The 144,179-nt window shown below is 34.9% G+C and overlaps 1 protein-coding gene across 1 annotated transcript; it reads left to right on the top strand.

Annotated features, from left to right (window-relative positions):
• The first annotated feature begins 14,514 nt into the window (after positions 1-14,514).
• On the top strand, positions 14,515-96,757 carry LOC149259850 (uncharacterized). The gene is made up of 6 exons (XM_089455427.1): positions 14,515-14,737; positions 95,319-95,382; positions 95,562-95,824; positions 95,968-96,212; positions 96,319-96,515; positions 96,616-96,757. Exons 1-6 carry the CDS (start codon positions 14,515-14,517, stop codon positions 96,755-96,757), a joined length of 1,134 nt encoding a protein of 377 aa, XP_089311553.1.
• The last annotated feature ends 47,422 nt before the right edge of the window (positions 96,758-144,179 follow it).

Below are 144,179 nucleotides of genomic sequence, written 5' to 3' on the forward strand. Positions count from 1 at the left end.
AAGCTCACTATTAAAGATAAGTTCCCCATTCCTGTCATTGATGAATTACTGGATGAATTGCATGGATCAATTTACTTCACCAAGTTGGATCTTCGTTCAGGATATCATCAAATCAGAATGAAGATTGAAGACATTCCGAAAACAACATTTAGAACTCATGAGGGTCATTATGAATTTTTGGTCATGCCTTTTGGCCTTACCAATGCACCTTCAACATTTCAAGGTTTGATGAATTCAATTTTCAAACCATTCCTTAGAAAATTTGTGTTAGTATTTTTTGATGATATACTAATCTACAGCAAGTCTTGGAAGGATCATGTTGAACATGTTGACAGGGTGCTACAACTATTGGAGGAGAAACAATTATATGCAAAAAGATCCAAATGTTTCTTTGGAGTCCAGGAGGTGGAATATTTGGGTCATATTGTATCTCATGAAGGAGTTAAGGTAGACCCTAGCAAAATTAAAGCCATTAAGGAATGGAAAATCCCCACATCCATAAAGCATCTGCGAGGATTTCTTGGGTTGACAGGGTATTATCGCAAGTTTGTTAAGAATTATGGGAGAATAGCAGCACCTCTAACAACATTATTGAAGAAAGATTCATTTTCATGGACTCCGGAAGCAACAAAGGCCTTTGAACATCTTAAAGAGGCAATGTGCCAAGCACCGGTCTTAGCTACACCGGACTTCACAAAAACCTTTATTGTGGAATGTGATGCTTCAGGAAATGGAATTGGTGCTGTTCTAATGCAAGATGAAAGACCCATTGCTTTTGAAAGTCGTCCAATCAAGGGAAAGTTTTTAAGCAAAGCTATTTATGAGAAGGAAATGTTGGCAATACTCCATGCACTTAAGAAATGGCGACCCTACCTAATGGGAAGACACTTCAAGGTAAAAACGGATCATGATAGCCTTAAATACTTTTTAGAACAAAGATTATCCTCTGAAGAGCAACAAAAGTGGGTCACAAAGATGTTGGGTTATGACTTTGAAATCATCTACAAAAAAGGGAAGCAAAATGTGGTGGCAGATGCACTCTCAAGAAAGGATGAGGATGTGGAAGCATTGTTGTGTGCCATTTCTATTATCCAACCAGATTGGATAAACGAAGCAAGGGAGGAATGGAAGAATGACGAAGAAGTGTGGGCACTTATTCGAAAGCTACAACAAGATTCCAGTACTTCTGATACATTTAGCTGGAAAAATGATTCGTTATGGTACAAAGATCGCTTATACCTCTGTAAGAATTCCCAGCTAAAACAAAAGATTCTTATGGAATTGCACACTTCTCCCTTAGGAGGGCACTCAGGATTTTTAAAAACTTACCACAGGGTTAAGAAGGAATTTTTTTGGGATGGCCTTAAATCAGATATTCAAAAGTTTGTGGCGGAATGTTTGGTTTGCCAACAAAATAAAGTTGAAACAATTAAGACACCGGGTCTATTACAACCTTTATCCATTCCAAGCCAACGTTGGGAGGAGGTTTCAATGGATTTTATCACAGGTTTACCCAAGTCTGAGGGAAAGAGTGTCATCATGGTGGTAGTTGACAGACTTACCAAGTATGCACACTTTTGTGCATTATCACATCCATTTAAAGCCAGTACAGTTTCTACTGCATTTATGGAAACAGTTCAAAAGCTACATGGAAACCCAAAGATTATTGTAAGTGACAGAGATCCCATTTTCACTGGAAATTTTTGGACAAATTATTTTCTTGTCTTGGTACTCAGTTAGCTCATAGCTCATCTTATCATCCTCAATCTGATGGGCAAACTGAGATAGTAAACAAATGTTTGGAAGGATATCTTCGTTGCTTTGTATCTGATAAACAGACACAATGGGTCAAATGGTTGCCTCTGGCTGAATGGTGGTATAACACTTCCTTCCATACAGCAACAAAAATGACCCCATTTATGGCACTTTATGGGTATCAACCACCATCCATCACATCATATTTAAGAGAAAATTCTAAGGTTCAGGCAGTGGAACATCACATTGAACATCAACAACAAGTCCTCCAACTCTTAAAGGATAACCTCATGTTGGCACAAAATAGAATGAAACAACAGGCAGATCAACATCGCAGTGAAAGAAGTTTTGATGTAGGTGATTGGGTATTCCTACGGCTACAACCATATAAGCAAATGTACCTAAAGCAAGCTAAGAAGGATAATAAATTATCACCAAAGTATTATGGTCGGTACAAGGTGTTGCAAAAGATTGGTACTATGGCATACAAATTGGAGCTTCCTGCAGCTTCTCGATTGCACCCAGTTTTCCATGTTTCATGTTTAAAGAAGGTTATAGGCGACAAGCTCCCAATTCAAACAATATTGCCAGAACTTGACGAGGAAGGAAAAATTATATTCGAACCGGAAGCAGTCACAGAAACAAGAACTCGACAGCTACGAAATCGATCAATTTCAGAGTATCTTATCAAGTGGAAGAACTTATCCGCTGAAGATTCCACATGGGAGGATGAGAATTTTATGCAGAAGTATGCAGAACTACTCAAGCGTTGAGGACAACACTTTTTTGAAGGAGAAGGGCATGTTGGGTCCTTATAGTACTAGTGATTACCCCATTACTATTGTAGTTATACCCCTTATTTATATTGTTGTGCCCGTATTACCCCCATATTGTTATTTCTGTGCCCCATAGAATCCCTCTATTGTTATTTTTGTGGCTTTATATTATTATTGTTAGGTCGGCTAGATTATATTGTGACTCCTTAGACTCCTATATATAGAAAGGAGGATTTGTCATTTGTATCATCCAATAATTGTTCATTTATGTAATGTAAAGGAGGTTGCCCCCTCGAAGAGGTTGAATTCTGAGGCGTTGATCTATCTTTTCTATCTTTTCTTGAGCTGGTTTCATAACATTGATCTTCAAAACAAGATGGTGCAAGAAGATAACCCAAAATCCTAGGAGAGGAAATATTTGGGTAGACCTTTTGTAAATATGTTTTGTAAATTGCTTGTAAATACTTGTTTTCATTACCTATTTAGGTACCTTTGTAAAGTGAACAACATTGTCACTATGTTCAACAAGTATATGTTTTCATTGATGTATGTATTGGATTTTTATAAGTCCACATGTTCAAAGACATGTTAGTGAATGTAGAAAGGTTGTCATTCAAGTTTTTCTGCAAATTTTCCCATGTCCACTGATAGAAGTATTCACGATAAAACTTATGTGAATTAAATCTTTGTTTTTAACATTGTATAAGATTAATCAATTTGTAGGAAAGGCCAATGTTGTCATTAAATTTTTTGTAACCATGTACTTTTCATGTACAAGCTTAGTTTGAGGATGCTAAAGCATGTTCATTTTTCTTTTGAGTTCCAAGATGGAATCAAATTTGTCTTTAATAATTTTTACGTCAACTTGATGTGTTTTGGAGCCATTCAAAGATGAGATTAAAGAGAATTTTCAGATTCCATTCATCAGTATTTTTTTCTTGCAACAATGATAAGAATGTTGGCTGGATTCTTGTCAAGACAACAAGTCTTCATGAGGATGATCATTGAAGTGCCTTGATTGGGTCTTGAAGGGCACCAACTAAAAATTTTGCAATTCGGATTGATTTTTTAGGTAATTTTTGAGTTGCAACCTCTTTATATGAATTAGAAAAGTAAAATTTTGTTGTCCAAAAGTTTGTAGTGCGGAGTTGTGATCAGGTGATCAAATTTATGTTCGAAAATGAAAGTGCCCAAAACTTATTTCAACTAGCGCCAAATCGAAGTGTACTTTTTTTTTAATCCAATGAAATTTGTATTAACTCAATCTAATGCTGGGAGCTCAAGTTATAGCCCGCTGACTGTTTTACCAAACAAGAAAAGAAATGGCAAAACTTGGGTTTTGATTGTGTTTTTTGGGTTTTTGAGGGCTAGTGGCATGCTGCCTCTTGGCCCCTCTCCATTGGTCAAAGTTGTGTAGGTTTTCCATTGGTGGATGTGTATTGGGTGGACCAATAGTAGGGAGCCACGTGGACCAATGGGAGGTAGCCATGTGGCCTCCCCACATAGGTAAAAAATATTGGTTGAGGGTCAAGCCACCCCATGAGAGTCACACATGAGACCTCCCACCGAGCATTGACAAACCTTATGACTACCCTGCGCATTAGTCCTAGTAACATATGGTTTAAAAACCATCTAAAAGGTTTATTTGTGGTGCACATGGGGGAGGGGTCTAGGCCTAAGCTCTAGCCCATTGCCACCCTGTGCCACATGACCAGAGGATAGGGGCATTAGGGGCTAGGGCTTAGCCCTGACCCACAGCCCATGCTGACAACCATAAGGACCATGCCATATAACCACAATCGAAGCCAAGTGAGAGTTTGATAGGGGCCAACCCTGAGGGATAGCCCCCGAGTCATATGACCCTTCACATATAACCATGTGTGCAGAGTTTTGTGGGGGTTCTAACGAGTGGAGGAGAGGAGAATAAGGACCAGCGCCAAGTCATATGGTGCTCAAAGTGACCCGCACTTGAAGGAAAAGGGGCTCGACAGCAAAGGTAGACAATTAGCCCAACCCTTGGCCCTATAACACCCATATGGCCACATTGTTCAGCACTAAGACATTAGAGGACAAACTAACCGTCCAACAAATTGTACTTGAAGAGGGTGAAAGTGTAGGGTGGTTAACAATCAAGTTCATGGATGAGCTTGTAACTCATAACATTTTGTGTTTTTCACCAAATTGATCTCAAAACAAGGCTACGTGGGGGTTTTTCGATGTTATGAATCCATTGGTGACATATTTCTTCTATTTTGAGCACATATAGATGGTCTTTATTCAGGTTCGAGGCTAACTAGTGTATGTATTAAGTAGGGTTTGGTAGCATCTTCTGAGGGCGTTAAGCATGAAGAAGACCTTATAAGGGTTTTCTCACCTTCAAAATTCATTTACAACAACTGATACTTTCAATATTAAACTCTTGGACAATTCTCTCTCTATGTCAAGTTGAGGGAATCTTGGATTATGTCCTTCCTTTTGCATGTATGCTCATTTTCAGATGAGGTCAAGGTCTTCATAGGAGACTCCTTGTATTGGTGTAGCTTACATGGTGATTGCAGGTTGTCATGTTGGTTTTTTACAGTTGAGTTCTCTATAGAGAACATTTCTTTGAAGGAAAAATATCCACATGGTCATCATCATACTTTATGTACTTAATTTTTACACTGAAATATGAGTGGTCTAGTCATGTTCACAGACCGAGAGATGTAGCCCATGACGGGTGAACTCAGTCATCAATCCTTATGTCACTCTTCTCTATATATACATGAATTATAAGTGTTATGTTCATTACGATTAACTTGCACATGAGAACTAATTTAGGCATGAAGGGACACTAAACAAACATTTTCCTTTTGAAGACCCATTTTCATGCTTGCAAAGCGTCAACACGGTCCTAGTTTTCGTTTCATTTGATTTTGGAAAGAGAGGCGGAAATGACCTCCTCCACTTTTAGATCACCATTGCAGCAACATATATTCCATCATAAGATTACCTAATGGATGTCTCGTGGGGCATACCTTGACACTATGTGGCTAGTTGTTTGGACACCTTCATCGTGGGGAGATGAAATACAAAATTATGTATTAAAACAATTATATTTTTTTTTTAAACAATCATGTATTAAAATACAAACTAATTACTCTAAGTTTAAAAAGACAAATATTAATTTATTAATCATAAAAATATAAATAAGTACAAATAAATTTTTTTTACTCAAATAAAAGTTAAACAAATCTAACATTTTTCCCTAAATTTTTTTAGAGTTTATATGCATAAAAATATATAGTTTACAAATAAAAAAAAATTGAAAAATGACATTGAATACTATTCATGAAAATAATCAAGGCAAATATAACATTTTTGTTCTCAATTCCACAAAACTTTACTTTATATATCCATAGGAAATATAATGATTATGGCATTCCATAATCTTATTTGTGAATATAGACTAATTAGAAATTCATAATGCATTTTACATACAAGTAAAAATTGATTAAAATTTCTAGAGGCAATTTTGTGTGTAGATGTAGTTTGTATGTGAAAATTAAGTACATAAAACTATAATTTAGTTAATTTTTTATTATTCATTTTATATATCAATTTAAACATTACAAAATAAATTATGAATAAAGAAAATAAGAAATCAATATCATATTTTTCAAATTGTTTTTTTCTATATATATATGAATGAAAAAATGGAAAATTTAATAAACATATAAAAAATGAAGTCAACATTTTGACATTTAGTTTTTCTTTATAATTAAACATTGCTTAACATTATTATTTAATAATATTTCATTTTAAATATTAATTTCGAATAATGAAGTGATACTTATTTCTTGTAAGTTTGGCAAGATTATATTTTTTTCTAAGTTTAGAAGGACTACATCTTGGTCATGTCCAATATATCAATCCAATGGGAGCATGGAATTGAACCAATGATTTCACATTAAGGAGTGCCTTAGGAATTGAACTAGTGATTTCACATTAAGGAGTGCCTTAGCACAATACCTGATCACCATCACCTTCTATACAAGATCCCATTGACAAATGATGAAATAATATTTAAAACTAATGAAGAAAATAAAAATAAAAAATATCATAGTTTTCAAAGTTTATATATATATATGAAAAAATGGAAAATTTAATAAACATGTAAAAAATAGGTAACATTTTAACATTTACTTTTTATTTATTATTAAACATTGTTTTCCATTATTATTTAATAATATTTCATTTTAAATATTAATGTCAAATGATGAAATGATACTTCTTTTTTGTAAATTTAGTAGGAATATACCTTTTTTCTAAGCTTGGTAGGACTATATATTCATAGAAGCGGAATTAAACAAGTAATTTCACATTAAAGAATGCTTTAGCAATTGAACTGCAAGGCCCTGTTGATGAAATAATATTTAAAACTAATAAAATAATGACATTTATTTAAAATTTAAATAAATAGTAAACTACTCTAATAAATATAAATAATCGTACATAAATAATCTTACATTAAGGTGATTATATCTTTAACCCCTATTTCTTTTTAACGATTCATTTTAAAAAGTTTCATAACTGTGAAGATTGGATAAGAATTTAATTCTACATGAAAAGAATATGGAATTAAGGAAGCTTTAAATTAAATTATAAGAATTGTAATTCTATATTTCAAAAATTGTTTTAAAGCTCCAAATGACAATCCCTATTTTATTTTTTTTTAGATTTGCATTTTAAGAAATTTCATAGCTGTGAGCATTTGATAAGAATTTAATTCCTTGTGAGATGAATCTGGAATTAAAGAAGATTTAACTTAAATTATAAAAATTATAATTATATATTTTAAGATTGTATTAAAACTCTAAATGACTACAGAAGGACCTATGCATTGCTGTAATTATTTTGGTACTAAGGCGGTGTTGTTTTCATAATATGGTGGTGAAGCACAATTAGTTTTCTATAATTGTAAAATTTCAACAAGATTTTGAACATAACTATATACAAAATAAAAATTCAATGTCAGGTATTTTCATATTAATTTATAGAAACACTGCCTTAAACTATAAGGTTATGAATAAGGTCAGACCATTGGAAAGTACCTAATCACGGACTGTTATTTGAATATGTTCTTATACATTTTCTAGCTGTGTTATGTCTCTCGCGATACCAAAATTGTGATGGGGTAATACAATAAAAAGCATGAATAACAGATACAACAACATAATATATTACAAAATTTGAAATCGACACATGAGAATTATAATTAAAACGTAGTTCGAGCCCTCAAAACCAACTTTACAACAATTCACTTCAACCAAAACACATAATTATAATAAAGGAATTGGCAAAATCAAATCAGTATTTAAATAACATTAACTTTCAACTATAAATACATAATTTGTATTAATGCAACCAAAATCAGTATTTAAATGACATTAACTCGCAACTGTAGATACATAATCGGTATTAATGCTACTTAAATGTTGACACTCTATAGGCTTGTCAATGATCTATAGAGAAGATGCAGGAACAAGACTATAATGAAAACACTGGAACATATAAGAACCCTGCACCAAAGAAAAAATTTGGATATAGTTACATCGTGAAAATCCGTAATTTAACACTTTCATACATCTAACAAGAATGCAAAATAAAAAATCATAAGCACCGCACTGAAGACCAGAATATGGTGGTGAAGCGCAATTTATTTTCTGCAATTGTGGACATTATTTGCTTGGACCCAGGATTAACTGATACCACTTCTCTGGTTTCTTAACTTGATTGAGCCTTAGATAATGTTACAGCGTTTTATACTTCATTTAAAATAAAAATAGAATCAAAACCATAATAAAAAACCAGAATACTGTAATAGTCCATATCCATGCCTGAGGTAACATGGCTCATAATCTTGAAAACTAGAACTATAACTTCAATGGTTTTCTTTTTTTAAAACTAGAACTATAACTTCAATGGTTTTCTTTCTTTAAAACTAGAACTATAACTTCAATGCTTTTCTTTGTTTAAGATAGCAGAGTATTTGTGATTCTCATATTTCTAATTAATCCCAAAGAACTGAAAATTTGTTAAGTTAACGAAGCTCTCATACCTAAAAATTGCACAAAACTGACAAGAAATATCGATTGGGAGTAATGATAGTGATGGAATGTACACAAATCTTTGTAGTTTCATAGAATATGGCTAAAACAACAAGTATTTATTCATCATGACATTTGTTAAACCAACTTATTCACTCGACTTTATTTTTTTTTATGATTTCATAGGTTGTTTGTGGATTATCACATGCTAACCAATTATTTTGTGATGTTATATTCAATACTTATTTTAAATTATTCATTGTAATTAATTTATTGTAATTTATTAAATTAATATATAGGTATGGAGAAAATATAATTTTGCAATCTTGTTTTATTAAATTTAAATTATATTAATTAATTGAAATATATATATATATTTTTTAAATTGAATATTTTTATTTTATTTTTCTTTAGCAATTTTAAAAATAAAATCATTTTTATTACTGAAAAAGGTTTATTTTCTTTAATAATGTTATATGTAATGTTACTATTAGTATGTATTAGAATATTTCCTAAACAAAGTCTCCACTTGTAAGATAATTAAATATTTCATATCTTTTATATTATTATTTTATATATTTATTTCAGTGATAAATATTTTATTTTTAATGTATTTTTTATTGATTTTGAAATTAGATAAACATTTAAATTATATTTTAAATTAGATAAAAAATAAAATTATAATTAAGAAATTTGTTTTATTTGTTATATATTTTTATTTATCCTTTCGCTAAATTATAAAAGGTTAAAAAATATACAAATTTAAAATTTAAAAACACAACATTATATGAACTATTTAAAAATTTTATTTTATTTTATTTTGTTGTTAAAAGTATTATTTAATTGTAATTGGTTTATTATTGTTTACCATAGAATCAACTTTTCCAATTTTTAAATTTACTCACCATTATTATCATGTTTTTGGTTTTATAAAATTATATATATATATATATATATATATATATATATATATATATATATATTTTCTATGCCATTAGTATTTATTTTAAAAATATTTTTCCGCATTATTTTTATATAACCATTATGTTATTGGTTTTTAATTACAATTTTTTAATATTTTTTTATAATTTACCTTTAATAAAAAATAATATTATTTAAATAAATAATACATTTTTTTAATTGATATAGTTTTTTTATTTGATTTTTTAGCATATAGATTTCTAAATAATAAAAATATGTTAATTTCACATAACCATATTAAGATGATGTTATATTGGTATTTACAATTAATTATCTAGATTAAATATAATTTTTATTCTTAAAAATTATTACTATACAATTTCATATCATCATCTATAACTTCATGTATTTAAGTGCTTTAATAATTATCATTATTTGAGTTTATATAATCATTGTGTTATTTGTTTATAATTACAACCGTTTTAGTATATCTTTCTCTAATTTAACATTAATTAGAAAAATGATTATTTAACATGTACATTTAGATTTCTAAATAGTACAGTTATGTTAACTCAACACAACCATATTAATTTTATGTTATGCTGGTATTTACAATTAGTCAATACAAAGGGTTAATTGAAAAAAAATAGTATGTAGCCTTAGTTTTATTTTGATTACAAGATGTCAACCATGATCCCCGCGAGAATTGGGGAATTGAGAGGGTAAACAAATTTTGTGGATGGCATGGGACACATATCAAGAAAGCTCCAATAAGACACACAAATTTTTAAGTCAATCAGATGGTAAAAAATTATCATTTTTAACTAAAAAAATTACGTTAATGATTTATAAAGTTAAACATTAAAAGTTGTCATTGCCAATGTTAACCTATTAGTGGTCGCATTGTTATAGTCCTGACTTGGTAGGGACTAATGATAATTTAAAAAAAAAAAGTGAACAATGTGAACCATATATGAAATATTTCAATAACTATGTATAGTAAAATATTTCAACAATAAAATATTTTTAAATATCAACTATGGATATACTATATAAAGCAATTGAAAATAAATAAAATATCATGCTTAAAACATTTTGGGTGGTCTAATGTCACACATCCCCAAGTTAATCCACATTTATAAAAAAAATTACTCTTATCTCCTAAGATAACCACAAAACATCTATTTAACTTATGAATTTCTATCATGCCAATGTAATTCGTTGCATACAGTTAAATGTGTATTTCACATTTTATTATAATTATGTACATTTATAGAGAGAATAATAATCACTCTCAGAACTTAGTCTAAAGGTCATGCACGAGAATTAAGAGTCGAGACGAGACCACTTGTCAATCTCTTGTGGTGGCTCAATTTACAAACTCCACTTATCATTTCGGGTTTTTTGGATTAATGAACCTTACACTGTGTATTAATTCTGTTGTTTATGGATGTCTGTATTTCTATCTTGCATTTACTTCCTAACCTTTGGCCCTCCATTTCGCATTAATTTGGATGACTATTGTTCGGCCTAGGTGGAGGTGGTGCTATGCTGGTGACTTTACTACAATACCTCGTTTAGTGTGTCCATAGGCTCCACTCCAGATCGACGGTCTCAGATCATCCATTATATCAGACGAAGGGGAGGAACCTTGGGTTTCTAAAACCTCCGATTTGGTATGCTCACCATTTCATTTTCCCTCTTCCGGTTGTGGTCTCTGGCATCTCCTAGGAAGGTTTTCCTTCGATTCAGTTATACATTGATAGCTGAATATAGTGCTCTAAGTCTATATGTTATACGATGGTCAATGCAAAAGTGATCTAACATTTGGCTTCACGGCATAGCCATTGGGGTCTTCTTGGTATTCATGGTGTGGATTTGTCAGCAAATAGATTCTCTGACTGAGTTAACCAGGTATATTTTGCAGAAGTTGTCATTAAGGCTTTCCTCTATCTTTCTTATTTATTGTGTAATGTTATTAAATTTGGTTTCACCACCCAGACGAGGTGGAGGGTTTTGTAGAGATAGAGAATCAGGGGAGGAATTGGTCGATACTGTTGTTCGGATCCTTGAACATGTCAAAAATTGGCTCATATGCCTTCCAAGAATTTACACAGTGCAAGGTTCCATACTTGGTTTAAGGGGTTAGGGTTTCGACTCCATAGGGAGCTTGTAATTTACTTTGCTGAAAATGTAATCTCAAATCCTGTGCTTGAGCTTTCTTTTAGCTGTAAACATTGAGATAGTTTAAGTTATCTATATGGCTTTCTGTTCTTATAAATATTCCAATGTTATACCGATGTATCGATTGGGGTTCATCTATTTATAATTATATCATTGAGGGTGGAGAGTCTCTAACGCTAGCTAATAATGACTACATTGTTATTTAAAACTGTTAAAGGAATCATAAGTCTCTTGTGACTATTTACAATGTTTGAAATCAATATTTGTCATTTATTTCATTCGAGGTTCACTCCTGTAGTAATTCTGCTTGCGTTCTAAGTTCGAATGATGTGTGCATTTTTCTTTGCATTATATTGTTTAGGGCATGCCCTATTTCCTTCACCAGCAGGGGTTTTAAGATTAAAGGAAAGGTCGTCAAACCTTAATATCACAATGTATCTTATTGCCTTAAAATAATTGAGGGTTTACTATTTCATATCTCCCTTTTACTGATTTAATTTATGGAATTAGTCTGGCATTCGATTTCTCTCTAGACTAGGAGTTCTTATTGTATTTTTTCCTTTACTTTGTTTATCTAGTTCATGAGTTCCCTAAAATTGGGACCTATTTTCTTTATCTGAACTCTTATTATGAGTTTAGGGTTTTGATTATATTCGTCGACTTGGCAATGACCCTCTTCCTCAGTGTTTTTGTATTTCTACTTAGTTGTAAGAAATATATATTATCAAAGATTTTCTTTGCTTTGACATTCTCCTTGTCGCTCTCTTGATAAAAGGTTTGGTATTTTGATCTAGTATAAAGAAAATTTGATTGAGAATTTACGATAGTTAAGGATTGATTCCAGTTAGCATAATTATATTTTAGATTCATAACTATGTTTATCTTATTGCATTTCTCTTTCCGTTTCTAAGAATATTGTAAGTATGTCTATCATTGAATACTAACTTATGCCTTCTACATGAATTTATTTATTCACATACTATCATAGTATTCGCCATATTTAATCAAACTAGTGCATTCCTAATTACTGGAAATGATCATTATACTTACTCTATAAACAAGATAAAATCTAACTAATAAGCAAATAGAACTTTCACTTATCTAGACCTCTGACTAGCGTGATTTATTCATGTCTCATTCTGCAACCAGGCCTGATTTTCTATGTCTTTGCCTCCCAACCTTGAGACTACCTTAATAGTCTCCCCCAAGTTGTTCCTGAATACAGGAACTATCTTTTTCTTTGAGAACTTATAGTCTCACTACCATCTGGTCCAAACGAGACATGGCCTCATAAAACTGCCTCACATTTTAGCACAGAATTTACATTTTTTGTTTATCATTCTCCCTAATCTCAGATACCCCTATCCTCTTGATCTTATTGAATAAATCCTCAAGAAATCAGTTAAGAGTAGGCAACTTTCTCTCTAACCGATTAACAACTAAAATAATATTTACTGATAACTGCTTTTTTATTTTCAGAAAAGAATAAAATTCCAAAATAGCTTTTTTAATTAAGAAAATAAATAGTTTGTTCAAACTGTAATAATTAAAATATTTACATGGTCTGGGGATATCACATCTTCCCCCCCAAGAAGTAATATCTTCCCAATGTTTTCCCTCTTAAAAAAATATGGAAAGGTCTCCTACATAACTTGCTCATCTTCCCATTTATCCTTCCATCATGTAAGGAGAACAGCTAACCAGGTAGCAGATCAGCTAGCAAATCAAGGAGTGTCACAGTCGACACATTACTTCTCAGGCTCCCTAGATATGGTTGAAGATGCTAAACTCAAACAGGACTGCATCTCATTGGTGCAAAAAGACATCCCTCCCGCGGATGCGGGTGTATTTAACGAATGAACGACGGGTGGCTTGTCACATGGGTAGCTGGCAGCCAGGACAAGCCACCATAAATCAACACGCCAAGGTAATAACTGCGAAGGAGGGTGAAGCCATAGGGAGGCTCAGTTTGGCTCAAGCGACATTCATTGCGAAGAGGATTTTTCTTGGGATGTCCATTCCGGTTCAGGCACCAAAGGTTGAAGCCATGGGGAGGCTCAGTTCGGCTCAAGCGACATTCATTGCAGAGGGGATTTTTCTTGGGATGTCCATTCCGGTTCAGGCGCCATTCAATGTTCAACCACGGACAAGGCACATGGCGATCCATAAATTCGGAACCCATGCTGTATTCCTGCATTCTTCCAAGCGGCTTCAGCAACTTCTGGAAGCAACGGAACATACTCTGGCAGGGTGTAAGCTTTCCTCGAGGAATTTGGTTAAGGAAGGCCATTGCAGGATGGCAATTGAGAGACTTAGGATGGGAAGTCGACGCAGTGGAACAAGGGGTCGCCCTGTTACTCAGAGGCCCGCTACTTCTCCCTCCGCCTCTGTGGACATTCCTTCTGGGCAGAACAGAGGCCTGAGAGGCACCGTTAGCCATAGCATTGAACGAGATAGGGGTGAAATCCTGGACTGCGGTCACAGGGAGCATCCGACAGTCAGATATCGTATCTCCTGCACGTTGGAAAATAACACACTCATTGTTTCAGTCACTGTGGAGCACTGCAGCAACCTCCGGAGGCCTGGGGACAACCTGACAGTGCCAAGGGTGGATATACAGGTTCCCAGAGTGGACATGAGGCGACCCACGCAAGTAGAAGAGGCTGGACCCAGTGAGCCAGCTCCGAAAATGTCGCACCAAGATGCAGAGGATGACAAGAAGCTCAAGGGCTTGGTAACGGATGAGCCTTACCTCACTGATGAGGATTAGTTCAGAAGCCTCTGTCTTCATGGCCAGAAATGCTACTCTCAGTCCATCTCCTTCTGTTTTCTTGGTATGCTTGTTTGTCATAGAGTCAATGTCCGCCGCGAAGGTTTGCGTGTCCACTGTGTTAGACTACGTGTCAACTGTGTCCAGTTATGGGTCCATCGTGTCAAGTCATATGTCCGTTGTGTTGGCTCAAAAGCCTGCTGTGTCGATTATATACTGGTTATGTTGGAGGAAAGATACAGGTCCCTTTTTGCGTGTTGCTTAGAATGGATAATCATGGGAAATTCTCTTCTGAGATGCGAGGCTTCGGCCTTTTGTAAATTTTGCTGTATTTTTGGTTTTTGTAATATAAATTAGTGCAGTTTTACGGAGAAAAAAAAAACTTGCTCATCTTCCCAGGTGGCCTCTTCCGGCCCATAGTGTTGTCATTGCACTTTAGCCTGGGTGATAACTCATTTTCGTGGCATTACTTCTCTCGAATCTAGTATAACTAGAGGTTAAACCAAGAACTCGCCTTCCAGTTCGACCTACACAGCAACAAACAACTTAAGTCATCAACTAGATTGTTTAATAAATCTGTATTAAAAGAGAAACTTCTTGAATATTTTACTTGAATGTTTTTCCAATTGATTACATGTTTAGGATCATAAATGTATTTCTTAAGTAGAGAAACGTGAAAGACATTGTGCACACAAATGTGGCTAGGTAAGGCAATCTGCTAAGCTATTAGCCCGATCTGAGCAAAAATTTGGAAAGACCGGCAAAATTGGGGTGCTAGCTTAGCACATCCGATCCATTGCAGTGTGATTTTCTTGGCTCGTACTTGAATGGAAACATGATCCCTTGCTTGAAATTCCGGAAATCTCCTTTTCTTATCAGCAAATTTCTTTTGCCGGTCCTTACTGGTTTTCAAGTTGGTTCGTACCCTTTTCACCATCTCTTCCATTTCCTCTAATATATCTGGTCCTAACATCAACTTTTCCTCTAAACCACTCCAATTCAAGGGTGTCCTACACTTATGTCCGTATAAAACTTCAAAAGGACCCATCTATAGAGATGTATGGTATCCATTGTTATAGGCAAATTCTACCAAGTGCAGGTAGTCCTCCCATTTCGATGGCTGTTGCAAGACATAAGTTCGCAGCATGTCTTCAACCACATAATTTACTCGCTCCATCTATCCATCTGTTTGAGGATGATAGACAATGATAAAGTTTAATTGGGTGCCCAATCCATCAAATAGTGCCCTCCAGAAGGCTGATGTAAATTTCACATCGCGGTGTGAAATCATCATTTGGGTATTCCATGTAATTTAAAAATGTGTTGAATAAAAATGTTAGCAACTTGCACCACTTTATAAGTTGACTAGATTGGTATGAAATGAGAAGATTTTTTCAATTTTATACTACCATGATGATAGAATAATTTTTATTTTTTGACTTAGGTAGTTCGGTAGTGAAATCGATGGATATGGTTTCCCATTTCCATTCAGGAATAGGAAGAGGGTGGAGTAAACCTGCTGGATGTTGGTGCTCAGCGTTTATTTTCTACCATTCCAGACATCTGGCTAAATGTTCTTCTACTTCCTTCTTCATACCAGGCCAGAAAAATTCCTTCCTTAGGGAAGAAATCATTTTTTGGTATCCAGGGTGGCCTGCACAAGGAATCTTATGAAATTCATCTAAAATTAAATTTTTAATATGTTTTTGGTTAGGCACATATAACCTCTTCCTATAAATCAACAATTCTTATGAATTTACCTCATATCAGAATTATTCTTCATGGTTGTTTGAAACTTTTGCTTGCTGCCATAAATGTTTATATACTTAATCTTGCATGGATGTTTCACAAATCTGCTCATAGAAACTTGTTCTTGACTCATTGAAAGAAATTTCATATAAACAATTTACCTTTCGACTTAAGGCATCTGCAACCTAGTTTTCTTTTCCCTTCAAATGTTTGATTTCAAAATCGAATTCACATAAGAAATCTGCCCAACGAACTTGCCTACCATTCAAAGTGGGCTATTTAAAGTAGCTTGTTAGAATATGATGATTTTTCAATAGCAAGAATCTCTTACCCATTAAGTAGTGTCACCACATCTTTAAGGCATGAATCACCGTTGTTAGTTCTAAGTCATATGTTGAATAATTTTATTCGTACTCTTTAATCTTTCTCGATTAATAGGAAACAACCCTACCTTCTTGCATTAATACGCCACCTACACCCTCCTTGTTAGCATCCATACGAACCATGTCTTCTTTATTGGGATCACCAATGCTCAAAATGGGTGTAGTGGTAAGTAGATGCTTGAGTTGATCGAAAATCCTTTGGCAGTGAGGAGTCCATCTAAAGGCCTTCCCTTTCTTTCACAAAGAAGCAATAAGATATGCCACCCTAGAGAAAACTTCCACAAATCATCTATAATATCTAGCTAGACCCATGAATGATCTTATGTCAGCTACATCTTTCGGTATTGGTCTTTCCATGATAGTTCTTATTTTCTCAGGATCTACTGCGATTCCATTCTTGGTGATGACATATCCTAAGTACTGGATTTGTTCCTTAAAGAAGTCACACTTGCTATATTTGGCATACAACTTGTGCTCTCTTAAGACTTGTAGAACAATACAGAGATGTTCCTTATGTTCTTCTATGCTTCGACAATAGATTGGTGTGTCATCAATAAATATTAATAAAAACTTATCTAAGTATTGATGAAATATACTATTCATGAGACACATAAAGGTTGTTGGGGTGTTAGTTAGTCCAAAAGGTAGCACTACGAACTCATAATGTCCATAATGACTTCTAAATGATTTTTTTGCTATATCCTCCTCCTTTATCTGGAAGATAGTTGCACCCTTTACCTGATCAAATAAATCATCAATACAGGGTAAAGGGTACTTATTTTTAATGGCCATCTTGTTTAACTGATGGTAATCAATACACATTCGCAATGTTCCATCCTTTTTCTTAACAAAGAGCGTTGGAGTTCCCCAAGGGGACATACTGGGTCGAATATACCCTTTATCAAGTAGCTCTTGTAGCTGCATTTTCAATTATGTTAGCTCCAGTATGCTCATGCGATGAGGGGCTCAGGAAACTGGGGCAGCTCCTAGAATTAACTCAATGGTAAAATCTATGTCTCCTTTTGGGGGTAGGCCTGGGATTTCCTAAGGAAATACATCAGGGAAATCTTCTATCACTTGTATACTTTCTAAAGAAATAGATTTATCTTTAGAATCAACGTACCATACTTGTATTGCATAAAATTGGCAGCCTTTTTTGAAGCATTTTGCTAGTTGGGAGGCTGTTACAGGTTTTATTTGCAGATGTTTTTGAATACCTTGAATTTCTTGTCTTTCTCCTTTCTCATCCTGGCAATTAATGGTTTTGATCTTACAGTTGACAAGGGACCCGTGTGTTTCCAACTAGTCCATACCTATAAGGATGTCGTATGATCTACCATGATAGACTGGTTAGCTAAACTTAGGGGGAAATTACTGACCTTGGCCAAAACTCTTCTTTTTACTCCCGTGAATAGTTTTATTAACCAAGTATTTTTAAATTTAATAGTTTGCAATTTACATTGTTCCACTACCTTGGGGCTAATATAGCTCAGGGTAGCCATGGGATCAATTAAAATAGATATAGTTCTGTAAAAAAATTTACCTTCAAACTCAACCATGGTTGGATGAAGTTCTGCTTTATGGTCTTCAAGGGTGGCATTAATTTTAGGAACTCTCCTCACCACCTCTCCCACAGTATATGCCTCTTGTATCTACAAAATCTGATCAACTCCTTTGCGTTGTGGTCAATTTTTGACATAGTGTGGACCTCCACATCCGCAACATTGCATAAGTGGTATATTATTTGATGCTGCTTTAGTTCTGCCAGCTTGCTGATTCATCTTGGTTTCGCCTGGTACCTTAAATCTAGACTAATTTCCAGTCATTTTCTGGTTAATTTGACCTCTAAATGATCCTTTTTTGACTGTTCCCTTATTCCCTTTGTGGTTAGGAATAGATTTACTTCCTTTTTTGTCAGCCCACCTCTTGCTCACATCTCCCTTTAGTTTGTTTTCCTGGTCATAGATCCGTGCCTTACGAATAACTTCATCCATGGTTTTTGGGTTGTCAAACTCTAGTCATTCTTTCATGAATAGTGGAAGACTGCTGATAAACCATTTCATGTTCTCTTTTTCTTCTTGTCTGTAAGGGACATACCGAAATAATGACGTGAACTTGGTTATGAACTCATCCATGGTCATTTGACCCAATCGGACATCATGAAACTCCTTTGCTTTTTTGTCACAAAACATTTCTGTTAGATGTTTTTCCATAAAATATCTCTAAAATTTCCCAGTTTATGGTTTGTTCATTAACTCTGTTGACTGTTTTTACTTCCTCCCACCATAATGTAGCTTTTCCTTGTAGTTGAAAAATGGATAGATGAGCCTTTAGATTATGGTCATAGTCGTACAGCTGGAAATACTTGTTCATATTGATGAGCCATGCCTCTGCAGCCTCTTCCTGTTCACCATCATAGAGAGGGGGCTTTATTTTTCGAAACTCACCTTGAAGTTTTGATTTCTGCCTTTTTCGTGTCCTATGATTTGACACATTATCTCATTATTCTTCATGATTTTCTTCACCTCCTCCTATTTCCATATTCTTAGTTCAATACTCTTGTTCCGCTGTCATGTTTTCGTGTTCAGGGCTAGGGACTAGTGGCTAATGAGTTTGTCTATTGGATAGAATTTTCATAGTTTTCACCTACTCATGCATTAGTCTTTCATTGTCTGCCTGTAACCGGGCCATCTTGTCCTTTAGTTCTTGTTCCATTTCTACGATAGTTATGTGGGTATTTCGTGGCTCATCTCCCAACTATACCCAAACTTTAGGATTACCTTCTTGAAATGAGGCTGGTCCTATTCCCATTACTCAATGGTGTGGTGGATTCCCAGTTCTCCTCATGCTGACTGCTCCCTTCTTCCTACGTTCAAATCACCAAGGTTATTATTTATTTATTTGAGAGGTATCAGTTTATTAACTTGAGCGCTCTGATACCATATGTCACACATCCACGAGTTAATCCACATATATAAAAAATTACTCTTATCTCCTAAGATAACCATAGAACTTCTATTTAACTTATGAATTTCTATCATGCCAATGTAATCCGTTGCATACATTTAAATGTGTATTTCATAGTTTAGTATAATTATGTACATTTCTACAGAGAATAATATTCACTCTCAGAACTCAGTCTAAAGGTCATGCATGAGAATTAAGAGCTGAGACGAGAGTACTTGTCAGTCTCTTGTGGTAGCTCAATTTACAAACTCCACTTGTCATTTCACATTTTTTGGAGCACTATTATTCAAGAACCCTATCATAAGGTGAGAAATTCAACTTGAGGGTTATTCAAGCAATCCTATGAAAGGCATAACAATTTTTATTTATTCATGATCATGTTTAGTAGGGTGCATCGTGGAACAAATTTTATGATGGTAGAGGTGTTTCTCTTAGAGGTGGGAAAAATACATTAGGAAAGGTTGAAGAAGTGGATATTGAGTTTACATAGAATATGACTCGATTACTTACTTATTAGATCTATTAAAGGGGAAGGTACATATGGAAATTTGGTAGGGGTTGATTGTGTTGATAATATAACTAGGTTCGATCTTCATGATTATCTTTGTACTTGTATCAATATGTATGTCATGTAAAATAAAACAAAGAAAAAAATTATTATTATTATTATTAGTCAAAGTATAATCTTCATGATTTTAGGGTTATTTCAGTCAAAAGGAAATTTCTCATGAGTCAAGCAAAAGTAAGTAAGTCAAAGTCCCATATGAACATGTTGTATGAAAAAGAAAAATATACATTTTTCATTCAAAAGAGTAAAAAATGTCACCACAACACCAATTCATCCCTCCTTGGGAAAAAAGTCAACTTGGGCTCCAAGAGTCACCTATTCGGCCTCCTAGATGCGTATATATAGAGGGAAAATTGACCACTTCGGAGAAAATTCATTGACTCACTCATATACATCGATTTTTGTGCCAATAGAAGATGGAAAACCAATGAAGTCAAAGGATAAAGGAGGAGGTAAAAGGAGAGAGAGAAGATGATTTTTTCTACCCCATTTATGCAAATTGTTTTGAAGTATGATAGGCCCCAAATTTTACGAGTCAAAAATTCAGGGGGGGAATGAGCAGGAGGCAAAATTTCAGGAGTTGAATAAATTTTAAATGTTTAACCAACATTATATTTTTTCACTTCGACTTGATGAAGAAGACTTAGAGGAGGTTGACTTGGGCTATTTTTGGTAGTATTGGTCTTTGTATTCTGTGTTGGATTTCTTACTTTGACATGATTCTATAAGAAGAGGACTTTTTGGGTTTTCCCACTTGTGGGGTTTTGCCTTGACTTGGAGCCTAAATATTTGTTGATTTGTATCTTATGATCTTCATGTTTTGTACTTTTGGTAATTGTTTCATGAAGAAAAATATAAAATTTATTAATGTCAACAAACATTCACAATTAATTATCATGATAGAGAAATTAATCCTAATATACCAGCATATTAATTTCTCAACATGGTATCATAGCTAACGTGAAAGAAGGGTAGTTCAAAGATCACAATTGTTGGCAACTTGAAGGTACTATGAAATTTTCCCATGAAATAATTTCTCAGTGAGGCAAAGACTCCTGAGGAAATCAGACACACCATTATGTGACATAAATACAAGAAATAAACATTAATCTCTTGAAGAACACCATTGAAGTCTCTTGAAATTATCTCATTCATGTCACTTGTTCCAAGCTACTTCAGGATTATCTGAAGTCTACAAGATCCAATTTTGTGATTTGAATTGTGATCATCTATTATGTGTTAAATTTGAGGTCAAGAAAAAATCTTGCAGCATGCCTTCTATAACTTTGTGGAAGATGAGATATTGAAAACAATTTCCTGTGCTATGCAAGGTTATATGATTTTTAAAGTATTTATAAATTATATCAAGACAAGACACTATAATAACCCTAAACAAAGGAAAATATTTGAGACCTGGAAAACAAAAAATTCTTATGAAAAATTCTATACCTATGGAGATACTCTAAACTAGATGCAATATTGTGAAGCAAACCAAAGCAATTCAAAATGGTGACATATCTCTGTAACATATATTATTTCTCTAAGAACTGTAACTCTGTTGAAAATATGAATTTAAGGTTACCATAGAAGGTTAGTACTACAATAAAAAATTCATCTCAAAATGGAAGGGATCAACAAAATGTTTTTTGTTTGGTTGTGAGAATGTTTAATAGGCGAAGACCAAAAATGGTCTAGACCAAGACTTAGAAAATAAAACCTCTGTTAAAAAAATTCTTCTCATCGAAATAATTTCTCATTGAAGTATAATCTAGAAGAAGTACATGATAAACCTAAATATCCTCAAAAGAATAAGTTCAGTATATTTATATATCTAATACAGTTCAAGTCAATCAATGATTCACTAATATACATCTTTGAAGCATGACAAGAACAATACAAAAATTTCAGAAGTTTTGAGACCATTCAAGGAGGACTATTGTGATGCAAGCCCTAGAAGAGACATTATGTCTAATAATGAAAATTAACATCTACATGAAGCAACACTCTGTATGATACCTAAACATCAACACTTACCATACATGACGTTTGAGCAAACTATAGCACTATAGGTTACAACTTTAATACTTTTCTGAGGCACTGTATATGAGGACCCAACGGGTGGTAAAGTTCATCACCATGTGATACAAGCTTATGAGGTTTGATCCAAGGTCTAGATATTCAACTATGTTAAAATATTTCTTATGGATAAAACCAACTCTTCATAGAAGAACCTAAAGAACAATAAATTTATGACCCTTTATCTTTGGATTAGAGGATCACTTTGTATATCTTTAAGTGAAAAGGAGTGAAAATATCTCAAGATATTATCAGTGTAATGCCCTCCTCCCACACTTACCCAAACTTATTAGTCCACCAAGGTAAATATGTGACAAAGAGTTACTATGATATAATTCAACTCTCTAAGTGTAATTAAATAAGTGGAATTGATGAACCAACCCTTCATGGATATCCCTTAGGTGTTACAGGACCCCCAGGAACCAATCCACCACTCCAAGTGCCCAACACCTGAGTTAACCTAGATTTTCAATGAATTAAACCCCCTAGTCGCTCCCATGACATAGGCATGCATGTGACTCAGATCCTACAGTCGCTCCCAAAATGTTTGTAAGGGAGATACTAAAGTCCTTTTCTGCCAGTTCTATGCCAGAGAATGTGTGATTTAAGCCACTTTTTCAGGGCTAGTCTCCAAACCACTAACTGGAGCTCAATAAGACTTTCGAAAACAAAAAGGGACACAAATACAAGGCTTCTAACACAAAAATTGATCAAGGGATTGACCTAACCAAGCCCAACCATGACAGTCATTTCATCAAACATATCACAAATATCAAATCTACAGGTTTCAACAATAGATCTGAGCATAGGGGTCTCATACTTGTTTGATATTCATAAAGAAGAATTGATTCCTTATGACATTAGCTCCACTATCATCTATTAGGTCATATATTCATTTTGCATTCATTTATCAACCAAAACTTGATGAAAGCCATACATTATCACTGTCATGAAACATGTTCATAACCAACATATAACGAGGAGAAATAACAAGGATATAACAACCATAAAAAACACATATAAACAAGTATACTTACCCATATATACAATAGGAAATAAGCTATTATTAACATATGCAAAATGAAACTAGGTTTGGGACTTACACATATCACCTGACCATAGATTATGCTGAACCAAATCTCTCTTTTAGCTAGTCACCACCATGCCATATTCCAAGCATTAATGAGGGATCTCCTGGAAAAATCCAAAAAATCCAAAAGAGGGCTTCCAAAGGCCAAACCACATCAACCGTCAACCAATAATTCCACCTTATGGTCAAATATCACTAATGATCACCAGATTGGTCTCTACCCAAGGTGTCCAGGGTTGTAGAGCATTGTCCAATTAGGGCTTCTAGGACTAGTAACTCAACCCATAACTATTGTTCGACTTCTAGAGCGTTTTTCAAACTAAGGTTTTTAGAACTAGTATCTCAACCCACCAAGGGCTTCTAGATCATTTTACCATCAAAGCTTCCAGGACTAGTAGCTCAACTGAAGTTGTTACAGGGATTTCCTAACCTTTCTCCAACCAAGGCTTCCAAGAACTAGTAACTCAACCTACAGCCAAAGGAACATGACAACCAACCAGAAAAAAAAGAAGGACACCCAAAACACCATGGCTATCCAAGAATCAAAAGGATAGCTAAATCCACCATCAATCCAAGCAATCCTCCAAGCCAATGACATATCATAACCAAGAAACCACATGCATGTGTCATGCATACAAAAACTATCAAGGAAGTCATACATGAAACTCAGGAACTACAAGGAAAATGTGTTGTAGTTACTGATCTCGATATCGTATTGCACTTTCCTGCTCTTCCATTCCCTTCTTGCTCCAAAACTCTAAGTATGCCACACTCCTCTAAGGGTGATTAAAGAAAAATCCAAGTCCAAGAGTATGAGAGAAAGAGAATAGAGAGAGAGCTCCAAAACTGAACTGACGAAAGATACCAAGTGATCCTCAAGAGCCTTTTTATTAATGGGTCCTTTATTTTCCTCAATTTTCCATTATTTTTCTTCATTTTCCTCCTCACATGCAACCTTTGACCTTCGACCTTCCTTTTTCTCCTAATTTAAATTATTTTCATAAATAAATGCCAAATAATGACTATTTTCCTTTTCCAAATACTTTTCCATTTCTTTTTCCAATTTCCTTAGCCATTAATAAACTGAAGTGACAATTTAGTACGACATTTTTCCCACCATTCAGCTTGGAATATGTGTCTCATGACCTTGGTCTTATTGTTTCTTTTTTACATGGTTTTTAGCCAGGGATTTTACATAACCCTCCCCCTTGAGGGAACACTGTCCTCAATGTTCAATGATACCTACAAACCAATAAATTGCTGAAAATAAAACATACTTCCTATGGAGCTTTATAACACAACTCTTTGCAGTATTTACAATAACATCTTGCAGAAAACATAACAACATACCGCTTGGTAGATCTTTATAACACAACCCATTATGATATTTACAATAACAACCACATATACTCATGCACATTTTCTTCAACCAACAAATAAACATACTTTCTATTGATCTTTATAAATCCAGCTTGATACAGTATTTATAATACTATACACTATACACATATGCATGTTTTCTAAACCAGAAAATAAAAGGATACGATGCCTCCATTCACAACAAGGGAATCCAAAGTCTCACATCTCCACCTGCAAATTAATATCAGGATTCATCTCCTTCCCAAGAATTCCATAATCTATTTCCAAGGTCAAACTACATCCAATGTCTAACGCTACAATCCTACACTGCTTTTCCTCTCAATGAACAGTTACTGACTCATTGTTTTAGGGAACACTCCCAATGTGCATATGATTCCATCTAATAATTCTAATGACTAAAAAAAATCCATCCCATACCTTCCCTTCTCTGGTACGTAGTCCCTCAGGCAATCTGATCACGCCTTTCCCTGTAGTCATACAACTTCCAAGTTCTGCTAGCACCCCCATCCCTTGGCAAGGTTTCCTTGCTTCAGATGTCCACAAACCAGGGCATATCCCTAACTAAAATCCATCATACCGATCATAGAATGATCATGGAAATCAATGGATACTATTGGGTACCAATGTCCCACAATGTCCTTGCTCCTAAAGTGCTTTACCAACACACTACTTCCTGTTCCAATTCATTTTTGTTATTGCTGCTAATTCTTACAGTCGGTTTCGAGCACCCAACTGGGCTTTTTCATGCTTTCTTGTACCAAGCACATAATTTCTATTAGACTAAAAAATAATTTAAATAAATTCACACCATACCTCATCAGTAGCTCATCAATAAGGTTCACTTGCAATTTTATTCACTTCCTCTCACAACAAGTCAAACTAACTATTTGATTAAATCATCATGTATAAACATATCATATCTAGTTAGCTCAAAACAAAATTATCATATATTAGAATCATGAATCGCATGAAATCATCATAAACCATAATCATAAATCACATGCAACCATCATATTTCAAAATCATAGATCGCATACATAATAAAACTAAAATAAAATATTGATACTTATCCTTTAGTCGATCCATAGATTCTATCTATATCCTCTCCATACACACACTAGATCGATTTTCACACCTGACAATCACCCAATGATTTTTTCTTTTCTTCAATCATGTACACATACACATAGTGTACATCATAACACATACATCCACACATGGCGTACAACAACATAAAATACATACACCTATGCCTGATATACATCATGACACATACACCTACACCTAGTGTATGACACAACACAATAAATACTTCTAAATTTGGCATACAACACAACACAAAACATGTACTACACAGAGTACAACACAATTAATACACATGTCACAATACCACAACTACATAATACACATACATAGTACTGCATGCCTACAACACAACATGTATGAAATGCACACAATACCACATATACACCAGTACCACATGTAAAACATGTACACAATATCACCTATACACAACATCACCTGTACAATGTGTGCACAACATCACATGTAAACAACACCACCTGCAAAATGTGTGCAGAGTGTAACATGTGCATCGTACCACCTGTACAACATGTACACAACACCACATGCACACAACACCACATGTACCATCATGGACACAACACCATATGTACATAGCACCACATGTAAAACAAGGACACAACACCAAATGTACATAACACTTCATATACAACATGTACATAACACCATATATATGAAACACTACATATCTAACATGCCCATAACACTGTATGCACATAACAGCTCATATCCATCATGTGCACAGTACAATATGTACACAACACCGCATATCCAACATGTACATATCACCATCTATACCTAACACTGCATATGCAATATATGCACAACACCATATATACAATAGGCATGTAACATCATATGTACACAGTACTACATATGTTATGTTATCACCTAGATTCACCTCAAGCTGAAGGGAGGCAATGCAGGGGTAACCAGAAACCAAGCTTAACCAAGTGGCTAGCCCTACTAGGCCGGGAGAGGGCTCTCTCCACAAGGATCTCAGTTAAGATGATTGGATCAGGTAAAGGGTTTTAGGCTATGTATAGTAGCTCGAAAGTTTTGATTGAATTTTTTAGAGGTTCTGCCGGATCAGGAGGAGCTAGGCAATTTAGGTCTGGGAAATTAGGTAAAAAATGCAGGATGTCAAGGTAGGCATAGGCTTAAGCATTCTAGGGCTTGATGAGGTGAGATTTTTAAGACTGGTGAGAAGCTAAGAAGGGCATGTGACAATCATGGATCCTTCAGGGACTACAGAAAACATGAAATGGTGAATGGTTTCCTAAGGCAGAGCACTGATGCAATGAATTCTGCCTATCAAACTTGAAAAAATTAAACTAGAAGCAATGAAATGATTGATGGCATACATAAAACATATAAACATATAATCACAGAAGAAGAAACTATACTAAAATGACACACCATAGGGATCCTAGAAAAATAGCCGCAATTCTTATTAATCTCCTGCCAAACTACTTACAAAGGTGTGTACAATCAATCTCTGAGCATCCACACTAAGTCCAACCTATAAAATGACTAAGAAACTACATGATATAGGCCTAAAAACAACTAATCCTAGCCTCAAGGGTCGAATCCATAAGAGGAGGAGCAGTTGCCCAAAAGACTGAACAGATAGCTAAAGACTAGGCTGGTCAAACTAACTCATCCCTAATATGAAGCAAACTAATTCATGACATGCCACTTAGGCCATTCATCTAATGTATATACCCTAGGTAACAAAAACAAGCTTTAATTACATCATCATTATGAATTACATAGGTGAAAAATCAAAATCCCACAGGTGAACGGTATTTTCCGAGAGAAACAATGAAAAATTTGGCTGCCTATCAAATGCGCAGCGCTAGTGTCAAACGTGTAGCGCCTAAAGGAAGTGAGTAGCACCATCTTCACGGTGAGTTTTGGCTACCTTCTTGGTGTCCAAATATAGCTCAAGATAGCTGATTGGAAAGCTTATCCTGTCTGGTTTCCAAAAGTGCTCCTAGTTTCCAAATTGAGCTTGATTTACCCCTCCAAAACTGCAATCTACGAAGACTGCTCAAACGCGTAGTGCCTAGCTTAGAAAATAGACAGAAACATGATTTTTAGGTGGTTTTTTGCCTTTTTCACCTAGTAGTTTTGATTTTCAAATTTTGAAACATGGTTTTCTTAAGTGTAAATGGTCTTCTGAATCCAATGGTGGTGGCCATTCCTCCAAAAGATGCCCCAAAAAGTTCATAGCACCCGAGGCATTGCGCGTTTGACCAAGGAACTTGTTAGCGCTTGAAATTTCACCTCAGGCTGAAAAAGGTAAACTCCAAGGCAACATCAAACCACTTAGCCTCGTAGCTAGCCCTATGGGGTAGGAGAGGGCTCTCTCCGGTCTATCTCGATAAAGATCTTCAAAGGGTGAGATAACCAATAAGGAAACACTGATTTTAGGCTAGTAAACTAATAAAAGGTTTGAATTGGGAAGTTTTAAGATTTTGGTGGAAAATCGGGGAAAGGCAATTTTGGGTGCGGGGATTGGACACAGTTTTTGCAGGGGGTTCTTTGGGGCAAGGTAGGAGACTGTATTGATGCCTTTGAATTAAGTGAATGGATAGGAATGACCAGTGAGGGGCTAAAGAGAGCAAGAAACCTTCAAGAGTTCTCTTTAGACAGATGAAAACATAAATATTAAGCAAACTTAAAAGCAGAGCCTGGAAATCATGAATTCTACTTTAACACTTCACTTGCCTAATTTGCAGAAGGAAAAGTGAGAAGATGAATCACATAACAAACTTACAAGTACAAAGAGAAACACACCATCAATACATGTAACCACAGGAATCCCAAAAAGGACTGCAAAACCCTGGTCTTTCTTCCTTTGCCAAAATTGCAGAGATACAATGAGTAATACAATAGAGCTTTCTCCCTCAAGAGTCCAACCTTCCAACCTCTAAAAATGATTGAGAAAATACATAATATAGACCATTCCAACCCATTCCCTAGCCTCTAGGGGTCGAGCTCATCCTTCTAGGAGCTGTTTCAACCAATTCTAAACTGAGCACTAAAATCTAGGCAGTCAAAACAACTTGCCTCTATAAGCTAGGAAACCAATTCATTCATGAAATAGCAAACATTTAATGAATGAATTGGTTTCCTAGCTTATAGTGGCAAGTTGTTTTGACTGCCTAGATTTTAGTGCTCAGTTTAGAATTGGTTGAAACAGCTCCTAGAAGGATGAGCTCGACCCCTAGAGGCTAGGGAATGGGTTGGCATTGTCTATATTATGTATTTTCTCAATCATTTTCAGAGGTTGGAAGGTTGGACTCTTGAGGGAGAGGCTCTTATTGTATTACTCACTGTATCTCTGCAATTTTTGGCAAAGGAAGACCAGGGTTTTGCAATCCTTTTTGGGATTCTTGTGGTCACATGTATTGATGGTGTGTTTCTCTTTATACTTGTAAGTGTGTTATGTGAATCATTTCCTTACTTTTCCTTCCACACATTAGGCAAATGAAGTGTTAAAGTAGAACTCATGACTGTCATGCTCTGCTTTTAAGTTTGCTTAATAGTTAGCGCTTGAAATTTCACCTCAGGTTGAGAAAGGTAAACCTCAAGGCAACATTAAACCACTTAGCCTCGTAGCTAGCCCTACGGGGCAGGAGAGGGCTCTCTCCAGTCTATCTCGATAAAGGTCTTCAATGGGCGAGATAACCAATAGGGTAACACTAATTTTAGGCTAGTAAACTGATCAAAAGGGTTGATTTGGTATTTTTAGGGTTTTTGGTGGAAAATTGGGGAAATGGCAATTTTAGGTGCGGGGATTGGACACAGTTTTCGTAGGGGGTTCTTTGGGGCGAGGTAGGAAACAGTATTGATGCCTTTAATAGAGATGGATGGATGAGAATGACCGGTGAGGAGTTAAAGAGAGCAAGAAATAACCTTGAATTCCCTTTAAACAGTTGAAAACATTGATATTAAGCAAACTTAAAAGCAGAGCATGACAGTCATGAGTTCTACTTTAACACTTCATTTGCCTAATTTGCAGAAGGAAAAGTAAGGAAATGATTCACATAACACACTTACAAGTACAAAGAGAAACACACCATCAATACATGTGACCACAAGAATCCCAAAAAGGACTGCAAAACCCTGGTCTTCCTTTGCCAAAAATTGCAGAGATACAGTGAGTAATACAATAAGAGCTTCTCCCTCAAGAGTCCAACCTTCCAACCTCTGAAAATGATTGAGAAAATACATAATATAGACCATGCCAACCCATTCCCTAGCCTCTAGGGGTCGAGCTCATCCTTCTAGGAGCTATTTCAACCAATTCTAAACTGAGCACTAAAATCTAGGCAGTCAAAACAACTTGCCTCTATAAGCTAGGAAACCAATTCATTCATTAAATGTTTGCTATTTCATGAATGAATCTTCTAGAATAGGTAAATAAGTGTCATTTCAACATGAAAATACATAAATTACATCAAAGAGGGTGAAAAATCCCATCACAAGTCAAAACCCGTCAAAGCTGGGCGAATTCCTGAGCTGTAGATGAATTCCTGTGAAAATTGCCCAACGGGTCGCGCCCTCTTCCTGAACGGGTCGCGCTACTTTGGAGCTGATTTTGAGGTACTTCTAGGTGTCCAAATGAGGCAAAAGTGGGATTGTTGGAAAGGTTTGGATGTCTAATTTCCAACCCAAGTGGAATTTCTGAATTTGGTGGTCATTTGCCCCTCCAAAATTGCAATCTCCCAAGACTGCTTCCTGTATGTCAAAAAGGTGGCAGAAAGTCATTTTTTTGCTTGTTTTTTGACTTTCTGGATTCCCAAAACTTGGTGAAATTTCTTGGAAATGGCTGAGCAAGTGTAACTTTCCATGAAAAATCCAGAAATGCTGAGTTTTCCCAAAATGGAGTTGCCCAACGAAAGGGTCACGCGCGACGCGCGACCCATTGGTGGAGAAAACCTGTTTTTGGCACAAAAAATTCACAATTGACAAAATTTTCTCCAAAATTCTTGAAATTTGGGCTGGGAGTCCCCAATAAAGTACCATGCTCATTCCAAGAGGCTTTGGCCAAAATTTGGAGTGGATCGGGCCTTTTCCGTCGTTTTAGTGCCTTGGCCAACCTCCTTGGATCTGGCGATTGCAATTTTGATATTTCTCTAAAACCATGACACCTGTGCAAACAGTGAAGGAGATTTTTCTTCTTTGACATGTTATGGACAAAAACCTCTCTCAGTTTTCCAAAATTCATCTTTTATTGCTCTAGAACATCATTTGAGTGCGACTTGTCCCGATGTGTGAAACAAGGAATTTTGTCGAAATGGAGCGAAATGAAGGGGATAGGGGGCTTCTAAATTCTTGGGGAAATTTTTGGGAGTGGGGAGGGATGTTAGGAAGTAGGGGAAAGTGGAATCACAGATATTGAGCGAGGGGAAGGAGTCAAAAAGGGCAAAACACAGGCCAAACTTAGAAAATTGCCAGGTTGTAGCTAGAAACTAGGGTTTGTGCAAAAATGAGGAATTTGGGGGATCTCATTGATGGAAAGCATTTGATAAGGTACATGAAGGATAGGGGAAGGTGTATGAACATCTGGATACAATTTTTGCCAATGATTTGACCGTCTAAGAGAAATTGGCTTCAAAACCCTAGGAGAGGAAAATGACCTTGCCTAGGCGCAACTGAAGCATGAACAAGGTGTAGAATGACTCATTAGACACTGACATGATAATGACAGCCCTATGAATGATGATAAACTCAGCTGAATGGTGACATGGACCGACATTTGGACAACTTTAGAAGGAGTGAAAACAAACCCTAGATCTAATGCCTAGTGACCAAATTTTGCTTGAAGACTCACTGAAATGACAAAATTTGACCTTGACACTTCAAAATCACTTTGTAAGAGCACGTTTGATCACTGGAGGAAGGCTGGAAAGACTGACACTAACATTGGCTCCAATGGGGATGGTAGCTCCTTGGAGGTGCCAAGAACCTCAGACCTCTGGGAGAGCAGACCAGTGCTTTCAACCATTGGGCGATGGAGTCATTATTTGACAAACAATACAAGACTTTGACTCATTTATTGACTGAAACTTGATTCAAACCGACTCAATTATGAAACCTACATGACTGAAAACTGACTCACAAATGACTCATGACTGACTTAACTAGAACAAGAACTAACAAAGCTTATTGAAGAGCAGCAGTCCATCAAGATTTGAAATCATGATGACAACCACCTGTGTTTCTTACAAGACAATATACATCAAACGATATCATAATCCCAATGTAACCAATCAAGCAGATGCCTTCTTGACTGATTCTCCCAATCAGATCTCATGATCAACAATAGATGCTAGTAACTGGGCATCCAAAAACATAGCTGACCATGATCTCCTTCATCACTGAACACAACAATAATCACTTTCACTGCTGACTGTAACAAATCCGCCATTGGATCCTGGAAAACATGAAGACTTGACATTGCCACCTCCTACTGAAAGAACAAGGTATCCTTTGTTTCAAATTCTGATCTGCCTTCATCATGTGCTTCGGTAAAAGTATGCTCATGGGCTTCAAAAAACTCTGAACAAATGGATGGGCAGATCTCTTCTTGGAAAGGCATTTCAGCACATGAAACATATGAAGAATCTGAAAGGTAATCCTGTATGCTATGATCTTCGGTAGTCTGACAATATGGTAGGTCATCCTCATAGGATATGACAGCCAGATTCTCATTACATTCATCAATCATGAGAAAAGAATTTTCAGATGTTTCGTAAAACCCAACACTAACATTTCTATCAGCTACCATAGATTCATCCAGAGAAACCTTTTCACTTACTTGAACGAAGATCTTGTCTTGTTTTTCACAGAGGCAATGAACTACCTCCTCATGAAGATCTAGTGTTGGTGAGATGAGAGCATTTAGGTCTGCTACTCCATTTTCTTCATTTGAGGCAGCCGCGAGAATACAACTCTCTTTTATGAGATCCGGAACAGCATGTTTTGCCTCATCACAATTTATCTCCCGATCTGATTTATCATCATCACTTTTTGAGATTGGAACATTACTTTCCTGCGTTACCTGCATGCTGTCTTCTTCTATGGATAGATCTGAAACAACATTTGCTCTTTCCTCATTTTCAACCATATGGAAATATTCAGCCTGCTGATCTTGACAAGTATCCTCTAAGATTTCTGTGTGCTGCTGAAATGGATTCTCATACAGAGCCTCCATAATCTCAACGTCCATAAAATTATCATCTTCATAATATTTCTCAAGGCTTTCAATAAAACTATAAGCATGCTTGCAACAATATTGAACTAAATTTAATGATGAATAAGAGTCCTTATATCATTCAATGAACATAGCATGAAAATCCTTCAAACAGTAAATACAAGCAGGCGGCAAACTTTCATACCATGATTGGGCTTTACCTTCCAGGGTGGCCAAGAATATCTTCATCAAGAAATCTTTAGGAAAATCCACCTTCAACTTGCAAATATGCATATGAAATCTAACTAGATGTAAAGCAGCATCCTTCTTACCATCATCATTAAATGTAGGCAAATTCCTTGACCAATCTACCTTTGGAATTTTATTTGGAAAACCGAGGATGTGATCTCGACTCAAGGGAGCATATCTTCTTGCAATCCGATCAATCTTGAAAATCTCAAAGCTACTGATCTTCCTGCAGTGAAGTCACCATGAAGCATAGGTTGCTGGATTCTTCAGTGAAAAGATTCGCTAGGTGAATGATTTCAGCCTTGTCAGTGTCTGATCGTTGTCCACTATCAACAATCAGATCTGAACTTGATACATGTACTGGGGTAAAATGCAAATGAAGTGCTGTATTCACAAGCTCACCGAGATGGACTGAAGCAGCGTTTATCTACTTCCGCTAATGCAAAGCAAAAGCGTTTGGAAGGCTACCTGGCATAACTCCAGGCTCCGTCTAAGACTTATGAAACCAACACATCAATCGACAAACAATTTGTTCTCCCCAGTATGGTCGCCAGTATGTTAGCACTTGAAATTTCACCTCAAGATGAGAAAGGTAAACCTCAAGGCAACATCAAACCACTTAGCCTCGTAGCTAGCCCTACGGGGCAGGAGAGGGCTCTCTCCGGTCTATCTCGATAAAGATCTTCAATGGGCGAGATAAACAATAGGGTAACACTGATTTTAGGCTAGTAAACTGATCAAAAGGGTTGATTTGGGATTTTTAGGGTTTTTGGTGGAAAATTGGGGAAATGGCAATTTTATGTGTGGGGATTGGACACAGTTTTCACAGGGGGTTCTTTGGGGCGAGGTAGGAAACAATACTGATGCCTTTAATAGAGATGGATGGATGAGAATGACCGGTGAGGAGTTAAAGAGAGCAAGCAATAACCTTGAATTCCCTTTAAACAGTCGAAAACATTGATATTAAGCAAACTTAAAAGCAGAGCATGACAGTCATGAGTTCTACTTTAACACTTCATTTGCCTAATGTGCAGAAGGAAAAGTAAGGAAATGATTCACATAACACACTTACAAGTAAAAAGAGAAACACACCATCAATACATGTGACCACAAGAATCCCAAAAACGACTGCAAAACCCTGGTCTTCCTTTGCCAAAAATTGCAAAGATACAGTGAGTAATACAATAAGAGCTTCTCCCTCAAGAGTCCAACCTTCCAACCTCTGAAAATGATTGAGAAAATACATAATATAAACCATGCCAACCCATTCCCTAGCCTCTAGGGGTCGAGCTCATCCTTCTAGGAGCTGTTTCAACCAATTCTAAACTGAGCACTAAAATCTAGGCAGTCAAAACAACTTGCCTCTATAAGCTAGGAAACCAATTCATTCATTAAATGTTTGCTATTTCATGAATGAATCTTCTAGAATAGGTAAATAAGTGTCATGTCAACATGAAAATACATAAATTACATCAAAGAGGGTGAAAAATCCCATCACAAGTCAAAACTGGTCAAAGCTGGGCGACTTCCTGAGCTGTAGATGAATTCCTGTGAAAACTACCCAACAGGTCGCGCCCTCTTCCTGAACGGGTCGCGCTACTTTGGAGCTGATTTTGAGGTACTTCCAGGTGTCCAAATGAGGTAAAAGTGGGCTTGTTGGAAATTTCTGGATGTCTAATTGCCAACCCAAGTGGAATTTCTGAATTTGGTGGTCATTTGTCCCTCCAAAATTACAATCTCCCAAGACTGCTTCCTGTATGTCAAAAAGGTGGCAGAAAGTCATTTTTTGCTTGTTTTTTGAGTTTTTGGAGGCCCAAAACTTGGTGAAATTTCTTGGCAATGGCTGAGAAAGTGTAACTTTCCATGAAAAATCCAGAAATGCTGAGTTTTCCCAAAATGGAGTTGCCCAACGAAAGGGTCGTGAGTCGCTGGAGAAAACCTGTTTTTGGCACAAAAAATTCACAATTGACAAAATTTTCTCCAAATTTCTTGAAATTTGGGCTGGGAGTCCCCAATAAAGTACCATGCTCAGTCAAAGAGGCTTTGGCCAAAATTTGGAGTGGATCGGGCCTTTTCCGTCGTTTTAGTGCCTTGGCCAACCTCCTTGGATCTGGCGATTGTAATTTTGACATTTCTCTAAAACCATGACACCTGTGAAAAAAGTGAAGGAGGTTTTTCTTCTTTGGCATGTTATGGACAAAAACCTCTCTCAGTTTTCCAAAATTCATATTTTATTGCTCTGGAACATCATTTGAGTGCGACTTGTCCCGATGTGTGAAACAAGGAATTTTGTCGAAATGGAGCGAAATGAAGGGGATAGGGGGCTTCTAAATTCTTGGGAAATTTTTGGGAGTGGGGAGGGATGTTAGGATGTAGGGGAAAGTGGAATCTCAGAGATTGAGCGAGGGGAAGGAGTCCAAAAGGGCCAAACACAGGCCAAACCTAGAAAATTGCCAAGTTGTAGCTGGAAACTAGGGTTTGTGCAAAAATGAGGAATTTGGGGGATCTCAGTGATGGGAAGCATTTGATAAGGTACATGAAGGATAGGGGAAGGTGTATGAACATCTGGATACAAGTTTTGCCAATGATTTGACCGTCCAAGAGAAATTGGCTTCAAAACCCTAGGAGAGGAAAATGACCTTGCCTAGGCGCAACTGAAGCATGAACAAGGTGTAAAATTACTCATTAGACACTGACATGATAATGACAACCCTATGAATGATGATAAAATCAGCTGAATGGTGACATGGACCGACATTTGGACAACTTTAGAAGGAGTGAAAACAAACCCTAGATCTAATGCCTAGTGACCAAATTTTGCTTGAAGACTCACTGAAATGACGAAATTTGACCTTGACACTTCAAAATCACTTTGTAAGAGCACGTTTGATCACTGGAGGAAGGCTGGAAAGACTAAAACTAATAGAACTAATACAAAAATTACCTGAAGAAAACATGAAATGCTAAAAAGAAAAAAACTGAGCTTAGGATCTTCAAAAATGTTTGACATAGATGATGTTAAAGGTTACTAAGCATGGAGTGAAGCGTCTACCAATAGGTCAAGCTTGTCCTTCTCCTTCTAATGAGTTAAGGCTTCAATTTTTGCATGAGCCCTTTCGAGCTTGGCTCTAGCAATTTTTTTTCTCATGGAATAGTATTTGGCCATTCTTCTTTGAACCTCCGTATCTATATTAGCTTTAGCTAATAGATCCTTAATATGAGTGTTAAGCCTCTCAAGTCAATACTCCCAGTTCTCATTCACCATTATGGAAGTTGTTCATTTAAGGTGAGTTGTTTGGCAAGTTGAGCTTCTCTTTCTCTTTCAATCTTCAAAGATTTCTTGAGTCCCTTAGTCCTAGGCCTCCTCCTGGGAATTGTTTCCTCCACGGGCTCACCATAGTCACCATAGGCTTTCTTGAGTTAGATTTTAGTCTTTTCAGCTTCCCTTTTAGCTTTGATGAGCAGAACTTCCATAAGCTAATGCTTGGTCTACATTTTCCTATTTTCCTGTTCATAATAAGATATAATGTATTTTTCTCTTTGTAATTTAAACTACAACTCACCTATCAATGCTCCTTGCTCTTTGAGGATCATTTTGGTGTTTTCCTTTTCATCTTCCTCATCTAATTCCACTAAGTAAAAATCTTGCTCAGTTTCATGGGGGTCTTCTTCCTGTTTTTTTATTTTTGTTTCAACCAGTTTTTTCCTTTCCTTTCTATACCTGCTTTGTTGATGAAGAGAGAAAGGCCGCTCCCACAATCTATGGGGCAATCACTTGCGTATTTCCTCTCTGATAGGTGTGCACCATAGTACCTAAATTAGTCCCTCCAAGCTTGTTGCTTTGACCCTAATCACTTTGTTCTTTGTCACTGTCCTCTTTCCTGTCAGATGAAAGAATAGGTCCATGGAATGGTGATAATGGGGGTTATGGTGTGACTAACTCATCATAGGAGGATGAATAGTGCATGGGCTGAGATGGAGGAATGGGGGTTGGTGGATGAGATGATGATGGAATTTCTTGAACAATTTGAGTGGAAACTTGAGTGAAAATGGGGTTAGCTATAAATGTACTCCATGCAATGTTAAGTTCTTTAAGGTGATAAAGAACTATGATCTTTATGAGGGAATGGTGAAATAAGCTTTTCATTTGATCTTTGTATTCTATTTTTTGGGCAATGTAATCCATCTTCTCAACACTCTTGAAAAGATATTAGGGTATATTGAGCATTTTAACCTTAGTGAAATGCATAAGTAACCAGATGTGGTAAGAATAGACCCTAGAGAATCTACCCTCGCATGAAAAATACTTCATTATAATCCTCATCATAGGTGCATACCTACCAAGGAGGTATGAGAAAGGGAAATAGCCTGTTCTTTCACTTTTATACCTAGGTTTGATGTATGGTTCATAAAAATGTGCTTCTATTTCACCCTACTTGAACCATTTTCCCCCAACTTTTAGAATCCCAGTGGTAGCTGATATGATGGCAGCAGACAATGTGAAGGTTATGCCTATAAGAGTGACTTGGCTATCTTGAATTTTGGTTATGAAAAGCCTAGTTGACTCAGGGTGGTACTGGACTACTTGGACCTGCTCACAAAACTCAAAACACCCTAGCCATTTGAATGATGTCAGTGTCATATGTGAAGCTAGGAGCTGTTTCAGATCTGTGGGCTCAAACTTATTGATTTTCCCTCCTTTATGTGGCCTTCTCTACTCTATGTTTCCCTCTCTGTCTGATCCCTCTTCCTCACTGTGTGGCCTATATCCTTCATCAGCCATGGTGTCTTTGTTATGAAACCCTAAGTAAATGAAAGGGGAATGCAAGTGTTTAGGAAGGGAAAAAAAAAAAGGAAAGGTAGATGGGAGTCCAATGGGTGTAGGGATAGAGGTCTCTGAAAGGGTATATAGGGTATTGATTAGGTATTTTTGGGAAATGGGAAGCTTGTTTACAAAAATTAGGGTTTAGGAGAAAAACTAGGGTTTTTAATGTGAGACTAACACCAATCTTGATTTCATTCTTCAGACATTGAGGAAATAACTTTGAGGATAGGGAAAATGATGTTTTGAAGAGGATACTTACTTGTTTTAAGGCTGAGGAGGTATTAGGAATGCTAAAGAATGAATATGGGAAAAACTGGCCAAATGCGCAGCGCCCAAAGGAAGTGCACAGTGCTTCTCTGCAGTACGCAGTGCCTGAAGGGAGTGCGCAACGCTCGAAGGAAGTGCACAACGCCTGAAGGGAGTGCATAATGCCTCCACTGTTTCTATTGATTTGACCTCAAATTGTAAAAAACACCACTGGGGTTTGCTCAATGCGGGGTAAAAGGGAAATAGAGAAGATATGAAGGCAAGAAGATATTTATACACCCTTGAATTTAATCTTTAGCTCCTCAAACCCCCTTTGCTAATGGTTTTTTGTCACTTTCACCTTTTCATTTAATTTATCTTGATTTTCTGACCCTTTCCTTTTTTGATAGGTGGATGACGATCTGGCACTTTTGAATACTTCCCTTGGCAATGGAGTTGGAAAAACTGAAGAGTCACTTATTACATATAATGAACATAAAATTACATATAAAAAAATAAGCATTTCCCTTTACAAATCATCTTCACATGGTGAAGAGATGTTATTTCATCACCCTTTACTTACTGGTCTTATGCGATGGAATGGAACCTTGGCAATCCTGAAGACCTAATGAGACCTTGAAGGACTGAATTTCAAGATGACATAATGACCTCATGACTGATACAAATGACATGATAAAAATAACTTTATCAATGATGTACAGTCAACAAGATATGAAACTATGTCAGCAAGTAATCACAATTAGGGAAGAGTGATGTTTTTGGACTAGGACTACCATCAACGACTAATTTTTTTATGACCTAGTGGAATGATAAAAAATTGTTGAATCGAACCCTTAAAATGATATGAAAAGAGGAATTTTTTATCACTGTTGGCAGGATGAGAATACTAACACTAACATTGTCTCCATTGGGGATGGTAGCTCCTTGGAGGTGCCAAGAACATCGTAGACCAAGTAGCCTTATCCATTGGGCATGGAGTGACAAAAACTCAATTTGAAATACATGACTGAATATTGATGACTCAAAGACACAAGCTGACATTTACTCAACTAAAAACTAACTCGATACTAAAACACAACTGACAAAATGGAAAGATGCTCAAAATGGAGCTTATTCAATAAAACCTACTTTAACTATTCCAATCATCACCTGATCAGGCAAAATGAAACAACCAATGCAACCAAGTAAGCATTTTTCTTGTTGTTTGAATTCACCGCAAGTTCTTATTTATGAGCAAGAAGAGAGAACTACTAAAATGCAACTCCCATGAAAACTTGTAAACTGATCCAAGTTTTCCCAAGTTGAATAATATGGATTCTCTATTTGACTCCAAAAATACTACATGAGGATCCTAATATTCATGTGCACTGGGACTTAGCTCGTCCAATGGATTACTTTGCTTCTCCTCATACCATGAATGCAAATTTTCATCTGAGCTTTGTGACGAGACTCCTGCTGAAAATGACAGAGAAACCAGCGACTAGAACAAGTTTGTATCAATACCTTTTTCAAGCTCAAAGATAGCTAATGGAGAAGGACTTTGACTACAGACATCATCCAACACATTAGCTATTGGATTGCGAAAATTTTGAAAATACTTTTTCAACCCATTTTCTATTGGTTCCAATGAGATTGCATGATTTTCTATAGGCTTCTCATTTGAATATATACTATGCAAAATTCCCTTCAAAAACTAAAATGATTCAAACAATAATGGTATGGAATCATCTTGCATCATTTGATCATATGTTCCAGCTTCCAAGTCTTCATCTACAACCTGACATTCAATGGCATTCGGGGGCTGCAAATCTAGATATGAGAAGTCCTGAAGAAGAATTTCATTGCCCTCTAGATGGTCTAGATCAAACCTTATCGATGGTTGATTTCTGATTACACGAAATTTGTCTCTGATGAATTGAAACGAAGTAAAACAAAGAGGCAATGAACCTTCACTTAATTCAGAATTTTTTGCACTTTCCTCCTCAGTTCCATAGCTGATATGCATTGGCTTCTCACTATGTTCAAGCTGCTAAAAATGAACTTCCTCCTTCCACAAACCAGCTATTGATTTGTTTGCAATATTAGCTTCCATTTGGAGAACATAATCATCATCATATTGATCAAACTTAGGGAAATCATCAATATAAAACACATCATCAAGCATACATGTTAGATCAATAGATCTCTCTTCTAAAAGTTGATCTATAAAACAATCATTATCAGTTCTATGACAACTTGGATAAAAAAGGAAATGTTTTGGATCAGCCACTTGTTTTTCTTCAATCAGTGAGCCATGCTCTTGAATTTCATACTCATTCCTTGTGGTGATCTTTTTCATCATCTCTTCCACTGCACTTACCAAAATGTTGAGCTTTACCTCTAAAGATGTCGATTCCTTTGGATCTATGTTCTTCCTCTCTTCTTCCTTCAACTTTGCCCATTTGATCAACAGATTAGCCTCTACATCTACTACACTATTTTACATCTCTTCAAGTGTTGTAAGGTTCCTTTCCCTCAATTGAAACTCCATTTCTAGATCAAAGGCATCCAGGTAGTGAAAGAGCAGATCCAGGAGGATGCCTTATATTAGTAGGCATCAGAAAATAGACTTGGATAAACCTGGCAGAAAATTTTGGTAATGTCTTCCCTAGCTATCTTTTCAGCTGTTATACTCTTCTAGAATCAAGAAAGGGTTCTTTCTTACCACCCACTTGTCGAGGAAAACTTTGACGAAATGCTGGAAATATGAGATGCTTGCATCAAGCAGGGTTGTGAACCAACTCTGGACTTTTCCTTGCAAAGAAAGAGCAAAAATCCTAATTATGGAATCCTCTTCATCAACTTCAAAAAGGTCAAGAAAAGACTCAAAATTTAGTGCATGTCTCTCAGCAGTGATGTTGTCGCATTCACCATCAAATCTTGGTAGATATAGGTAATTATTTTTAGTGAAAGCATAGGATATAAAGGGTAAAATCAGAGTCTTGTATCTATCTGTAACTTTACAAGGTATAGGAGTATATACAAAAGCTGTAGAATCAGTCTTCGTCTCTTGAGTCTCATCAGTTTGGAGACGGTCATCATAATATTAAGAAGAAGGGTCTTGATTAAGATCAAAGGCATGCAAATATTTTGTATTCACAATCTTCAAAGGGAAAGAATCAAATGCAAGTCTAGGATCTTTTCTCAAATACAATATACGTTGTAACCTTCTTGACATTCTCGAGAAAAGAGAAGAAATAATTCGTAACAAAGAACATAATGTCTTGGATGGAATTCCAACTTGAATACCTAATCTTTTTGAATTGTCCTTTCATGTTTCTGTTGGTCATGTTCATCCTCCAGTGGAGTCCTTGGATGTGATCTCGAAACTGATTTAGAGTCACCAGGTAAATGAATTCAGCCTTTCAGTGTCTGATCGTTGTCCACCATCAATAATCAGATCTAAACTCAATACATTTTACTGAGGAACATAAAACTACGTCCCTAGTGGAGTCACCACTATGTTATCACCTAGATTGACCTCAGGCTGAAGGGAGGCAATGCCAGGGTAACCACAAACCAAACTTAGCCAAGTAGCTAGCCCTACTAGGCCAGGAGAGGGATCTCTCCGTAAGGATCTCAGTCAAGATGACTGGATCAGGTAAAGGATTTTAGGCTAGGTATAGTAGCTCGAAATTTTTGATTGGATTTTGTAGAGGTTTTGCTGGATTAAGAGGAGCTAGGCAATTTAGGTCTGGGAAATTAGGTCAGAAACGTAGGGTGCTCTATGGGGCAAGGTAGGCATAGGTTTAAGAACTATAGGGCTGGATGAGGTGATATGTTTAAGACTGGTAAGAAGCTAAGAAGGGCATGTGACAATCATGGATCCTTCCTAGACTGTAGAAAACATGAAATGGTGAATGGTTTCCCAAGGTAGAGCATTTATGCAATGAATTCTGCCTATCAAACTTGAAAAAATTCAACTAGAAGCAATGAAATGATTGATGGCATACATAAAACATATAAACATATAATCATAGAACAATAAATTGTACTAAAACTCCATACCACAGGGATCCCATAAACATAGTTGTAATTCTTATTAATCTCCTACCAAATTGCTTACAAAGGTGTGTACAATCAAGCTCTAAGAATCCACACTGAATCCAACCTGTAAAATGACTGAGAAACTACATGATATAGGCCTCAAAATAACTAATCCTAGCCTCAGGGGTCAAATCCATGAGAGGAGGAGCAGTTGCACAAAAGACTGAACTGATAGGTAAAGACAAGGCTGGTCAAACTAACTCATCCCTAATATGAAGCAAACTAATTCATTACATGCCACTTAGGCCATTCATCTTATGTATATACCCTAGGTAACAAAAACACACTTTAATTACATCATCATTATAAATTAAATCAGTGAAAAATAAAACTCCCACAGGTGAAAAGTATTTTCTGAGAGAAATAATGAAAAATTTGGCTACCTATCGAATTCGCAATGCCAATGTCAAATGCGCAATGCCTGAATGAAGTGTGCAACACCATCTTCAGGGTGAGTTTTGACTGCCTTCCTGGTGTCCAAATCTAGATTGGGATAGCTCATTGGAAATCTTATCCTATCTAGTTTCGAAAAATGCTCCTAGTTACCAAATTAAGCTTGATTTTCCCCTCCAAAGCTACAATCTACCAAGACTGCTTAAACACGCAACACCTGGCTTGGAAAATAGGAAAAAACATGATTTTTGGGTGGTTTTTTGCCTTTTCCACCTAGTATTTTTAACTTTGAAATAGGGAAACATGGTTTTCTTGAGTGTAAATGGTCTCCTAAATCCAATGGTGGTGACCATTCCTTCAAAATATGCCACAAAAAAGTGCGCAGCATCCTACGAGCTGTGCGTTTGACCAAGGGACTGATACAAAAGTTACCTGAAGAAAACACGAAATGCTAGAAAGCAAAAAACTAAGTTTAGGGTCTTCGAAAATGGTTGACATAGCTGATGTTAAAGGTGACTAAGCATGGAGTGAAGCCTCCACCAATAGGTCAAGCTTGTCCTTCTCCTTCTGATGAGTTAAGGCCTCAATTTTTGCATGGGCCCTTTTGAGATTGGCTCTAGCAATTTTGTTTCTCATGGCATAGTATTTGGCCATTCTTCTTTGAACTTTTGTATCTCTATTAGCTTTAGGTAACAGATCCTCAAGATGAGTGTTAACCCTCTCAAGCCAATACTTCCGGTTCTCATTCACCATTATGCCAAGTTGTTCATTTAAGGTGAGTTGGTTGGAAATTTGAGGTTCTTTTTCTCTTTCAAGCTCCAAAGCTTGCTTTAGGCCTCTAGTCCTAGGCCTCTTCCTAGGCATTTATTCCTCCATGGGTTCACCATAATCACCATAGGCTTTCTCGAGTTGGATATTAGTCTTTTCAGCTTCCCTTTTAGCTTTGATGAGCTGAACTTCCATAAGCTCATGCTTGGTCTCCATTTGCCTATTTTCCTGTTCATAATAAGATATAATGTATTTTTCTCTTTGTAGTTTCAACTACAACTCACCTATCAATGCTTCTTTCTCTTTAAGGATCATTTTAGTGTTTTGCTTTTCATCTTCCTCATCTAAGTCCACTAACTCAAAATCTTGCTTAGTTTCATGGGGGTCTTCTTCCTATTTTTGCATTTCTGTTTCAACCATTTTTTCCTTTCCTTTTTGTACCTTCTTTGCTGATGAAGAAAGCAAGGCCCCTCCCACAATCTATGGGGAAAACACTTGCCTATTTCCTCTCTGATAGGTGTGCACCATAGTACCTAAATTAGTCCCTCTGGGCTTGCTGCTTTGACCCTGATCACTTTGTTCTTTGTCACTGTCCTCTTTCCTGTCAGATGAAAGAATAGGTCCATGGAATGGTGATAATGTGGGTGATGGTGTGACTGACTCATCAAAGGAGGATGAATAGTGTGTGGGCTGAGATGGAGGAATGGAGGTTGGTGGATGAGATGATGGTGGAATGTCTTGAACAATTTGAGTGGAAACTTGAGTGAAACTGGGGTTAGCTATAAATGTACTCCATGCAATGTTAAGTTCTTTAAGGTGATAAAGAACTATGATATTTATGAGGAAATGGTGAAATAAGCTTTTCATTTGATCTTTGTATTCTCATTTTTGGGCAATGTAAGCCATCTTCTCAACACCCTTGAAAAGATAGTAGGGTATATTGAGCATTTTAACCCTAGTGAAATTCATAAGTAACCAGATGTGGTAAGAATAGACCCTAGAGAATCTACCCTCACATGAAAAATACTTCATTATAATCCTCATCATAGGTGTATATCTTTCAAGGAGGTATGAGAAAAGGAAATAACCTTTTATTTCACTTCTACACCTAGGTTGGATGTATGGTTCATAAAAATGTGCTTCTATTTCACCCTGCTTGAACCACTTTTCCCCAATTTCTGGAATCCCAGTGGCAGCTGGTATGATGGCAACAAACAATGTGAAGGTTATGCCTGCAAGAGTGACTTGGTTACCTTGAATTTTGGTTATGAAAAGCCTAGACAACTCAAGGTGGTACTGGACTGCTTGGACCTACTCACAAAACTCAAAAAACCCTAACCATTTGAATGATGTCACTGTCATACGAGAAGCTAGGAGCTGTTTGAGATCGTTGGGCTCAAACCTATGGATTTTCCCTCCTTTATGTGGCTTTCTCTTCTCTATGTTTCCCTCTCTATCTGATCCCTCTTTTTCATTGTGTGGCCTATATCCTTCATTATCCATGGTGTCTCTGTTATGAAACCCTAAGTAAATGGTAGGGGATGCAAGTGTTTAGGAAGGGAAAAAAGGGAAAGGTAGATGGGAGTCTGATGGGTGTAGGGATAGAGGTCTCTGAAAGGGGATATAGGGTATTTATTAGCCATTTTTGGTAAATGGGAGGTTTGTTTGCAAAAATTAGGGTTTAGGAGAAAACTAGGGTTTTGAATGTGAGACTAACACCAATCTTGATTTCATTATTCAGAGATCGAGGAAATAAATTTGAGGTGAGGGAAAATGATGTTTTGAAGAGGATACTTATGTTGGAAATAATACTGAGATGGGGGGTGAATCAGTATTATCAAGTCAATTATTTTTCAATTCAAGAAATTCCTGCGATTATCAAACCTACCAACCAATTGATTGTAGTTTCTATTGACATCCATTCTTGAGCCAAATTGAGAATGATTTACCTATGGTTGATTGAAGCTTCTGTTCATCCTTGAAGTAGATTTCCCCCAACTTACTTGGTAATCTTTGTTCATTCGTGAAGCCAATGGTCCTTGATTTACTTGGTAGTCTGCATTATGCTTTTGTTGTCGATTTTCAACCTGTTCACTTCTCCTTGCAGCATCAAGATAACTTTTGGAGGTGGATGGCTTCTGTGCTTGCTTCTGTGCATGATCCGTTTCTTCAGAATATCCAAGACCTGCCTTGATTAGAGGAGAACATTGTACTTTGATAATCTCATCTAAAGTTTCAAATCCTTTAGCAAATCTAAGATTAAGAGCTTTTGTTTTCTCAATTTCTTTTCTAAGTGCCACAATTTCACATTCTAACTCTTCATTTTGTTTATCTCTTTCAGTAAGTTGAAATGTCAAAGTGTCTATAATCATGTTCTTTTCTTCTAAACAAATTTTGAGTTTAGAAATTTCTTCATAAAGATCTTCTTCATTAATAGCATCCAAGAAGTCATCATCTTCAAAAGCCATCAAAAGTCTATTATCATTACCATGCTCATCTTCATCACTATTTCAAAATCCATCACTGTCTTCATGTGTATAATAGCTCTTCTTACTTACATTCTGTTTTCTGTTCTATTTGACCAGTTCCTTTCCTTTGTCTAGTCTATCTTTATGAGGACACTTTGCTGCATAGTGACCGACTCTTCCACAAGCAAAGCATTTGAAAGGCAACTTACCTCTGAATCTTCTAGTTCCCTGTTGAAGGTTCTTGACAAAATTTGATTCTTCCTCTTCTTCTGACATATGTCCTGTCTCATAGTAATTTCCTTTCACTGAGGCCTTGAATGCAGCTTCTCTCCTATTTGATGGTCCCCCTTTCCTCATCTCGTAAGCAATTAGAATTCCATGCAGCTGTGACATGGTAAGACTCTGTAGATTTTGTTTTTCTTCTACGGCAGAAACTTTTGAATCAAACTTAGGAGACAAATATCTTAGTACCTTTTCAACCAAAACAACTTCTTTTATTTCTTCACCCAAGTTTTTCTTACATTTTACAATCTCATCTATACGTAGGAAATAGTTAGCCACGCTTTCATCATTGTGCATTCTGAGACTTTCATATTGAATTCTAAGAGTTTGTAGTTTTTCTCGTTTTACCTGTTCATCTCCTTCATAGCTCAAAATGATCTTGTCCCATATTTCTTTTGAAATTTTAAGCTGCATAACCCTGATGAATTACGATTGAGATAGACTCCCTAATAGGGTATTGATAGCCTTTGCATTTGTTTCATATTGCTTCTTACCATCTAGATCTGTAGGAGTTGTTGATGCAAATGTATATCTTATTTCCACAATATCCCAAACTTCTGTACCAAGAGATTGAAGATAGGTTGTGATTCTTACCTTCTAATAGATGAAGTTGCTCCCATCAAAAATTGGTAGCCTGATGGATGCCTCTCTCTCATAGTTGCTCATGATGATAGATCTTCCTTCAAGTGGTCAAGCTTCTTCTGAAGAACCTGGCTCTGATACCAATTGTTGGAAATAATACTGAGAGGGGGTGTGAATCAATATTATCAAGTCAATTATTTTTCAATTCAACCACAAATTTGTATACGCTACTTTAGTTAAAGAAACAAGTGTATGTACGCAACTTCAGTTAAGGAAAACAATGTATAACTCATAGACTTGTAATTTAATTATTCTTCAGATGTTAATCTTAAATCTGTGTGTCAGAACCATATAGACATCAACCAGGAACAGAAAAATAGTGCAGATAGTCACACATAAGAACACAAGATATAAGGTGGAAACCCAATGTGGGTGAAAACCACCTGCTGCAATATGTCTCTATCTTCTTTCAATAAGAAACTTCTTTCTACAATGATTCTCTACTGGTGCAGTCTTATACCAGTACGCAGGCTGCTACCTGCAGAAGGCTACAACCTTCTCTCATTCTCCAGCTTCACCTGGAAGGGAGCTACAACCCCCTTAGTTCTTGTACTAGCTGATGTACTAGTACGCAGGCTGCTACCTACAGAAGGCTTCAACCTTCTCTTTCTTCCAGGGACCACGTTTCATAAATTTTCAGACTGGATCCACGAACATCAAACAAACATCAAGTATATGTGCATCAACCAATCTCCTTTCCTCAAACAACTACCGAATCAACCAATAACTTCTCAGAATGCTGAAACCAAAAAATAATACCAGTAACTAGACACCAATGTTGGACCCAGAACACTGCAGTAATACACAAAAGCAGCTAAAACATAATTCAAGAGACATACGCTACTTCACTATTTATAAACTTGCATACATACGCAGCTGAATCAAGGTCAACCAGCGTATACGCTTTCTTCTCTTGTTGAACCTGCATGCATACGCGCCTTTGCTGAGTCGAACCTGCATATAGATCTATAAAAGACAATTCACCCTTTTCACTTAATCAGACTTCAGTTATGCTCACATTATCAGATTTATAGATCTAATTATGCGCTGATTATAATAGATCAAAACACACAAAGATACTATTATTCAAGCCTTGAGATCTCGACCCATCAATAGAACTTATCTATCTTGTAATGCTTAGGTTCCTCCTTGATTCAGATCTAGCCACACAAACCAATCACTTTCACGTCTTTAGATATTCAATACCTCAGATGATCCTTGCCAAATGATCTCCTTTCCTTTATATAGACTTAGGCCTTACTCATACCATGGTCCAAAACCATTGAGATCCAATACCAGAGACCCAATACCTGGGTTTAATACTTTAAATGCAATACCAAGGACCAAAACCATAGGTTCAAAATATGTCGGACTAAATACCATGGACCAACCATAAGTTTTCCCACATGTACGCGCTTTTCTTTGCATAAAAGTGTGTGCATACGTATAAATGCCTTCTGATCGGTATACCCGCGTGTATATGCGACTTTGATACGAGGAACCTGCGTATACCTATTTTTCTTTCATTCTGAGAGCCCTGCGCTGTGATCTGCCATTTGAGTGAGTTGCCATCAAGGACAACACTTGTGCCATAGTGCCAAACCTGTGCCATAATGCCAACAATCTCCCCCTTTGGACTTGATGGCAACCCCAAGTCACTCAAAACATTTTCCCCCTTTGGCATCAAGGGCAAAGGGTTATGCTCCACCTGAATACATGCTAAATCTTTTGCTTTGCTATGCTGTCCAAGCTCCCCCTGACTGTAGGCAAGGTCTACAATAAGATGATCTACACAAGATACATGACTTTATACATTATAAAAGACCTTCCCATCACCAAAAGACTTTATACAAACATCCATCACCCAACCAAGTGGGGATCATCCTCCCAAACAAATGGGGATACACTAGAAGTTTACATATGACAACCAAGTACATTACATCATTCATCCCAGGCATAGTGGGGAAACCAAAATAGGCCGTTACATGACCTTGACAATAAAAGATATACATGACATAGAGACGAAAAAATTTAGAGCAAGACTATGAAAGTCATCAATAACTAATATCAGCAGCATCTATCAATCACTATTCAGATCAGCAACCATGTTCTCCTTCTGTTCACCTTCTGCACCTGATCCACCTGAAACCAAAAACAGCTTGTGTACATGAACCAAGAGCTTCTAAGGTAATGCCAACAATGCATTATTAGAAGTTTATTTGCTCCCCCTGAACCTATGCCAGATGGTCTCTGTCAGACCCATAACAGAGTCTTTTCATCTTGAGTCTGGCCCCATTGCTTTTCTTCAAACCAGAATATACGTGACTGTACCCATAGAAACCGGTGTATGTACGCGGATTATCCACCTGCAACTCACGTACAATCATTAATCTCTGAAAACAGACAAGCTTCAATAGCAAGATGATACATCAACTACCCCCAGCTTCTATCTGAGGTATTCAAATGTCTCCCTGGGCAGTGGTTTGGTGAGTATATCAGCAACTTGTTCCTTAGATGGAACATACTCCAACTTGACCTTTTGCCGAAGCACTTGTGCCCGGAGAAAATGATACTTGATAGGTATGTGCTTAGTCTTTGAATGCATGATAGGATTCTTTGAAAAAATGATTGCACTTGTATTATCACAGAAAATGGAAATGGGTGGAGTACAAGTGATTTGAAGATCTTACAATGTTTTCATCATCCAAAGGAGTTGTGTGCAGCAAGATGTAGCAGCCACATATTCTGCTTCAGCTGTAGACAATCCAATGGACCTTTGTTTCTTACTGAACCATGATACTAATCTAGGACCCATGAAGAATGCACCACCACTAGTGATTTTCCTGTCATCCATGCTACCTACCCAATCTGCATATGTATATACATGAAGTGTGAGATCTGTATCTCTAGGATACCATAAACCATAGTTTTGAGTCCCTTGAAGGTACTTGAAAATTCTCTTGACTTCCTGAAGATGAGTTTCCTTTGGATTTGCCTGAAACCTTCCAACTATCCCTACTGCATGCATAATGTCTGGTCAGGTACCTATTAGATAGAGTAGACTACCAACCATGGATCTATAGGTAGGTTGATGTACAGCTGTTGATTCATCATTTGTGCTGAGGCTGCATCCTGTTACCATAGGAGTACATACTGGTTTCGAGTCCTCCATCCCATATTTCTTCAAGATCTGCTTGAGATACTTGGTTTGTGATAGAAAGATACCGTCTTTGTTTTGTTGAACTTGTAAACCAAGAAAATATGTGAGCTCACCAAGCAGGGACATTTCAAATTCTTTATCCATCACCAAAGCAAAGTTTTGACTCATGGCTTCTTCATTGCTACCAAAGATGATATCATCAACATATACAACCAGTATTAGCAACTTATCACTGTCAATTTTTATATATAGATTGTTGTCTGTTGATCCTTTTGCAAAACCTTGTTGATGAGGGTACTCATCCAACCCAAAATACCAAGCCCTTGGAGCCTGTTTAAGGCCATAGAGAACCTTTTTGAGTCTACATACAAGATTTGGATCATTTCCAAGGATGAATCCATCTGGTTGCTCAATGTACACTTCTTCATTCAAGTTTCCATTCAGAAAGGTAGATTTTACATCCATTTGAAATACTTTGAACTTCTGAAATCTAGAGAGAACAAGGAACATTCTTATAGCCTCAAGTCTAGCAACTGGTGCAAAGGTTTCTTCAAATTCTATGCCTTCTTGTTGCGCATATCCTTTACAAACAAGTCTTGCCTTGTTTCTAACCACCACTCAATTTTCATTCAGCTTATTTTTGAAAATCCACTTTGTCCCTATGACATTCTTATCTTTTGGTCTTGGAACCAACTCCCAAGTGTTATTCCTTTCAATCTGTTCAAGTTCTTCCTTCATGGCCTTGACCCAGCATTCATCTTTGCATGCCTCTTTTACATTTTGTGGTTCGGTGGAGGAGAGCAATGCTAGATAGCTTGAAGCTTCTGAAATGGTTCTCCTAGTTTGTACACCTACCTCTTTTTGCCCCAAAATTTGAGATTCTGGATGATTCTTCTGAACGTATCTAGATGGAGTCTTTTCTTCTATTCTTATTTGTTCTTATGGTGCCTCATGGGTTTCTTCTTCATCATGAGTCTGATTTAACGTTGAGGGATAGTCCTCATCATCTTCGAAAACTTCAGATCTTTCCTGCCTAGGGGTATTTCCTTCTTCATCAATACTTTCAATAATTTTTCAAAGTCTTTTATTGTAACACTTATATGCTTTGCTATGGGGAGAGTAACCAAGGAGAATGGCTTCATCTGCTCTAGGTTCAAACTTGCCAAGATTTTCATCAGTCCTTTTAATGTAGCATTTGCTTCCAAAAATTTTGAAGTATTTTACCGTGGGAGTCTTACCATACCAAATTTCATGAGGAGTCTAAGTGTTGTTTACCCAGACATTTGTCTTGTTAAGAATAGTTACTACAGCAAATGCGGCTTCACCCAGAAGGTTACGGCAGTTCTAGATTCATTGAGCATAGCACAAGCCATTTGTTGAACCGTTCTGTTCATCCTTTCCACTACTCCATTTCTTGAGGTGTCCTTGGAGCACAAAATTCCCTTCTTATGCCATGTTCTTCACAAAAATCAAAAAATTCATCTGAGGTAAATTCTCCTCCTCTATCACATCTGAGGCATTTGATTCTGCGATCTTATTTGTTTTCAACCAAGGCTTTGAATGATTTGAACTTTTTGAAAGCTTCATCTTTATACTTCATGAGTCCTATCCAACACATCCTTGAAAAGTCATCAATGAACAATATGAAGTACTCTTCACCTCGAGGTGACCTTTTCCTAGTTGGACCACATATATCAGTATGTACAAGTTCAAGTGGCCTGCTAGCTAATCCTTCCTTCTCAGGGAAATTAGTACTGGATTGCTTACCAAACTGACATGATTTGCATATCGTATTGTCTAAAATTCTGATGTCACGAAGATCATGGAATGCCTGATATTTGCATGCTTTCCTTATCGAAGAGAAGCTAAGATGCCCCAATCTTCTGTGCCATAGCTAGTGTTCATCATTCTTGCTTAGATAGCATTGATGTTGTCCTTCTTTGAATATGTATAAATTATTTGGGGTTCTTATGCCTTTGATCATTGTTTTTCCTGTATCAAGATCACGAGAACTACATCAATTTGATCAAAATATTACCTCAGTTCCTTGATCGCACATCTGACTGACACTCAATAGATTATGCTTTAATCCATCAACATACATAACATTTCCAGCTTTGACCTTTTCTTTCAACTGAACAGAACCTTTACCTTTTATGAACGCAGGGGTGTCATTTCCAAATGAGACCTTCTTTTCCTTTTCTAAGGCACTATATGATTGAAGTTTTTCTTTATCACCTGTCATATGTTTCGAACATCCACTGTCGATGTACCATTGATTTTCCTGTCCTTCTGCATATAAGGCTATCCCACAACTTTCTGGTTGTGGTTCTTTCTTTCTCCATGTTTTGGGGTTCAATGAAGCTTGCTCGTTCTGAGTTGTTTGCCGGAACCTACTCCTGCATTCAAACTCTACATGACCGAAGTTGTTGCAAATAGAACATTCTATTTCATTTTCAAGAGCAGTAAAGTTATTGTAGGTCCTTTTCATGTTCCCAATCATACTCCTTTGTTTTTGAGCTTCCCTAGTCATGATGGTCTTGTAGGCAACACATTGAGCGGCTTTATGACCAAAGTTATGACAAGAAAAACATTGGCCATTGAAGAAATTCCTGTGATTATCAAACCTACCAACCAATTGATTGTAGTTTCTATTGACATCCATTATTGAGCCAAATTGAGAATGATTTACCTATGGTTGATTGAAGCTTCTGTTCATCCTTAAAGTAGATTTCCCTCGACTTACTTGGTAATCTTTGTTCATTTGTGAAGCCAATGGTCCCTGATTTACTTGGTAGTCTGCATTATGCCTTTTCTGTCGATTGTCAACATGTTCACTTCTCCTTGCAGCATCAAGATAACTTTTGGAGGTGGATGGCTTCTGTGCTTGCTTCTGTGCGTGAGCCATTTCTTTAGAATATCCGAGACCTGCCTTGATTAGAGGAGAACGTTGTATTTTGATAATCTCATCTAAAGTTTCAGATCCTTTAGCATTTATCTAAGATTAAGAGCTTTTGTTTTCTCAATTTCTTTTCTAAGTGCCACAATTTCACATTCTAACGCTTCATTGTGTTTATCTCTTTCAGCAAGTTGAAATGTCAAAGTGTCTATAATCATGTTCTTTTCTTCTAAACAAATTTTGAGTTTAGAAATTTCTTCATAAAGATATTCTTCATTAATAGCATCCAAGAAGTCATCATCTTCAAAAGCCATCAAATTCTATTATCACTACCCTGCTCATCTTCATCACTTTTTGAAAATCCATAATTGTCTTCATGTGTATAATAGCTCTTCTTACTTACATTCTATTTTCTATTCCATCTGACCGGTTCCTTTCCTTTGTCTAGTCTATCTTTATGAGGGCACTTTGCTGCATAGTGACCGACTCTTCCACAAGCAAAGCATTTGAAAGGCAACCTACCTCTGAATCTTCCAGTTCCCCGTTGGGCATTATCACCTGCCCAACCATTACCATAGAAAATTTTAGGGGCAAATATTCGCCCACTAAACCAGGGACCCAACATGCCCCTCTCCTTCAAAAAAGTGTTGTCCTCAACGCTTGAGTAGTTCTAGATACTTCTGCATAAAATTCTCATCCTCCCATGTGGAATCTTCAGCGGATAAGTTCTTCCACTTGATAAGATACTCTAAAATTGATCGATTTCGTAGCTGTCGAGTTCTTGTTTCTGTGACTGCTTCCGGTTCCAATATAATTTTTCCTTCCTCGTCAAGTTCTGGCAATATTGTTTGAATTGGGAGCTTGTCACCTATAACCTTCTTTAAACATGAAACATGGAAAACTGGGTGCAATCGAGAAGCTACAGGAAGCTCCAATTTGTATGCCATAGTACCAATCTTTTGCAACACCTTGTACGGACCATAATACTTTGGTGATAATTTATTATCCTTCTTAGCTTGCTTTAGGGACATTTGCTTATATGGTTGTAGCCGTAGGAATACCCAATCACCTACATCAAAACTTCTTTCACTGCGATGTTGATCTGCCTGTTGTTTCATTCTATTTTGTGCCAACACGAGGTTATCCTTTAAGAGTTGGAGGACTTGTTGTTGATGTTCGATGTGATGTTCCACTGCCTGAACCTTAGAATTTTCTCTTAAATATGATGTGATGGATGGTGGTTGATACCCATAAAGTGCCATAAATGGGGTCATTTTTGTTGCTGTATGGAAGGAAGTGTTATACCACCATTCAGCCAGAGGCAACCATTTGACCCATTGTGTCTGTTTATCAGATACAAAGCAACGAAGATATCCTTCCAAACATTTGTTTACTATCTCAGTTTGCCCATCAGATTGAGGATGATAAGATGAGCTATGAGCTAACTGAGTACCAAGACAAGAAAATAATTCTGTCCAAAAATTTCCAGTGAAAATGGGATCTCTGTCACTTACAATAATCTTTGGGTTTCCATGTAGCTTTTGAACTGTTTCCATAAATGCAGTAGAAACTGTACTGGCTTTAAATGGATGTGATAATGCACAAAAGTGTGCATACTTGGTAAGTCTGTCAACTACCACCATGATGACACTCTTTCCCTCAGACTTGGGTAAACCTGTGATAAAATCCATTGAAACCTCCTCCCAACGTTGGCTTGGAATGGATAAAGGTTGTAATAGACCTGGTGTCTTAATTGTTTCAACTTTATTTTGCTGGCAAACCAAACATTCTGCCACAAACTTTTGAATATCTGATTTAAGGCCATCCCAAAAAAATTCCTTCTTAACCCTGTGGTAAGTTTTTAAAAATCCTGAGTGCCCTCCTAAGGGAGAAGTGTGCAATTCCATAAGAATCTTTTGTTTTAGCTGGGAATTCTTACAGAGGTATAAGCGATCTTTGTACCATAACGAATCATTTTGCCAGCTAAATGTATCAGAAGTACTGGAATCTTGTTGTAGCTTTCGAATAAGTGCCCACACTTCTTCGTCATTCTTCCATTCCTCCCTTGCTTCGTTTATCCAATCTGGTTGGATAATAGAAATGGCACACAACAATGCTTCCACATCCTCATCCTTTCTTGAGAGTGCATCTGCCACCACATTTTGCTTCCCTTTTTTGTAGATGATTTCAAAGTCATAACCCAACATCTTTGTGACCCACTTTTGTTGCTCTTCAGAGGATAATCTTTGTTCTAAAAAGTATTTAAGGCTATCATGATCTGTTTTTACCTTGAAGTGTCTTCCCATTAGGTAGGGTCGCCATTTCTTAAGTGCATGGAGTATTGCCAACATTTCCTTCTCATAAATAGCTTTGCTTAAAAACTTTCCCTTGATTGGACGACTTTCAAAAGCAATGGGTCTTTCATCTTGCATTAGAACAGCACCAATTCCATTTCCTGAAGCATCACATTCCACAATAAAGGTTTTTGTGAAGTCCGGTGTAGCTAAGACCGTGCTTGGCACATTGCCTCTTTAAGATGTTCAAAGGCCTTTGTTGCTTCCGAAGTCCATGAAAATGAATCTTTCTTCAATAATGTTGTTAGAGGTGCTGCTATTCTCCCATAATTCTTAACAAACTTGCGATAATACCCTGTCAACCCAAGAAATCCTCGCAGATGCTTTATGGATGTGGGGATTTTCCATTCCTTAATGGCTTTAATTTTGCTAGGGTCTACCTTAACTCCTTCATGAGATACAATATGACCCAAATATTCCACCTCCTGGACTCCAAAGAAACATTTGGATCTTTTTGCATATAATTTTTTCTCCTCCAATAGTTGTAGCACCCTGTCAACATGTTCAACATGATCCTTCCAAGACTTGCTGTAGATTAGTATATCATCAAAAAATACTAACACAAATTTTCTAAGGAATGGTTTGAAAATTGAATTCATCAAACCTTGAAATGTTGAAGGTGCATTGGTAAGGCCAAAAGGCATGACCAAAAATTCATAATGACCCTCATGAGTTCTAAATGCCGTTTTCGGAATGTCTTCAATCTTCATTCTGATTTGATGATATCCCGAACGAAGATCCAACTTGGTGAAGTAAATTGATCCATGCAATTCATCCAGTAATTCATCAATAACAGGAATGGGGAACTTATCTTTAATAGTGAGCTTGTTGAGCTCCCTATAATCCAGACACATGCGCCATGATCCATCCTTCTTGTGCACCAATACTACTGGAGCTGAGAAAGAACTTTGACTCGGTTGAATTATACCAGCCTCTAGCATTTCTGCAACCATACGTTCAATTTCACTTTTTTGGACATAGGGATATCTGTACGGCCTGATGTTTGGAGGAACACTTCCTGGAATCAGATGAATAGCATGATCATGATCACGCATAGGTGGGAGACCCTTGGGAGTCTCAAATACCTTGGAATGATTGTCCAGGACTTTTTGGAGATCTGGAGAAATAGATGATTCCAATGTGGAAACATCTAGCGAACATAATTGTGCAATTACACCTCTTTGCTCCTTTTTTAGAAGCTTTGTCATACCATGAGAGCTGATTATCTTTCCTGGTTTCCCTGCAATACCCCTTAATTCAACTTCCTTTCCTTCCGTAGAAAATTTGATGAAAAGTTCTTGAAAATTAAAAGCTATTGTACCCAAGGATTGTAGCCATTGGACTCCTAGTACAACATCAGCACCTCCCATTGGAATGGAAAGCATTGGGCTAGTCAATACATATTCTCCCATGGATAGCTTGATATTATGGCACTTTCCAGAGCAATTTATTGTTCCTCCATTTGCAATCATCACTTGACACTCTGGTGCTGGATATAGGAAGCAATTCAATTCTTTTGCTACCCTACAATGAATAAAATTGTGGGTGCTTCCTGAATCAATCAACACTATTACCTTTTTCTTCTTGATTTGTCCTTCTATCTTGATGGTTTGAGGAGTGGTAATTCCTGCCAATGCATTACAAGATATGGTCGGATTTATTTGTTCTTCATCTAGGCTTTGTTCCTGGAGTATATCTTCTTCTTTTGACCTTTCTTGCTCCTTTTCTTCTTCCTCTTCACAATCTATGTAGAATAATTTCTTCTCAGCACACTTATGACCTTTAGTGTATTTGCTATCACAACTGTAACAAAGCCCTTTTGCTCTTTTTTCTTCCAATTGTTGTGGTGTCAACCTTATAGGTTGTGGAAGACTAGGGGCAACAACACTTCCGTCTTTATAGTTGTGAGTGGTATGCTTCCTGGTTGCCATAATTTTCTTTCCATTTTTCTTGCTAACCTGAATGCCTTCTCTAATGAATCAGGTTCCCAAAGGCGAACATCATGTTGGATATTATCCTTTAAAGACCCTATGAACACATCAATCCTATGCTCCTCTGGAATATCTTTTACCCTTATGTTCAATTTTTGGAACTCCTCAATGTGCTCCATTACTGAACCCTTTTGTTTGAGACTTATCAATTGGCTAAAAAAAGTGTTGCTTTTTGTATCTTCATAATGTGCTATCAATTCTTCCGTAAAAATTGCCCAAGTGATAAATTGTTTACGAGAACAAAGCCATTGATACCATACAAACTGATTTGGTTCCAAATATACAGTTGCCATACGTACCTTTTGTGCGTTTTGCACATTATTGAGATCGAAGAATTGCTCCATTTGTAATATCCATGTGGCGGGATCCTTGCCATCAAACTTCCTCATATCGATTTTTGGAATATGGTGATTCTTTGATCCAACATTAGCGTCTATGGAATCATGATTAACATTTCTTTTGTTCTCATCATGAGTTTCCTTTACTACCTTTTCACCATTAGTGACCCTTTCTTGTAGCAACTTCTTCAATTCTTCCATGTCTATCTTCAAATCTATCTTCAAATCTGCCATGTCTCTCTTCAAATCTGTCTTCGAATCATCCATCTTAGCTTCCATGCCCTTTATCTTAGATTCCACGCCATTTACCTTAGATTCCATGCCACTTATCTTAGCTTCCACGCCATTTATCTTAGCATCTGTTAACTTTTGTGAGCGTGACATTTGTTGCACTTGTTCTTGTAATTTTGATATATCATGTAGCATTTCTTCCTCTTCTTCATGAGTCATGCTAGAGCTTTCAGGTTCCTTACTAGGTGTTTGCATTTTCTTTCCTCGGGGCATCAGTTACTGATAATAATGCTTTACTATGCCCTTTGAATTCCGTTAAACCAAGCTTACACAAAAATTTAAAAACAAACTACACACCTTTTTTCACTTTATAGAAGCCTGATATTGAATCTGATGTATCTCTGTAATTTCGGATCATCTAGTTTCGAAATTGCTACTAGTAGTAGCCTTCTGCGTCCTCTTTCCAATGCCACAAGTCTGAGCCAAATTGGATTCTCCAAGGAAGAGTTATGTGAAATCTCCCACAGTGACTTGCTTTTAGACTGGTTCAATAGAGCAAACTTGTACAACATGCCACGAGTCACTGTTTCAACCTTTGAATCTAAAACACACACACAAGAAACTAAAGTCGGTCCTCTTTCTGTAACGTCTTACGAAATTTCAATCCGATCCCCAGAGAGAAAGTTATGACGATTTTCCCTAGGTCACCTGTTTTGAATGTAATTCAGGAGTCTGCAAAAAGACCAACTTCCTTAGATCAAATCTCCGCCAATATTGCGCGAAAAGATCTAAAATTTGGACCCAAGGTTCAGCGCGATTTCTTCTCAAATGGGTTTTTTTGCGACTTCTGAAACATCACAGAAAAAAAGTTATAGCGAAAATGCCACGATGGCCTGTTTGGAGCAGCGAAACCCTAGAATCCAAAGCTCTGATACCAAATGTTATGAAACCAGCTCAAGAAAAGATAGAAAAGATAGATCAACGCCTTAGAATTCAGCCTCTTCGAGGGGGCAACCTCCTTTACATTACATAAATGAACAATTCTTGGATGATACAAATGACAAAACCTCCTTTCTATATATAGGAGTCTAAGGAGTCACAGTATAATCCAGTCGACCTAGCAATAATAATATAAAGCCACAAAAATAACAATAGAGGGATTCTATGGGGCACAGAAATAACAATATGGGGGTAATAGGGGCACAACAATATAAATAAGGGGTATAACTACAATAGTAATGGGGTAATCACTAGTATTATAGGGACCCAACATAAGCAGTTAGAATTCCGTGCAACTGTGACATGGTAAGACTCTGTATATTATGTTTTTCTTCTATGGCAGAAACTTTTGAATCAAACTTAGGAGACAAAGATCTTAGTGCCTTTTCAACCAAAACAACTTCTTTTATTTCTTCACCCAAGTTTTTCATACAGTTTATCATGTCATCTATACGTAGGAAATAGTTAGCCACACTTTCATCATTTTGCATTCTGATACTTTCATATTGAATTCTAAGAGTTTGTAGTTTTGCTCGTTTTACCTATTCATCTCCTTCATAGCTCAGAACGATCTTGTCCCATATTTCTTTTGCGGTTTTAAGCTGCATAACCTTGATGAATTCCGATTGAGATAGACTCCCTAATAGGGTATTGACAGCCTTTGCATTTGTTTCATATTGCTTCTTACGAGCTGTATCTATAGGAGTTGCTGATGGAAATGTATATCTTGTTTCCACAATATCACAAACTTTTGTACCAAGAGATTGAACATAAGCTATGATTCTTACCTTCCAATAGACGAAGTTTCTCCCATAAAAAATTGGTGGCCTGATGGATGCCGCTCTCTCGTAGTTGCTCATGATGATAGATCTTCCTTCAAGCAGTCAAGCTTCTTCTGAAGAACCTGGCTTTGATACCAGTTGTTGGAAATAATACTGAGAGGGGGGCTAAATCAGTATTATCAAGTCAATTATTTTTTAATTCAACCACAGATTTGTATACGCTACTTTAGTTAGAGAAACAAGCGTATATACCCAACTTCAGTTAAGGAAAACAACGTATAACTCACAAACATGTAATTTAATTATTATTCAGATGTTAATCTTAAATCTGTGTGTAAGAACCATATAGGCATCAACCAAGAATAGAAAAATAGTTCAGACAGTCACACATAAGAACACAAGATATAAGGTGGAAACCTAATGTGGGTGAAAACCACCTGCTGCAATATGTCTCTATCTTCTTTCAATCAGAAACTTCTTTTTACAATGATTCTATACTGGTGCAGTCTTATACCAGTACGTAGGCTGCTACCTGCAGAAGGTTACAACCTTCTCTCGTTCTCCAGCTTCACCTGGAAGGGAGATACAACCCCCTTACTTCTCGTACTAGCTAATGTACTAGTACGCAGGCTACTACCTGTAGAAGGCTTCAACCTTCTCTTTCTTCCAAGGACCACGTTTCATAAATTTTCAGACTGGATCCATGAACATCAAACAAACATCAAGTATATGTGCATCAACCAATCTCCTTTCCTCAAACAACTACTGAATCAACTAATAACTTCTCAGAATGTTGAAACTAGAAAACAATACCAATAACCAGACACCAATGCTAGACCCAGAACACTAAAGTAATACACAGAAGTAGCTAAAACATAATTCAAGAGACGTACGCTACTTCACTATGTATAAACCTGCATATATACACAGATGAATCAAGGTCAACCAACGTATACACTTTCTTCTCTTGCTGAACCTGCATGCATACACGCCTTTGCTAAGTCGAACCTGCGTATAGATCTATAAAAGACAATTCACCCTTTTCACTTAATCAGACTTCAGTTATGCTCAGATTATCATATTTATAGATCTAATTATGCGTTGATTATAATAGAACAAAGCACACAAAGATACTATTATTCAAGCCTTGAGATCTCGACCCATCAATAGAACTTACCTATCTTGTAATGCTTAGGTTCCTCCTTGATTCAGATCCAGCCACACAAACCAATCACTTGCATGTCTTCAGATATTCAATACTTCAGATGATCCTTGCCAAATGATCTCCTTTCCTTTATATAGACTTAGGCCTTACTCATACCATGGTCCAAAACCATTGAGATCCAATACCAGAGACCCAATACCTGGGTTTAATACTTTAAATGCAATACCAGGGACCAAAACCATAGGTTTAAAATATGTTGGACTGAATACCATGGACCAACCATAAGTTTTCCCACATGTACGTGCTTTTCTTTGCATAAAAGTGTGTGCATAAGTATACTCGCCTTTTGATCGGTATACCCGCGTGTATACACGACTTTGATATGAGGAACTTGCATATACCTCTTTTTTTTTCATTCTGAGAGCCATGCGCTGTGATCTGCCATTTGAGTGAGTTTCCATGAAGGACAACACTTTTGTCGTAGTGCCAAACCTGTGGCATAATGCCAACAACTTACTTGTTTTAAGGTTGAGGAGGTATTAGGAATGCTGATGAATGAATATGGGCAAAACCGGTCTAATGCACAATTCCCAGAGGAAGTGCGCAGCACTTCTGCAGAGTGTGCAGTGCCTGAAGGGAGTGCGTAGCACCTGAAGGGAGTGCATAGCACCTCCACTGTTTCTGCTAATTTGACCCCAAATTGTAAAAAACACTTTGGGGTTTGCTTAATGCGGGGTAAAAGGGAAATAAAGAAGATATGAAGGCAAAAATATATTTATACACCCTTGAATTTAATCTTTAGCTCGTCAAACCCCCTTTGCTAATGTTTTTTGTCTCTTTCACCTTTTCATTTAATTGCTCTTGATTTTCTAACCCTTTCCTTTTTGGACAGGTGGATGATGATCTCGCACTTTTGAATTGTGCCCTTAGCAATGGAGTTGGCAAAACTGAAGAGTCACTTATTACATATAATGAACATAAAATTACATAAAAGAAAATAAGCATTTCTTTTTACAAATCATCTTCACATGGTGAAGGGATGTTATTTCATCACCCTTTACTTGTTGGTCTTATGCAGTGGAATGGAACCTTGGCAACCCTAAAGATCTAATGAGACCTTGAAGGACTGAATTTTAAGATGACATAATGACCTCATGACTGATACAAATGACATGAAAAAAATAACTTTATGGATGATGTACAGTTAGCAAGACATGAAACTGTGCCAACAAGTAATCATAGTTATGGAAGAGTGATGTTTTTGGACTAGGACTACCATAATTGACTAATTTTTTGCATGACCTAGTGGAATGATAAAAAATTGTTGAATCGAACCCTTAAAATGATATGAAAAAAGGATTTTTGATCACTGACGGCAGGATGCAAATACTGACACTAACATGTTACATGGAAACAACCCTAGTACTGCACATCCTAAGACCACACTGTCTCTACCAAGTAACGTTGCTCCTAATACCTTATATGTGCTTGTCCCAGCATGTCACAGATCACACTTCTTTCATTTCACTGATGTATCCTTCAATGTTACCTATCATAAAATAAACATAGACATAGTATAAGAATACAATATCAAATCATATCCACATGACATTGACCTCATAGATCTACCAAGATTACTCTTCCCACTTGATTCCTCATAAACTAGGGACCTCTTCATGCCATTCACCTGGATAAGAAATTATTCCTCCATAATAATGACCCCTGACAACCCTATCAAACAGTGACACACATACACACGCGCGCGCACACACACACACACATATAAATGTTAGCGTTAAATAATCATGATCTTGTTAGACAATGACATACATACATACATATATACATATATAGAAATCATCATAATCATAATCATAATATAATTTGCAGATGTCATAAGGTCAAGGTTAAGAGAAATTCATTTATCTATGTAACGCATGCACAACATCGAAAATAATAGTTCCCAACGTATCTAAGGCATATGATGTCTCAAGTCTATTTACTTTAGGTTTTCTATTTCCTTTCTCATGTTTGTCCTGCCATCGTCCATTTACATCAATGGACCTAATCAGTCCAACTAGTTGTCATACTCTTGCCTTCAGATGCCCTTATATATGCACTGAGCTTCATCTAGGTCTTACATTACATGTTGGGCTTCATTTATCTCTTCCTGAACTCCATTAACTTCTCTCTTTCCCAAAGAAATTTCCAAGACCCACAAAACATAAAAGGAGAGAACAAGGAAACACAAGAAGAAAACATGGAAACTAATACAATATAGGATGAGAAACAAAGTGGCATGGCCATGCACCACACAAAACTCTAAATCAAGCATAAACAAATCACAAAATACCAAAAGCATAAGACTAGAAACAAACACCATGAATCAATCCCCATGGTTCCCAGTGCTTTCGAGGGAAAATTCAACCTGAGCCTTCTTCAAGATTTCATGGAATTCTCTTGCCATGAAATCCCTTGTATCATACTGCTCTAAACACATAACTATCAATGCATAAATAAATAAATCATCATACTAGTTACCCTACCTTGTTGTTCCAATAATTTTTCCTTGTAACGCGGCACACCCATGCCAAAACTAAAAACCAATTCTTATATCTTTCAAATACGTGTTTAGGAATGTAGAACATATCCACATAATGTCAGAAAAATCAAGGTTAAGAAGACTTCATGTATGCAAAGAATTCATTCATTTGGAATTAGGGTTTCCAAATATAGCCAAAGGAATTATTGCCCAATTTCTTTCTTTTACCCTTTTACCTTGTTGCAATCGAGTCTTACTATGTACTGTCACATCACCCAACTATCAGTTATGTAAACATAACAATTGTTACCTTGTCACACTAATACCAAGCATGTTTCCTACAACTGTTTACACATGTCAGTGACATGTTCCACAAATCAAAGAATCATGTCTATGAATTTGAAATCAACCTTTACCAATACTAATGATGATTTAATACTTAACAATAAACTCACATTCATTAGTGATAATACATAATGCTACAACTATCACCTAATTCCACTCAAGTACATATCAGTTGTCTCAACACATAATGCATTAGTACAACCATCTTAAAAAAAGACCATTCATTCAAACAATCTTACAGACACATACTCATATCATGCAAGCAATAAAACATTCAAACAACATATAGATGACATAATAGACACCAAACACTCAAACACAAAATAAACGACATAATAAAACATTCAAACGCCAAGTAGACAATGTAAGCGAACTCATACCTTGATGTATCTCAGGGGAGGCTATCTTGTCTAGACAACCAATCTAGATTAGCATGATATAACTTCACAACACATCAACTTAAACATAAATAAGGTCATGATATCCATAATAGTGACTATCTAACATGTTCACATCATAAGCTCATTAACAATTGTCATTCATGCATAACAATCACATATGCACAGTCAGTCTAGATTAGTACAACACAATGTCACAAAGAATTTGACTCATACCTGAATATCGTAACCATAACCATCTACATAGGCCAATCCAATTTATCATGATACATATAACATAAATATCTTAATGCAATAACCATAATCATCACATTAACTATCATATAATAATCGATAAGTTAACATATAACGTACTTATCAACAACATATAACATATTCATCAAGCTTACTATCATATAACAATAACAACAATGAATACATCCACATGTTACTATCATTCGTGACTATCCAACACATGGGCATATGAGTACACTAATCAACTAGCATATTCATACATGTAACCATATTAATATATTGACAATCATATAAGTAACCCTAATTCTTATAACAAAAATTAGCCACATACCTGCATGCCAAATATAGAAACCTATATGATGTTATCCTCTTACCCTAAAGTTTAGTGTTGCAACCTCACTATGATGATTTGAATATCCTGCTCTATCTCAATCAACACATTAACATCATAACATACCAATATCATCATGATGACCTGATTTCATACAATTACCTCATATGCATGTCTAACCTACTATATATATAGGCATAACCATAACCATGACAATGCATGCATAAAAAAATATAGTCCCTGACATGCATAGAAAATCCATATACAACAGACATGCATTCATGACTAATGCAACCTAACAACAACATCATCAACTCCCACAAAAGTTATGCAACCAGCTCACCAAATAGATGAATAAGATAGATCAACGACTTCAAAAGTAGCCTCTTCGAGGGGGAAACCTATTTTACATTACATAAATGAACAATTCTCGGATGATACAAATGATAAGAAATCCTTTCTATATATATGATTCTAAGGGGTCATATTATAGTCAGAGCTAACATAACAATAATAATGTAAGGGCACAACAATAACTATTGTGGGCTTCTATGGCACCCAATAATAACAATATGGGGAAAACATGGGCACAAAAATAACAACAAGGGACTACAATGACAATAATAATAATAAGGGAATACACTAGTATTATAGGGACCTAACATATACAACCTACATGCATGCATGACAAACACATTCTTCCCATCTATTCCAAGGGGTGAACCATGCTCTGATATCATTCTGTAACACCCTCCTCACACACTTACCCAAGCTTACCAGTCCATTGGGTAAGCTTTCAATAAAGAGTTACTATGATATGATTCAACTCCCTAAGTTCAGTTAAAGAAGTGGAACTGGCGAACCAACACTTCACATACCTCCCTTAGGTGCTACAGGACCCCTGGGAGCCAATCCATCACACTAGGTGCACAACCCTTGAGTTAACCTAGAATTTCAATGAATTAAAGCCCCCGTCTCTCCCATGACATTGGAATTCATGTTTTTGGAACCCTCCTGTCACTCCCACAATGCCTACAAGGGAGATACTATAGTCTTTTTCATCCAATTCTATGCTAGAGATTGCAATGTTTAAGCCACTTTTTCAAGGCTCATATCCAAACCACTACTGGGAAATTGATGAGACTTTTCAAAACAACAAATGACATGAAGACAAATATTTTAACACAAAATTTGATTAACAAATTAGCCTAACCAAGCCCAACCATGATAATCATTTTTGTCAAATATATCACAAATATGAAATCTATAGGTTTCAATAACAGATCTAAGCATAGGGGTGTCATACTTATCGGATATTCGTAAGGAAGAATTGATGCCTTATAAAATTATTTGAATTATCATATATTAGGTCATATATTCATTTATAATTCATTTATCAACCAAAACGTGATGAGAAACATACATTATCATTGTCATAAAACATGATCACAACCAACATATAATGGGCATAAATCACAAAGATATAACAACCACAAAAAACACATATAAACAAGTATATTTACCCATCAATAAAATGGGAAAGAATATCTTATTAACATATGAAAAATAAACTAGGTCTAGAACTTTCGCATACCACCCAACCATACACTAAGATGAACCAAACCTCTGTTTCAGCCAGTCACCCACTTTCCATATTCCAAGCATGAATGTGGGATCTCATGGAAAAAAATCCAACAAAACAAAAATGGGAATTCCAGAGGCCAAAAAACCTCAACCCTCAACCAATGATTCCACCTCATGTCAGATATCATGAACCATCACCAAATTTGTCTCTACCTAAGTTGTTCAAGGCTGTAGAGAATTTGTTCCAACTAGGTCTTCCAGAACTAGTAACTCAACCCACAGATGTTGTTGATCTTCCATAGAATTTATCCAACAAGGGATTCCAGCACTAGTAACTCAACCCACCAACAGATTCGAGAGTGTTTGTTAAACCAATCCTTCTAGGACTAGTAACCCAACCCAAGCTATTATAGCGCTTCTAAAGAATTTGTCCAACTAACGCTTCGAGGAACTAGTAACTCAACCCACAATGAAAGGAACATGAGAACCAACTAGAAAATAGAAGGAAATACACCCATAACAAAATAGGTATCTGAGAATGCCAAACATAGGCAATTCCACCATCATTACAAGAAATCCTCGATGCCAATGACATACCATAACTAATAAACCACATGCATGCCAAAACTAGAAAGGAATTCGTACATGCAATTTAGTACTTACAAGAAAAATCCGTTGTAGCTGTTGATCCTGGTATCCTCTTGCGCTTTCCTTCTCTTCCTTTTCCTTCTTGCTCCAAAAATCCAAGTATGCCACACTCCTTCAAGGGTTCTCCAAGAAAAATGTAAGTGTCCAAGAGTATGAGAAAGATAATATAGAGAGAGCTCCAAAACTGAACTAACAAAAGACAACAACTAATCCTATGAAGTATTTTTATTAATGAGGCCTCTATTTGCTTCAATTTTCCATTATTTTCCTTCATTCTCCTCCTCACATGCAACCTAAGACCTTTAACCTTCCCCTTCTCCTAATTTTCATTATTTTCATAAATAAATGTCAAATAATGCCTCTTTTCCTTTTCCAAAGACTTTGCCATTGCCACATTTGGCTTTTTCTATGACAAAAACTCAATAATACTCTATCAACATGGTTGACCTCGGTGGGGGGTGGCCCCCAGGGTAGAGGGGGCAGATAGGTGGGAAACCAAGAGGACAAAGGGGAACTTGTGGCCCATCACAGATATTCTCCAAGACATGTGGATTTGTTAGCCCTCTTTCACTCAATAGAAGCCCAAATTTGACTCCTTCAACACTCTATGGACTAGATAGCCAAAACAAAGCAAACAGACCATGCTGACTTGGTCAACTTATTTGCAGACGTTTTGCACAACGAGGGGCATATCCTTGATCACCAAGTATCCCTATGAACAAATCAGCCGCAACTTCAGGAGCGCATGGATGGATTCGAGGGCCGAATGGCTCACATGGAGTCCGATATTCACGATGCCTTAGACTGTTCAACTGATTGAGGTACTCAAGCTAATGACCATAATGCAGAACATATGCAATGTTGAAAGTAGTCTATATGTAGTTTTTTGATAAATTTTGCGCCTGATGGGCTCTGGATAGAAAGAGGATCAATTTTATGTAGTTACTTTCTATTTTATTTTGCATTTACTTAAAGGCTAACAAATCTATCTAGAATAAAGCCACTGTTACTAGGATGAGGAGACTATCACAATACACCATCTCCACGATTTAATAGAAAACCCTTGAAATAAAAAAGAATAAAAAATTAAATGAATGTATTAATAAAAATTTGAAATAAAATTATAATTTAATTTAATTTTGTTGAAGTTTAAATTTTATTAATATGAAATGCTCAATAAAAATTTGATAGTTATTATAAACTAATACATATACATATTTACCAACCATTTAATTTATATAATTTATTAATTAACCATTATAAAAAATATTAAGCAAAATTTCTAAATTATTATAACAATACCTAAAATCATAGACAACTTCTCGGTCTTCCAAAATGTTGTAGTGAGATTAGCATTGCTCCATGTGCCATCGAAAATGTTGTTCCACATTTTTCAATGGAATTACACAACCACATGAGGTGGTCCACCATCACTTCTACTGCCATCGCATGGACAACTCGCATGACTAGGCATCGAATTTGAATGGTGGTAAGGGGTTTACATACCAATGAATTCTCTAAATTGAATTCAACTCCTATTGTAACTATATCTCCCTCCATGTCGGTTGGATCACCACCCTTATTATTTGCATAATTGTGATTTCTAAAAGTCTTCCCTTTTACCTTCACCAACCAAAAGTATCACCTCTATCTTCATTATTTCTCCTTCATGCCCTTGCCTACAAACTTATTGCAATTGTGTGGATGAAGGGCCTGCAAACTTGAAACTTGTTGCAATTGTGTGGATGATCCATCCACCTACACATGAATTTTTGATTTGACACCGAGATCCTTAATTTTTTTAATTGAAAATATAATTTAATTATCCTTACTTAAGAATAATACTTTTATATTATTTATTTTCAAATTATTTCAATTTCCTTTTATATTTAATTTAAAAAAATTTATTTAATTTAAATAAATTAAACTAAAAATAAACAAGAAAATGAGTGTGTTAACCGTGGAATGAAACCGAGTTTGCCGAAGTTGTGAAAATTGTCTAAGTGTAAATTTGGGGTTTCCCAAGATTTAACTTGTACATTGTAAAAGTGAAGATTCGGGCAAACTCATATTGCAAGGAGTTGCCCCTCCCTTTATACTATTGTGCATTTCTCTTGTATAATGCTGTTGATAATGAATGTGTATGGGTATTCATTGGTATAAAGGAATACATTAATAATACTTGGTTGCGAAACACAAACTAAGAAGGAAAAGTGGAATGTTAGGCGTAGTCCACGAACATAAGTATTTGTGAAAAGAAAGTGTTCGGTGGTGCCACACCTCGCTATAAGCGGTTGAAAGATTACCGCAGGTGTAGGGGTGTGACACCAAGGGTCTCAATTCTTGAATGATTGTTGGCCCAAGTAAAGTGTAGAATGTGCATTCTTGAATCACTCATACAATTCTATTTGCGTCATTTCAGCAAGGAAGTGTTTAATTTAGAGACCATGATCCCTGGAACCATTCTTAATTTAATTACATTTTTTTGGTTAGAAGAAGCTCTAGTGTTCTCATGCTAGAAATTTTACACTAGTCCCTCAGTTGCTCCAATTAAATTCCTATCCTATTGAGTTACCCTACTAGTGAGGGCCCAAAAATTTGTATGGTCACTTGTGTCGAGGATATATAATCTAATAGAATACATTGAAAGAGTTTTGGCATTGCATTTAATGGTATGAGATATGTTATTTACAAAACAATGTATTATTGTGATCTCGTTAACAATTTATTGCGATAAAACATGATGGCTTACATTATCGTCTTGGGATTGAGTTGTCTTACCAAATTTTTGAAAAGAATCCATAATGTTTCCAACGAGATGATTACTTGTTTCTATGGTTTTCATTGTTTTAATGTATATAATTCCTCTAACAATAGTTAGACTCCTATATTGTAACAAGTGAAAAAATAATTTATATTTAGCTGCATTAGAATTTTATTCAAAGTATTATTTGATAATTTTATAGTACTTTAAAGGATATTTTGGTCCCCTACTAATTCTTCAGGGCAACCCATTGCCAATGGTGTCAAAGGATTTGAGCACTACCCTCCAAATGATTGATGGATTTATACTAGATTTATCAATCATTTCAATCCAATATTCTAAAGAGCTAGGGGAAATGTATTTGTGAGTGACCAACTACATTGATAGGTTGTTTTAAGAAACTAACTTCCATCCACATGTGGTAGAAAGGACCTTTAAAAATAGATGAATATTCTTCAAGCCTTAGCCCCCAACACTTTTGGCATAAACCTTGTAATTAATATAAACCTTATGATGAATATCACAAACTTTAGGATTGTAAACCCTAAGTTTAATATATTAAACCGTAATATTATTATTACACACCCTATGATTATAAAATATAAGATTAATATATCGATATTATAAAAATGTAACATTATAAAACCTAATATTAAAAACCCTAAGATTAATATATTAAACCTTAATATTAGAAACCCTGGGATTAATATTATAGACCCTAATATTATGATTAGAACATAAGATTAATATTTTAAAGCTGAGAATTATAAATTTTGGATTAATATTATAAACCCTAGGACTAATATTAAACCATCATTAATGTTCAGTGTGCATTACCATGGTTTTTAAAAGAGAATTATGGTTATTATGGTTGCCTAAATATGACCATTATTGACCTTACTTGACCATGGTTGACCTAGGTTGCCAACTGTTGAGCATAACTAACAACGATTGATGATGGTTGACCATGCTACATAGAGTCAAACTATGGTTAACCATAGTTTGACTCTTGTTAACCCTAAAAATCCAGTATAAGACTCCTTGGTGAACCATGGCCATCTACTATGGTTCACTCTAGGTCACCTATAGATAGACCATGATTCCCAAGGTGGGTACGGTTCACTATGATAGTCATGTTGATTATTGTTGACTATAATTCCCATGTGAACTATTGTTGACCATGTCAACAATAGTTATCCATACTTAAGATGTGTTAATGTATAAATTGATTTATAGTTTAGAATTTATAAATGCGTAGATTAATATGTTATTAATGTGTCATTAATTTTATATTAAACTTTTATTAACATTATTTAAATATTTCATTAATTTTATTAATTTTATATCAATAAGTTTTTATATAAATGTTTATTAATTTTATATTGAATATATGTTAGGCCTCCATGGTCAACCATGTTGAATAGAGTCAACTATGGTTGACAATGGTCATAGGGCTTCACTCACGAGCAATACCACACCACACACATTTATATTTGGGGATATATGTTGAGAAAAAATGACATAATATATTGAGCATATGATAGGGCATATATGGTTCTTATATTGGCAGGTATAAAAAATGGAGCTCAAATTTAATGAAAAATATAAAGGGGTATAAAAATTGTTAATGAAAAAATGGATAACTATAATATATAGTGAAAGGAGGGTTTTTTAAATTGTGAAGGTGTATTGGGTTAGTATTGGTAGGGGGTTGAATAATGTGATTTTTAGAGGTATTTTCTTATATGTAGTGAAATTAATGGTATTGTTTTGTATGCCATGAGATATGTCAAAGTTTCATTGAGTGACGCTCATGTGACAATGGTTGACCATGGTGACCATAGATAACTAATCTCAACATTATCCATCAATAAAATTCCTCACTATATATATATATATACATACACACACACACTCACACACACAGACACACAGATATATATATATATATATATATATATATATATATATATATATATATATATATATATATATATATATATATATATATATCTTTTGACCATCAAGACCATAGATAGAAAGGTTGAAAATGTTTGACTATGTCATTGTTTTGACTATTGTTATATATGGTAAAAATAGGGTTAAGTAAGATTGATCACGGTCAACTATTTAAACATTGACTATAAAGGTTTGATTATGTTTGAATATGTATTTCAACACCGTAGTCATGTTAGCTATAATGCCCATGTTCATATCAACAATAGTCATTCATAGTTAAATAGTTCATCTATAAATTATTTATATTTAAAAAATTATAAATGTGTATGTTAATATATTATTAAAATATCATTAATGTTATATTACACTATTATCAATATTATTTAAATGTTATAGAAAACTATATATATACATATACATACACACACACACACACACATATATATATATATATAATATTAATTATTAACTAAATAAAATCGTATTAATAATAAACAATATTAAATTACTCTTTTAATTAATATATTAAATTCAATAAACTCTATATATTAAACCTTATACACCTTTTATATATATATATATATATATATATATAAACAATATATTTAATATTAATTATTTACTAAATAAAATCGTATTAATAATAAACAATATTAAATTACTATTTTAATTAATATATTAAATTCAATAAACTCTATATATTAAACCTTATACACCTTTTATATATATATATATATATATATATATATATACCCAAAATTTTGAACCTTAATGGTATAAACTTCACCTAAAATTAAAATATATTATAATGTCATAATTCTAATCTATAAATTAATATATAGTTAATACATTATTAAGTTATGAATGTTGAATTAAGGAACCATTGAATCATGAGTATTAAAGAGAATATGATATATGATATTAATTTTTAAGATTAAAAATAGGAAAATAAACAACAACAAATTTATATAGCTATTATTTTTCTAAATTATAAAATTACTAATTTTCAATGTATAAATTGATTTAATATTAAAAAACTTTAAAACAATTAAATAATGGAAAATTCACAACTTAAATTTATAATTCTAGAAAATTCTTATTAAATATATTAAACCAAAAAATACAATTAAAAATTCACAAATTGGATTTAGTGGATGAATATTTTCTATGTACAAGCCTATTTAATACTAAATTAAATGGATCTTGAAGCCTACCATGGAGATGCAAAACCTCTTATACAACATCATTGTTAGGGTACATCACTAGTTTAATTGTGTAAATGCTAATGGAAAAACTACAAGCAAATGTAGAAAACCCTTTAGATGGTTGAAGTTGTAACTAGAGTTTATTTTCATAATATAATATTACGAGCAAGCGGATGTGGCTGTAATGTTCTACTAATAGGGCTAGCAGGTTTACATGGTGTATTGTATGATTGTGACTTACATTTCTTTATATAATAAAATCCATCACATTTTCATGCATACTGCTTTGGTTGCCTTAATTATATATTTTATTTAACTTACGTACTTGTGTACGAACTGATTCACATGCAATTATATGAATCTTGTTGTTAATGTGTTGCATTTGTTGTTAATGTTGTCACCGTCCGTGTAAACTGCTCTATCGGACACCAGACATACCTTTCTCTGAACTTTGTTATATCAACCGTCACACTCATCTTAGAGTGATCCATGAGTGTTGTTCATGGTATCTTACCTTGTATGTTGGGACTGTCGCATTCGTGTCAACTACTCTACTGGAAGCTGTCCATGTCCTTTGTGTTGTGTATTCCCAGCAGAGTTGGGACTAATCCCTTTCAACCTAGAACCCACATTCACCTTCCTCCCTTTTCAAGTGTTGGAACCTCTCATATTCATTCTTTAACTCACTGCATTAGGCACACCCTTACTACTGACAGAGTTATCTTACTTGCCTTTGTGCGACACCGAAGTCAAGGCATTACCTTACGACCCATTGCTGGAACTTCTACACCAAACGTTTGAGGTCTAATTGGGACTTCTTACCGGGGAGATCCCCTTGACATGTTGGTGGGTCCAGCATCGTCAATACAATACTAGCTATATTGAACACCTATATGTGGAACCACACTCATGGAGAAAACAATTAGCTTTATGAAATATTATATCTATTACTAGAAATAACTTAGAAAATTATATTCATAAAGACATCAACATGTTAATTAGGTCATGAGCATATCAATGACAGGTAATAATTACTCATACAGGAAATACATTTTCATGCAAAGAAGGAGTGGACACAATTAAAGTACGAAGGAAGTGCAAGGGCCATCTGAGGCTTTGAAGTGCACTCATCTACTCAAGCAAGAGAGAGAGAACATCAAGGGTGTAGGGCACACTAATGAAGCTCAAAGACAAAGCCTTCAAGTCTTCAAGGTGCACTCATGTGCTCAAGAAGACTCAGAGGGTGTAGGGGCACACTCCAAAGATACAAAGGGGTCAAACTTCGGGCCTTCTCGCATTTGAGGTGTGCTCATGAACTTATGAGGACAAGGACAATGTAATGGTACATGCTCAAAATATGAAAGGAAAAACATTTGTGTGTTCGAGGTGCACTCATGTGCTGAAGGAAGGTGCAGTTCTTCGTGATGAAGGAATGCACTCCTGAGGGAAACTTCTCTTCTTTGGGCACAATTTTTTGAGTTAGTCAAGCTTTGTGTTCCAGAAATGTGCTCTGTCTTGGAATGGCTCAAGGAAAATTTAAGTAACAAGATATAATGATAAAAATGGGAAGAGGGAAGATCTACAAGCTTTTTATAAATTATAGAGTTTGTCACAATCATGACTGCAATATAGAGAGTTGATGAATATGTAGAGTCATAAGTTGCGACAATAATTTGACATTTTTAGAAGAAATAACTAATTGAAATTCCTGTAAATAAACTGAAAAGAAAATAAATGCAAGTAAGGAAAGCAAGATATAAAGAAAAAATATCCAAGGAAACTAATAGAATCAACATGCATAACTTACTTGGAATGGAGATCGACGAAGAGTTTCTTGATCCAAAGATTTATGCCCAACCCAGATGAGAATGATTATGAGAAAAATGATTAACCGAGTTGATTATAAAGAAATTCCATGCACGCTCGCCAATTGTCGACGAGTGAATGAGTTAGTTAAGGAAGTAATTTGGGCTCCTATTTTCTAGGAGTGCTCCAAGATGCAAAAAAAAGTGCATGCATGAGTCCTAGAGGGGTGCATGTCTTCATGTCAAAGGAATGCACTCAAGGAGGGTGGAATTTCTGAGCATGAAGGAGTGTGCTCCACTAGGGCACAAGCTTTCAGCCCAAAGAATTTCGTTTAACAAGAGAGTGACTCTTCATGATCTTGGAGTGCACTTTTTCTTTAAACGTGTTTTTTCCTTTATTTTGTTTTCTTTTGTGTTCTTTTGAGTGATTTTGTGTGGCGAATAGGATAGTTTCTAAGTCAATAAAAGCTATGACCTCACCTATCATTGGACAAGATAACACAAGCACTTCTAAAGTCTAGGTGATGACTCTTAGGAAACATTGACTTTGGAGAATGTGACACTTATAGAAAACATAATAATAACAAACTAAGCAATGTGATGACACTAGGTGGCTTGAAATGATAGTTCATGTAGACTCCAAAATTGAGATAGGAAAATATTTTGGAGGGTCATTATCAGAACGACAACAAGAAATATTATTATCAATATTACCTTTAGTGTCACTCTATGTTAATGAATTAGAAAAAAACACTCATAATCCAATATGCCTCCCACGATAACTCTTTAAGATTCTTGAGAACCATACCAAATTCACCAAAGTTATCAATGCTTCAAGCATTACACCTCAACCTAATTTATAACCCAACATTTCATTCTCTATTTGTTAAATAAATTTTGCATAATCCATACTATTAAAAATCCTATCCATTTAAGGAGATATAAAAACCAAACTAAGTAGCATTCATTAGTTTCATGAGATCTAACAAGTTTTATGTTGAAGTCTCAAGTGACCACACTACCCACAATCTCTCAGGCCACAGTTTTGCAAAATGCATCCCCTTGTACAAAATTTGCATTGGTTTTTATCAAACAACCCCCTATATATGAAGACCCTCAAATATTTTTATTTATTATTATTTTTTTTTCACTATGGAAGTTTATGTTGGAATTTCTCTTGCTATAAATTGGTCACATGAGTCCAATGGAATTGAGATATCACCCATCTAAGTCATAGTTTGAATTTTATGGCTAGTTGTAACTCACTTTTTGGATCCATTTAGGGACATATGGTGAATTTAGTCCTAGGATATAAAAACTAAATCGAGCAACATAAATTAATTTTGTAAGATTCAAGAATTTTTTTATCAAATTTCCATGTGACCATATTTCCCACAATCTCTCAATCTAGGGTTCTGAAAAATCCATATCCTTGTGAAAAAATTGGATTGGTCTATATTGAACAAAAGCCTGGTTCTAAATATCCTAAAAAAAAAAAAAAAATTGGTTTATGGAATCTTAGGAGTGAGGTACCCATACTTGTAACACAATTCTAGGAATCTAATGGAGTTGATGGTTCAACCATCTAAGTCCTAGATTAACTTTTATAGCTAGTTGTAACATGCTTCTTGGATCATTTCAAGAACATATTATGAAGTTTGTTCGAGGGTATAAAAAAATAAACAAAGTAAAATAAATTATTTGTGTAAGCTCTGATAAGTGGTTTTCACAAAATCCCGCGTGAATATTCTACCTTCAGTATCTTGAGACAAGGTTTTGCAAAAATCCTGAAAAAAATCATTTGTTTTCCTATGGACTCCAAGGATGTGGGTTACCTTAGCTATAGCCAAGTGCTAGGAGTCCAACGGAATTGATAGATAACACATTTCATTTTTGGTTTTAATGTTATAGCCAGTTACAACTCACCTCCTAGGGCCATTTAGGGACATATTGTGAATTTTGTCTAAGGGTATTAAAAACAAATTGAGAAACAAAATGAGTTCCTTAGGCTTTATAAGGTGTACCTCGCTAAGGATCGAGATCATGTGAGCACACTATTGATGATCACCTTAGAACGTATCTTGTGAAATCCACCCCCTTGTACAATATTTGCAATGGTATTTATTGAATAAAACCCTAGCTACAAATATCTTTTATAAATTATTTCTTGGCCTATGGAAATCCTAGGAGGGGGTTCCCCATATATGTAACCTAATGCTAGGAGTCCATGGGAATTAACATTTTTCCCTATGTCCTAATTCATGCTTCATGGCTAGATGTATATTTCTTTCTCAAGCCAGTTAAAGGCATACTATGAATTTTTTCTGTTGGTACAAAAACAAAATCAAGTAGAAAAAACAAGTTCTTTAGGGATTGGAAAGCATGTTAAGCATAGGCCCACGCAATCACACTATTCATAATCAGTTGAGTAAGAAGGTTACAAAATCCACCCCCTCATGAAAAATTTGCATTAGACTTTACTAAATAAAACTCTAGCTCCAAATATTATCAAATCATTTTAGGGCCGATGGAATTCTAGGAAAGTGTTTTCCTTAGCCATCAACTAGTGTCATGACTCCAAAAGTTTAAGTGGTTTGTCTCATTTTGTATTTTATATCCAATTCCATCTCACTTTTTATAGAAATTTAGGGACATATTGTAAAGGTTTTTTTATTAGTATAAAGGAAAAATTGATCAACATATTAATTATAGGCCTTGGTAATTTTGTTTGGATAAGCCCAGTGTGATGACACTACCCACTATCTTTCAAGTGAGCATTTTCCAAAATCGACCCCTTTATGTAAATTTTTCATCGGCGTCTACTAAACAAATTCCTAAATTTGATGATCCACAATAAATCATTCTATTTCTTATGGAATCGTAAGATTAGGGTGCTTCTAGTTATAACCTAGTGGCAATAGTCTAATGTAATGGACATTTTTCCCATCTAAGTCTCAATTTGAATTTTATGGTGATTTGCAACTCAGTTTTGGGAGCCAATTAAGGGCATATTTTGAATTCTTTCTGTGCGTATAAAAGCCAAATATGATAATCAAGAGATGATAAATGTAATCTAAGGAAACATTTGTATTGCTAAAAATAGACCAATGTTGATGTGAAATCACTTACAATGACACTAATAAATCAATTAGCCATTAATTATTTCTTGCTTGCAATTATTTGTAGTGGAGGTTTGTACCAAAGACTATGTGTGTATTAAGGAATACAATATTACCTATTCTATAATATTCAAATGCAAAATGTTTTCTCTTCCTTTCACTTTCACTCAGTTTTGTATATTCTCTTTTGATAACCATCAAACCAATCAATAAATCAGTGACTTTAGAATCTATTAATGTGAAATTGACGACAATCTTTCCCTCTACAAAATGTTCCAACTAATAGTCTTCTCACAATTCATTACCTTTTGTTGAAACCACTACATATATGTTCCTGACAAAAAATGGAGTTCCAACACGTGATTCCATTAAATAGACTAAGCATAATAAGGTCATTGTAGTTAAAGAAAATTAATAAAAATTCATCAAGGTTGGTTGTACACTATTTGAGACGTGATCATAATATACTAAAATACTTGGTTGGTCCTCCTCCAACTAAGATTATTCTACAATTATACATTGACCAATGGAGAGTGATTCACCATCCTATCTATAATCCTAGTTCATGGATTCAAATTTTTTGCATTTGTTATTATCGCATGCTACAGAAAAGAAAGATTGTTTTCACATCCACATTTCAAGTATAGCATTGTCTAATGATCGAAATGAATTATATCCACTAGTGACTTGGATTTTTTTTCATTTATATAAATGTGTACAATGTACTTCAACCACCTCCCAAAAAAGTCCATATATATGTGATTTCTTGGTTGATTAGTGTCCTTGCATTCTTTCTAAACTGAAAACCACTATCCAATGATATATTTTTCATTTTGAATGATGGAAGTAGTATTAAAATTCATGGCTTCCCTTTGTAATTTAGTTCTAATGTACACTCTTACTCCATCATGCTCTACTTTTCTATGCCCAATCTAAAAATACTTATAAATATTTGGTAGCTTGTGTTTTCTGTGCAACATACACAACCATTGAAATAGACATGTGTTCCTGAACTAGCTAGCAAAACCATCCAACCAAATCCATTTTTTATCCATATATATTATTCTCCCTCAATTGATTATAAAACAACTGAAAGCAGTCTTGTACATAAGCTAAGTCATGACACCTATCTTTACTTATGTAGAGGTGATACTACTTCAATGTATTTGTATTATCTTCGTTACAATCTATCCCATGCCCATATGTTATATGGACCATTATGCTAACTGGCACTAAATGATAATATTGGATTTCGATCTCATTTTACAGTTGAAGGGTATATTTCTCTATAAAATCCACCATTGATAATATAGTAACAATAAGAAATGTATCTCTACATGATTGTAAATTCTAGTTCTACCATTAGACCACAAAAACATGTTGCACATATTGTTGGGTCCTTTTGTAAAATTCTTTGATGAAGTCACATACTCAAACTAGTAGAAAAAAATATTTCTTCATTATATATTATATGAATAAAAGGCGATATATTTTTACACCTTTAAAAGTTGATATTAAATTATTATAAAGATAAATTATAAGTAGTAAACTAAAGAAAATAATGTGACTTCATTGTTGTATCCAAATGCATATCTTAATGTATCCTGCAATGTCAAACATTTAACATAAAAGGAAGAGATTTTAGCTTGAAAAATATAGAGTGTTGGGCTAAATAAGTTGTAAAGGAAGAAACTTAGGGGGTTGAAAGCTATAAAATTGAAATCCTAACATGCGAGGTTGTATTTTCATCCTTCACACTCACAAGCTATACAAACTAGTAGCCAGGCATGTTTTCCCAAACCATTGACTTAAAGCTTCATGATCATAGAAGGTGCTATAATATATGCTATAAGGGCTATTATTGGATGTCATGCTCTTCTAACTTGCTCTTTAAGAGTGACTATTTCAATTAGGGATTCCTTGCTCTACCCAACTCTTGATAGGATTTTCTATCATAAATTGCTTTTATTTCTTTAGAATTGTAGAGATAATATGTTGTTGCTCCTTTTCACATTGATTGCTATAGGACAATTAAAGAGATTTTCTATCTGAGAGACTATTCCTTCTTATGGCTTAGAGATGCTAATCACTATTACAACTTCTCCTAGACATCAGTAATTTCTTCAAAGGATGACCTTCAAATGATAACAACTACTTTGTTTCAGAAAAATTGTTGACAACCATTGTGGAGGCTTCAAAAGTTGTTCTAACTGTCTAGAATTTGAGTTGTATACATGTGTTGAGGATGAGTGTGCTTCCAAGGTGGCCCTTACTTCCACTTTTCGGTTATTTGTGTATATATGTATATAAGTTACAAGACTTCCTTACTTATACTATATGTAGTACATGTTCTCAACTTATTCTTATATTAGTAGTAATTTCGGCCTATACCCATTACATTGTTGGCTTCAAGTACTACTTTTAGTTACCCTTAAGTATGTATAGAGTTGTATAATTTTGAGAACCTTGAAGTGAAACAATGTTCAAACTTCAATAGTGATTTTATATGATAGAATACATTCCCAGGAATATACTTTTTATTTCAAGGGATTCAACCTTGAATGGATAATCAATCTATCACTTCGGTCCCTTAAAAAAAGAGTTGTTATATTCATGAAATTTCTTTGTCCTCCTTAATTCAGGTCTGCAAGCTACTCACTCAAATTAGGGAATATCAATGTGCCTAGAATTTGTTCAAATATCCTCTGGGAACGTTTCTCCCTTGTTTTAATGTCCTTGTGTCCTTTTAGTTGCCCTCATACTGATTTCCTTAGCTCTGATAGCATTTTGAGAAATCTAGGGCATTATATTTCTCTTAGATTTTGACATTTACTTGCGAATATTTTTTTTCTTATTAGTTGTTCTTTTAATTATATATATTTTTCCTTTCATTAAAATAAATTCCAAACAATAAAAATCACTAGGGACACAGGATGTAGGCACTCAACCATGGAAAAATCCCTAGGTAGGGGAAAACCCTGTTAAGCACTCGATTCAATAGATTCAAATCACAATGAGACAACCAAGAATCTTGACCTAAACCTCTCTCCATCCATCAAGTCATCCTATCAGTTGAAGTAATATTCTTTCAATACTGGTATTCAAGAATAAAATTTTTGGTCATGCTTTAACCAAATTTTGGCTTCTAAAATTATAGGAAGAAATTGTCATCCTGCAATTTAAATTTTGCCCTATACTGATAGAAAATTTTGACCTCTGTAATTGTGGAGAATTTTTCTCCTGAATTTATGTCAATTTATGTCATGCTCCAATACTTCGCTGTCCTGTATATATTCAAAATTTCACTGGCTGTAGATTTTTTGACTGTATTTATGTAATTTCACTGACTGTAATACTACTGACTGTATCACTGTAATTTCGTTGATTGTATGTCTGTAGTTTCATTGATTGTATCTCTATAATTTCTTGAACTATAGTTAATACAAATATTTCTGACTGCTCCCTCTTTGGGTCAACTTCACTCGAGTATATATAGTGGTTTCCGCTAACATAATGAGCTAACATGACTTAGTAGGAGACGCTGGCTTGAAATTTAATCCAAATTTGAAGAGATGGAAGTCGAATTAATGGTGGAGGAGTTAGCATGACTCAAATAATTTCCTTTGTTTAATACAATGATCCCTAGGAGGGTTTACATAATTAAATTTGACTTTGACTCAACAAAATCCTAGAGCATTGAATGGATGCTTTGACCTATCGAATTTTGTTCCAAGCATAAAACCCATTCTTTAATAAGTAAAATTAATAATAATAAGAATTTATTTAAACATATTACAACATAAGTTAAATATAGTTATGAAGATCAACGCTAATTACATTCTCCAACTAACTAACCAAATTATTTCATTTATTTCATGTTAACCAAATACCCCTATGGGTTGATAATCCATGTCTCACACATTAATACTCTAAACCTTTATCATTTGTTCCCTTTGATGCCTTCAAGTATTTCAATAGTTATTTTTTCAGTTCTCGTTAGGTGTTTTCAAGTGGATCTCTCATGGCATGGATCATATTATGATTTGGTCTCTTCTAAATCTGTAATGTATTATTTTTCTACAATAGTCGAGTGGTTCCATTTTGTCCATGGAAATATAATCTATTTTCAATTATATGTAATGGTCCATACTCCCCCTCTTTTCCTTCTCATATATCTAAAATTTATGTTCCCCAGACATGTGGTCATCATTACCTCTCCGTTGAGGTGATAAACACTTTCGATTAACTATGTCAATAGATTTTCCTAAAATTGGTTAATATGTCCCATCATTTTGTTACCAAAACTATAGTATACAAGATGATGTGATTTTATCTTTGTCTCTTGTTCAGAGGCTTTGTATTATATTTCTTGATATAAAAGGGTATTTAATAACCCCATGCATGGGTCCAATCTGTAGTGTATCACATGTATTGGTCATATACATGTATATGTTATAGTATGAGGGTGATAAAATTGGTTTTCATTACACATCATTTGTTGTCTTTAATATCCAACTTTCCCTAGTAACGTGGTGTATAGGAAATAAATGTAGGACTACTAGAATCACGTGGAATTTGCTTCCCACTTAGCAGTTGGTATTGGTTCCACACCAGGGGTAACCATGTGAACCTCACATGGCATCCTAGTAGTGATGGGTTAGGTTTAACACAAATATCCAATGGTGGGAAATAATTAGGGTTTCAAATTGACTAGCCCTATTGTTCGCTTATTTTCACCATTATCATTTGTTTTAATCCACCACTAGAGCGTCACACAAGTTGTTATCACTTCGAGTTTTGTTTGTAATGTTCCCATGTGGTCTCTATACATAAATCGAGTGAGGATTATTTGAGGTATTCAACCATTTCACCAGTTTTGTTTTGATGGTGTATATTATATATTTTATTCACAGGGTCACATTCTTGTTTCATTATATTAGTTTTTCCTCTATTTCTTTAGAGGCATCAGACCATTTATCCAGGAACATTTATTCAATGTCCCAAGTAATTGTAAAAATGAGGTTTACATTGTCGAGTTCCCTGCAAGTATATGCTCTTTAGTTTTTCATGGACTTTTGGGTTATTTAAATTAAGTTGGTTTCTTATTCTAATCCTCTCTACACCTTTTATTGCACAGTTATACCCAGGTTCTCTTGGTCGAGGTGTCTGCTGCATCGCCCCATTTTCCCTTCCGAAATGAATAAGTTAACCCTTGTCTTTGTTGCTAGAGCCATGGGTTAGGTTTTGATATCTTAAATCAACATATATTATTATTACTATTATTTCAAACCCTCATTTCACTTCATGTCAATGTGATCTTCCCTCTTGGGTGTGATTCATGTCTAGTGGACATTATAATTATGATGGTTACAAAAAATCTAATTTTTGGTAAATTATTTTAGTATGTTTCCTTCCCTTTCTAATTTCTTTTAGAAATTTGGGTCTGTGGCTTGATGTAGCCATTGTGACCCCTTTCTTTTTCCTCATCTTAGAGAAATGCTCATTCTATGCTTGTATTTTGCCAGACCGTGACAATATTTCGTTTAATTCGAATGTAACTGCAAAAATTTCATTTTTGTTTGGACGATATGGATTTAGTTGTTTTTCTTATGACTTGGCTTGCACTACATTACCACCTCTTATTGTGCACGTCTCTTGAAGATATGAACAATTATCCTATCACTCTGGTTATATAATATATATATATATATATATATATATATATATATATAATGACTTGTACTACTTCCATCCATTTTTATAAATAGAATTTATTTTTTCATCCCACTTCTAATATTTCGCTTGACCTAGGTCATTACAGGTATGATCATCATTGTATTAAGCACATAGGAGTTAGGTTTCTAATTTCATATCGTTGGAGTAATTCTTCTTCCGAATTTCTTATACTACAATGCAATGTCTTTCAACATGTTTATTTATGCTTGAAAATGATATAGCATCCCTTTACAAGTTAATTTACAATTGAACCCATTATAAGGGTCCTCTTTTTTTTTTTAACTATAACATTAAATGGCTTTTCTTGTAATTCATTCTTGGTATTGACTATTGGTGACTTCAACTTGCCAAATTTTAAATTTTAACTATCACATTATGGGGATCCTTGTTTAATTTATGTAAAATTCTTTAGTTGTCCTTAATATGAGACGTATTAGACTTGGATTATAGTTTCTTCTTAAAATTGAAGGGTTGTCCCAATTCTGGTGCTATGAACCATTCCATTGCCTTTATTGGAACAAAAAGATAACTAAATGATCGTTATCTTATATTCGTAATACATGGTACCTTCTTTTAACTCTATTGATTGACAAATGAAATTCATTATCATGAATGTATCTACCTACATTATGAAATTTGGATTTATTAATACAGTTATTTATGTCTCTATATATTGTGTTGTCTTGTGCTTTCTTATTTTATATATATATATATATATAACACTAGGATTAAAGGGCACCCACCCTTCTAGTTAGGACACGACTATCACCTGCTATTGTTTTTAACATTCTAAATGTTACTGCCTCTATGACATTTTCTTTGAGTTCACGCTTCTTAACTTCTTGTAATTTAACTTCATTAGTCAGAATATAAATCATATACATTCTATGATATTTATGAGTTTGTAGGGAATCAATCCCTATTCCATATATCCTTACTTGATAATTTAGTTGCTTTCATATATATATATATATACAACTAAATTCTCATAATTTCCATTTCCATGTATCTACTCTTGGATGTACTTTGTTACATGGAAATCTAGGAATAATATGAAATTGAAACCTTGCTCATATATTTCCTTATTATAAAGTTATTTAATATTTCTTCCATGACACATCCTACACTCCATAATCTCTATAGTGAATCCTCTTCACTATGTGAAATACATTCTTTCCTCTTTTCAACACGTATGCACATTAAACAAGGAAGAATCTAAATGCGCATATACTATATACGTTCTCTAACTCTTATATCTACTTATACAATACTAAATTCACAAATCTAGTATGTGTATATTGTACGATATTTTATTTAGGATTTATTTGAAGGATTATTCGAGTACGTGCATGTATAAAGAAATTTGTATATAGAAACGATTACATGATCTATATTCCATACCCATACAAAACGATTTTCATACAATTATAATTAACATATTAAAGAAAATTTGTACTGTGCATGCAAACTGAACATATGCAAAGTTAGATGACATCGACTTGTTCCATTATTCTACAACCTGCATACCATTTACCTTTCAACATCAAGAATAAAATGTAAACAAGAATCTAACCATAATTACTGCTTGGAAAACCTTCTAGAAGCAAGCATGTCCTGTCCAACCATGAAATCCATCTACTAGTTCCCCCAAGCTAAGAACTTCCTGCTCTTCAGAATCCATAACCCTTTGATTCCTAGGTGGTTTATATAGATTTATTTTTCCCAACATATTTTAGCAGTGTCCTTCTTTAAGGTCTACCAACCTTCTGCACAAGCCTTTTTGTTTTACTTTTTCTGAAAAGATTCTTTTATTTTTCCTTAAAACATTCATTTCTATCCAGCAATGTTTTATTCCATCCCACTTAGTATTTTTCTCCAACTAAGTGATTAAGAAATCCTTCTCTTCCATTATGTTAATTTAATTTCTTTTATATTATTTTCTCTTAGGGATTTTTATGAGACTCTTAGGGAAGGTCCATCATGTGGACATGACCACCAACAATGTTTTCTAAGCTAGAAAGAAGTATTCTACACTCTAGTTGTCTTTCCTAAATATTTCCAAGAAATTTGTTTATTAACTCAAGTAATAATAAAATAATTGCATCCTAAAATAAGTCTCATGATGGCTTTCATCACCATTTAATCCAATAATAGTTCAATGTTTAAAGATGGTAAATGTCTAAAAATAAGAGCCATAGGCATGCTACAATCCCCCTCCCTTTCTCATCTCTCAATATCCCTCCCCTCCTCTCTTTCATACCTCCCTCTCTATTTCTCTCTATTTATATCTCACTCTCTCTCTCTCTCATTTTTCCATTCTTCATCTAACTCCCCTCCATATCTATCTCTATTCCCCTCCTTTTATCCTTCTCTCTCTCGCTCATAATCCATCTCCCTCCCTCTCCCATCACTCTCTCTCCCTCTCTCCACCTTTACCTATATTCCCAATTACTCTCATTCCCTCTCTTCCTAACATTATCTCTCTGAATCTCTCTTCCTCCCTCTCTATCACCTCCCTCTCTCTCCCACTCTCTCTCTACTTCACTCTCTATCTAGACTCTAGAGATATCTCTTTATCCCTCCCTATCTCCTATCTCTCTCCCCGTTTTATACTCCCTCTCCCTTTCTCTCCTCTCCATCACTATCTATATCACCCTCCTCCTCTCCTTCTCTCTCTCTCTTTCACTCCCACATTGCCATTCTCCCTATCTTCACCATCGCTCCCCTCTCCCTCTCTCCACCTTTCCATCTCTCTTTATATCTCTCTTATTCCTTATTTATTCCCCCTCCATCATTGTCTCTATCTCCCTCCCTCTCTCCTCATCCTTCTCTCCCCCATTCTCTCACCATATCTCTTCCTATCTCTCTCATCGTTGTCCATCTCTCTCTATCTGTCTACCTCTTCTTCCCACTCTTCTCCCTCTAGCACTCTCCCCCCCCTCTCCTTCCCTATCTCTCACTCTATCTTTCCTTTCTTAATATCCCTCCCCTCCTTCTCCATATCCGCCCCCCCTCTCTTTGTATATATATTCTTCTCTCTCTATTCCCCTTCCTTCTCTATCTCTAATTCTCCCTACCTCCCTCCTACCCTATCTCTCCATCTCACCCATCTACTCTCTCTCTCTCTCTCTCTCTCTCTCTCTCTCTCTCTCTCTATATATATATATATATATATATATATATATATATATAGATATATATATATATATATATATATATATATATATATATATATATATATAGATATAGATATATATATATTCTCTCTTCTTCCCTCTTTATCTCTCACCCTCTACCTTTGTTTGTGTTTCCCTCTCACCTATCTCTCCCCCCTGTGTGTATGTGTTTCTTCTCCTCCTTTTCTCTTCCTCTATCTCCCACTTCCATATTTTTCTCTATCTCTCTCTTATTCCCTCTCCTACCATCTCTCTTTCTCATTTCTCCCCCCGTTTTACCTTTGTGTCCCTCTATATCTCTCTCTCCTTGAACCCTATGTGTATCTCCCTTCATATATCCTTATATCTATCTCCCTCTCTCATTTTCCCTTCCTCACTCCTCCCCCCACTCATTCTCTACCCCACATATCATCTACCTATCTATCACTCTTCCCACTCCATTCTCTCCATCTCTTTCTTTCTCTGCCCCCTCCCACCATACTTACACACGTTCTCTCTCTATCCCCTCCCCCTCTCTCTTTCAACACCTCCCCACAATAACCCCCTTCCAACTTTGTCTCTCTCTTCCTCCCTGTGTTGATCATGACTATCTCTCTCCCTCTCCCTTTCCCATCATCTTTCATTATCACAGTCCTTTTTACTATTATTCACTCTCTTACCTCATTCACCAACTCATTCTTCCTGACCCCACCTGCTCTCTCTATTTGTTTCTCTCTTTATGTCCCTTGCCCCCATTCTCCCTCTCTCTCTTTTAGGAAAATTATATATGCAAAATAACAATCTATTTTATAAAATTTTACAAATTTTTGTAGCAAGATTGTATCATTTAGGTACTCAAAGGTTTTGCTAACTATATGCATTATAGTTTGCGTGAAATGTAACATACCAATGAATCTAGGAAAACCCAAAATTCACATAGTTACACACAATTTCTCCAAAAATGATTATGTCTATGGTAGTCTAATGCATTTGTCTATCTTTCTTCTTTTAACACCATTTTCAAATTCATTAAGTACTTCTAATCATTTCTCCAAATTAACAAATTATTGTTTTTTCAAGTTTGAATCACCACTAACCCATCTTGAGAGAACATCATTAACTTATACTCTAATATTAATAAAATAATAAAATTATTTATGGAGATATGAAAAAAGTTAAAACAAAAAACTTCACAGGTAAAAAAAAATAAATTACCACTTTTGTGACAAAGATGTTCTCAAATTTATATGTCTTTTCTTATTTCTTTAATAAATTAATTACCTATAATAACTCATTTTTAATAACTATAACTTTCCACTTAAATTATGTACAATGAATATGAAGTGACTATATTGATTTCAAAGTTAAATAATAATAAAAGAATTTATGATTGGCTTAAACAATATTTGTAGATAACCCACGGGAGCTTCACTATGGAGCAATATCATATCACGTGCATTCATATTGGTGTATATATATTGTGGAAAAGATAACATAATATAATGGGGGATATATAGGGGGTAATGGGTTTTTATATTGGTAGGTGTAAAAAATGGAGCTCAAAGTTAATGAAAAAATATGAAGGGGTATAAAAAATGTTAATGAAAAAATGGATACCTACAATATCGAGTGAAAGTAGGGTTTTTTTCAATTGAGAAGGTGTATTGGGTTCATATTGGTAGGAGGTTCAATAATGTGATTTTTAAAGTCATTTTCCAATATATGGTCAAATTAAGCGCATTGTTTAGTATGCCAAAAATGCACGTAATATGTTAGAGGTTCATTAAATAAAACCCCATGAAATAACCTTAACTTAGAGATCAAAAAAAAATATTAAAAAGGAATATTCATTTTTTTAACTATAGACTTGGTTGTGGTATTATATTCGAAAGTTATATATATATAAATAATATATTGATTGCAAAAATACAAAATTTATTGAGATTAAAAAAATAAGGGATTATTGTTGGATCAGGTGCACAGCAATTTATTAAACACACAACAGAATAAAATCAACAGACACATAAGACACGGCTTTTAACGTGGTTCACCCAACCAATCTGGGCTACGTCCACCAAACATAGGCATCAGGAATATATTAATCAAATTTGGAGATTACATCATGAAATCCTCACACTCTCTCTTGGCAAATCATCCGAATGGTTGCCTGTTATATAGCATAGACAATCTAACAGCCTCATAACTCCCTCACATCAAATATAGGAGGCATTAACTCCCTCCTAACAACCTGGAGCTAACCTAGGAACTGAATCCCTATTGTTGTCATCCTTCAGAGATTTTTGCCTATTTGACTCAAAACAGAAAATCTCAACAATCTCCACCTTGACAACAATTCGCCTGATGCCCTGTTATTATTATTTTATCTTTTCTGCAAGCCAAGAGAAGCCAAACACCAGCGTAGCTTCTCCAACAAAACTGGTTTCGTGAACATGTCTGCACAGTTCTCCTTTGTATGCACCTTTTCAAGAGAAACTCCCCTTTCAGTGATAACCTGTCTTACAAAATGATATTTGATTGGAATATGCTTTGACTTACTATGATAGGCCGGATTCTTAGCCAAATGTATTGCACTTTGACTGTCACAAAGTAACCTGATGTTATCCTGTAACCTACCAAACTCACCAAGCAAACCTTTCAACCAAACCGCCTCTTTGCAAGCATGCGAAGTAGCAATGTATTCTTCTTCAGTAGTGGATAGAGCAACAATGTTCTGTAGCTTTGACATCCAGCTTATAGCTCCACCTGCAAGAGTAAAGACGTACCCTGAAGTTGACCTTCTCTTATCCAAATCACTTGCAAAATCGGAATCAACATATCCGCAAACAAATTCACTACTCTTATTGTAAGAAATACAATAACTACTTGTGCCTCTCAAGTACCGAAGCACCCATTTCACTGCTGACCAGTGCTCTTTACCCAGATTTGTCATGTACCTGCTGACAACCCCAACTGCATGAGAAATATCTGGTCGCGTACACACCATCGCATACATCAAACATCCTACTACATTGGCATAAGGAATTCGAGACATATAATCCTTTTCTTCATTGGTATTAGGACATAAACTCAAAGAAAGCTTAAAATGGGAAGCTAAAGGGATCGACACAGGCTTCACATTGTTCATACCAAACCTCAAAAGTATTTTCTCAACATACTTCTGTTGTGATAGCCAGAGCTTACCATTACTCCTGTCTCTGAAAATCTCCATGCCCAAAATCTGTCTTGCGGCTCCTAGATCTTTCATATCAAATGTCCTTGCCATCTGAGTCTTCAACCTATTGATTTCTTCAATGCTTTTGCTTGCTAAAAGCATATCATCAACATACAACACTAAGATAATGAACATGCCATTATTTAACTGTTTGAAATAAACACAATGATCATATTCACTTCTAACATATTTCTGACTCAACATGAAAGAATCAAACTTCTTATACCACTGCCGAGGCGACTGCTTCAGGCCATATAATGACTTCTTGAGCCTGCAGAAAAATTTCGCATTGCGATGCTGAACAAACCCTTCCGGTTGTTCCATATATATTTCCTCATCTAAATCACCATGTAGAAATGCAGTCTTAACATCTAACTACTGCAACTCCAAATCAAACAAAGCCACTAATGCTAACACAATTCTAATTGAAACAATTTTAACCACTGGTGAAAATATCTCATGAAAGTCTATGCCAGCTTTCTGAGAAAACCCTTTTGTAACCAGCCGAGCTTTGTACCTGTCTTCCGTATCATTCACACCCCGTTTCAGCTTGAACACCCACTTGCATCCCACAGTTTTCCTGCCTTTGGGAAGTTCAACCAGATCCCACGTGCCATTCTTACCTAAGGCCATCATTTCTTCCTTCATGGCTGCTTTCCATTTGTCACTATTTGAACCTTCTACAGCTTCCTGATAACACAAAGGTTCATCATCATTAGCGATCAAAGCAACTGAATCATCATACCTTCTCGGATGGCGTTTGATCCTTGTAGATCTCCTTAAGAATGTTTCTGGTGCTTCCACAACTGGCTGTCTATCAACTGAAGGAACTTCTTCATGATCGCCATCTGAGACCTGTTCATGTCCTCCATCTGAACCCTGTTCATAATCTGATTCTGAAACCTGTTCATGACTAGAATCTGAACTATGGTCGTTATGACTATCATTAGAAATGCTGTCAAACTGAATATGCTGGAAATCAGATACATCATCCTGTTTCAATCTTCTATCTACATCTAACTGTACAAGAGAGGATTCATTAAACCTTACATCTCTGTTGATGATGATTTTGCGGGTAGTAGGATCCCACAATCTATATCCCTTCGTTCCATCACCATACCCAACAAAGATATACCTTTTCGATTTCGGATCTAATTTAGTTCGCTGATGTTTAGGCACTAGAGCATATGCATCACAACCAAACACTCTGAGTTTAGAATAGTCACAAGGGTGTCTTGTCCATACCCCTTGCGGAACCTTGCAGTCTATTGCTGTTGATGGAGATCGGTTTATCACATAACAAGCAGTTGCCACTGCTTCCGTCCACAACTCCTTCGGCAACCCGGTGTTACTCAGCATACACCTTGCTCTCTCTAGAAGAGTCTTGTTCATGCGTTCAGCAACTCCATTCTGCTGAGGAGTATAAACCGTGGTCTTATGTCTTTCGATTCCTGCATCCTTGCAATAGCTGTCAAACTCCTTGGAGGAAAACTCACCACCATTGTCAGTTCTTAAACATTTTATAGTTCTACCAGTGCTGTTTTCTACCAATGCTCTAAACTGCTTGAAAACTGTAAAAACATCAGACTTCTTTTTCAACATGTAGACCCAAACTTTCCGAGAAAAGTCATCAATGAATGATACAAAATAAGACGAACCACCATATGAAGTTGTAGGAGCTGGACCCCACACATCTGAATGGATATAATCAAGTATGCCTTTACTAGTATGTTTGCTTGTTTTAAACTTTTGTTTACTTTGTTTACCAAACAGACAATGTTTACAGAAATCCAATTTTCCAGATGTTAGATTAGGAAGTAACTTTCGGTCAGCCAAAATTTTCAATCCTCTTTCACTCATATGCCCCAATCTTTGATGCCATAAGTGAATGGAACTACTGTCATGTTCAGACACAGACACATGATTTGACCCAGTTCTACCTTCTAACTGAAATAGATTTCCTACTTTCTTAGCCTTCATCACTAGTAAAATACCTTTATAGATTTTCATAACTCCACCTTGAATTACAGTTTTCTATCCATTTGAATCAAGTGCTCCTAATGAAATCAAATTTTTCCTTAAATCTGGTACATGCCTCACATCAGTTAATATTTTGGTTGTGCCATCAAACATTTGTAGTTGTATGCTTCCAATCCCAACAATATTACATGTTACATCATTACCCATGTACACAACACCATCATCAATTGATCTATATGTTTTAAACCAATCTTTATGTATACACATGTGGTTAGATGCCCCGGAATCTAACAACCAATGTTGATCATGTTTTGAAACATTAACTGATAATACCTCATCACTCATACCTGAACCTGATACTGAACCTGTATCCGTGGTGTTGGCTTCTTTTCTGTCGAAGAGCCTTCTTTAGCAGCCTGTTTTCGCTTCCAGCAATCCTTTTTCAGATATCCTTGAGTTTGACGATGTTGTTGGAGCCTTGTTGGCTGAGGAGACGAGGAAGAGGTCGAATGCAGACACCTCCACATCAGAGGTAATGATGGCCAGAGGTCGGAGGTCGAATGCAGACACCTCCACATCAGAGGTAATGCAGACACCTCTGATACCAATTGTTGGATCAGGTGCACAGCAATTTATTAAACACACAGCAGAATAAAATCAACAAACACATAAGACACAGCTTTTAACGTGGTTCACCCAACCAATCTGGGCTACGTCCACCAAACATAGGCATCGGGAATATATTAATCAAATTTGGAGATTACATCATGAAATCCTCACACTCTCTCTTGGCAAATCATCCGAATGGTTGCCTGTTATATAGCATAGACAATCTAACAGCCTCATAACTCCCTCACATCAAATATAGGAGGCATTAACTCCCTCCTAACAACCTGGAGCTAACCTAGGAACTGAATCCCTATTGTTGTCATCCTTCAGAGATTTTTGCCTATTTGACTCAAAACAGAAAATCTCAACAATTATAAGTGAAAATATTTCCTATTATAAAATTAATTAATCTTTGGCTTTAATATAAATGCCTTATATTATAGTTCAAAACAAAGATCTTATAAACGAATATTCATGATAGATTTAGTTTTGGTATTACATTATAGGTTACACATATATAAATAATATAACAAGTCTTAAATAATTAAAAAAGACAAAAATGTTAACGTAGAAGAAGGAAGAGTGAAGGGCATTATAATTCAAAATATTCCTTGGTCATTCCATCTTTATCACAATGTTCCAATATAATGAGTACTTCATAAACAAACCTTTACAAAGTGAGGGTATATGTTGTATAGTTTTCGTTTGGAAACACTCCTCTTTAGAATTCTATACATTAGAAATAATAACATCCTTTTCTTGCTTGAAAACCCATAGCTATAATTCTAATTAATGCATAGAGGTTATAAAAGTGAATGCTAACTTTCAATTATGTATAAATAGCTTGGTGCTTGAGGGGTAAAAGTCGGATAATTTTCCCTATTATAAAGTTGTGAGATAATCATAAAGATTATTAAAAAACAAAAAAAATCCTTTAATTTAACATGCATTGAAGTACTAATTAACATGTGAATGAGAAAGAAAAAGACAAAATAAAACAAAAACAAAAAAGTCAGAAAAAATCTTAAATGATGGGCTATTATTTACGGTTTTCTAATGTGAATGAGACAAAAACAAAATAAAACAAAAACAAAAAATGCCGGAAGAAATCTTAAATGATTGGCTATTATTTACGGTTTTCTAATCAGCTAAGTCAAGAATCTTGAATATATATTAAATTAAAATAAGAAATTCAATTTAATATCTAAAATCTATATAATATTATATTTGCTTAGCGAATGAGGTAAATACGAAAGTCAACTTTACGGACACTCTGATTTAAAAACAGCCGTAGTTATTCAAAATAACTTAGAGGGTGTCGTCCTGCACGCACCCCCTGCGTAACTACATTGAAGGAATAAACTAATCAATTTTCATTTTTAAAACCATAAAAAGTTAAATTAGTCGATATCTTGGGTTAGATTGTCGAAGTCCTCTGAAGTTAGTTAGAAGACTAGAGAAGTTTAAATCTGAGTTCATAAATATTAATGGAATGGCATGCATTTTCTATTTGAGTGATCCGGAGACTTTTACAATTAATTATATTCTAACAGTGTGTAATTTGTGTGGTCGGTAGAGATTAGAAATATTACACAGTGTTATTATGGAAAATTTTGACAATTTTCTACATTGTTAAGGGTATGTGTTTTGTTTTAAGAAAGGGTAGAGTATGTATGTCTTCGTAGACTTAGCTTCTCCGGAGATGGATCCCTTGTTCCGGAAATGAAGGGGTCTCATACACCAATATAGTTTATGATTTGACGGTGACCTTAAAATTGAATAATAATAATAATAACAATAATAATAATTTAGACTAGAGTAGCAGTGAAAAAAGTGAGTCCCTTTTTCCCACAAACAAAAAGGTATTGTATACTAATATGATGCCAATGTGATATATGGCCTTGCTGTGACCTTAAAATTGAATAATAATAATAATGATAATAATAATAATAATAATAATAATAATTTAGAGTAGAATATGTATGCTGTTATAGATTTAACAACCAAATAACTAGAAAATATATGTTCTTTATCTCACAAACAAAATAATCTTATACAAACCTTAAAATTAAATAATAATAATAATAATAATAATAAAATTATAAAAAATTACCACTCAATTCTCTACACCTAATTATATATAACTTAAATTGATAGGTATAACAACCCATGTCGCAAAGGTTCGCCTAAATTATATTTAAATCTTTACAATTGGAATTTTAATCCTAATCCTAGGGGAATTTTTAATTACATGGTTGACGGATAATTGACATAACAACCCATGTCGCAAAGGTTCGCCTAAATTATATTTAAATCTTTACAATTGGAATTTTAATCCTAATCCTAGGGGAATTTTTAATTACATGGTTGACGGATAATTGACATAAATGGTTTTATAGCATTGCTTAAGAAATTAATCATAGTTTTATTTAACTATATAAAATAATATTTCAATAGGCCCACAATTACGTGTATGAAGAATCCTACGTTGGCAAGTTATGTGATTGCCAGTTGCCATAACATGTGTTTGCTATTATTTAATTAATCCTTGCGCATCATAGCTGTCCAATGTTACACATCAATGCCTCAACGGTAGCCGTTCACAGTACAGAGCAGAAAAGTATAAATATGAAGAATCCATCCCAGCACTTCGTCACTGCTTTATATAACAAATTTGGAGAAGATATCCACTGATCGAAAATGGCTCTCTTTAACATACATAGCTGCTTCATACTTTATTAGTCATAGCAGTTTGCATTTTGAATGGTATTTCAGAAGCAGAAGCTGCCGCACCGGCGCTTCTGACAAAAAATTCAACCGATCCACCGTTGTGGAACTCGTAAGAATAACTCTCCAACTCTGAATACCATTCACTTATATATTTTCTTTGGTCTAGATTATTTTGACATGAAAGGCTACTACTTTTGCATGGGAAGCCTAATTGCATGCAATAAATTTATACAATAACTTGCACTTTCTATGAATCAGTGTAATAATTAAACTTTTGTTATTTTTCAGGCTTATTCGAACAGTGAATGCCTCTGGCGTCCAAATTTATGAATGTCAAAAGAATTCAACTTCAACTGTGCTCCAGTATACTTCTGTTGGGGCAATGGCCACGCTCTACTCTCCCAATGGTATTCGTGTAAATGGGAATTTTACATCAGTGGGTTATCATTATTTCCTGGCTGAGCCTCTCGCTCAAGGCGGGAAGCCCACCTTTGCGTTCAGCATGGAGGCAGGAGAAGCCATCTCGGCTATCCCCGAATCAACTGTAACAGGTAGGGCAACATTTTCTTTCTGTAACATGAAAATCCTCAGAAGCCGAACTGTAAAAGTTTGCTTATAATCTTTGAACTTGGATTATGATAATTACCGTTTATTGAGAAAATGCTAATAAATCAATTGGTTTGTTTTGACACAGGGACTGTACTCGCTAGGAAAATGACTATTACAGCAGATGTGCCTGATTTCCTACTTAAGGCCGTTTTGCACAGTGGGAACGGCAATGCGAGCTCGGTATCTTATGTACAACGAAGGCATGGTAAGGGCGGAGTTCCTCCATCTCCTCAGTGTAATGTGGTTGGAACGCAACTCCAAATTCCATATTCTGCACAATATCTATTCTGGCAGCAGGATCGATCCCTCCCCATGGGAATTCCTGCAGTGGTAAGAGTTTCAGAGGATTTTAGTCCTCTTCTCAGCCTTTACTCGGAGGGAATCCAGTATTACAAATTCAATGGTTCTTCTTGGAATAATTTCAATGTATCAGCAGATCTATACAATTCTCCAGGCCAGGAGGTTGTGGGTGGGCACTTTCCCTACAAAACCCGATCAAAATGGAGCACAACGCACGTGGGAACTGTTCATGCCTTTCAGTCAAGTGACTGCAAAGGTTGTCAGTTCAATTACAAAGCAATCTGATAATATTGCCTGGAGTAAATTGAAGGCTACCAGTCATGGTGGAAACAAGTAAGTGATTGAACCCAATTGCTTTCACATTTTGATATCTTCCTAATTTTCCTATTTCTACTGCTGCGATGATGACACAATATTACTGTTGGTCTTGCAGAAATGGATTATTTCGAAACGTGAAATACGTGCAGAGAGTTTCTACTGTAGGAGGACTTCCTCCTCAAATAACGTCGGGATCTGCCGTGGTAGGAGAGGAATACACGTCTCCCTATTCAGCAATCTATTGGTTTTATGTGTGATCACTCTTCTGATCCAATAAGGCAATGCCAGATTGAAATGTCAATGAATGTTTTGGTTCTCTGTTTGATCACTCTTCGGACACAATAAGGCAACGCCAAACTCAGAAGTCAATGAATGTTTTAGAGTATAACTACTAGACTGTAATAAAGTATTTTCGGTGTCTTTGAATGCTTTAATTTTTGTATAATTAATTTGAAGTGACAATTTAATTTATTTGGCCGATACTTGGCCATGCTGTCTCTCTGCCCACTGAGTACTTTGCTCTGTCAACTCTCATTATAACTCAACTAATGAATTCAAAAAAACAAAAGAAAAACCATACAACGGCAAATACAAAATAACAAATATAAATAGCTAATAAAAATACTGAAGAGTAAATCGAGTAGATATAAAGTGATGTACATATTAAGTTGCAACACACCCCTAAAAGTGATCCTTATGTAGCTGGTGTTGAATCTCATGTATTTATCCATCTTCGTGCTCCATAATATTCCACATGCCATGTTCCATATTGAGGCCTGTTTTAGAAATTTTATCCATAGTTTTGTTTCCTTCCCTATAAATGTGTTGTGTTCGCGTGTAAAATAAAAGAGAGAGTCAATAATTCCCATCATTTACTCCAAAATAAAATAATATTCTACAGAGATGTGATTTATTCAAACAATTGATAGTAAGCATTGGAGTCCCTAAAAATATATTTTTTTTAATCTTTTATCTAAGGAAAATAATAGTTGATTTTTGTAAGTTAAGTATTTATCCTCATTGTTGGTCTTTCTTAGCAAACAAATTTTTTTACTCAAAGTGTTGTGGCTTTGAAAGGTATAGGTTGTCACATTTTTTAGGATGATCTATTGAGAAAAGCCCAAGGTCAAGTTTTACCAATTAATTCGAGTTTGAGCATTTTAGGAGAGGTGTTTCCTTTTTCTTGGGGAAAGTGGCTTAATATGACAAGGACTTTGACTAGGGATCGATTACTTATCCTAAAAAATGTTGATATTACTCGTTAGCCAAACACCCAAAAAATAATTAATGGGAGGGCTTTGATGGTATGACTATTGCGGTTTGAGCACAAGCATTTTCATACTTCTTCCAAGTCTGTACCTTCCCAAAGAATCATATGACTGAAAATATTTCTACAAGTAGACCATACTTGTTGATAGAAGGGACATGAAATAAATAAGTGTGGGATGGACTCATCATTGTTTTTACATAGAGGACACCATCTTGGTCTACTCATAAACCTCTTTTGTAAAATATCCCAAGTTGGTTCCTTTCTCGAAATTAGGCACCACATGGAGAATTTTTCTTTTGTTGGGCACTTTACACACTAGACTGCCTTCCTCCACTAGATTTTGTCAAGAGTCACTCTTTCATCCTGAAGAAAGAGGTAACCTAGATTGGGGGTGTAGATTCTGAAAAGGGAAATGCTCCAGATGAGTTCATCATATTTGTCTGTTAATCTAATATGTCCAACTAAGAGAGCTTGTAAATATGTCTACCATGGGCCACATAAAACCTCCTCTATTCCGAGCTCCCTAACTGATGACCTGGACTCCAAATTGAGGAGGTTGTGGGATTTGCAATTTGAGACAACATGGTATAACATGTGTCTATTAAAAATTTGATGAGCGAAAAGGGAAGTAGGTGGTTTTGACCATTGCCAGGCCATGGGTCCGAGTCAATTTTGTCTTTGATCCCCTTTGAATCCTTCACGGCAACCCATTGCCAATGGTCTCAAATGATTTTAGCACTACCCTCCAGATGATAGATGAATTTTTACTAGATTTATCAATCGTTTGAATATAATATTCTAGAGAGATAGGGGAAATGTATTTGTAAGTGGCCACTTGCATCCATAGGTTGTTTTAGGAAACCAACTTCCATCCACATTTGGTAGCAAGGGCTTTAAAAATTAGATGAATATTCTTCAAGCCCTAGCCCCCAACACTTTTGGCATAAACCTTGTGATTAATATTAAACCCTATGATTAATATCATAAAACTTAGGATTGTAAACCCTAAGATATTAAACCCTAAGGTTAATATATTAAGCCGTAATATGATTATTACAAACACTATGATTATAAACTCTAAGATTAATATATCGATATTATAAAACGATAACATTATAAAACCAAATATCAAAACCCAAAGATTAATGTTATAAACCCTAACATTAATATATTAAACCTTAATATTAGAAACCCTAGGATTACTATTATAGACCCTAAGATTAATATTAAACCATAATATTAATATTATAAAGTTGAGGATTATAAACCTTAGGATTAATATTATAAACCCTAGGACTAATATTGAACCATCATTAATGTTGAGCATGCCTTACCATGGGTTTTAAAAGAGTATTATGGTTACTATGGTTGACCAAATATGACCATACTTGACCTTACTTGACCATGGTTGACCTAGGTTTCCAATGATTGAGCATGACTGGCCACGATTGGTGAAGGTCAGCCATGCTACATATAATCAACTATGGTTGAAAATGGTTGACTATAGTTTGACTGTTGTTAACCCTAACCATCCACTATAAGACTCTATGGTCAACCAATGCCATCCACTATGGTTCACTATAGGCCACTTATAGATAGACCATGATTCCCGAGGTGGGTATGGTTCACTATGGTTGTCATGTTGATTATTGTTGACTATGATGCCCATGTGAACTACAGTTGACGATCTCAACAATAGTTAGCCATAGTTAATATGTGTTAATGTATACATTAATTTATAGTTTAGAATTTATAAGTGTGTATATTAATGTATCATTAATGTGTCAATAATTTTATATTAAACTTTTATTGAAGTTATTTAAACATTTTATTAATTTTATATTGATAAAATTTTATATAAATGTTTATTAATTTTATATTGAATATATATTAGGCCTCCATGGTCAACCATGCATGTCCACTAGGTTGCTTATGGTTGAACATGATGGTCTATAGTTGAAAAACGTCAACCATGTTGAATAGAGTCAACTATGGTTAACAATGGTGGCTTCACTCGAGAGCAATACCGCACCACATGCATTCATATCGAGGGATATATATTGAGGAAAAAATGGCATAATATATTAAGCATATAATAGGGGGTATAGGGTTTTTATATTGTGAGGTATATAAAAAGGAGCTCAAATTTAATGAAAATTATAAAGGGGTATAAAAAATGTTAATGGAAAATGGATACCTATAATATCCAGTGAAAGGAGGGTTTTTTAAATTGGGAAGGTGTATTGGGTTCGTATTGGTAGGGGGTTGAATAATGTGAGTTTTAGAGGTATTTTCTTGTATGTAGTCAAATTAATGGTATTTTTTTGTATGCCACAAGATATGTCAAAGTTTCACTAAGTAACACAAGGTGACAATGGTTGACCATGATGACCATAAATAACTAATCTCAACATTGTCCATCAATAACATTACTCACTCTAATAATTTAAAGAAGTTATATATATATATATATATATATATATATATATATATATATATATATTTTGACCATGAAGACCATATATAGAAATGTTGACAATGTTTGACTATGTCATTGTGTTGACTATATATATATATATATATATATATATATATATATATATATATATATCTTTTGACCATGAAGGTCATAGATAGAAAAGTTGACAATGTTTGACTATGTCATTGTGTTGACTATTGTTATATATGATAAACATAGGGTTAACCAAGTTTGATCACAGTCAACTATTTAAACATTGACTATTAATATTGACTATAAAGGTTTGACTATGTTTAAATATGTGGTTCAACATCATAGTCATGTTGGCTATGATGCCCATGTTTAACATAGTTGACCATATCAACAATAGTCAAACATGTATTCAACTATAGATTATTTATAGTTAAGGGATTATAAATGTGTATATTAATATATTATTAGTATGTCTTTAATGTTATATTACACTCTTATCAATCTTATTTAATATTATATTAATGTCATAATTAAATATATTCAATATTAATTATGTATTAAGTAAATATTGTATTAACAAAATGAACAATGTTTTAATTAATATATTAAATTCTATAAACTCTATATATTAAACTCTATATACTTTGTATTATATATATATATATGAAATACTCAATATTCTAAATTCTAAGATTATAAACTTAATCTAACATTAAAATATATTATAATGTCATAATTTTAATTTATAAAATAATATATAATTAATATATTATTAAGTTAGTAATGTTGAATTAAGAAACCACTGATGAATCATGAATAGTAAAGAGCCTATGACATTTTCTTTTCTTTTTTACTATATAAACTTTGTACACAATTATCATAATATTAATTTTTATGATTAAAAATGAAGAAAATTAACAACAAATCTATGTGTTATTTTTCTAAATTACAAATTATAAAGTTATTAGTTTTTAATGTATAAATTGATTCATTGTTAAAAATTTCAAAAATAAAAAATTCACAACTTAAATTTCTTTTTAACAAATTTTTATTAAATATATTAAAACAAAAAAATAAAAATAAAAAATAAAAAAATCTTTCGAAACCTAAATAGAACTTAACTAAATAATTAAAAATTCGTGAATCGGATTTAGCAGACGACTCGTTTCTTGTACAAAGGCCATTGATATATTCAATGGATCCCAACATTCATTAACTATTGAAGCTTACAATGGAGATGCAGAACCTCTTATACAACATCGTTGCTAGTAGTTCAATTGTGTAATTGCCAACGGTAAAATTGCAAGAAAATGTTGAAAACCCTCTAGATTGTTGAAGTTGTAATTAGTGTTGATTTTCATAATGTAATATAAATTTAACATTGAGGTATTTATTAATTATTAATTTTTTTGGTCAAAGAATTGTTTTCATCTTTATAGAGTAAAAAAAGTCAAAAAAATTTATTATGAAAATGTATATAAGTCATCTTTCACTTTTACATTTGCAAGGAACAACTTTGAATATTTGTTTGAATGACAGTCCACCAAATGAAAAATCCACCCCTCCTTGGAACTAGTTGGCCAGTCTCCAAGAAGTGCCTATTTGAGCTTTTTGGACAACTATATATAAGAGGTAGTTTTACTGATTTGGAAGATCATCCAATCACTCAACAAGAAGCATATCTAAACCTAAAAAAGAAGAAGAGAAGGATGAATTTAAGAAGAGAGAAATTTAAGCTAAAAGAAAAGAAGATTATTTCTTTTGTTGACTTGAAACTGTAATGCCACAACTTGCACCTGTGAGGACATAATTTTGTGAAAAGGACAAATTTTTATGTGCTATTGCAGGCCTGAAATTTCAGGGGTTGAAATTTCAAGACTTGAATTTGAGGAAGATGATCATTTTGACCTATTTACATTGACTTTAGAAGTGACTTGGAAGAGGGTTGGAAATGAAGTTTTGGTGGCAGTTCTGGTTTTGGTTTTGGTATTTGATATCTAGTTTTGATCTAATTCTATAAGAGAAGGATAGTTTGGATTTCCCCCTTTTGAGGCTTTTTCCTTGGCTTGAATGAGCTTAAAGCTCATTCACATACATACAACTAAGGCTACATGCTCAAGGAAATTTCGGAGGAAAATAAAAAAGGTCCGAGGCATAGAGAAAGGGTAAAATATGAGTCTATATCTCTGTGGAATCTTTGAGGCACAAAATAGTACGAGGTATATCTCTAAGACATGTAACAAGTGCTTTTCTAAGGAATGGAAATTTAAGCATGGAAATAATGTTTTATCTCCTTATAAGAAGAATTATGATGCTAAGAATCAAGCCTCATCTCTGTGTTAAAATATCTAAATGATAGTCAAATCTATGGAAAAATAACTAGTAACAAGTTCAAAAATTGTGTCTCTAAAACAAATATCACTTGTTTGTGTGGAAGACTATATGCATGGGTCATAGGATGACATGTGAAAAAGACTAATGCACACTATGATCTGAATTTGACCTCGTTACAAATCATCGTGAAGGATGTTTGGTCAATTTAGTGTCCTAAATTGCTCTACATAGATTATCAATCCGGGTATCGTAAATTGATGAAGTGTAGTGCACTATTTGTGCTAGCTAACCCTTCTTACTTCATTGTTTTTATGTTTTATGTTGTTTTGGGGGGGTTTTGGTCTTTTAATTCCTAATGATTTACAATGCAAATTATCAGAACTAAATCTTACTGTCATAAAGACTACTCAAAATCTAAAAATGAAATAGAGCTAAGAAAGAAATGAAAACAAAGTTTCTATTCTTATTTTACCATTATTTCCAAATCATGAATTAAAACTGAAACTGAAATTTGCAATTGATGTCTAACTAATTATAGAAATAAAACTAAATGAAATACTTGCCTATTGTGCCTCTCAATTTTGGGAGAAAGTATCCGTGGGATGACATTTGAGTAATTTTGTACTTCATTAATCTAAGAGAAAGCAAATACAAAGATGCAGAAATAACTCATTGCATAGATGAAATGTTCAACCACTTGGTTAAGAATAAATTATCAACTTGAAGGGTTTCGCGAAACATTCATTAACACCATGAGTTAGTAAACTAAAAATGAAATGGCAAAGATAGTAAATGACACTGATCAGTTTAATTGAGAATTTAAACTAGCAAAACAGTGAATGAAGTAAACTATCCAACAGTGTATCCTTATCATTCTTCAATCCTACTCTCATCCTGAAACAAGGTTAGTTTTTAATTGAAGAAACAAGATTACACCATTGAGTTCTATCTTCTAAACTACTGATGAAAACTAAAAAGAGATCAAGCTAATTGAAACTACTCTAAATTATAAACACTATTAATAAGAAAATGATGGAAATTGCATTATAAACATTGTTAGTAAGAAAATTATTATAAACACTATTTTAGAAAGAAAATGATGAATTTACAGTTAACAGAAAGAAGAAAAATAAAATGAAATGAAACCTTCTTTAGTCGAGGGGCTCTCTGCAATTGATTAGGTTATGCTTGCTCAATCAACTCCAAGAAAACGCCTTCATTTGTTCATAAAAACATGCAGTCTTCTCATATTAAAACAGGGACACAAAATGCTGAGAAATTATAGAGACTAGAACTTTGATTTCACAATAAAACTATTACTATTACTATTAACTTCTTCAGTCCTTTACACAAGTATTTATAAGAAAAATCATATAACTGTTTGTGAAGAAAATCATGCTACAACCAAACACGTAGAAGACAGATATGCAGAATTTCTTCCTCAGCTACTGGAGACATAAATCCAAGACATGGTGGCTGTTGGATTCGTTTGTATAGGTGGCTGTTGAAGTCTGTAGGTATAGGTAGTTGCTCCGGATAACGCTTCCCATCATTGTGAAATGCATTAATTAACCACGAAACAGAGTCATATTACGTTCAATCTCTTTATGTTTGACTTATCCATTGACCATAGTTTTATACCATCTTCTTTTTCAACATGGGCTGCACGAATAGGACAGGGTCCATGTCACGATGATTTCAAAGCTGCCCATGTGGCTAGTTTCTCCTTCTAACACTTGGAACCTGTTAGAGCATGAAGGTAGATGCAAAACAACTGATTAGTTGCAGAATAGGCTATGTTCCGTATCTAATATACAAAATTTATTCAAAAAACAAAACATAAAAGCATAACATGTAAATCAATAAATGTCCTCCTCAAGACAGTATATACCAGTTATTGGTGATGCATCTTTCTTATGGAAAAACAAATAAAAGGAATGAGAAGAGCTGCCAAAGAAAGAGTAATTTTGAGGCTCAACATACCCCCATTGCAAAATCATTGCATGTCCCCTTGCAACTTTCAAAAATATGAACTTCTTTCTCCTATTTCATTTGTTCTAATACTCCTGCCAACACATCCAACTTCCTTTCCTTACTTCTCCTTGCACTGACTGCCATCTTGGGCTTCTTCATAAGGAGTCTGTATTTGTGGTTGATAATTGTTTTGCTCAAATTCCTATTTTTCCTCTTCAGCTTCCTATTTTTCTTGTACCATAATCCTAGGTGCAGCATTGTGTTGTCATGAATGGCTTTATCCAGGTTGTTCTGTTCCCTCAAGGTTTCATTTTCTTTTTGAATGTACCTGTTCAAAACCTCTAACTCAAAAATTTCTTGTTTGAGAGATCTAGTTAGAGGTTTTTATGGATTGAGAAGCTGCTCTAGATTGTTTTAGGATCCTGGATCCATTGAGGTATCCTTTCTCTCTAATGACTTTATTTAGTCATAGATTTGCTTCTGTATTGGATCTATGTCAGGAGAAGCTCTGCTTGGGCTGCCTTCAAAATTCGGTGGAGGAGAGTTTTGTGGACTGTGTTTAGGTGGAATACTATCAGGGCATTGAACTAGAGTTTCTTCCTCTAAGTTTATGAAGTGGGCTTCTTTTGATGTTACCTTCTTCACCTTACTTCGGAGTCTAGAGTTCCTTCTCAGGTTTTGGAAGCTTATGGTTTCTTCTCTTGTGTCCTTCTTCCTCTTCCCTATCTCCTTCTTTTTGTTGATTTTCTCCTTAATCTTGGCCAATCTTTTAAAGAGTAACTGTTCATCTTTTTGTGGTGATGAAGTTTTAGGAATGTCTTCATTGATTTCTTCAGCTCTCTCTTTAATTTTTCCTTTCTGTTTATTCTGCTTTCTAACCTCTGGTTTAGAAGTTGTCTCTGCATCACTCTTTTGTGAGGAAGTTCCATATTTGTTTTGAATGTTAATGCTGATCCTTCTCCTCCTACTTTTCTTAACATGAATCTCCTCAGGTGACTCTGGAGCATCCTAGAAAAAATTTCTTACCAAGAAATCTTCCCAGGTATCCCCTATACCTTTCAAATGGAATTCAACTAGTATTTTCACTAATCCATGATGATACATAGTTGTTTCTTTGGATTCAATTTTCTTTTGGACATTTGTAGCCGTCCTTCTCAGACTATTTAGAATGAAGAAGGGAAGGTTGATGGTTCCATTTTCTAAAAAAAAATCATTAACAAGTGTATATAGTAAACATACATAAACCCAAATCTTCCTTCACATGTAATGAATTTTTGCAATATCAACAACATATTGCCCCATTTGTTTTTGAGTGCTGAAATAGAAATTCCCTTCCTAAATACTGTAACATCCATTCTTGGGTTTCTAAGGATCACTTTCCATAATTCACCATGAAATTCCTTGTTTTTAAACCATCTTTATCCTTGTCTTGGGAGCTCTATTACTTCTGCTACGAAGGATTCTGTGACTGCAAATTTTATATCTCCTATCTCCACTTTTGTGCCATCAAATGGCCTTGCAAAAGACTTGGTAATTTCCTTGTGGTAGCCATAAAATTTCTCAATTAAATTTAACCATCCGGCCTTCTGTAGCATCCCTTTAAGCTGTGGATACCCCTCCATATACTTTACCCCTATGGGCTCTGTCCTGAAAATAAGCCCCATTTCCCTTGTTTTCGGTTAACCTTCAAAATTACTCTCACTGTCTATAAAGCGAGTGCTATTTAAGAAATGGAATGACTGTGTGTATGGAAATGGAATGACTGCATATATATGAAAATGGAAAGACTGTGTATATGAAATGACTACGTGAATATGAGAGATAAACTTAAGGGTTTTCATGTAATAAATAGACAGTAAGGGTTTAGAGAGTCATAGATAGGTAGGTCACATCATCATCTTGACTGTTAAAAGGTGGAGTTGTGGAGGACCGTTTGAGTACAGGTTATGGTGTTTGAAGTGAAGATTTGTTATGAAAGAATCATTGAGACCATTTGTCATTAAATATGGAAGATATGGCGGAGACAGTGGCTATCAAATCAAATGATGGTTGATTAAGGAGACAAGTGATTATACATCGTATACAAAGTTATGTTTTCAAATTTATTTTTGAAATAAAGTTTTGCATTTACCTTTTGAACCTTTACCTTTCACTTGCTAATTTTTTTTGATGTTGATCCATAGGTACGTTGAGCATGGTTGGTCTTCAAAAATTGATTTTTTTTCTTCAATTGCCATCATACATGATTTTATTATGAGTTGCACACTTGTGACTGAATTGATAAACAGATTGTAGCTGCAGAATCAGATTAGCTGCAGAACAGAATCAACTGCAGAACAGAATCAATTGCAGAACGTGAAACAGAAAGTGAAATATGGCTTATGGATCATGAATGAAATGTAAGTGGCTATGTAAGTTTAATGAAATGAGATGTAAGACAAGATGATAAATGAAATGAAGATGGAATGAAAACTGTAAAAGGAAAAGTTGAAAAATTTATTGATGAAATATGACAATGGGATGAAGTGAAACTGCAAAAATAAAATGAAGTGAGGTGAGATGAGATGATGAATTTGCAAAATCTAAACTGCAGAGTGACTGTAGCATTTTGTCACTACTTATTACAGAAAGAAAATGGAAAATATAGGGTGTCAGAAATCTATGATTTTCACCTTGTATTTTCTGTATAAGTATGCCAATCAATGATTGGTTTTCAACCTTATACAATTTTTTTTTTCTTTTTCCTTTTTCTAGGAAAATTAAAGACTAAGTTAGTGGAGAAGAAGAATTCTTCTTCACTAGCTTCATTTCAGAATTGTCTTGGAAAATCTTAATGAACTCCTCTTTTGAAATTGGTTTCTGATATATCTTTAATCTACGACCATTCACAAGAAGAGGAGTTTTACTTTGATCCATTGTTCTTATCCTCACTGCTCCATTACTAAAGACTTTTTCAATCTCATATGGCCCAAGCCAATGAGTTTGAAACTTCCCTTGAAAATCTTTAAACTTTAAATCAAACAATAGCATCCAATCTCCCACTTGAAACCTCTTGTCCTTGATATAATTTTCATACCATTTAGCCCTCTGTTGTTGGACTACTAGTCCTTTGAACTTCCTCTTGCCTGATTTCATCAAGTTCATTTAATTTCTCCACCCTATGCTTTTTTGCCTCTGATAAATCTAGTCCCAGTTGGACTGCCATCTTGAAAGTTCTGATTTGGAACTCTATAGGGATCAGGACTTGCTTTCCATAAACAAGTTAATAGGGTGTATATGTCATTGTGTTCCTCTATGTAGTTCTATAGGCCCATAAGGATTTAGGAATCCTTTGTGACCAATTTATTCTATGTAGATGCACAGTCTTGGTGAGAATTCCTTCAATCAATTTATTTGTAGATTCCACTTGACCATTTTCTTGTGGATGATAGGGAGTAGATTTCCTATGTTTGATCTTGTATTCTTACACAAGCCCTTCCACCATATTATATGTAAATTGAGATCCCTGATCTATCACAATTTCTCTTGGAACACCAAAGCGAGTGAAGATGTCCTCAAAAAGAAAATTAACTACAGATTTTTCATTAGCAAAAGGTCATGCTTTGGCTTCTACCCATTTAGTGACATAATCAGTGCATACCAATATATACTTCTTCTACTTAGATGGAGGATTAATTGGTCCAATAAAATCTAAGGTCCACTTTTCAAAAGGTTCAATGAGTACCTGAATTTGTAATGGAATTTCATTTGAGGGAGTATGTTTCCCTACCCTTTGGTAGTTGTCACATCTCCTGACATATTCTTTAGCATCTTTGAAGATGGATGGCCAATAATATCCTAAAGAAAGGATTTTATAGGCTATCCTCCTGTCAACAAAGTGTCCACCACACGGCTCATCATGACATGCCTTAAGAATCTCAGGTATTTCATCTTCCCTGACACACCTTCTGATCATAAGATCTAGGCCTGTTTTAGTGATCCCTGAATATCTTGCACTTTCCTGAATAGTTTTTCTTTTATCTCTAGGAAACAAATGTGAAGGTAACTTTCCTGTGACCAAATAGTTAGAAATATCTGCAAATTAAGGAGTTTGATTAGTTACTACAAAAAGATATTCATCAGTAAACTTATCTTCAACTGGAGAATCTTCTTTGATATTCTGAATCTTGGACAAGAAATCAACAACTGTGTTTTGTTTTCCAGGTCTATCTTGCACAGTAATGTTGAATTCTTGCAAAAGCAAAAGCCATCTTGTAACTCCGCCATTACTAATAGGCTTATTCATTAAATATCTAATTGCAGAGTGATCTGTATGAACAAAGGTTTTATAGCCTGTTATATATTGTCTGAACTTGTTAATTACATGAACAATAGCTAAAAATTCCTTTTCAGTCACAGTATAATTTAACTCAGTGGGAGCCAAATTCTTACTTGTATAGTAAATGGCATAAGGAATTAAATCTTTTTGTCCCAATACAGCTCCCAGAGCTGCATCTAAAGCATCTGTTGAAATATGGAAAGGGAGTTTCCAATCTGGACCTCTTAAAATGGGTGCTTTAGAAATTTTTGTTTTTAAGGTTTCAAATGCCAACTGGCAATCAAAATTCCAATTGAATTCACAATCTTTGATAAGAAATTTGAAAATTGGGAATGCTATTTTAGTGAAATTTTCTATAAACCTTCTATAGTATCCTGTAAATCCTAGAAAACTTCTGACATCCTTTTGGAAATTTAGAATTGATAATTTAGAGATGACTTCAACTTTAGATTTGTCAACTTTAATCCCATCTCCTGAAATGTGACGTCCTAAAACAATACCTTCTATAAACATCATAAATCATTTTTCATGGCTTAGTGAAAGGTTTGTTTCTTTACATCTTTTAAGAACTTTTTCCATATTTTCCAAAGCTTCTTCAAGTGTATTCCCATAGACTATAAAATCATCCATATATACCTCTACACAATCATGTATTAGATCAGAAAAAATCCCTAGTACCGCTCTTTGTAATGTTGCAGGTGAATTACACAACCCAAAAGGAAGTACTCAGTAGGCATAAGTTCCCCATGGACAAGTAAATGTGGTTTTATCCTGATCTTTAGGTGCTACCTAATTTTGAATATAACCACTAAAACCATCCAAGAATGAGAAATACTCCTTACCTGCTAATGTATCTAACACTTGATATATAAAAGGAAAAGGAAAATGATCTTTAGGGGTTGCTTTATTCAGTTCTGGATAATCAATGCACACCCTCCATTTACCATTCTTTTTAGGCACAATTACCAAAGGAGAAACCCATTGGCTATCTAAAATTGAGTAAATGAAGTTTACATTCAATAATTTTTGGAGCTCTTCTTTCACAATCTCCGTGAGATTTGGATTCATCCTTCTCTGAGGTTGTCAGATAGGTCTACAATTTTCCTCAATGTAGATGTGATGGATACAACTCTTAGGATTAATGCCTTTCATGTCAGTGTATTCCCATGCAAATGCAACATAATGTTTTCGTAATGTTTTGACTAGCTCTTCTTGTTGTAGTTTCTCCAAGTTTTGTTTATGTTCAATGTCCTACCTGGAAAAATTTCAATTATAGAGCTACCAAACTCTTCCATAGAATAGAGAGACATCTGCCTAGATGACAAATATTCAACATTAGATTTTTCTTGAAATTTCTCATGGTCATATTCTGAAGATGATTCAAAATTTTCCAATGTATTTAAAATTTGACTATCTTCACTAATATCTGAAATAGTAAAGAGAGGTTGAATATCATCTTCATCATCAATCCATTCTTTGTCATCTATTTCTATGATTGCTTTTGCTGGAGGATATAAAGTAAATTTTTTTGTTGAATTACCATCAGAAATATACATGTCACCAGATCTACAGCTAATAAAAGCATTAGCTGTGGCCAGCCAAGGTCTTCCTAATATGAGTGGATGTCCTCCTAGATTGTTCTTGGGAGTTAAGATCATGAAATCAACAGGATATTCCCAAGAATATAAGGATACTGAAATATCTTCTAACACTCCATCTAGTTTGATTACTGATCTATCTGCTAGTTGTAGTAAGGTAGGTGTGTAAAGAAGATTAGGAAGCTTGAGCTACTCCATAGTTTTTTTTCTCATGATGTTTATTACTGCCCCTAAGTCAATCAATGTATTTGGAATTTCAACTCCATTGATATGTGTTTTCACAATTGGACTTCCTGGATCCACATATTTTTGTATGGCAATTTTTCCCATCATTATGTCTGCTATTTTTCCTACTAGGTGAATTCTTTTTGTTTCCTTTGTTTTTCTTCCTGGTTTCTTTATGCTCAAATCCTTTATTGTTTTGGCTAGAATTGGAATTTCTTTAATGGCTTGTAGCAAAGGGATTTTGATACAGACATTCTTCAGTTCATCAAGAAGATCATAATTGGGCAACATAATATGCTTTTCTACTCCTCTATCAGTTTGTAATCTTTCAGGAAAAGGAGGTGTAGAAGTAGATGCCGGTTGCTCAATGATAGGAGTTGTGTTCACTGATTCTTTTTGTTTTTCTTTTTCAATGTTTTGGTTTTGGAGAGATGTTCCCTCAAAAATTTTATTGACCTTTAGAGAATCTTCCTCAAAATTATCTTGTTCCTGAATAACTACAAAAGGTCTTTCCTTTCCTAATATCCTACCAAATCTCAGTTGAACATCATTAAGATCTAGAGGAGTAATCATGTAAGTTGGAAATTGTTGTCCTTCTACCATGTAAGCATTCTGAGGGTTTTTATTATTGGGGTTTTGTAATGGTCAGCGAAAATTTTAAGAACCCCGCCTAAATTTACATGTATAATAAATGGGCGAATCTCCATGGTATATAGGAAAAATGGAAGGCGATTTTATCAATAATATGATATGTATATATAGTTTTTTGGCGAATCTCTCACCAGGCATGGCAAATATTTTACTCAATTATAAAATCTTGTGTTTATTGAATACACAAATGAAATCATTGCATTTCTTTAAAATATCTTTTGAAATCAAAATTACCAAAATTACATGTCGATAACCTAGTGGGTGTAGGATAAAATTCACCCATGCCATTGACAGAAAGCATGAGAAAAAACCTAATACTATATATAAAACCAAGAAAAATTCAAATTCATCACTTCTAGGGACCTCGTAACCACCCTGCCAATACACAAGTATGTTCCTATTTGCAATTAGAAAAATTACCCAAATTACAATCTGTTTACTCCAGCATATGTTGGAAAGTTATAGAAGGATGACTAGTGCAATCAATCCATTCCTTTTAGCCCTGGATTTGTTTCAGTTTAAAACAGAAGTATACAAATATACTTATACAAATATACTTGTCCAATGTCTATGCTTTAACCATTCACCTTAAGATGTTTTTACAATATAATTTCCTAAGTCTATTTAATATCTTCATTATCATAAAAACCAACCTATATCCATCTTAACTCCACATCTACCACTCTTAAGGGGATAAAATCTATTTATCCCTCTGAGCACTTGGTAGACCCAGAATTAAGATGGATCTAAGATGATAGAATTTCCCCTTTAAATAGTCTATGCTCACATGAATACCATGGTATTACCATGGGTCAATACCATGGGTTATCATAAACCTGGAGCTTAAAAATTACTATTAGTAATTTATAAAAATTAATAAAATTAATAGTTGATTTTTATTTTATTTTTTATTTTAACCAAGCTAAAATGTTTAACATACATTAAATTACAACATCCATTTTTACTCTTGATCGGATCAAATATTTTTTCACTCTATGCTAGTTTGCATATCATGATATTTGATACCTCTCGGGGTTAGTAGATCCAAAGTAAAGATGGATCTATGCTGGTTTAATTCCCCCATTTAAATAGGCTACATTCTAGGTGAATACCATGGGTCAATACCATGTGCCATTTTGGTGAATACCATGGGTCAATACCATGTGACATTTTTATTTTTATTAACACTAATATTAGGGTTAATAATGTTATTTTGCATGGTATTAATAACAATCTAGTCCATGTTATTTGTTCCATAGTATTTTGCACATAGGTTTCACCTAAATATAACACATTTTTTGAGTGTTCGTAAATATAAGGTGACTTATGGAGTAAATATAAAAAAATGTTTTATTTGTTTACCATACCTCTCGTTTATTTATATTTTTATTAATTTACCATACCTCTTTTACAAATATGGTATTTGGCCCATAGGATTCAGTTAAATAAAACCTCTTTCTTGAGCCTTCATAAATAGAAGGAGGGTTATGGACTAAATATAAAAAGATGTTTTATTTATTTACCATGCATCTAGTTTATTTATATTTTTATTTATTTACCATACCATTTGTGTAAGTATAAAAAGATGTTTTATTTATTTACCATACCTCCACTTTACTTATATTTTTATTTGTTTACACCCTTGCATGTATATAAGGTGACTTATGGAGTAAATATAAAAAATGTTTTATTTATTTACCATACCTCTCATTTATTTATATTTTTATTAATTTACCATACCTCTTTTATAAATATGGTATTTGGGCCTTTGGCCCATACAATTCACTTAAATAAAACCTATTCTTGAAAATGGGCGAATGGATTCACTTAAATAAAACCTATTCTCGAAAATGGGTGAATGGAAGGTTGTAACTCCTAATTTCAAGGGCTAAATTTACCTTTTTTACCCTCTCCCTTAAAAAAAGGTGGGCTATTTGAGGTGATTTGTAAAAATGTACTATGATACAAAATATTCGCCCACTAAAAATTTAAAACCCCTTAATTTCACCAAAGGGCGAACATTTGCCCCTAACATTTTCTATGGTAATGGTTGGGCAGGTAGCTGATTTGGTTTCTACTAAAATGGTAGTAAGAGTTGAGGGTTTTGGTATTGTTGTGGAAATGGTAATGAGAGTTGAGGGTTCTGATTTTGAAGTTGTGGCTGCTGATTTTGTTGTGGAATGTGTGGGGAGGATAATTCTGATATGATGGAGGATATTGATAATATTGAGAAAATCTCCCATAAGGATTTTGTACTCCTTGTGCCCACGGTTGAGATTGAGATTGAGGTTGAGGCCAAGTTTGAGATTGCGATTGAGGTTGAGGCCAAGGTTGCTGCCAAGAATTCCAATTTGGTGGGGGTTGAAGATACATTTAATTGTTAAATCCTTGATTTTGTGGCCCCTACCAAGGTCTTCTAGCAACAAAACAAAGAGGTTCTGCAAAATTTGGGATTATTTCTTCTTAAAAGATAGCCTTAAGACCTAGAATTGAAGGACAACCCTTGGTATCATGGCTTTCTGAGAAAATCATACAAGTTTCTACAAATTTTGCATCCAAAGGACATTTTCTTAGAGCATGTTTTTTTTCTACGTTTTGGACAAAAAATGGCTCTCGTATCAGCCTCGATTTTCTGCTTGTTTTGTAATTTAAGGGTGTTTATTTTCTCACTAAGACTTCCTAGAATGTTAGTTTTAAATTCATCAAGCATATTACCAATTTCTACCCTACTTATAGATCCAGTTGCATATTTGTTTACTCTACCAAGAGAAGGATCTCTTGGACCTTTCCCAGTTTTAGATTTCCCTCTTGAGAGATGAACACAAATTCTCCTATATCATTTAATGGGAGTTGAGAGATATCACCCTTCCCCATCATGTTAAGGATATCTATCCACTCATCTCTAATGGCTTTTAATAAAAGATATTTCAAGGTATCTTCATCTAAATTGACCATTTTTTCTCTTTTCAAATTATAGTTGAATCTCTCAATCAAATCCTCTAAGTTTTCATCCTCTCTTTGCATCATTTTGAACACTTCATCTTTGTGATTGGTAAGCATGAAATAATCCAAGTACCTATCCAAAAACATTTTTTTTCATGTCATTCCATGTTCTAATGGACTGAGTGACTAACCCCATGAACCACTTCAAAGCAGCTCCTTTTAGCATTGAAGGAAACAATTTGAGTTTTTGAGAGTCCTCTAGATAGTCATAGGCTCTGCACAAGACTTCAAGCTCAAATAAGAATGTTTCAGGATCCTCACCTTTTAACCCATGGATGTTTGGGAGGACAAAAGGTTATATATTTTTCATTATGGCCTTTGTTTCCTCATCCACGATAGAGAATCCAAAAGAATTATCTATTTCCCTATTTCCTCCACCTCCTCCATTATTTCTTCTAACTTCTCCATTGTTTCCTCTACCTCTTCCTCTACCCCATCCAGATAGACTGAATTCCCCATCTTCTCCTTCTTCTACCATTATAGTTTCCTTAGAGTCAATATAAGGTTCAACCTGCAAGGTTACTTTCTCCTCCTCTGGTTCTTCTATTAATGGGATATGGGAGAGAGGTTCTACTTCTTCTTCCTCACCAGGTATTCCTAATTCTTCAACTAAAATGTGCTCTCCTGTGGAGGTGAAAAAGGTTATTCCTGTTGTTGGAGATTTAAGATTTTTCGCCTCTAGGACTGAATTGGTAGATGAAGTAGGAGATTCTTTTGATTGAATTTTTGCCTTTTGAATTTTAGGTGTTCTATGGCTGGGAGTATGAGTTTGGGATGGAGGTGTATCTTTCCTTGTTCTTGGTGGAGTAGGTGGTGTTGTAGGAATTGAACTACTGCCCCTAGCTATAAATTTACCCCTAGAGTCTCTTTCTCTATGCATATCATTTTTTTTTTTGAATGTAAGAGATAAGGCTACCTAGTTACACTTCCCCGGCAGCTGCGCCAAAATGCTTGGTCAATTTAGTGTCCTAAATTGCTCTACATAAATTATTAATCTAGGTATCATAAACTAATGAAGTGTAGTGCACTGTTTGTGCTATCTAACCCTTCTTACTTCGTTGTTTTTATGTTTTAAGTTGTTTTGGGGGGTTTTTGGTCTTTTAATTCCTAATGATTTATAATGTAAATTATCAGAACTAAATCTAACTTTCGTAAAGACTGTTCAAAATATAAAAATGAAAACAAAGCTAAGAAAGAAATGAAAACAGAGCTAAGAAATATTTGGAAGCAAAGCTAAGAAAGAAATGAAAACAAAGTTTCTATTCTTATTTTACCATTATTTCCAAATCATGAATTAAAAATGAAAGTGAAATTTGCAATTGATGTCTAACTAATTACATAAATAAAACTAAATGAAATACTTGGTTATTGTGCCTCTTTATTTTGGGAGAAAGTCTCCTTGGGATGACATTTGAGTAATTTTGTACTTCATTAATCTAAGAGAAAGCAAATACAAAGATGCAGAAATAACTCATTGCATAGATGGAATGTTCAACCACTTAGTTAAGGATAAATTATCAACTTGAAGGGTTCTCCCTAAATATTCATTAACACCATGAGTCAGTAAACTAAAAATGAAATGACAAAGATAATAAATGACAATGATCAGTTTAATTGAGAATTTAAACTAGCAAAACTTTGAATGAAGTAAACTATACAAGAGTGTATCCTTATCATTCTTCAATCCTAATCTCATCCTGAAACAAGGTTAGTTTTTAATTGAAGAAACAAGATTACACCATTGAGTTCTATCTTCTAAACTAATGATAAAAACTAAAAAGAGATCAAGCTAATGGAAACTGCTCTAAATTATAAACATTGTTAATAAGAAAATGATGGAAATTGCATTATAAACATTGTTAGTAAGGAAATGATTATAAACACTGTTTTAGAAAGAAAATGATGAATTTACAATTAACAAGAAGAAGAAAAATAAAATGAAATGAAACCTTCCTCAGTGTAGGGGCCCTCTGCAACTAATTAAGCTACCCTTTCTCAATAAACTCCAAGAAAACTCCTTCAGATGTTCATAAAAACATGCGGTATTCTCATATTAAAACAGGGACACAAAATTCCCAGAAATTACAGAGTCTAGAACTTCGATTTCACAATAAAATTATTACTATTACTATTAACTTCTTCAGTCCTTTACATAGGTATTTATAAGAAAAATCATATCACTGTTTGTGGAGAAAAGCATGCTACACTCAAAGACGTAGAAGACAGATATGCAAAATTTCTTCCTCGGCTGCTAGAGACATAAATCCAAGACATGGTGGCTGTTGGATTCATTTATACACGTGGTTGTTGAAGTCCGTAGGTACATGTAGTTGCTCTGGATAATGCTTCCCATCACTGTGAAATGCATTAATTAACCATGAAACAGAGTCTTGTTACCTTCGGTCTCTTTGTGTTTGACTTATTCATTGGCCATAGTCTTATGCCATCTTCTTTGTCGACATGGGCTGAATGAATAGGACAGGGTCCATGTCATGATGATTTCAAAGCTTCCCATGTGGATAGTTGCTCCTTCTGACACTTGAAACCTGTTAGAGCATGAAGGTAGCTGCAAAACAACCGATTGGCTGCAGAATAGGCTGCGCTCCGTAGCTAATATACAAAAATTTATTCAAACAACAAAACATAAAGGCATAACATGTAAATCACTAAATGTCCTCCTCAAGACAGTATATACCAGTTGTTGGTGATAAGAATGCATCTTTCTTATGGAAAAACAAAGAAATGGAATGAGAAGAGTTGCTAGGGAAAGAGTAATTTTGAGGCTCAACAAAGGACAAACCTATGACATTTTGTTTTTGCATCACTGGAAAGTCAGCTTGCTGGATCAAAATTTTGTAAAAGGAACTGAAAATATTAATCTCGTCTCTATGGTAATCGAGTTGAACTAATACAATACTACAATGTTACACTATGAAGAAAATCCCAACATTAATAAAAGTCCTATAATCTCAATACTTGTAGCGTTGCAAGGATATTTCTTGAAGCAACTCGAAGAACCTATGATCAAAGTGCACCAAATCTCTACAACACCTCTTTTGTACAATGAAACTTCTCAAGATTCATCATGATGCCATAAGGATTATAATTCATATTCCAATTTGAAGATGAAAACTCTAAGGAAGAAGACGATAGTTGAAAAAAATGAAAAAAAAAAATGCCTCTACTACAAGGAACCGAATCTCTAATGAAAGAGGACCTTAACTCTGCAAAATGGATCAAGATTTTGTAAATGATCTCGATGATAACTAAAGGTTTGAATGGGTAAGGTTGAAAAGGTACATCTTACTTTTTTTTATTTAAAAGTTCTCTTGCTATGTCAGTGATAACTCTGCTAGATTATGTCGAATCCAGGGAATAACATGTAGAGAAAGATAAACAATCTACTTCTCTCTTGAAAGTTAGTAATGTATTATAAAAAGGGTCTGTAGAGATATATATTAAAGATCATAGGTATGTTACTAGTTAAATTATTTCTTTGAATATAAAGAGTAGGTTTCTCAAATTCAAGGATTGAAGTGAATTCCATCTTAAGTATAGAAGGCTTCTAAATAAAAAAAAATTATGATTTGAAACTAACATTAGTATACTTGTAGAATATGCAATTTGAAAGTATTGTAGGATATTGAACCATCTAGAGTTGGAAACCCTTCAGAAGATCTGAATTAGAAAAACCTTAGGACTAATCATTTCTACTTATAAAAGAAACCCTAGTTCTTGGAAAAGACAAAATTGTGAGGTTAATACAAGAAGTTCAAGCTTAAGAGGGATCTGATCTTCCTCAAAAAGGTTAGTACTCTACATCTTCTTTCTTTCATTACTATTGTTATTTTTTTATGCACTCTGATTTTGTTCTTTCGTATTCTTCTAATAAAGCTTGTAGGAAAATAATTACCTAATCTTAAACAAATATTGAAAGAATGTATCAAAGCATGAAAACTTTCCTATAAGACGTAAATGAAGAAGGAGAAAGAAATTTTAAGTATGCATCAAAGAAGTCAATTTGATGGCAACATGAAAGAAAGACTTAATAAAATGGGATAAGTTCACTTACCTCTGTTGGAAAGAGGGAGTTGTAATATCTTAGATGAATGCAATACTACTTGAAGTTTGGCAAAGAAGCTTGCGATCAAGAGGACAAATAGATCTATGGCAATACCTTTTAGGAAGAAGTTGAAGAATTATGATATCATTGATACATCACTGTACCAACAATTGATTAGTTCCCGGGTATATTGGATTCAAGAACACATCGATTGGGTTGATGATAATGGAGATACTAATGATGGTTTGGAAATGATATGATTTCTTAGAAAAGATTAAAGAAAAATCCTATTGTAATGTAAATAAGGAAGATTAGTTGCAAAGAAATTTGTCTCCATAAATTTTTTAATGAATTACTTCATGACACGTTGGATTATATTATGATATTAATCAAAGATGCATGAGTATTTTCATAGAACCAGGAAGGTTGAGGTGCTTCATGATTCAATAGTATGGTGTAGATAGCAGCCACAAAGCTAGAACAAATCTCCACAGGATAAACGAGTAGTCGATGCATTAATGATGCTCCTTCATAGGGGATAGGATGATTATTTTTTAGACAATCTTGGGCTTGCGAATATCTCCTCCCCGGTTGAGAGGGAATGAGGATCTCCTCCGTGGTAAAGAGGGATGAGGATGGACACTGTGTTCTCTGTTCGTCATGTACCATGGGTAAGGCTAACAGTCATAAGTCTATTACATGAACACTGGTAGGGAGGATGGGGAACTAGATAAGCATAAGGGATGTACATTCTTGAGGCATATATTGTGGTTGACTAGGATTGACATCCTGAGTTGGATACATGGACTTGGTAAAGAATGGTCTAGAGGACGTACTTTTACTTGGATTAGTAAATGGTCTTCTGAGGTCATATCTTGGGAACACCTGGGTGGGGTATGTTCCTTAAGAGGCAGTGGTGTCCAAATTTATGCCTCCAAAAATTGTTCTTTGGTCTAGTGGAGAGATTAAGTGTACCTGTGAAGGCCTTTGTAGTTTGGAAATGATGTTATGATGATGTGATCATCATTGATGCTTATTAATCAAAATCCTTTCTTATATGAATATTTCAACTTGATACTAACTTGTTGAGTCATTATGAATACCTCCCTAGTTACGAGGGAGTGTTGAAGTTGTAGCTAGAGTTGGTCTTGGTAATGTAATATAAATTTATCATTAATGTATTTATTCATTATTATTATTTTTTGTCAAAGCATGCTATTCATTCTTATAGATTCAAAAAGAGTCAAATAGTAATTATTTTGAAGACTTATTTGAGTCATGTCCCATTTGGAAATTTGTGAGAAAAAGGAATTTGAATTTTTGTCAGAGTTAAAGTCCACGAAATGAGCAAGTCTGCCCTACTTGGAATAATACAGTCCAAGTCCTCCATTCAACCCTTCTAGATAGATATATATAAGAGGTAGTTTGACTCATTTGGGAGGTCATCCAATCACACAACAAGCAACATATATGAACCTAATGAAAGAGAAGAGAAGGATGAATAAAAGAAGAGAAAAATTCAAGCTAAATGACAAGAAGATTATTCCTTTTGTTGATAGAATTTCTAATGTGATAGCTCACACATGTGAGGACAAAATTCTATGAAAAGGTTTATTTTTTCTGTCGTATTGCACGCCCAAAATTTTAGGGGTCAAAATTTCAGGGCCCAAAATTCTAGGACTAAAAATTCAGGAAGATGCTGAGATTTACCTATTTTGACTTTGAATTTTTAGGTGACTTGGAGGAGAGATGGACTTGGAGTTTTGGTGGCAGTTATAGTTTTGGTCTTGGTCTTGTATATCTCATTTTCCTATGATTCTATAATAGAAGGAATGTTGGTTTCCCCCTTGTGGGGTTTTTTCCATGGCTTGGAGGCTAATTTTGGTGTTGTTTGTCTCTTTGTTTTTCTAGCTAATTGAACATTTGTATAATTTCTAGATGAAGAATACATAACACATAATAAAAGGACATATAGCATTCATAAGTAATTAATAGGAAGAGGAATCATTAAACTACTACGTATTTGGTTTCTCAACAAATATCACCCTCTATATCATAATGAAGCCTCTATATTTGCTGAAGTTCGATGATTCTTGCTCCCAACATTACCATTGAATTATTTTAGAGTTGATATGTTCCCTTTCTTTTACTTCTCTACATGTTTTCCATGAATTACTAGATAAAATGGCATGTCATTAGATAATTATCTCTCATTAGTAGAGTTCATTCCATCCTCTGATCTACTATCTAGATCCTCCAATCCATTCTATTTTATTTCTAAACCTACTTCATTGGATGTAACATGGAGTAGTAGCATAATCCAATGTGCTTGTTATTTTGAGCATGACTAGTTCAAACATTATATTTTTTCTTCTAAACCTAACTTGCTAGTGAAATCATTCGATAATTCTCTTAGGATACAATATATTGTTTGATGTTGCAAATATGATCCTTTTGCTATATTCTTGTATGGTTCTCTACCAACTAAGAGTTTATAATGTGCTTGAACCTTAAAAACCTCCCCATTGTAGAAGCATGTTGTGATTTCTTTAAATCACATGAGTTAACCACTTTGAGAGTAACCTTGAGTAAAAACAAATTGTGCAGTACCATTGATCTCAAGTATCTGCTCCACCTAATGTAACTTCATATTGTTTGTTGACTGCACTTTTTATTAATCATTCTGGTCTGTACACCTAACAGGGACCTCCCATAGCTTATCACTTTTGTGGTCTCTTATATTCTTGAAATATTTGTTGTCAACATTGAAATATTCACCGTTGATTTTCCAAAAGTGTGCCCATCCAACATGCATCATTCTAAAGGTCTACACATAGAACTTAAAACTCCACTGAGGTTTGAAATTTGGAAAACACAAATTGTTCTTTTATAGTTAAAACATTGTAACACAAATTTAATTCCAATATTGGTTCCATTTTGTTCACAATATACCAAATTTGGTTTCATGGGCCTAATCCAATCCTTGTAGCTTTAACCATGTTTGAAGCTACTAGCTAAACAATCAATAACATTATGGACTTGAATAATTTCAAGAATATTAATATTTTTTTCCATTTAGAATATCATTATACTCAAAGAAATGTTGTAATATCATCGTCTTCTTCACAAGTCCAAAATACCACAACCCCTATGGCCCCTCCTTGTGCTGTCAAACTAGTCTAAGGTTTTAAATACATTATTCCCTTAATATTTAACGTTTGCATGTAGTAAAATACCCTATAATATACGTCAATTTTGTATTTTCTATAATGAAATTTAGTTACATAATCTCTCCTTCCATTAATGGAATCCCTACTTCTTTAACAAATTGTAAGAAGAAACAAAGAATTAATTTTTTGAGGATGCAAAACTCTATGCTGCAATATTGCTCAATTTAACTTTTACTCATTCAAATTAATTGAAAGAAACAACTTACCCTGCTAGAAAATTATATATTACAGAGCAATGGAACACATAAAATATTGCAGAAATATAAACACAGAAAATGTATAAAACAAGAGAGACACAAATATACGCGGTTCACCTAGTTTGGGCTACGTCCACCAAGAAACAACCAGTCCTTCCTTTTATATTATCCAACAAATTGAAGAGATACAACCTATAGCAGATCTACTGTAACACCCTCTTCTCTCTCAATCTTCTCTCTCTTCCTCACTTAGAATATAGATATACATAGACGCAATACAATTCCCTCATATATAGTGAGGGGTTGCCTTCTAGGGAAAAAAATCCTAAACTAAACATAACTTCTACCATTAGATCATCCACCTAATGAACGGCCCAGATTGACTAGAAACTACTAGACTTTTAAAAGGCAACTTTACATCTATTTTTAGCTTCGGGGGTGCTGCCCCTGAACCCCCGCCGGAGGACCACTGGCCCCCGGACCCCCCAACCAAGGAGGGATCGCCCCCCCCCGAACCCCCGCGAGAGGGGGGGGGGGGGCAAGTTCCCCCTACACCTCCACGCGTGGATGGGTGTACAATCTTCCTGGGGTATCCCCCTACACCCCCCACATGGAGGGGTGTACAATCTTCCTAGGGTATACATCCGGCTAAAACCTTTGAATACAAAAGATAATCAGGCTCCACACCCAACAATCTCTCACTTGGAGACTGATTATAACAACTCCATCGCTGCTTCATTTGCTAGACAGTGACTCCACTTTGGACCTGGCTGTTTCTCATCTTCTTCATCATACTTGAAGACTAATTGAAACTGAGCATATTCCTAGTTTCTCCCTGGTTAAAGCTTTTGTTAACATATCTGCAAGATTTTGGCTAGTGTGTATCTTTTCCAACTCCAAATGTCCATCTTCCAACGCTGACCATATGAAATGGTACTTGCGCAGTATATGCCTAGTCTTGGAATGAAATGCAGAGTTCTTTGCAAGATGTATGGCACTCTGACTATCACTGTATAACTTGCCCAACTCCTGCTTCTTACCCAATTCAGCCAGAAACCTTTGAAACCAAATCATTTTTTTACTAGCCTCTATAGCAGAAAAATACTCTGCTTCTGTTGTTGAGAGTGCAACAACACTTTGCAGTTTTGAGACCCAATTAACAGCTATTCCACCTACAGTAAAGACATACCCTATTGTGTTGCTCCAGTTATCTCTATCACACGCCATATCTGCATCAACATATCCCTGTAGAGCAATGTTTGAACCACCAAAGCATAATGCTTGGTCTATGGTACCTCTCAAATACCTAAGAATCCACTTCACCACCATCCAATGTTCTTTTCCTGGATTGTTCATGTACCTGCTTACAACTCGCACTGCATGTGCAATATTAGGCCTTATGTAGGCCATTACATAGATTGAGCTTCCAACTGCTGATGCATATGGAACTTTAGACATATGAGCCATTTCTTCTTGGGTCTTGGGACACTCCTCCTTACTTAATTTGAAATGGCTAGCCAAAGGTATACTAACTAGTTTTTGCATTCTGCATATTAAACCTTTTCAACACCTTTTCTATGTACTCACTTTGAGACAATGTTAATTTGTGATTCTTCCTGTCTCTAGTTATTCTCATACCAAGGATTTGTTTTGCAGCACCAAAATCCTTTATTGCGAATGAGTTTGCCAATTTCCTTTTGAGCACATTTATTTCCTACATGTTAGAACCTGCAACAAGAATGTCATCTACATACAATAACAATATAATATAGCTGCCATCATTTTGCCTTTTGATATAAACACAATGATCAGAGTGACACCTAGTATAACCTTGTTCAGACATAAACCTGTCAAATTTTAGATACCACTGCCTTGGAGCTTGTTTTAAGCGATACAAGCTCTTCTTCAACCTACACAATAGTTTCTCCTTCCCTTTTACCTCATATCCTTGTGGCTGTTGCATATATATATCTCTTCCTCCAAATCCCCATGGAGAAAGGTTGTCTTTACATCTAACTGCTCAAGATGCAAATCTTTAGCTGCTACTAGACTTACAATAGTTCTGATTGAAGTCATTTTCACAATAGGAGAAAATATTTCATCAAAATCAATACCTTTCTTATGTGCAAACACCTTCACCACAAGTTTAGCTTTGTACCTTCTTCTACCTCCATCTTCTTCCTTCAACTTGTAAACCCATTTATTCTGTAATGCGGTTTTACCTGTAGGCAACCTGACTAAGTCCCAAGTCTGGTTATGTGCTAAGGAGTCCATCTCTTCTTTAATGGCTTGCTCCCACTTCTTCCTGGTTTCTACCTGCACTGCTTCTTCATAACATTTTGGTTCACTAGAATCAGTCAACAATACATAATATAATGAAGGAGAGTATCGTTCAAGGGTTCTACTTATCCTGGTAGATCTTCTAACACCACTTTCAGGTGTTTGAAGTGCTTGTTTCTATTGTGGTTGTTGTTCTAGCTGTTGATCATTATGATTTTCAGGCGCCATCACTTTTCCTGTGATATCGTCAAGCACTGTGTATTCTATGTTTTCCTTTTCCTATTTCTTTTCCTACAACTGAGTCTTATACAAGACCTTTTCATTGACTATTATATCTTTTCTCTTAATGATTTTGTGATTTTCACAATCATATAAGCGATAACCAAAATCATTAACACCATATCCAATAAAGGTACATTTCTTTGATTTTGCCTCAAGTTTTGTTCTATTTTCTTTGTTAACCAAAAGTCTTTAAAAAAGAGTAGTTTACCTTTTTACCTACCGATGCCTCCTCTGGAATACCACCATCCAGGGAACTTGAAGGCCCTCTGTTTATTAGATACATAGTAGTATCTACAGCATCTGCCTAAAATTGTAAAGGCAATCCTGCATGTAATCTCATGCACCTTGCACACTCCATGATTGTCCTGTTCATCCTTTCTGACACACCATTTTCTTGTGGTGTTCCTGGAATTGTCTTCTCTCTACGAATTCCATTCTCTAAATAGTACCTATAAAACTCTTTGCTGCAATATTCATCTCCATTATCTGATCTGAGACACTTCAACCTTTTTCCTGTTTCATTTTCAACCAAAGCTTTTCATTTCTTGAAAGTATCAAATACATCATATTTATTTCAAATACAATAAATCCAGGTTTTTCTGGTTGCATCATCAATAAAAGTAACATAATAATGAGAGCCACCAAGAGATGATACATGGGCAGGTCCCCATACATCTGTATGCACAAGCTCTAATTTTCCGCTCTTCTTTCCTTTCCCAACTCTAAGGAATATGACACTCTTCTGTTTTCCATAAACACAATTCTCATAGATTTTTAAATCAACATGCTTCAAACCTAGCAACAAATTTCTTGAGTGAAGAATCTGCATCCCCTTCTCACTCATGTGCCCAAGCCTATGATGCCACAATTCTACATCTTCTCTTGTAGAGGTTAAAGCATTAACAGAATTAGAAATACCATTGCATAAATACAATGTACCAACCTTTCCTCCTTTCGCTATTACCAGGGATCCTTTAGTGACCTTCCAAGTTTTATTTGTGAAATTAGTTACATAACCTTCACCTCCCAACTGCCCTGTTGAAATCATATTTTTCTTCAGATCTGGAACATGCCTTACCTCCTTCAATAGCCATTGGTTTCCATTTTGTTGTTTTATGAAAATTGTATCCATTCCAATGATTTTATAGGTTTTATCATCACCCAATTGAACCTGTCCAAAATCTCCTTCAACATAATCATGAAAATTTTTCTTATCAGGTGTGGCATGGAATGAGGCCCCTGAATCTACCACCTAGGCATCAATAATATTTTCTAATGAAAGAATCAAAGAATATTGCAACACATCACCCATTACATTCGCTTCATTATTAGTTTCTTGCTACGTGTCTCCTTTTCCCTTTCGAGACTTGCAATCTTTCTTCAAGTGTCCTTTCTTCCTGCATTTCTAGCACACTATCCCTGATCTGGACTTGGATCTGCCTTTTCTTGACTTACTGCGATATCCTGGGCTCTTTCCTCTTTCCATTTTTCTTCCCCTAGCTCTGCAGTCAAAGCATTACCTGATGTGTCACCAGAGCTTTTCCATTGCATTTCCTCACTAAGGATTTCATCGACAACATCATCAAACTTTAAAGTACTAGATCCAAAGATAGAGTTACTAATGGCCATAACTAAACCATTCCAACATTCTAGCAATGAGCACAGAAATAACAAAGCCCTAACTTCATCATCAAAAGTTACCCCTATAGAACTTAACTGACTTGTAACTATATTAAATTCATTTAAATGATTAGCAACAGATCCACCTTTTGACATATTCATATTAAATAAACGCTTCATAAGAAATACCTTATTTGAGGCTAAGGGTTTTTCATATAGTTTGGCTAATGCCGACATTAAACCCTCTGTTGTCGTTTCCTTTGAAATATTAAACGCTATCGACGCCGCTAGGCACAACCGTATTGTTCCAAGTGCTTTTCTCTCAAGAATATCCCATTCTGTGTATGTCATACTCATCGTCTTCTTTGTCTTTAAGCTCAATGGTAGGTATAGATCTCTCTGGTACATATAATCATCCATCTGCATCTTCCACAGTTGGTAGTTTTGGTCGTTGAATTTTTCAACCCTAGACCTACCATCTTCCGCCATTGTTCCCACTCGAACCAGGAACCCTTCTCTCCTATGAGTTTATCAACCAAATAGACCTTCAGCTCTGATACTAGTTGTTAGATAATTATATATTACAAAGCAACGAAACACATAAAATATTGCAGAAATATAAACATAGAAAATGCATAAAACAAGAGAGACACAGATATACATGGTTCACCCAATTTGGGCTACGTCCACAAAGAAACAACCAGTCCTTCCTTTTATATTATCCAACAAACTGAAGAGATACAACCTACAACAGATCCACTGTGACACCCTCTTCACTCTCAATCTCCTCTCTCTTCCTCACTTAGAATATAGATATACATAGACGTAATACAATTTTCTCATATATAGTGAGGGGTTGCCTTCTAGGGAAAAAAACCCTAAACTAAACATAACTTCTACCATCATATCATGAGCCTAATGAATGGCCCAGATTGACTAGAAATTATTAGACTTTTACAAGGCAATTTTACATCTATTTTTAGCTTTGGGGGCACTGCTCCCGCATCCCCCCATGTGGAGGGGTGTACAATCTTCTTGGGGTATACATCCAGCTTAAACCTTTGAATACAGAAGATAATTAGGCTCCACACCCAACATACCCTTCCCATTCGAAAGAGGGAATCCATAGAAATTTAGTTTTGATAAACTTAACATCTAAGTTTTCACCTAGAATTCATACATAATTTGAAATATGCCAATCCACATGCTCGGTTTTCATATATTGAATTATCTTCAAGATAACCATCAATTTTTCGAAATCATCTCTAGAACTCCCTAATCTGGTATGTTAGCATTGGATTCTAGCCTGCACTTGATATGTTTCACTTTTTCAGGCCTCGAATTGGTCAGAATCACTTGGCTCAAACTCAAAGACTCATTTTGGTCCCTTGTAGGAGGACATGGATCCAATACAAATGCTTTATCAAACTTAAATGGCAACAATGAAACTAACACTGATATCTATAATAAAAAATAACAAAATATGAGAGCTTGAATAACTTTCTCATTATTTCAACACCCATGATCCAATAATGTTAGGAGGGAAGAGAAAGACCTAAACTGGTCAAATCAAATGGAAAATTTGATAGGAAACAGTCTATCCATCTATTAATAATTTATGAGAGGAAGAAATTTAGAAGAAACTGGCAAATACTTATGCAATGTTCCATCAATCAGAATCTTGAAACCAACATTGATATATATGGTTGAGATAATGAAATCATAGGATAAGTCACCTTCTTGTTGTTTGTGCCAGCAGAATTTCTTACACAAGACAATAATGGAGAAACAATTTATTTGAGAGAAAATTTAGCATATCAATAAGGAAAACGATGGGACTGATTTCTACGAATGCCTTTTGAGTCACCCATGGGAAGTTTCCATGAAATACATTGGGAAAACAAATAGAGAGTCTATGGCAATGAATCATTTGAATGGTCATCATTTCAATTTCAGTAAAATTAATTTATTATTAAATTTATGTGATGCGCAAGAGGAGAGAGATGGGTGAAATTACTATCTTCCATGTAATTATCAAACAAAGAATGTTCCCTTATCGTTCAATCCCATCCATTGATTTTAGGAAAATTAAAATTATGCAAGCCTCCATCCCTAAGTTGAAATAGATACGCCTTTCAGTGTAATAAAATGGAAATATTGTACACATAGTTTTAGTGTATCTTTGCAAATTTAGATCACCAGCATTGGGATGTATTTTTGGGCTTTCACTTTCGACATAAAAGGGAAACCAAGTCAACTAGGAAAATCCAAATTAAAAGTAAATATAATTTGTAGCAGGAGTGGCCTTCAACCTATTGTGGCTAAATTTCACATACAATCCCATTAATTGTGTTATAAATTTGAGGTAATCATATAGAGACTGGTTTACATAAAATGAAAATAATTCACGCATGCTTTTAATATCTTTGCAAATTTTGATCACGGACATTCGGGCCTAATTATAGGATTTCACTTTCAAAACAAAATGGAAACCAAATCAACTATGTAAATCAAATTTAGAAGTGAATATATTTTGTAGTCGTGACCATCGACCTATTATGGAAAAATTGAATGTACAATCCCATCAATTGTGTTAGAAATTTGATGTACTGATATAAAGAGGCTTCTTTACATATAAATTTATCTTTAGGTGGGTTTTCACTTCAATATAAAGGGAACCCTACTAAGACATGAAAACCCAAGTTAAGCATGGCCTAATAATTTGACGTCGTCAGCTAAGAAATTCAAACTCTTATGGGTAAAACCCACATACTTTCTAGGCAAAAGTCTTAACCACTAATATAAATATTTTTCAAATTATTTTATTGATATAGAGGATTGTAATTAATATCATATTTTTGGTGCCCTGAAGTGGGCACTCCCCCACCTTTTTATTATCACAATTTGATTAGAAAGGAGTTACAACTTCCATGTTACTTGACTTTGCACATGTGTTTAAGTCAAATAACATGCTATGCCTTTATCCTTCCACCTTTTTCATAATCATCTATGATAGGTGGGAAACACTAAAAAGTACACAATAACTTTGTGGATTATTGAAGCGGCTCGCTACGACGTTCAACCCATGATAGAATTAGCAGTGACTATGGATTCTCATATTCATTTAGTACACAAACTTCAACTATGAAGACTCAGTCCACTTTGCTTTATGACATCCTAAATTTAGACAAAATTCAATTTTGTTAATAGTATCAACTCCAATCCCTCTATTAGTAATGAAATTACTACTTTTAGCCTTCGAATCGGCAACTTTATCTTGTTCATATTTTTGGTCGTGACAACTCTCCACAATCCAACGCATGCACAACATTCATGAATGATCATGTTGAGAATTACTGGTGCTACACTTCTACTTACCAGTTTGTCTTCACCTACTACCATTAAATCTCTCAGAATTAGGCTCAATGTGGATCTCTCATGATTCTGGGTAAATGCTCCATCTTTCAGGCTTTCTTACTCTTCTATATGTTTTCGCCTAAGCTTGTTGAATTGTGGGTTAACTGGGTTTCTAGGTTCACATTTCTTTCTAGGGTTTTATTATTAGGCTCTATCTTTGCCACCATGTTCTCTCCTATTGACCCTCTCCACTCTTCTATGTTTTCCCTCCTCCATTGTGGAATCTCACATTATCTGGGATGCTCACCTCCTTTCCCTTTCTGCTTTGCCTCATCGTGTTAGTTTCCTGGAAACCTCTCTATTGATCGCCTTGCCTCACATTTTCTCTCATGCCTCTTGACCACCCTTTCGTGACTCTCCTTAAACCTATGTTTCTTTTTGTTTCCCTTTGGGTTTCATTTTATCTCCTTCTGTAACCATACCTCAAGGAAGTCAAACCATTTCCCAAGAAGGAGATCAGGAGGGGCATTACTCTATCTCTTAACAACTAGAATGCCATGTTGGCTCTAGTTATCAACTCCATTCCCAATCTCATTCCCAAGACTCTATGTCTCGCTATCAGGAACTCATCCCCAAATTAGCTTGGTAGGAAATTGAATGTGTAGAAGCATATGTGCATTTCGATCAAAATTTCATTCTTAATCGCCATGTTGATTATGCTACCTAGGATTGCATCCCAAACACACACACCTCAACCAGATCATGTTTCTGCTGAAGCATGCAAGTTTTAAAGATTTATTGGCACACCAAAATCATCATGGATTGAGCTATCATTTACCATGTAGAAAATCAACAAGAAAATTCTATTATATTAGCATAACTTAAGGAAAGGATTAACCAAATCGATCACAAGTTGAATACTCTAGCCATGAGATTAGCCAACATTTCCTTATTCTCGGAGGAGGAGGGTGCTTAGCCAACATGGATTCCTAGAGTTTCAACCCACTAGATAGTATAGTTCACTGGTTTTTTGTATTATAGTTTTAACAAAATTTTCCTATTATGTAACAATGTCATTGTATGTCCAGGCCTAGAGTACCCATCCTATTTATATGAATGTTTGTATATTGTATGCTTTAGGTTGACAAGGTCTTAGGAATATCAAAACTTTGGACGTAGGCTACTAGTCATGTTTCCATGTAGGTAAACTAGCATAAAATTTTTGGTCATTGTAATTATCTATCATCATAAAATCAAGTGCCTAATTGGAAAATAAAAAATAGTATTTTTGATATTAAATAAATTTATTTATCTCAACTAAACACAACCAAATAAGTTGCTTATAATATTTCCAATGAGAAAACAAAATTATGTTTTTGTATTTTTAAGGCTAGTTAAGATATTGAAAAATGCTACCAAGTAATGTAGCTATATAAATTAAATGCCTAGTAAATATCAATAATCATCAAAACACTTATATATGCCACATTTCCAAGATTTAAAAAAATAATAAGATTAACTATATTATAATATTACTTTAAATTATTATTCATTATAAAAAAAATAGTGAAATAAAAATTAGATGATCATAAACTCCTTATGGTACATCATATGTTCAAATAACCTGTGGGTGTTAACATACAAATAAAAAGGAAAAAAAAATATAAAAATAATATATATATATATATATATATATGTATGTATGTATGTATGTATGTATGTATGCGCTAAATAAGACTTTTCTATTTTTCCAAGAAGTTTATATATTTTTCCAGGGCTTCCCAGAATTCTATTGGCCTCAATCCTACCACATATTTTGGCCAGTCGATAGTTCCCAATAAATATGATACATTGCCACACAATTTCAAACAATAAAAAACAGAAAGGGGTGATGAAGCAAAACACTAACAAAACCAAAATACATCCAAACGCCACAATGTGTCCAAGGAGGATATTAGAGCGAGGTTTTCTAAATGCAAACTAGGGGATGAAAGAGGTTTGAAGTCACAATGCAGTTATTTCTCAATAGGGGCCAAGTGGACCTCCATTCTATGCAAATTATCCTAAATACACCACTGGCCCTTTTGCATAATGGTCAATCTATCTTGCATGTACCACTTATTCATTTGTAAATCATTTAGAAATGAGATGATTGCATTTCTATCTTCATGTCTCTCTCTACTGATTTGTACCATCAATATTCTTGGTTTCCTAATCTAATCCTCCAAGTCCATGTGGCCAGGCATATGCTCACCCAAAGAAGAGTTAGTTTACTTGGAAAATATGATTTATCTCTATTACTACCCCTACCGCCTCTTCTGACATTTCTACATTGATGGGGCATTATTTATGTATCTATAAAATAATATGAAGAGGGAGCTAAGTTCTAGTCATCCCAACAACCTACCCAATATATGTAAAGTACCACATAGAGATTCCCCTATAACAAACACTCCCACTAATCTCCTCCCTTGTTATGAAACCAGCTCACAAAAAGATAGAAAAGATAGATCAATGCCTTAGAACTCAACCTCTTCCAAGGGGCAACCTCCTTTACATTACACAAATAAATGATTCTTTGATTATTCAAATGAAAAAACCTTCTTTCTATATATAGGAGTCTAAGGAGTCACAATATAACCTAGCCGACCTAGCAATAATAATATAAAGGCACAAAAATAACAATAGAGGGATTCTATGGGGCACAGTAATAATAATATGGGGACAATAGAGGCACAACAATATTAATAAGGGATACAACTACAATAGTAATGGGGTAATCACTAGTATTATAGGGACCTAACATGCCGCTCTCCTTCAAAAAAGTGTTGTCCTCAACGCTTGAGTAGTTCTAGATGCTTCTGTATAAAATTCTCATCCTCCCATGTGGAATCTTCAGCGGATAAGTTCTTCCACTTGATGAGATACTCTGAAATTGATCGATTTCTTAGCTGTCGAGTTCTTGGTTCTATGACTACTTTCGGTTCTAATATAACTTTTCCTTCCTCATCAAGTTCTAGCAATATTGTTTGAAATAGGAGCTTGTCGCCTATAACCTTTTTTAAACATGAAACATGGAAAACTGGGTGCACTCGAGAAGCTGCAGGAAGCTCTAATTGGTATGCCATAGTACCAATATTTTGCAACACCTTGTACCTACAATAATACTTTGGTGATAATTTATTATCCTTCTTAGCTTGCTTGACGGAAATTTGTTTATATGGTTGTAGCCATAGGAATACCCAATCACCTACATCAAAACTTCTTTCGCTATGATGTTGATCTACCTGTTGTTTCATTCTATTCTGCACCAACATGAGGTTATCCTTTAAGAGTTGGAGGACTTGTTGTTGATGCTTGATGTGATGTTCCACTGCTTGAACCTTAGAATTTTCTCTTAAATATGATGTGATGGATGGTGGCTGATATCCATAAAGTGCCATAAATGGGGTCATTTTTGTTGTTGTATGGAAGGAAGTGTTATACCACCATTCAGCCAGAGGCAACCATTTGACACAATGTGTTTGTTTATCAGATACAAAGCAATGAAGATATCCTTCCAAACATTTGTTTACTATCTCAGTTTGCCCATCAGATTGAGGATGATAAGATGAGCTATGAGCTAACTGAGTAACAAGACAAGAAAATAATTCTGTCCAAAAATTTCCAGTGAAATTAGGATCTCTGTCACTTACAATAATCTTTGGGTTTCCATGTAGCTTTTGAATTGTTTCCATAAATGCAGTAGAAACTGTACTGGCTTTAAATGGATGTGATAATGCACAAAAGTGTGCATACTTGGTAAGTCTGTCAACTACCACCATGATGACACTCTTTCCCTCAGACTTTGGTAAACTTGTGATAAAATCCATTAAAACCTCCTCCCAACGTTGGCTTGGAATGGATAAATGTTGTAATAGACCTGGGGTCTTAATTGTTTCAACTTTATTTTGTTGGAAAACCAAACATTTCACCACAAACTTTTGAATATCTGATTTAAGGCCATCCCAAAAAATTCCTTCTTAACCCTGTGGTAAGTTTTTAAAAATCCTGAGTGCCCTCCTAAGGGAGAAGTGTGCAATTCCATAAGAATATTTTGTTTGAGTTGGGAATTCTTACAGAGGTATAAGTGATCTTTGTACTATAACAAATCATTTTACCAGCTAAATATATCAGATGTACTAGAATCTTGTTGTAACTTTCGAATAAGTGCCCACACTTCTTCATCATTCTTCCATTCCTCCCTTGCTTCGTTTATCCAATCTGGTTGGATAATAGAAATGGTGCACAACAATGCTTGCACATCCTCATCCTTTCTTGAGAGTGCATCTGCCACCACATTTTTCTTCCCTTTTTTGTAGGTGATCTCAAAGTCATAACCCAACATCTTTGTGACCCACTTTTGTTGCTCTTCAGAGGATAATCTTTGTTCTAAAAAGTATTTAAGGCTATCATGATCTGTTTTTACCTTGAAGTGTCTTCCCATTAGGTAGGGTCGCCATTTCTTAAGTGCATGTAGTATTCCAACATTTCCTTCTCATAAATAGCTTTGTGTAAAAAATTTCCCTTGATTGGATGACTTTCAAAAGAAATGGGTCTTTCATCTTGCATTAAAACAACACCAATTCCATTTCCTGAAGCATCACATTCCACAATAAAGGTTTTTGTGAAGTCCGGTGTAGCTAAGACTAGTGCTTGGCACATTGCCTCTTTGAGATGCTTGAAGGCATTTTTTGCTTCTAGAGTCCATGAAAATGCATCTTTCTTCAATAATGTTGTTAGAGGTGCTGCTATTCTCCCATAATTCTTAACAAACTTGCGATAATACCCTGTCAACCCTAGAAATCCTCGCAGATGCTTTATGGATGTGGATTTTCCATTCCTTAATGGATTTAATTTTGCTAGGGTCTACCTTAACTCCTTCATGAGATACAATGCAACCTAGATATTCCACCTCTTGTACTCCAAAGAAACATTTGGATCTTTTTGCATATAGTTGTTTCTCCTCCAATAGTTGTAGCACCTTGTCAACATGTTCAACATGATCCTTCCAAGACTTGCTGTAGATTGGTATATAATCAAAAAATACTAACACAAATTTTCTAAGGGTGGGTTTGAAAATGGAATTCATCAAACCTTGAAATGTAGAAGGTGCATTGGTAAGGCCAAAAGGCATGACCAAAAATTCATAATGACCCTCATGAGTTCTAAACGCTGTTTTCGGAATGTCTTAAGTCTTCATTCTGATTTGATGATATCCTGAATGAAGATCCAACTTGGTGAAGTAAATTGATCCATGCAATTCATCTAGTAATTCATCAATGATAGGAATGGGAAACATATCTTTAATAGTGAGCTTGTTGAGCTCCCTATAATCCGGACACATGCACCATGATCCATCCTTCTTATGCACCAATACTATTGGAGTAGAGAAAAAACTTTGACTATGTTGAATTATACCAGCCTCTAGCATTTCTGTAACCATACGTTCAATTTCACTCTTTTGGGCATAGGGATATCTGTATGGCATGAGGCTTGGAGGAACACTTCCTAGAATCAAATGAATAGCATGATCATAATCACGAATAGGTGGGAGACCTTTGGGAGTCTCAAATACCTTGGAATGATTGTCCAAGACTTTTTGGAGATCTCTGGAAATAGATGATTTCGATGTGGAAACATCTAGCAAACATAATTGTGAAATTACACCTCTTTGTTCCTTTTTTAGAAACTTTGTCATACCGTTAGAGTTGATTATCTTTCCCGATTTCCCTGCAATACCCCTTAATTCAACTTCCTTTCCTTCCGCAGAAAATTTCATGAAAAGTTCTTGAAAATTAAAAGTTATTATACCCAAGGATTGTAGCCATTGGAGTCCTAGTACAACATCAGCACCTCTCATTGGAATGGAAAGCATTGGGCTAGTCAATACATATTCTCCCATGGATAGCTTGATATTATGGCACTTTCTAGAGCAATTTATCATTCCTCCATTTGCAACCATCACTTGACACTCTAGTGCTGGATATAGGAAGGAATTCAATTCTTTTGCTATCTTACAATGAATAACATTATGGGTACTTCCTGAATCAATCAACACTATTACCCTTTTATTCTTGATTTGTCCTTCTATCTTGATGGTTTGAGGAGCAGTAATTCTAGCCAATGCATTACAAGATATGGTCAGATTCATTTCTTCTTTATCTAGGCTTTGTTCCTGGAGTATATCCTCTTCTTTTTACCTTTCTTGCTCCTTTTCTTCTTCTTCTTCACAATCTATGTAGAATAATTTCTTCTCCATACACTTATGACCTTTAGTGTATTTGCTATCACAACTCTAACAAAGCCCTTTTATTCTTTTTTCTTCCAATTGTTGTGGTGTCAACCTTATAGGTTGTGAAAAACTAGGGGCAACAACACTTCCATCTTTATAGTTGTGAGTGGTATGCTTCCTGGTTGCCATAATTTTGCTTTCCATTTTTCTTGCTAACCTGAATGCCTTCTCTAATGAATCAAGTTCCCAAAGGCGAACATCATGTTGGATATTATCCTTTAAAGTCCCTATGAACACATCAATTCTATGCTCCTTTGGAATATTTTTTACCCTTATGTTCAATTTTTGGAACTTCTCAATGTGCTCCATTATTGAATCCTTTTGTTTGAGAGTTATCAATTGGCTAAAAAAGGTGTTGCTTTTTGTATCCTCATAATGTGCTGTCAATTCTTCTGTAAAAATTGCCCAAGTGATAATTTGTTTACGAGAGAAAAGCCATTGATACCATACAAACTGATTTGGTTCCAAATATAAAGTTGCAATACGTACCTTTTGTGTGTTTTGCACATTATTAAGATCGAAAAATTGCTCCATCTGTAATATCCATGTTGCGGGATCCTTGCCATCAAACTTCCTCATATCGATTTTTGGAATATGGTGGGTCTTCAATCACACATTAGATTATATGAAATCATGATTAAAATTTCTTTTGTTCACAACATGATTTTCCTTTACTACCCTTTCACCATTAGTAAATATTTCTTGTAGAAAATTTGTCAAATCTGTCTTCAAATCTGCCATGCATGTCTTCAAATCTGTCTTGAAATATATCTTCAAATCATCCATAGTAGCTTCCACGCCATTCATATTAGCTTCCATGCCCTTTATCTTATATTCCACACCATTTATCTTAGCTTCTGTTAGCTTTTGTGAGAGTGACATTTGTTGCACTTGGCCTTGTAATTTTGATATATCATGTAGCATTTCTTCCTCTTCTTCATGAGTCATGCTAGAGCTTTCAAGTTGCTTACTAGGTGTTTGAATTTTCTTTCCTCGGGGCATCAATTATGATAATAATTCTCTACTATGCCCTTTGAATTCCTTCAAGATAATTTTTCAAACCAAGCTTAAGAAAAAATTTGAAAAAATCTACACACCTTTTTCCACTTTGTAGGAGCTCGATATTTCCTCTGATGTATCTCTGTAATTTCGGATCATCTAGTTCTGAAATTGTGATTTGTAGTAGCCCTCTGTGTCCTCTTTCCAATGCCACCAGTCTGACCCAAATTGGATTTACCAAGGAAGAGTTATGCCAAATCTCCCACAATGACCTGATTATAGACTAGTTTAGTAGAGTGAACTTGTATGACGTGCCACGTGTCCCTGTTTTGACCTTTGGCTCTGAAAAATATATACAAGAAACTACAATCTGTCCCCTTTCGATACCTTCTTACAAAATTTCAATTTGATGCTTAGAGATAAAGTTATGATGATTTTCCCCAGGTCACCTGTTTGGAATGTAATTCAGGAGTTTGCAAAAAGACCAACTTCCTCAAATCATATCTCCACAAATATAGCACGAAAAGCTCTAAAATTTGGACTCGAGGTTTAGTGAAATTTTGTCTCAAATGAGTTCTTTTTTCACTTCTGAAACGTCAAAGAAAAAAGTTATAGAGAAAATGCGACGATGACCTATTTAGAGCAGCAAAAGACTAGAACCCAAAGCTCTAATACCAAATGTTATGAAACCAGCTCACAAAAAGATAGAAAAGATAGATCAACGCCTTAGAATTTAGCCTCTTCGAGGGGGAAACCTCCTTTACATTACACAAATGAATGATCGTTTGATGATTCAAATGAAAAAACCTCCTTTCTATATATAGGAGTCTAAGGAGTCACAATATAACCTAACCGACCTAACAATAATAATATAAAGGCACAAAAATAACAAGAGAGGGATTCTATGGGGCATAGTAATAAAAATATGGGTACAATAGGGGCACAACAATATTAATAAGGTATACAACTACAATAGTAATGGGGTAATCACTAGTATTATAGGGACCTAACATCCCTCCACCTAGCACTCTAGGTACAATGGTGAAGATCCTACCAAAGATTATTATAGCACCTGAAAATTTTACAAAGTGCTTGTGTGAAGAAATTTCACCAAGGTCCCTTATGTCATGAAATTCATTACTCAAAATTAAACTCCACACTAATAAAAGGGCACCACAATACTCCATCCCACAAAGAACATTCGAAAAGACCAAAAACACTAGTTTCAATATCATTTTTCACACCCAGACAATCCAAGCATGGATAAAAAGATAGAACACCAAATATAGAGTAAAATACTTGACATAAAACAAATTCAAGATATATAGAACCTCCTTGTTAAGCCATAACAACAATTCAACGAACAATGCACCAAACCATAGTACTCGGAACAAAAATCATATAACACAGAGTAGCCAAATAAAAAAATATAAAATATCCTCAGCAAAAAAGGACTGAATCAACCAATATGTCCAAAGTGAGCTAAAAATCCTTAAAAGAACTGAATTCAGAGGGGAATTTTAAGATACCTTTAACAAATGGTTTGAGATGCTTATAGAAGATCCACTTCCATATGTCTAGTAAATAGTCATCGCTACCTCGATGTTGCATTTCCATGAATTTTTAGCTAACTCTCTACTAGTTATATTCCTTAGTTCTCCTTTTCATGAACAACTCACCAACAATAACCACAAAATATCATACACCAAATCTTGGTTTTTAGGGAGTTCGCGCAACTTATGCCTCTACACCAAAACTTTCAACACTAACCTACTCCACTCAAAAGAACCCCTGTTGTAACGTCACCATACCAAACACTCCAAGGATAACCATATTGGAGGACATAACCACCATCATAACATGGGGCACAAAAATGATGTTCCAACTATTGTGACAAGAACCAAACCCAAGCCTCTCGTTCCTGGATAACTCTACCAACACTCCATAAGCTTTCTAGGATTGAGGTCATATATTAATAGAATTAAATCTCGCATAAGGATATGCATGGGGAAGTTACGCCAAGGCACCCCTATCTAAATTTTCGTGGGATTTGGTGGGTTGGATGGCACCCCCATATGTCCCAATTGCAATGTTCATTCACCCCCACAAGGGGAATTAATATATAAGTTAAAACATATATGCATTTAAAATAGCGTGTAATAAGATTCTTAACAATAGAGATTCTTAATACATAAATAAACTTTGTTACAATACTATGGACCAATACCACGGCTTATAAATACCACATGCCCAACAACCCATAATTAATTTCAATATAATTAATTAATTAATTATATATATATATATATATATATATATATATATATATATATATATATATATATATATATATTAAAATGAAAAACAAAAATATCACAAGTAGAATTGAAATAAATTTCGACTCTCTATATTGACTATTACTAAATAGTAGTGCAACATTATAAATTAAATGGCTAGAAAACAACAACAGTATCATCCATAAGCATCAAAAAATTTACTTCTTGATACATCTCATATTGTTTTTCTTTCAAGCTTACTATTATCGTGGCTACTTTAGACCTAATTTATGAACTTTTCTCATTGACCTTAATCTTGTCTCTTCATTAACACTCTCACATCATTATTCAAAATACTTAAATTTTCTCTGAGATGGGTAGAGTATGCTACACGTTTCAACCAACTTACACAGTTTAACTCCAGAAGTCTATCTACAACATCTCATATTGCAAAAGATGAGAAAGAAAAAAGTATCTAAATTATAACTTCACTTTAAATTAATATTATTATTAGTTATAAAAAATAATGAATATATACCATAAACATATATAGATTTAACAATGAATATATACCATATACATATATACAATTGAAAAGATTTTTAACTATTACAATGGACATTCTTGAACTATAAATAACCTTTGTTATAAAACCATGGACCAATAGTATGTCTTGTAAATACCACATGCCCAAAAAACTATAAGACATTTCATGTGACACTTGTTTATATGACATTTTTTTAATCTATCAATTTAATTAAAATTGTAGGACACCATGACTATTTTAAAAAATACTCTAAAATATTTTATGGAGATAAATCCCTATTATCTACTTAATAATTACAAGTAATTAAATAAAAAAAGGAAAATCCTATTCCAAAATAGAACACATTAAAAATAGAAATTCAATATTATATAATCTTAATTGTTAAATATAATGTTAAAAATACAAAGCAACTTTACTATTATCACTCAATTAATAATAATATAATAATTTTTTAAGCTGCAGTTTTAATTTATAAAGTAAATAAAATTATAGTCGGAGATGCTTTAAGCATGCATATGGTTGTCTCCAACCCAATAAAGGAGTCCCAAACGAAATTTTCTTATCTCATTGTTAAAAAATAAGAAAAATAGACCATCAACAGCATACTTTTAGGGACTTCCATGAGAAATGAGTTGTCCGCTCCAGCCAAAAACATGCATAATATAACTAGTAAGGAAAAAATAAGTGTGGCCGAATATATATATATATATATATATATATATATATATATATATAAAATTCTAATATCACATAAATTTAAATTTATTGGTTCAAAGACTAAAAAGAAGAGATTATATGGTTTAGTTTGTCCCAAGCGTTAATAAAATATTCTCATAACTGGATTTATTTTTATTCTACAATTTTCAAGATGTTTTGGCGCATGTCTAATTTTTCTTTTGAGATGTCTGTTTCAGTGTTTCTTGATTTATAAATATGATGAAAATTTATGGAAGAGAAAGCCTTATCTTGTGTAATATTTTTTGAAAGATGGGAAAAGTAGTGTACCTCCTTAACATATATTTCCCTTTCATTCATTTTATGACCACTTGTAAGTTATATATGTGGATTTGATTATATTTTAAAGGGAGATAATTTTTAGTGGGAGATTGAGAGAAAATAGTTCTGCAAAATTGTTTGTTGCTGATTGTATGATTTAAGACATAATTTTATGTAGAAGTTTTCTTACAGGTAGATGACTTCTTCGACCCCTCCTATGGAAGGTGAGAGATTTATTGCACCATTGAAAAAATCCAAGGGCCAATCCTTCTAAACCAAAGTGTATGAGGAACAAAAGGAATTGGATGTTTGAGGTGGAGAAGGAATGATATTTTGTAGAGACAAACTATTTACTTCCAATTTTTAGAAAGACCATGGTTATTGAAGATATCTTGGTTCCTTTCTATCCAAATCCCTTGAGCAATATTCATAGGAGGACCTTTGTGTTGTGATTTTTGTCTTGTAGTTAGCCAATACTTGAAGCATTCCCCAATAGTGTTTCCTTTGAAATTGTATAATGATCCTGTATGGTTTTGTATTACATTCCATAATCCTTATGCAAAGGGACAAGTTATCAAGAAATGAGAAATATTTTATGCATTTTATATGCATAAGAGGAATTTGCTCGATCCATTATATGATATCTTTTAAAGTATGTCCCATGTTGGTGCTTTGTTCTAAAGGAGGATCCACATGAACTATTTTGTTTTTTGGTGATTGTTGAGCTTCCATAATGTTTTCCCACACCATTGAGGCTTAGGGGGGCATATTTTTGTTCCTAAGAAAGTTATCAAAATTTAGGGGAGTAATTTACATAATGATTTTGGTCCCAAATTATAAGGTCTTCTTCAATAGTGATATTCACCATTGTTTCCCTTAATAATGAGGAATATGTAGTCCATTACTTCGCAAGAGGTCCCTCCAAAGTAAATTCTTCTTGGCAAAATGAGACATGGAACCCTTTGGCAAATATTACAACTGATACTTGTTTGAGCATAATAAGATTAAATGTTTAGTGTCTGAATTAAAATATTTGGCAATAGATGGTAATTTTTACTCCCACTCCGAGGTTATTTCTTAATTATTACATTAGTCCAATTTCCACCTTTCATCTTATTCCTTTCCCAATTAGAGGGAAGGAATGAACACTTTCTTTCAAAATTACTAATCCATTCCCTGTTGATTTTACTAGTGATTGGGTTTAATCTAGGAATGATATAGGTGAAATATATTTCAAGTGCATGATATGAGACCAAAGACTGAATCCTTGAATTAGTTTGTAGACATGTTCAAGCATATATGGATTTTTACAACTATTGAAGGTATTTTAGGCCCCAACCCCCAAGTGACTTTGGGAAAGAAATGGATGTCCAAGTTGTTATTGTAGGGAGACCTACTTGTATTTTTTGTAGGATACCAATTGGAAACCATGAGAGCGAAGCCTAGTGTGTTTGTATCTATTCTATTAATAATTTGTAGTGTTAAACTCCTTGCTCGATACATCCATTTGTTTCCCCAAGATTTGGTTCGTTTTTTCATATTTGTTAGTATCTAATTCCAATCAAATTTCACGTAATTATTTGGTTTTAGAAAAAAACATAAATATTTCAGGTCCCCTCCCAAGATTTTTGATTATATATCCATAGATCTTGCAATGTGTTCTTTTTCTTTCTTTGATAATCCATATTCATAAATAGGACAAATTTTAGGGTCTAATATTCATAGGTGGACCAGATTTCCATGCTTTTTTCTAAAAAAATGATTTACCAATTTTCATTTTTTCTCAAAATTATTTGCCCAAATTTTATAATGTAAAATTGCTTTACCTCAAAAATCGCCAAATTATTTTAGGAGACTACATAACACCATTATAAATTTGAATAATTTTACAAAAGCATGACAATTTTTTTTATAATTTTCATATTAGGGACCAATCAAATTTGCGAAGGTTTCTAAAATTTTAGATAAATTTCCATCCTTAAAATTTTCCATGTTCATAAAGAGAGGACTTATTTAAAGTGTTGGTCATATAAATGACCAAACAGAAGAGATATAATATATATTTGTGGGATGAGATTGGGTCATGCCCCCTACAATAAAATGAAGACATCATGAATAAAAATAAGATGGGGAAATGGACATTTAAGAGAGAGTGTTATACCTACCATCACAAAGAGAAGTTATAAGTATACCAATCCCTTCATGTACAACTTGTCAATAAGAAACCATCTATAAGATCTATTTGACTAGAGTGCCCCCAAATTTTTGATATCCCTAAGGTACAATTTAAACCACCTCCCAAGACCACATTTCCATGGAAGGTGCATGCAAATTGGAGAGCATCGAGACAAAATGGATTCCTATTTGAGTACGGGCTATAAAGGTTTAAGCAAGTAAATAATTGTTTCAAGTATTGAGAGAACATAATAGAGGCTAGTCTTAGGAAGATGGACCAAGAAATACATAACTTTAGATGATTATTCTTCATCTGGTAATAGTTTCTCTAGGTTTCTCAGTGGCATATGTGGATAGGAAATTCTTGCATGGAAGGTTCGGATTCAATAAAAGTGTGGCCTTAATTCCTACCATCATTGTTTGTTTTAAAAAGAGTATTTGTGAAGAGTAGAGCTTCATGATCCTTTTAATGGTTAGTATCTTTAAGGGGGAGTCCTAGTCCCTGTAATATAATTAGAGGAGTCACAATTGGAACCATTCACAGTGGAAGATGCGTTAAAAGAACCAACCATATTAATTTTTGTTTTACCTTCTTATTGTTTATGTTTTCTGTTTTTTTGTGAATGGTAATAGCTGTTTTCTTCCCCATTTAGATTTATTAGGGATGTGTTCAACAAATGGTTCCATACCACCCTTTAAACTATAACTAGCTAGATATGTATGTTTGATCTCGATAGGGGAGGCATAGATGATCAAGATTTCATATTGTAAGGAGGCGATAAGGGGATTGAATGAGGGTTGGGAACCCATAGATTAGGGAGGAATAATAGGGATGAATGGTGGTAGAGGATGTAGTAGGGTTACTTGATGAGGATGGAGGTAATAAGGAAAAAGAAGAAGGTAGATATAACCTTGTGGGGGTTTAAGAACTTGTATGGGGAGAAACAAGTTTCCTGAGGAGAGATCACATTATTATACATAGGATATGAAAGGGATTAACAAAAAAAGGGAGGAATGTCTCCTCATTTTATTATACATAGAATATGAAATGGATTAAAAAAAAGGGAGGAATGAAATGCATAGTCAATGCTAATTAAGGTTAATTATTAGGAAAATTCACTTTAACCAAAATTATTTTGTTCTTTCCAAGGAAGCTTAATGTTATAGATAAGGAGAACATGATTTCCCCACCATGGATTGTGTCATTCTAACCCATATTTTTCTTTGGCTTACTCATGAGCTAGTATTTCCCTAGATTTTCATAAGTGTGACATCTTCTACATTTGAAAGGGGTACACTCATAGTCGAGCACATTTCGGTGAGTAATATGTCACATATTAATCGAAATTATATATAAAATTCTAGAGGTGATATTCAAGTCTACAAGGATCCTAGCCATCCCCATATGCCTCGTATATAGGAAGGACACATTAACTTCATAGAAAAAATGAGTATGATAACTATTTTCCTAAATACTTTTTTAGACAAAGAATGAGAG

The sequence above is a fragment of the Pinus tabuliformis genome, chromosome 6 (assembly GCF_031772625.1).
Source record: "Pinus tabuliformis cultivar Carrire ecotype Pingquan chromosome 6, CPIR1, whole genome shotgun sequence".
In the NCBI taxonomy this organism is placed as follows: Eukaryota; Viridiplantae; Streptophyta; class Pinopsida; order Pinales; family Pinaceae; genus Pinus; species Pinus tabuliformis.

Coding starts and splice junctions, on each gene's coding strand:
- LOC149259850 (XM_089455427.1), top strand. CDS start 14,515: ATGGCCAGAAATGCTACTCTCAGTCCATCTCCTTCTGTTTTCTTGGTA. Junction 95,383..95,561: donor GATCCACCGTTGTGGAACTC/GTAAGAATAACT, acceptor GTTATTTTTCAG/GCTTATTCGAACAGTGAATG. Junction 96,516..96,615: donor ACCAGTCATGGTGGAAACAA/GTAAGTGATTGA, acceptor TTGGTCTTGCAG/AAATGGATTATTTCGAAACG.